This window comes from Malus sylvestris, chromosome 16 (assembly GCF_916048215.2).
Source record: "Malus sylvestris chromosome 16, drMalSylv7.2, whole genome shotgun sequence".
NCBI lineage: Eukaryota > Viridiplantae > Streptophyta > Magnoliopsida > Rosales > Rosaceae > Malus > Malus sylvestris.
Genome location: NC_062275.1, coordinates 4,923,025 through 5,025,083, shown reverse-complemented (window position 1 = coordinate 5,025,083; position 102,059 = coordinate 4,923,025). Strand labels below are relative to the sequence as shown.

Sequence of the window (102,059 nt, the reverse complement as noted above, 5' to 3'; positions counted from 1 at the left end):
AGGCCAAATTGAAGGTAGTGAATAATATCGATGACACTGTCATGTGCCATTTTATCCTCTTTTCACAGCACTTTGCCTCAATGAAAAGCCTTTCCTTTTCAGCTTTTTCAATTCATATATACAAATTGAATTGCTGTCAGAACTCAGAACCTCATATGTGCTAAGACCTGCTTCTGGAATGTATGTTTTTTGCATCCAAGAAAATGATGAAAGGAACAGGCTTGGATATGAAACACAACAAAACGGTTGAGCCTCACTGCACTTTTTTTCTCACCTCCATCTGACTGCAATTCTGACCAGGTTCAATTTTCTATTACTTCATCTCAGGCTTTTTCCTTTTCCCTCTACTGGTGGTCCTACTATCCTGATCTAGACCACCGACTTTATCAATAGACACAAATAACTTTAGTTGATCCTTGTCTATACATAGAGAGTGTACTGGGTTGCTGGCATTCCCTTAATTATGCAGAAAAGGAAATTTAAATCCGTCAGTTGTCTCCTAGGTTCTCCTGACCACTTCATTGGGGACTCTTTTACCCCATTAATGAAGTGGTTCGGGAACTACCCTTGGTTGCCATCTGACTTTGATTTCGAGAAGCTAGATCAGCTGTATTCTGATGTTTAGTTATCATGTTTGGAACTGTCTTTCCATCCAGCTTGGATGGCAATGAACAAGATTTGGCAAACTGATATAAGGCTTTGAACTTGTTTAGGGAAATGGTGCTTTTGATCTTATGCTGTGAGCACAGCCTCATATTATAGCACATCAAGATATAAACCTGATTTAAATCCATACTCTTAAGTTCTAATGAGACTGAATCGTGACTAAACTTAAAGATTGAATGATTATGTTGTTGAAATTTTATAGATCTACGGGCCCGGGAGCCCACTTTAACAACATCGGTACTGTCTCCAACTTTACTACCTGCACAATCCGTCAGGTATGAGATTTTACCACAAAAGTCCTCGATATTAATTAGAGTAGGGTAATTATATTTAAAGCCACCATTGTTGACTTCCCCCATCGATGTGGGATTGCCAACACGCCCCCTCACGTGTAACCCCATTTGGCGGTTCACACGTGGAGATCCACACATCGGCAATTGAAACTCAGAGGTCGATTCTATGTTAAAAGTCCATACTTGTTTTCAATCTTTTTCAGGAAGTGTATCTTAAGAACTCAGAAGCCTGCTCTATATTAAGAGTCCAAGCTTATTTCCAAGCCCACATTTCCTAGTAACAAGTATTTGGCTTGCACAGGTCTGTAACGGTAGACTTTGATACCATGTTGAATTTTTTAGATTGACAGATCCGGGAGGGCCCCACTCTAACGACATCGATATTGTCTTCAACTTTACAACCTGCCCAAACCGTCAGGTGTAGGGTTGTACCACAAAAACTTCGGTATTAATTAGAGTAGGATAATCATATTTTAAGCCACCTTGTTGACTTCCCCCATCGATGTGGGACTGCCAACATGTGTAGCATTTGGGGTTGAAATTTTTTAAAAATTATGAGTTTCGGATGAGAAAACCATGGCTGGTCGCACCCAACGTTCCTCCTTTGTTTCAGTAGGTAACTGCCGGAATGTGGAAGGAAAATGGCCGTACGTATAATGGACTCAATTTTACTCCTCTATTCCGGTTGTGAAGGCCGAAATCTCCTCTTGACGTTCCATAGGAATCGGTTGAACAGATTCCAAAGAAAAGTTTAACCGATGTGAAGACATTATTATTATTATTATTTTTGGAACAAAATGGTATTATCTACACTAAAGAGGTGGGGAAATGGACTAAACTTTACAATGGCTAACAATACTATAGTCCAAATTCGTATTTGGTGATAAACGAACCTAAGATCCTCTCACTTATATGACATCATTTCATCAAATACATATCATAATTAGAATCGTTTATTCTTTTGGTCACTGTTTAAGGGTCATCTAATTTTCATTTGATTTGTGTACAATTTAGTCATCCATATATAAGGATGCTACTATTATCATAACTAGTGATTTGTTTGACACATATACATGACTATATGGTCTCTAAATCGATCAAATTTTGCTTGAAGTGAAATCTGGATATTATTAAAGAGCATGAACGATTTCGATTATGATATTTGTACGGTGAAATGATGTCAAGTTAAAGATGAATGAGGAGGAGCGAGGAAAAATGAGAGTTTACTTTAAATTACTATAATTTAGTGGATGGTGATTGTAATCGGAGGCCCTTTTTTTTTTTAAATTACCGTAGCCAATAATTTTTTACATACAAAGCTATAGTTCTTACAAGGGCCCTCATTTTAAATCCTGCCCAGGATCTTCTAAAACGTTGGACTAGCCCTGGTAGCGAGTGACAGCTGGCTCGATCGATAACTCCCAGCCTTCTATCTAGCGAGAAATTTTTAATTGTGACGGGAACACAAGTGGTACACCATGTATTTTAATAGGAGTGGTGAAAATTTTTATTTTTTAAGCTATTAACATTTTAGCACACATATCCTAATATTTGTATAGTAACATGTGGTGTACCACTCCGTGTACCGGTCACACTGAAAAATTTCTCCTATCTAGCAAGCATCTTGCATTTCCGAGGCGCATCCCACCACTAGACACTTGATTAGTAACCATTGATTTATCTGTGGCTATTGTGGAAAAGAATCTGTCCTAGATATCTGATCATAAACGGAACGGAGTGACATGTTCATGCCCAGGTACATATAGGATAACTTTTGCTCGGGCTCAGTAGCACATGATATGCTCAGATGATGCCAAGAGGGATTTGATATCGCATGGATTTGCCTCGTACGTTCATCAACTTATACTTTTCTTGTAGCATCCACAACACATACGAAAAAATCCATGTAAAATGTTGAAACTAAGAATATCGTAGAATAGTATATATGAACCAATCAGGAGGATCCTATTTTCTTCTGTCTATATATATCAAATAAAACTGAAATTTACAGGCTGGACAGAATAATGTGTGAGAGAGTACAATTTCTACGCAGACTGGTCGGCGGCATGTGGCTATCGAATTCGATTCCTTAGTTCTGAACTTGCCATCTGGGGCCACATTTACGTCTAGGTTCATTGATGATATAGTTGTACTTCAAATGGTTTGGCAGAGGTCTCTATGAACCTTCGATCTTGAATACAAACGAAACGAGGTGCATACTCAGCTGAATTGCAAACGCAGTAATTCTCTATAAATAGTGGAGTTAGGAACCATTAGATACTCATCGAACGACCAAAGATAGCGAGTTAAGAGAAAAAATTAACATCAGATGGCCTCTAGAGTTTCCTCAAACACTTCATTAGAAATTAATGTAGAGTCCTAATTAATTCATTCTCTCTCTCTCTCTCTCTCTCTCTCTCTCTCTCTCTCTCTCTCTCTCTCTCTCTCTCTCTCTCTCTCTCTCTCTCTCTCTCTCTCTACTGAAGTGTTTGGGGGAACCCTTGGAGTCATTTGATCCATATATAAACCAAGGAAGCTAGCTGCTTAATTGAATGGAGTGATGTCTTCATGATGTTAAGCTTCCTCACTTTTATGCTTAATCATGTATTGGTGTTTTTTTCATTTAATTTATTATTGTACATCGTAACTATATAATATACGTACACGCGCAATAACTTCACAGATATATGTTAGTTAATGTTATGCATGCTTGTTAGCTAGTCTTGTATTTTGTTGTGTGGCAACTGATAACTCATCATGCGTTGAAGACTTTTCTTGTGCAGTAGCTCAATTAGCTATTGAAATGGAGCTCTCTTTTCACATACAGCCGGTGAACAATGGCGGGATGCACTTTACAAGTTTCATTTGTTTGCAGTTGGCTGTATTAATTACTCGTGGATGGTGATTATTTGAACAAGATTAGCAAGTCAGATTAGACAGTCTGAGGTTTATCTATGGTTCAGTTTTTATTTTTTATTTATTATTTATTTTTTAATGGGAGTGGAAATTGGGTTCGCTATATATGTGTTCTAATGTCCTAGTAATTGAATGTTGTTCATGTTATCTCTCAATTCAACCTTCAAATTATTATCAAAGTAATATTATGTATTCAGAGTTTGTAAACGTTACATTTTGGTCAATGATAAAGGAACCAAGAAACCAGATTAATTATTAATCAGTAGGCAACAAAGTGGCAAACCGGACAATAGTGACACTCTCTTAGCCACTAGTATGCACTTGTCATGAAATGCATGCGAGAAGGGCATGCAAACCGCTTCTGGCAAAGTTCAAATATTATATATGCACCCAAATTCTCTGTAGCCTCTCTGTGTCCTTTCAAATGCTTCCATACAGAGACAATGCAACTATCAGTTTCACTTACACTAATTCTCCTTCTTTTCTCCTAGCACCCCTCCTCCTTTAGATCATCACTTGCACTAGTTATCCTTCATTTCCTCCTAGTACCCTCCTCCTTCACATCTCTATTTGTCCTATAAAATTTAAAGGGAAAAAAAAATCATAAGTCTATTTAACACATTGACAATTGGTATTCCGTGGCTTTCTTGTAAGTTGTCACAAACGGCACAGTATGCATCATTATTGAAATAAAAATAACCAACCTATGGCTATGAAATCCGCTTTAGAGTATTTCCAATCATGCTTTTTATTTTAAGTTAAAATTTAGATAAAAAGACTAGATTTTAAGAGCTTCCTAAAAAAAATTCTAGTCCAACTATACTTTCTAATTCAGGGAGTCATAATAATTGTGAACCATGCAAGAATAAAGATTTTATTTCAAAAACCATTAAAACAATAATAAATTAATGTTTCTCACCCCTTACATAGTTTAGGAGCTCCTAGAGATATTGTTATCATAGGAGCATAATAGGGAGTGTGACCGGAGATCCATTTAGGGAGCTCAGCTCAATGAAGATAGTCTAGTCCAACTTTCTAGTAGTGCGGTGTTTTTTTTTTTGATCAATTACATGTTTCAGAAAAGTAAAAGCAGAAATAAACCAAGATACATTAACAATTCAACAAGCCTGAAAATAAAATCAACTAAATCATATATATATATATATATATATATATATATTTTTTTTTTTTTTTTAAATTTGATTACAATAATATTCATCCAAGATTTTAGAATGCACCATTTTAAGGGAAGGACCAAATTAAGCAATGATCTTCATCAATCAGCAGGTACTTCATTTGTTTGTTCAGAATTAGTACGCACTTCAAACTTTTTGGTTAGAATCGGTAGGCACTTGAAATCGGCAAACCGGACAATAGTGACTCTTTCTCAGCCACTTCACTATGCACCTGCCATGAAACACATGAAAGCAAGGCATGTACACCACCGTTGATCCTCCCTTAAACTGTTCCATACAAACAGTGCAACTCTCACTTTCCCTAATTTTCCTTCTTTTTCTCTCTCTACCTCCTCCTCCACATCATCATGCGACAACGATTCTTCGTCATCCGCAGACGTACTACCCACTCTGACCCTATTTAGTACCTTATTAATCACTGGATATATAACTCGCTGGCACCATGCCCTTATTACTATTATCATCGTTCGTCAATTGCTCTAACGTTGCTTCCATCATACGAGTACCCCTTTCTAGTGTACAGATCTCACAGCGAACCCTGAGGTACTCACTTTTGACATAAACGTGCAACCCTAGTACCTGACGCCCCTTGTGGAAAACTTCATTGCTAATTTTGAGCCCACCCTTTATGATTAGCTTCACTATCGTTTCTTGTCTTCTTCTGACTCCAATCAACGACAACATGCTAGTAAAGATCCCGAACGAGTATTCGTAATTCATTAACTTGTCAACGTAAAATCTACAGCTTCTTTCTTTTGTTCCATCATAATATTCTCTGACGGTGGTTTCAGTGCGGTCTATGGCAGTATTGGTGAATTTGTAATGGAACATTTGCACAAATTTTACCAGAAATTGAACCGGCTGTTGTATTGAAGTTCGGTTTTGCTCATGATCGCCAGGATTGTCTAGTTGTGCGGTAATGTCTCAGATTTCAAATCGAAGGCGGACTTTCTTGTGGTAGAATCCGAAGTCTTCCATAGAAATTAGTCAGCCGGAATCACAAAACGAGAATGGGTGGTGGGTACAATTTTGAACAGCAAGGTTGTAGAGTACTTTTGAGTGACTAACAAATATGTGTATATATATATATATAGAGAGAGAGAGAGAGAGAGAGAGGGGGAGGGGGCAGGGTGGTGGGTGGAATCCATATTGGTTGCGGAAATAAGGAAGGGAAATTATATTTGAACCCATACAACATCTTTCTACATCCAACTTATTCTTTACACCCATATTATTTTTAATTAAAGAATCAATCTCTCTTTAAACTCAAATTTACTATCTAAACTACCCTCACAAACTCAATTCAATATATAAAAATTTATCTTTACACCCTTAGAAAGCAAAAGCAAGAGGAGGTCATTGATCACTTCGTGAAGCAAGCCTCATCACTCGATGGCTCCGCCCTCGGCCCCCTCGTCGCAGAAGTCACCTCCCACCCTGCCCTTTTTGCCCTTTCGGAAATTATTGATGTCCCTATTGGTGTAGTCTCTGGGCAACCTCATTCTCATGATGTGGAAAAATCAAGTCAATACCGCCGCCATGAATATCAAACTTGAATGTCATATAATGTGCACTCATTGCACTGCATTCAATGTGCCATCTAGGTCTACCAGGTCCCCAAGGGCTTTCCCAACTTGGCTCACCAGGCTTTGCAGACTGCAGATTCCTTTTGAAGTTTCATTAATTTAAAAATACAAACAAAAAACCGCAAAAACGAGGTAAATGGTTGAGGACTTCAGACCTTCCACAATGCAAAGTCTGCTGGATTACGCTTCCTTGAATCAACAGCAACTCGTTCACCAGCCCGATTGTGTTCCAATTTTTGTCCAGATAACTGGCCATAATTTAGAAATTCATCAACAGCAAAGACTACATCCCCGCCAACCAGATATGCATATTCGTTGTTAATAATCCGCATGATATAACAATCATTAGAGAGAAACTGTAGGCCTATAAAAATAAAACAAACAAGAAACCATCACAAAGACATAATATATAAGCATTAGAGCAAGCAGAAAACCTGTGTTATCAAATCCTTGATATGTTCTATGTGCTCAGAAACATATGGTTGATGAGTGGGAAAAAGGCACTGGATTATGCTCAGAAACATATGGTTGATGGGTTTATTGATAAATTTTAGTTTTATTCTTAATTTCATCTTGTACTTGATGGTAATTATGCATTAGGATAAAATAGACAATTCACATTTAGAATTTAAGTTGGGTGTAGAAAGAGGTTAGATGGGTTCAAATAAAATTTCTCAATAAGTAACGAATGACCGACTTCAACTTGAGTTTCTTCGTTGAAAAGTTTTGTCTCATTCTCGTCATGGGAGACCGACTTTAATTTGTTTTGGTTTTAGAATGAGTAATGTCGGAAAGAATAAATTTGTAAACAAAGTTTTGAAAACAAAAGGACATGGAAGTTGATAATTAATTTATTACTTACATGTTGATGAACGTGTTTATTCTTATTGGTGATACATCATTTAATTTGCAAATTTAGTCTTCAAATTTGGTGCATTACCTTTTAGAATTGTAAAGATTACCCAATTTCGAAATAATTACGGAACCATAGTGCAATAAATGTGCTAATATAGGGTTTATTGATAGATGGCTGCGAGTCGCGGGTAGGATCCAATGACACAAAAGATGTGATTCGTTTAGGATTTGCTTATGTAGGGAATGCTTATGTTAAGAAATACACTTTTGTTATGAAGTATTTTCATTAGAAGCAAGTTAAATTTTTTATTACAAATTCAATGCTTCCTGAAAAAACACTTTTGTATAACAACTAACAAGCATCCAAAAAATGCTTCTTCTAAAGCGCTTCTATCACCAAGAGGAACACTTATAATTTTTTTCCCAAAAACATTTTTAATTATTAAAAAATAATTTTAACCGTTTTAAAAGAAATTCTACGCATGCCCTAAAATTAAAACCGATTGAGAATTCCACCACGATGTCACCAACGCATGCAATACTAGAAGGAAATCTAATGAAATACAATAAAATTTAAACCAAATTACCTGTATCAAAAATCCTCTTATTTTTTGGACGAATACCAAAACAATATCCTCAAACTTCTCTTTATTTCTTACTTCCTCTTTGCCGATTTGGTGGCTATGGGAGGCTGTGGAAAAATAAGTTTCTTCAGTTGCTCCGTCAAATCAACCAAGGTTAAGTTAAAACGGCCTGAAAAATACAGCCATAAAGCTACAATCAATAATAGTTTTAGATCTCCAGAAACTTATAGAGAGCCTTGACAAAATAGCCTGGAATTAGTAGAGCCCAGCAGCGGTATAATTCATCATTCTCCAATATGACAAATCAATTTTCTTTGATAAAAAAAATGGTTAATCAGTGAGGGAAGGACGATTAGTTCATCCCAAATTCCAATTAGTTCAACATTTTATACCATAAGGTCCATAATAAAAAAAGCAAGGTTATAATCAAAGTATTTATTTTTCTGCTGTGGATCATGTTGATCACTGTCAAATGGCATACGGAGTTCCCCCAAACACTTCAGATGCATGATTAAAAAGAAGCTATGCAGCCTTAATCTGGTAAGTTAGTTAATTAAGGGCACTGATCATATGAACTACCCCAAATGAAGCGATCATGGGAACTCCAGGGAACAGTTGATAATCTCTTTCTTTCGTTTTTGTGGTTTCTTGGCAAGGCAATTTAGGGAAATTAATTACTATTTATCACAAAGTTTGTAGCTAACTGACCTATAATCTCTTTCTTACTTTGTTGGGGTTTCTGGCATGAAGGAGAGCCATTATATTAGAAACATGATATCCCCAGAAATCTATTGATGATGAACCTGGTCGGAATTGTGGGGAAGATGAGAGGGAGGGAATATTGTTGAGTTGCACTCAATGAGTGGTCATAAGCTCTCCCCATCGCCATCCCTTCCATTCTTGCGCACACATCCTCTTCAGTCACTTTCATCCCATAATATCAATTTAAGGTCATACAAATTCAAAATAAAATCTTCAATATACACTTGCAAAATTGGTGCCCTAGCTCATTAACTAGCTAGTACCTTAAGGACATGTGAGTTAGTTCGATATATAATGATGGAATAGCGGATATATCAAACATCATAGCAATTTTTTCTTGTGCTAAACTATGATCATCTTAAGCTAAGCTATGGATAGATGGCGAAGGAATCGGCGTGTGGGCCACCAGGAGAAACTTTACAGTGCTTATCTAAAAAGTGGTATTCTAGGTTAATCTTAAGAATAAGAAGCCCTTGGTTTATGATCACATGCCCGCAGTATTACAAGATTTTGGTAAAGATACATGTTGGACTATGATTTTTTCAGGGCAGGAATCAAGCAGATCGAAAAATGCCAACTTTAGAAGTCCGATCATGGACTTAACAGCCTCCATTGCGGAGGTGACTAAACGGAGTAGCGATACCACCATCATTCTATTTCAAAATCATTGGGCGAATTCTGTCGACTTTGCTGTGATAGACCATGCTTGTTCCACAAGATTCGGGAACTTAATCCAGCAAGGAATCAACATGTTTCCTATAATCTTGGAGTCCTTATTACAATCAAAGAATTGGTGTACGTCGCAAGTAGTCACACTCCTAAGAGAATGCAATACCTACTTCCTAGATATTCTCTAGGATTCTATTGGTTTAATAAGGATTCTACTATCCTAAAAGTCATCTCCTGGTATAAATACACCCTTATATCTAACGCAATCTCTGCATACTTATTCTCTTGAGTCTTAATATTACTTACTAACTTGACTGTCGAAGAGCCTTTGACCAGCACACCCCTTGTCTTTGGCTTGCGTACAATTGTGTGTTTCTTTTACAAGTTAACGAGTTTGGGCATCTCCACCACTCACGGTGGTGAGCAAATTTGGTTCCAACAATATCTGAAAATGAAAGACTTGGACAAGCAGATGGATGGACATCTAGCAAAAAAGGAAGAACTTTGGCACATGAGATGGCCTCTCAGTCTCATCACAACCTCAAGATTCTTTTCCTAATTACGTGCGTAACTTCAAGTTCAATCTAACCCACACTTATGTCTAGGTTCACTGCTCAGTACTACTACTATTGCCGTCCTCTCCAGTCTCTGCTCAAACATAACAAATGCTGCAGCTTTACCACTATAAATAGCTAGCATGCATGGTTTACATTTCATAAGTACCCAAGCAATCAAAAACAGTACGTAGTAAATAAATACTATTGTGCGTATACATCTGGAATCAGGTGTCCCCTAGAGTTCCCCCGAACACTTCATTAAGATCGATGCATAAGTTCTTTGTATATTAAATGATGATTGCACCATCTCCACTGAAGTGTTTGGGGGAACTCCGGGTGTCATTTGATCATATCTCAACAAAAATGACTGGAGGTGATGGCTTGGAATTGATGACTACAGTAACTAATTAAGTACTACCCAGGTTTTAAGTTATTGTTATTGACTCTCTGCAACAAATATGAATTTCTCCAATAGATTAGCATATGCATGGCAGCATAGGGTTTTGAGTTTATTATTAGCCTTCTTTCTGTATTTTCTCAATTCCCAACTTCTCAAGATAATCAACATGCTTTATTGTTTATCTTATTTGGAAAAAGGTTAGTTTTCTTATTCACAGCAATATCCCTAAAAACTTTTCCATTACTCTTCTGGCTTAGTAGCCCAATGAACCAGATATAAACTTCTGTTAAATTTCTTTTGTTTAGTATGTGTTCAAATACCAAATGAGTCCAAAGAAGGCGCCTGAGATATATATATACGCGTGTCTATCTGCCTCTTTCCATCTCTCATGATAGTTTATGCCCTTTTCGGCATAAACATAACATTTTCGCCATTATCAAGACGTATACATGTACTACATATGCAAATTTCAAATTAAATACAAGACCTGTTGTTCATAGAAGCGTACGAACAGATACCGCCTAATAACAAATGAATTTGGAAATTTTTGTCTGGTTTCCCAATGACTAACACTTCATATATTGTCATTTGCTATACAGATTTCTAACTTTTTCAATAGTACAGGAACCCCGAATGATGTGGAACCACATCCTGCTTAAACAATTAGAAAATGAAAAAAATATGGTGAGCTGAAGTTGGGTTGATTTACTATAATCTTCATCTCGCCTTTTACTAGAACAGTTTAATTTCTGTCTTTTCCCTCCACCTGACCCTGTGAAGTTGCGACCAGACCACCTCTTCCAGCTGTAAAGATTTTAATATTCCAATAAATCCACCAACCAATATCTTTGGAAGTTAAGATCAATATCTCTCATCAATCTAAGCTGTTTGTTAGAGGCATAGATCAACCACCTGGACGTATTGTTTTTTGTATTCAATCCCCCTTTTACACTTGTGACAAGGGACTAGATTTCTTGTAGTAATCACCACAGATATTTCTTCTTGAAACTTCGGACATATATAGTTTGTCCACCTAGCCCACATCACCTGATTAATCATCTCTTACTAGGTTGTATTACTAGTACTACTCATGTTTTTACTACCACTTAATCTAATTATCTCTATAATCTCTCCCTTTCTCTCATCAGCTTCCTCACACATAGTCATAATTACAGTCTTAATTCATATCTTTCGGTTCTGGTTCTTCTAGCGTAATAGTCATCAGCTGGTCTCATGGGAAACTGCTGCTTGAGGAAACACCATGGCGAGACAGACGTCTCATCAGTTGTTCAACCTCATCCCATTGGTTTGCACTCATACTGTTAATTTCTGTGTATTTTTTAATGATCAGAAGTTGAACATTTATAGGCAAAATGTTTCTGAAAGTAAAATTCTTCTTTTCTCTCTATTTGGTAACTAAGGAGACATTCGGCTGCAAATTTCTCTACCCAAGAAAACTAACAAAGCAGTTCGAGAGAAAGCTCCAACTGTTTCCTCAACTTCCTTACAAGGTCAAGGTACATATATGAATATTCCATTTTTTTGGCTGAAAAAAAATATATTTGGGACTTTTGTATAAATTTTTCTTTATTCATTCGGTTAGTTTTATATATTTCTGGGTACAGAAAATATGATCAGTAAACGTGAGAAACGAAGATCACCACTTCAAGAGAGGAATTTCTCGGTCTCAGACATAGGTATGGTTATTGCATGCATGCAATCCAAAAAGCATGTAGCTGGTTACCTTCCCTCTGCTAACCCTAATTAAGAAACTTTGTTCTCCTCTTCTTTTGTTGATGGTGTGTAGGTGCAGAAAAAAAACGTAGCAAAAGTGCAAGGGCCACGACAAACTCCAATACTCCGAGTCCAAAAGATTGGAATTTGGAGAGAGTGAACAAGAAGGACGGAGTGTTGCGAGATTACAGGCTATACTGCTTCTGTTACAGTGCCTTGAAAGCTTCCACACGCAAGTTTAGCAGCAAGAACTTGATCGGGCAAGGCGGATTCGGTGATGTCTACAAAGGGTATGTGAGTTATTGTAATATGAATGCTGCCGCAAAACCAAGTGAGGGATTTCCAATTGCTGTCAAAAGGCTCAGAAAGACAGCGCTACAAGGCGATGAACAATGGGAGGTCAGTTGTTTTCTAATTTATTTTTTAATAATCCTTGCATTCCATCCCTGGAGAATGAGCTTATTCTCTTACTTATGAATAACATATTTTTACTCTAGAAATTTTGTAATCGAAACCGTTCAATTTCTTAGGATTCATTTGAAGGTCATTCTTAAAAAAAAAACTCATATAATATTTGGTACCTAGACCGTTTAATTTATTCAATACATTTGGATAACTAAATGATATCTAATTTAAATGATTTTTTATGGATAGTCTTAAAATGAAGATTAAGAAATTGAACAGTTTCATTATGAAATTTTGTACAATGAAGATACGTTATTTGCAAGTAGGAGAATGAGCTCATTCCCAAGGAAGATGCAAGTTATTATATCTTTTTTTCTTTTTCTTCTTTTTTTTTTTTCCAATGAGAAATACATTTTTCACCCTTTAGGTTTGGAACAGTTTTCAATTTGACCACGATGTTTTAATTTTTTCACATTACACCATGAGTTTCAAATCTTATCAATTTATGCCTTTTGCTATATCATCATTCTTAAATTAATTAAGTGACAAGTGTGGGACCCAACTAGGAGTTGGCGTATACTGTTGTGCCTTGGCCCGTTTATCAGTGCGGAAACGAGATTCAGATTACAACCTCACAAAAAACACACTCAGTTGAACAGAATAAATTACAAGAAATAAAGACACCGAGAAATTTACGAGGTTCGGCAAAAACCTGCCTACGTCCCCGGAGAGATATTGCTCTTCACTATGAGAATAACAGTACAAGTACACATGAGTTAAATCAACATAACCCAATCCCGAATCCCTTGTACACCCACTCATAGAATTTTCCCAAGAACCTCACTCTACCCCAAGAGTTCTTTCACTAGAATACTTTTCACTCTAGCTCTCTTGATTTTCTCTCACCCGTGCCCATGCTTTCCCATGGGAGAGCCGAATGCTCTCCCCCTTGGATGCTCTCTGATGCTTACCCTCTCACTCGGCAAGCCATTGTCATCCTTCGGCAAATCCTTCCACTTATAACAACAAAAGAAAACCACCTTTGAAAAGGCCACAAATCAAGGGCTAGACATGATGATGTCTCCCTTTTTCTTTGTCCCTTTCTTTAGCCAAAAGTAGATGTCTCCCTTTTCCTTTGTCCCTTTCTTTAGCCGAAAGTAGCTAGCACTCCACATGGTTGAGATGAAATTGTTGCCAACTCATAATTATATGAGCCAATCACAACATATACTCCCGCGCATAGAGACCAAAACTAATTAATCATCATGGAGCTTCATCGTCTCCTCAATTGACAAATAATCACACAATTTAGTCTCATTGTTGTAATTGTGGCTTATACTCAGCCTAGAAACATGTTTGACGTTTGTGACATCATCAGTTTACTAAAAGTGTGGAGGGTGCAACGTGTGAAAACTGGAACCCATAACTCTTTTGAAATTCACCGAAGTGTGGAGGGTGTAAATATAATTAGTCATTTTTCACTCTCTCTCTCTGTCTCTCTCTCTCTCTCTCTCTCAATATCTATCTTTCTGCGAGTGTGAGATTTATGTTGGTGGTGCAGAATGAGAGGAAATTTATGAGCAAACTAAGTCATCCAAACATAGTGAAACTAATAGGGTACTGCCGCGAAGGTGAGCACAGAATGTTGGTTTATGAGTACATGAAAGGAGGAAGCTTGGAGGCCCAACTGATGGCGAAAAATGCTACACAGTTACACTGGAGGAGAAGAACCAAATTAGCACTCGGCGTAGCCAAGGCTCTGCATTGTCTTCACACTCGCGGGGCGCCCGTAATTCATCGTGATCTCAAAGCTTCAAATGTTCTGTTGGATGATGTGAGGCTATGTCATCATACTTTTTGACATTAATTGTGCAAAATATACACAAATAGTTACGTACCAATATATAATTTTAATTGAAGCGTAAGAATACTTAGACGTCGATAAAATGGAACACTGAACCATGATTTATATGGTTGGTCAATATAGTGTTCCTCCAGTTCTATTTGTAACCGAAAGTCATAAGGGTCCTATTCATATGTATTTGTCAATAATTAATCTAACCTTAGGATGATAATCGACACTGCAGGACTTCAATGCCAAGCTATCAGACTTTGGCCTGGCAAAATATGGACCCAAAGATGACCAGGACCACATAATGACAAGGGTTCTTGGTACCAAAGGCTACATCGCACCTGAGTACATAGCGACAGGTATTCAACCAGTTACTAAATGTACAACGATTCCTACATACAACCGGTGTAACACAGCGTTCCTCTCATCACCTCACGTAGTTGGTGTCATGTGATCAGCTTTCGCGAGAGGGCATTTTATACACCTAGTACATGCTGCCAGACATTTCATTTCTCCAGAGGGCTAATTTGGTTTTCATTTTTACAGGGCATGTAACACTCAAAACCGACGTATACAGCTTCGGCGTGGTGCTCTTAGAGATCTTTTCAGGCTCCTGCGCCGTGAAGAAATATTCGGATGGGATGACTGGTGATCTTACCAAGTGGGCTGAACCATATCTTCGCAACCGGCTACAACTGCATCGTGTGATTGATCAGAGACTTGGAAACAACTTCCCGGTGGAAGAAGCTCACAAGTTTGCTGAACTCATCCTCCGATGCCTCGATTCAAACCCTAAGAGCAGACCAACGATGACTGAGGTCGTAGCTGATTTGGAGGAGTTGCATGAAAACACAGGCAGCAATCGGATTTCAGGCCATGTTACGAAATGGGTGCCAGGCATATAGATAGCTGTTTTCCTTCGTAGTGCTATCCTAAAATGCGTGAATGTCCACTAAAACTATATGGTGAAAGCAAAGGCAGCACTTGTTCATGAATTAGCAAACTATAATTACAGATAACACAATATTTACTAGCGCGAGACTAGCATGTATTGGCGCCAGGATAATTTGACGCCGGCAGTTGTGACAGGACAAGAACGTCGGTCATCCTGCAGAATTAAACTGATAGCCAACTTTTTACACTATACCATCAAGCAGATTACCAATACAAAATAGCTACATAGCTTCAGATATTACAGGCGGTAGTAACCTCTTCAGAATGACTCAAAACTGAGAAAAATACATGCCCAAACTCGATTCTGTGAACATAATATGGGATCAAGAGACAAGTAATTTACAGACAGACACCATCTCTGTTAACGAACACGTACAGATTGCCTTTGGGATGCCAATGGGGATGCATTTGGTGGCATATTGAGAGGAGAATGGTGTTGTCGCATTGGCGACTTCCGAGGAACAGGAAGTGTGTGCTGTTCTGATTGAGAGTTTCTGGCTGCAGTCTTTGGGGATTCAAGTTGTTCCAGCGTGGCTAATACCACTGACATTGTAGGCCTGAGTTTAGATTCGGTGCATAGGCATTGTGAAGCAAGAGTAGCAGCTGTATAAGCTGCTTTCTGGGGATATTGGCCCTCCAACTTGGTATCCATAATCCGAAATAGTTTTCTTTTATCACCCAAATATGGTTTCGTCCAATCTACCAGATTCTGCTCCACACCAACTTTTGTTTTATCAACAGCTCGCCTTCCAGACAATAGTTCCAGCAGTACAACCCCAAAACTATAGACATCACTTTTAGCAGTCAACCTACCTGTTAAACAGTGAAAATGCGTGTGAGACATCTACAGAAGCATTATAATGTGTTGCGAACATGGTGAATTCAAGCACTTAAGATTCTCTGCATCGTATCTGCTACAACAATAGCTTACATTACATAGCCCAGTTTACCAAAGTTCTGCCTTAAGGAAATCTTAATGACAAATAATTTAGATTAATCAAATTTGTGCCGTTCAACTATCAGATGCAACTCAAAAGCTTTAACTTTTTCTTTCTCAACCTTGTGAATTAATATATGAGCAAAAATTCCCAATGTGAAATCACACTATTTATATATAGGTCCAAAGAATCATTATTCTTTCACCTCAGAGAAAGTATTGAAACAACCTCTTATTAGTCAGTCAAATGGGCACCAAGGTGGATATCCTCTAATCAAAAGGTTAAAGATGACCAATCCCGATTATAGGTAATTTGGTACAACGTCAGAGGTTCACGTACAAAATTCCATAGTTATAGCATACTCAGACACTCGCAATATCAGCTTTCCCAACAAGATATATAGTATGTACTGTGACTCAGGGATGTTTGACAGTGATCACTGGTCATATATAACAAAAGTAAAACCCCAATAATACTGCATATAGTAATTAAACATACCTGTAGCTACATATTCGGGTGCAGCATAGCCTTGAGTACCCATGACTTGAGTAGACACATGAGTCCTGTCACCAGTGGGACCAGCCTTGGCCAAGCCAAAATCAGAAAGCTTCGCGTTGAATTCCTGCACCCACAATGCAACATTTATGTCAATGATTTATCCAATCTAATCATATGATTATTAAACATGATGACTAATGTGATGAGCTAGATTTCCTATTTGTTTAACATACCGAATCTAGTAAAATATTGGAAGCCTTAAAATCACGATATATGACTTGTGATTCCGCCTCGTGAAGAAAACTGAGCCCCCTTGCAGCACCTATGGCTACTTTCATTCTTGTTGCCCATGAAAGTGGTTGCGGCCCTCCTATGAAACATATAGAAAAGTTCAACATTACAAAGTTTTCAAGGCCAAAACAAAGGAGTTTCTTCTTAAAATTGGCAACACAACTGTTGTTTATTTGCAAGAAAATATGCATAAAAGTGGACTCTTCCAGATAACTAAACAATTGTGAGAGGAGGGGCTGGGGAACTATGCTTCCTATTAATGTTAGAACTAGAAGAAATACATCACTTACTTCTAAACAGATGATTCTCTAAGCTTCCTTTCGGCATGAACTCATACACCAAAAGGCGGTTCTCACCCTCCAAGCAGTACCCGATAAGCTTAACCAGATTTGGATGATGGAGTTGACCAAGATAATTTACTTCCGTCTGAAATTCATTAGCTATCAGTACATAAGCCAAGAATGAGAATTGAAACGCAACAGACATACAGAAAATTGTTAAAGAAGAAACCTACCAACCACTCCTTGTGGCCTTGGAAACCCTCAGGTTTGAGCTTCTTGACAGCAACAACCATTCCGGACCCTGGTTTTGCAGCTGTCCACGTGTTCTCATTAATCCATCCTTTGAAAACATAACCAAATCCTCCTTCACCGAGAAGACTGTCAGGGCGGAAGTTTCGGGTGGCATTCTTTAGCTCATTGAATGAGAAGGCTTTCAAATTTGGAGATGACAATATTTCTCCTTCAGTCCTTGGGGTAGGAAGACTTGAACCACTGCTCCTTCCATTATATGACGGGACGGTCAAAGTGGAGGGAGCTGAGGAAGGGCTAGTTTTGTTGGAAACTTTGGAAGCCCCTGATCCTGCCAGGTCAAGTAATCAATAATCAATAATCAGTTTGTGGGGAAAAGGATGTAAACCTACACCAACTTATAGCATTCCTTAAGAAATGTCATATATAGTACAAATCTACTAGAGTATTAAGATACTTAAGCAAATTAATTCAAAATTTTCGAGGAACAAAATGAAACGATTGATTGTAAATTCTTTTAATGTTTCTAAAAGGACCAATGTAAACTTGTCGATCAAGGTACAGGGTTTTGAGTGATCAGGTGGTCTCAAAGAAAGATACCAGCTGGCCTGGCTCACCAAACACCTTAAATTAAGCATCTTGGCTCCATGTTCCAATGATCACTAGTAAACGATGAACGAATCTTGTGAAGCATAAAAACCAATTCTGTTTCGTACAAAGGACCACCAAACTTTTCCCCTCAGGGCCCAATTGTTGCTAAAGTCTTTGATTCTAGAGACCTTAGCGTGCCATTGACGCCTATCCTTTACATGATCATCGTAAAAGAACAAAATGAATGTCTAAATCACTTTCACAGTTTGCCCCCATTTCAGGGCAAATGCAAACCGAGTAAAATTGTAGCAATTATCAGCTAATAAAATTTACTAAAAGCACATTGCGCATCACCAAATAATGACAAAATCATATAAAGCTGTCTTCAACGTGTTCCTATATTCTCCTCAAAAGGGCAAAATATCATATTGATTTACACATTAAAAACAAATTAAAAAACCCTGAAAATTTTCCACCTTTCTAAATGATATTCAAAATTAATAATCCATTGCAAAAACTAACATACAAAACAAAGAATTAATAATTAACAGATAACAAAAGAAGAACAAATTAACCAATCTCCAGAAATACAGAGAGAGAGAGAGAGAGAGAGAGAGAGACTTCTTTCAATACATAGCAGAATTTTACTCCAGAGATGAACTAAGCTACCCAGAACCCAAAAAGAACACCACTTACTAATCCAGTAAAAACCAACTGAACCCACCAAAATTTCACTGCTTTAAACTAATACAAACTCTCAGAAAGTCACTAAAAATACCCATCAAAGTAACATATATACCCATCAAAACATAAGACCAGCTTATGAAAATCAAGGTTTTTTTCATAGCAAAGCATTGAAAACTTACCCCAAGTTCCAAGGGAGCTCTGTGCGGTGTCGACTTTAGCAGAAGAATCTAAACAGTTGCCCATTTGCCACTCCAAAAGCTCAAAGGCGCTCTTCTTTTACTGACTTTTATCAAACACCAGCCGAACAATCAGCAAGTCATTGCAAACAAATTTCAATCCGTATAAGAAACTGCAGCTGACTTCTTCTTCTTCTGGGTTTTCTTCGATCGAGCTGACCTTGTTGGAAAAAATTAAATCAGAAAAATGTGAGGAGAAGAAGAAGGAGAAAGAGCGTGTCAATGCGAGAAATGGCAACTGAGAAGAAATTGGCAGGGGGGGCGGAATGAGTGTCTCTGTTTGCTTCCCCTTGACTAAGAGACGCGACAAACGCGTGGGGGCTGTGACGTGCACGCGACTTTACTTGTGTGTGAATTCTCTTTTGTACCCTTGTGTGGTGTGGACTTGTACCATGTCAAGATTGACATCATTAATCAAAATAACGAAAATACCCTTTGTGTACTTTCATTGAACGTTGTCATGCTTATATCCATGTACCACATCGGTTGACGTGGTCCAACCGTCATGAATACTTCATCTGGTCTGAACATTAGTAACACCCTCCCCCTCCCAAAATGAAAAGTTATGAGATTGATCAATTGAGGACACGTTTGACGGTAACTAGAAAACGTTTTATGTGAAAATATTTTTAAAATCAATTCCTATTAAAAACGTAAGGGAATCTTAAAAAAAAAACATTTTCCCTCCAAGTCGTTTTAAAAGTACTTCAAAACGAACTCTAAAATGACAACCTTTTTTATTAAAATTATTCACAATGTCGATGATAATTGGTTAGTGTTGACTTATTATAATGGAATCGATTAGTAACATGCGTATATAGGCTGCCTGACACTAAAATATTTAAATACCTATTTGTGATTGGCAGACACTTGAAAAATTAAATATTATAGTAATGTATAACTTGTAGGAATGATAATATAATTTTTAACTACAAGTGTTATTCTAGATGGATGTCATGGCATGTTTAGTGGGAAAGTGATTGAGTGCATATGTATGCACATGGCTTGCATTAGTGTGCAACTCTTTAATTAATAGGAAGACTAATGAAAATTGTTTGAAATTTTTGAATTTTAATGATAAGGACAAAATAAATGATAAAGTGAATAGTACCAAGATTGACTTTTTAGTGTAAAAATATTACTTTTCGTTAAAATAAATAATACTGAGAGTTTTTCGTTAAAGTTCTCTTAATTAATTCAACTCTCTTTAGTCAACTTTGTAATAGTCAAAGAAGAAAAGAATAATCCCTTTTACTTTGATAGTGAAGTAAAATATATATTTAATATAAAATAACAACACTCATGAAATTGTTTTTGGTAAAATTGGGGTCAAAAGTTCTAAGAAAAGCAACTAACTCTTTACAAAATGCGTTTGAAGAAACCCAATATCATCCTCAAAGATTAACCTATCCACAAGAGGAGGAGGCTCACCACCATAGACAAAGTGGTTATGGTAGACTTGTAAGAATATTTTAATATTTTAGTGTGGTCCACATAACAAGGTTTATGTGTGATGTATTCGGTTTAATGAATATTGTTTTGAAAGTAAACTTATTGGTCAAATTATGAGAAATGGTTTTCTATTTTATTATCGTTATGGGTAGTAATTAATGATGGGCTACATTAGGAAATGAGTCTTCTCTTTGCTTATAAGAGTGCACATACTCATCTAATGTGTATCCCGGAGAAAAACACATATTAGGGTTTTAACATGCAAGTAAGGTTAGAGAGAGAAAATCTAATTTCCTCCACATTGATGGCTTGTTTACAGACCGCTCAAGATAGATGTTGTAGAAGACATTTCATGACAAATTATCGAGAAATGTAATTTATGTATTCTACATTAATCATTTGTGAAAATCATGGAGTTCAAGATCTTAGCTCATGAATTAGGTAATATTTGTGTGATTGCTCTGACCAAAAATGTATTACCACAAATAAAACGAGATAGAAACATGTAGAATCCAAATATAAGAGATAAAAAATGTTAGTCTTATCAGCTATTTGTATTATCTATCTAACAGAGATAGGATCTACTTGCGTTGACAAACCTTACCTCTATTAAAAAGATGGTATAAGTAAATGATAAGTGTAGCTTCGACAAAAAAAAAAATTGTAAGTGTAGCACTACTCATAAGAGATACTATTTCTCGTCAAAATAATCACGAAAATGACATTTCATCCGACATATCTTCATCCACTTGTGCTTAATTAATAAATAGTGTACATCTAATATGCTTTTACGGAATTGGATCCCATCCGGATCTACTTTGTGAGGATCTTAGGAATCCCCACATCTTAGTTATTTATCGTGTATCGTGAGATTATAAATAATTTGATTTTTTTATATAAAATTAAACACAAACAGTATTTGATAAAAAATAACGACACGATGTACAATGAACGGTTAGGATCCCCACAAAGCTTTTACAACCCCAAATTGCAAGTTCACACTACTAATTCATAAAGTATGTGTGAGATAGAAAAGTGTTAGTTGATTAAAAATGTATCTTGATTTTCATTCTTTATTTAGTCAATGAAAACAGTTAGTGCTCTTATTTTTTTAGGGAATTGTTATTAGTACTCCAAAAATCTCATTTGGCACTCTAAACTTTATATAACTAGAAAGAAAAATACATTTGTGAGGAGTGTAGAATGAGATTTTTGAGGTGCTAATAACAATTCCCTTTTTTATATTTGTTTATTTGGGATTGATACCTTCTCAAATATAATAATTGTGTTAATCATTAGCACGAAAAATGCTAGTCGAACGCTCTCAAGTATGATTCTTTAAGTATTTTTTGCCGTTTTATAAGTTAATGCTAATTTTTTTTATTGATATTATAAAACATTATGTTAAAAATATAAAGTGACAAAAAATTATATAAAGTCATATTTTTAAGAAAGTCTCCCCATTTCTTTAATCGGCACTTAAAAAAATAAAAGAACTATATAACTGGACATAGGATCAATTAACAAATCATTGGGGGTATTTTGGGAATGTAAATAATGGGCCGTGTGAAGGCTGTTGGCCAACGAGAATCAATAGCTAATAATTAGAGAGGAGGCAACATGTGACAAATTGAAATATAAAAAAAGGTACTTGATGGCGTAGAAATTTGATATATGCCTTGACTGCAAATTCTTTGCATGCGCCAACCGTTTTCACACTCGACCTAACTGCCACTACTAATATAGTAGGTAGATGCTTTCCTTCAGATAATTCTGTGTTCTACTTTTTTCTACATCTTAAAACAAGGAGGCAGATTGTCTGCCCTTCCAATACCATACATTTTTCATCCCTTCCTATTTGTACGGTCACGGTTAAATCACGTCAATATTTTATATTTTTATTATTTTTTATCTTATTATTTTTATAAAAAAATCAATATAAAATGTTGACATGATTTAACCGTGACCACACAACACAGGAGGGGATGAGAAGGGTATGGTAAAAGGAGGGCAGACAATCTGCCTCCTTAAAACAATGGGAAAGTAACCACGAGCTGGTGGCTCAATGGTAAAAAAACGGATTTCAAGGCTTTTTTCAAATTAAAAGCTTGAGGTCTCAGGTTTGAAACCTGCTGCTTGAAACCTGCTGCTGATGTGGAAGCTATACTTGTAACCAAAAAAGACTAAAATACCTATATTAATTTTTCTAGCATTCCAAAAAGATAAATAATCGTAACTTATTATCCGTTGTCTTAAAAAGAAAGAATTGGAAAGTGCAATTTAAGAAAGAAAAAAAGAAGAGGAAGAGGGAAATGTTACTTGTCCAGTTGTGCTGATTACTGCAGGAGGCAGAAAGTACCATGGAAAGACGGTGATAGGGGGGACTCAGAGGAGTAGATGAGGAAAGCAGCCCGTAACCACCTCTCCCACCTGCCCAACCAGAACCAGGACATGTGTCATGTTATTGTGTCTATGATTATGACGTCACTATAAAGCCATTTCAATCAGAAATGATTAAACATGGTCCCGTCCAAAATTATAATCTTGTAAAAAAATTAGTTTTAAATTAACCGTGTCAAACCATACTTATATATCATATACAATCGAATAAACTAAACATAACTCCTCAATAACTTATTAGTTTTAAGTTTATTGGTTAATTAAAATATCTTTGCTGTTGTATTTGAATCAATTATTGCACCTGAGGAGTCGAGCCCCGAAAAAGGCTAAGGAGAAGGCTACATTTGGCCAACCTGATGCCCCTTTAGCCAAATAATGGTCTAGTGAGGCTCCACAGACTTATAACCCAGTCATCGGTTGAGATGAGGTTTTTAACAAATCATGTCATTTGTTTAGCTTTGAGACCTTTAGTGCTCTCCATTAGACATGACCTAACATCGAAAATATGACATTCCCCACTAATGATATATGGTTAAATATAAAATAAACTTAAAACAAATAATGTATTGTTAACATAGAACGTCACAACAACAACTATAAAAATAAGTATACGTACATTGATATGTCGTTTGGACAACATTCCATATGATAGTTATGTATTTTAACTCGGGAAGTGATATCCACACACCTTTTTTTACTTCTTACACACTCTTCTAATTTTCAGCCATCGGATCAGATGGATTAAAGAAGATCAAGGGACAAAAATTAACAAAGAGTGTGTAGAAAGTAAAAAGAGATGTGTGGATAGCACATCCTTTTAACTTTCTAGCTTGAATGGCCATATGACAACAGTAAGTGAGTCTCCAAAAGATGGGACACGTAGCCGTGTCGGATACTCCAAGTAGCGGACTCCAATCACATGGCGGTGTTAGTAGCCAAAGAATGTTGACCTGACCTGTCACCTCCGTGGGTCTAGGTCCTCCTCCTCGAAGAAGAAGATGAAGAAGAAGGAACTGCAGCAGGATGGGCGCCTGGGCCCAGAGATGTTTGTGTTTAGGTTCATGAAGCGTTTCGGGCCACATTACTAGGGCTTGGCGTACTCTCCGGCCTGCTGTTCTATTCAGTCTATTCAACCGAGTTACCGGAGAAAGATTTGCATGAAATGACGGTGTCACAAACTTATTATTATCTCGAGCGATTTATGTAAAAAAGTTAAAACGCATGGTGTTTCAATGGTGTATGTAAGTTCTTCTCGAGCTACAAGAGCTATGTATTTAGTATCGACTTGAATACTTGGCATCAACAAATAAATGGGTAGGGAGAAACAATGTGATTTTTCGAAAATTCAAAGAACTTTCGTGAATATACAAACGATAGTAGGGAGGAACAAAATTTTTGTGCAAATTAGTTTCGTCATTCTATCTATTGTCTTTCTGTCAAATTTTTTGCTAGTACGATGATGTGGCGTGCAAATGGATGGCTCCAACTAGATTAATCATAAAAAAACCACTCGCTATATAACATTCAAACATTGTCACTTAAAATTGTTTGCACATATAATTAAATAACGAATTACTCTTTATAATATAAGGACAAAGGAGAAAAAAACAAAGGAAAACTAATGAAAATGACTTAAAAACTTTGAGTTTTAATCAAAATGACAAAAATGTGTTGTAAATGAATAGTATAAGAAGTGACTTTTTAGAGTAAAAATGTTTCTTTCGTTAAAAATGAACAGTACATGAAGTGTTTCGTTAAAACTCAAAAAAACAACGTAATTTATCGGTAATTTGAGAGAGGGACTAGCTTTTGAGGAGGATTTTTTTTTTAACAAACGATAATATCTACATTAAAGAAATGGGAGAGTGGGCTAAGTCTTACAATGAGTTTGCATAATGATGCGGTTTAGCTTCACCTTTGAAGAGAATCGAACCTAAAAATTCTTAGATAAGTAAAAAGAAATACAGTGCTTGAGGGGTTAAATAGTAGAAAGTAGCAATACCGGCCAACTGCCAGGGTCCGCGTTTGCGCAGCCAATGAGAAGCGACGCAGTGTCACCCAACCAATTGAAAGCCTCCACCTAGACAAAGCCACGTAGAGTTGGCGCTCCCGCCTATATCAACGGTCTCTCCGCCTTTCCTGAATTGTGGGAGTTATTTACCCAGAATCATTCTGCTAATATTCTTCTGGCTTCCTCTTAAACCTTCTCATCTGAAACCCTAATTATCTTGCTTCATTTGAAAAAAAAGAGGGGAAGAGAGAGGAGGCCGGATCAGGAGGTATTTCCGGCCACATTTACTTATTGGGGGCTGAAATGGAAACGCACGGATCGGGGCTCCGGCGCGTGTTGGTGTTCGGATTCTGCGTCGTCGGAATTTGGTCTGCTTATATCTACCAAGGCGTGCTTCAGGAAACCCTGTAAGTCTTATTTTTTCTTTCTATCTGCATTTGGGGATTTCCCAGATCACGCACCCTTGTTTTGGAGATTTTCAGCTCCTGAAATTGTTTTCCGAATTGATCGATGAAGTTAATCAAAATTGGTGATGTTGTGATCTTTGTTTTTAGGTCCACGAAGCGATTCGGGCCAGATGGGAATAGGTTCGAACACCTTGCGTTCCTCAACTTAGCCCAAAATGTGGTTTGTCTAATCTGGTCATATATAAGTAAGTTTCAATCTCCCTGAAAAATCTTGAATTTCTTGTATTGTGGATTGATTTGAGCTGAAGAAACGAATTGGGTGATAATATTGTCATGTGGGTTTCTTTGAATAGTGTTAAAGCTTTGGTCTAGCGGTAATGCTGGAGGTGCGCCTATGCGGACGTACTGGAGTGCCGGGATTACTAACACGATTGGACCCGCTATGGGGATCGAAGCGTTGAAGTATATCAGTTACCCGGCTCAGGTTTGCTTTCCAATTTGGATCCAGTTGCCCAAATGGGTAGCATTAGAGAATATATAGTAAATGGTCAACATTAGAGAATATAGTAATGGTTATAGGAAGAATTGATGGTTGTGTGTCCTAGGTCTAGTTTACTTGATTTGAGTTTCTTAGGATCTAATTAGCGAGGAAGCAAATGATTGTCATATATGTTATGGAGCTGTTCATTTCCTCTGGATAAAATCATTGGCAGAAAATGGTTTAGGGCCGACCCTGTTATTTTGGATTAATGACTAGTTGAGTTGAGTTAATCAGGGTGTTGAATTGGTTGTTGAAGGATTGAGGAGAATGGAGTTTTGTGAAAAGTTTCGTTCTTGTGGTTTTTAAGTAACGCCAATTAAAAGGATCTATAGTTTTGGATATTTAAGCTGTTCTGTTTACTTGCAGGTCTTGGCAAAGTCCTCAAAAATGATTCCAGGTCAGATATTTTCAAGTTTATTACTCTTCTATATCTTACTAAAGCAAGCATGTTACTCATTATTAAGTTCAATTAAGATTGTGGAATATCATACTGATTAGATCAACCTTTAAATTTCGTACATAAATAAGTAATAAATGGTTATTATTTGTATGCAGTGATGCTGATGGGTACTCTAGTCTACGGCAAAAGATACAGCTTTCCTGAATATGTTTGTACTCTCCTTGTTGCCGGAGGGGTATCCATATTTGCACTCTTGAAGGTGAGGGATGGTGTGTGTGCTTGTGTGTATTTCTTGAGAATGGAACGAGAATTAAATAATTTTTACGTTTTCTCTTTCAATTTTCCTTCTATAAATTGTCCTCAATGAATTTCATGCAATTTATGCAATTTATGTTGTTGTTATTATGTTTTTCTCATTCGGTCAATTCCAGACTAGCTCAAAGACGATTAGCAAGTTGGCACACCCAAATGCTCCCCTTGGATATGGACTATGTTTCCTCAATCTTGCTTTTGATGGATTCACAAATGCTACCCAGGATTCAATAAAAGCAAGGTATACTTCAGAACAACATCATCTTTCTCCTACCATTTAACTAGTTGTTGCCTTTCTGTTATTCACTGACTGGATTCTTGGCGTTATTTAAACTGTTTATCAACATTTGCAACCCCCTGCTTTCGAGAATGCTTGAGGGAGTTTTTATGCCGATCCTCTATATATTGTTTATAGAAATAGATCTGTGAAATTGTTACGTTGAGCCATCCGTACATGATTGATATGGAGAATTCAGTCTCAAATGTCATAGCTTTGTGTTTGCCCAGGTATCCAAAGACGAGCGCTTGGGAAATAATGCTAGGCATGAATTTATGGGGTACCATATACAACATGATCTACATGTTTGGCTGGCCACATGGCAGCGGATTTGAGTCGGTTCAGTTCTGCAAGCAGCATCCGGAAGCAGCTTGGGACATTTTTCTCTATTGTCTCTGTGGTGCAGTTGGGCAGAACTTCATTTTCCTAACCATAAGTCGTTTCGGTTCCTTAGCTAACACCACCATTACCACAACCCGCAAGTTTGTAAGCATCGTGGTGTCTTCGTTGCTGAGTGGCAATCCCCTGTCAACTAAGCAATGGGGGTCTGTCGTCATGGTGTTTTCTGGGCTGTCGTATCACATCTACCACAAGTGGAGGAAATCGCAGAGAGCGCCGAAGAAGAGAAAGCCAATGTAATAACAATTTTGATCTTACATATTCAAAACCCTTCTTTCCCAAATTTTACATCTCTTGTTCTTTCCCTCCATAACAATGGCAAGTGCCTTCGCCCATGAGCGGTAGGTCTCGGGTTCGAGACTTGGGAGCAGCCTCTCCATAAATGGGGGTAAGGCTAGCCGACATTCACCTCTCCCAGACCCTGCGTAAAGCGGGAGCCTTGTGCACTGGGTACGACCTTTTTTTTTTTGTTCTTTCCCTCCGTAGTCGTCACAAGCTATTTGTAATGTAATTGAACAGACCCTCTATAGCTATAGAGAGAGTATTCTCAACTTTTTGTAATGGAAGTCGCAAGGAAGTAGTAGCCACCCCTTATATTTGTACGGTTTCTCATTAGTAATGTTTTGGTGGCAATCAAAGAGTTGAATTATCGTAATGGGATGGATGTCGAGGACATCTTGAACTACCCTGGAGTAAACACAACTTCAGAGATGTTGACTGACGAACAAACTATTGAGCGTCGTGGGAAGTGATCAAGGTAATGGAGTCGAAGACGATGGTTCTACTATGGAGCCCGTTTCGCAAAAAATAAAAGCTCTCAGAGCGGCGATGACATTGAATAATTCGAGATGAAAAATCCACACCATACCTTCTTATCATGTTAAGAAAAGTTAGAGATGAGATCAAAGGTGACATCAATTTCAAAAATAAACAAACAATGATTGAGTCATATTTTAGGAAGGCCTCGTAGTCGAAACATAAGCACTGTATCAGAAAATTATTAATTTATATATTACAGGAGACCTATATAAATTTTCTATAATGTATTGTCTTATGAATTTAGCGAATTATTAATTTAGCACGTTATTCCCAAATCAGGACTGGCCAAACGGATTATTTAACTAAGGTTATTAATTTTATTACTGGTTTATCCTTGAGATCAAACAATTTTATGTTGGGGTTGAGAGGTCAAAGGTGCCAATTTGTGCTCGTATACCTTCACTCGAGAAAGTTTACAGCAAATGATTACAAGTGCCCTTTATTTTGTAGAGATTTCCCTCCCTCTTTTACCACTTTGCTTTTCCTTTCTTCCTAATCATACTTGTCCACCACCACCACCAAACACAGTTTTTGGTCTCGCTACCCTTCTTCCCCACTTCAACACACTATCAAGACAGAAGAACCGAAGACTGGGAGCTTCCTTCACGCCTGCCATAACCCTCTGGTAAGTAAAACCAATGGCTTCCTTCTTCCTGGCTCAAATTTTGCCTACTTTTACGCCCATTTTCTTTTCGGATTTCTTGTTCCGTTCCTTATTTTGAATGAAACTCATTCATCCTGCATCTGTGTGCGAGTCGGTTTCTTAGTTTTCTGATGCTGAATGTTCTAACATTACTTCACACTTCCTAGATGTGTTCATCTTTGACACAAGCGATAGTTGGGGAGGGGAGATTCAAACTCGGCACCTCAGATGCAAAGGTAAATATCTTGACCAACTGAGCTATGAGCCGCTTGATTAGAGATGTGTTCATCAGTTCATGTCTTAATTCTAGGAAGAAAGAGTAGAACAAAAGAAAGAAGTGCACACCAAAACCAAAACCATTTTCACTCCAATTACATTAAGTTTTGTTACATCAGAAATCATGGGGGGAAATCAAACCAAAGAAGGAAAAAATATCAACCTATTATGTACCCGTTTTCCACGCCGGAAAAACGATAAACAGGAATCCACTTGAACTGGTTAATCCTCTCTCATTTTTTTTCTTGTTTTCTTCTTCTTCTCTTTCTCTCTGTTTTGTTTTGATCATGTACTCTAGCGGAAAATATAGGCAAGCTGCCTATGTATACTTACAGTAGTCTTACACTCTTGAATGACTAGGGACATAGCAGGTTCTGTACAACTGTAAAAATCAAGGCCAAAAAATGGAACACTCGGAAAACATATCGGATGATGAGAGGCAAACTAAAGAATGACACACCAAACACACAAAAAGCGAGTACCGATTAGGAACTCTGAAGGAGGTAACTCTGCATAGGTCAAAATAATGCAGAAAACTATGTTAGATACGTTTGCAAATGCTAAAATGCACCATTGCATTCTAGATCTGGGTTTTGGGAAGCAGATCTTTACCTGCCCATTTGTAAAATTTTAGGCTGGAATGGCTGCAATCCTAAGAAAAGAGGAATCCAAAATGGACACGAACTCAATGGGCCATGTAAAATTTCTATATATGAGGTGGTGGATCAAAAAGGTTGGTTATAGACTTTGGAGGAGGGATCGTTTGCAGGGTGGCGGTTGTGAAGGATTGGTGCTTGGGATGGGGCAGGGGGAGTCCTCTCCAAGCGTTTTGAGCAAGAAATTCCTCTCCTGAAATATTCAACACATAAGTGGTCAGTCTTAATCCATACAATGTCATGCATTTGTACCATAAGAAGTTAAGAACTTGTTCTATGAGGCAAATAAGAAGCCACAGAGACTGAGGTTTCCAAATTTAAGCTTGCGGGTAGAATTTTGGAACAAGGCTGGCTGAGCATGGTGGCCAAACTATTCTAATGTACTTGGATTTCAATAGTTCGTGGTGCATATTGTAAATGAAAGCATAGTTTTGTAGCTCCTATTTTTTTTCTAACTGATGCAAACACGCGTCTGTCTAAGATGCCTAGAATCGAATATTTGTGTTCTGCTATATGTTTTCTTAGCATCACCTGGACATTGGTTAAGCATTGCATTGCTTCACCTAGATTCCAGCGGGGTGACTTGAAACAACGTTAAGCATCATTACTAATACCACTTCTTCTGCAACCATTAAAACTAATAGCTTATTGTTTAATAGAGTTGAACTTCTGAGACAACTTACACTTTCAGAAAATTTTGGGCTAGGAATTCCTGCTGCCAAGGATCTGAACAATGGGACAACTTTAAAAGGAGAAGTGAACTCGGTATTTGACAACGCAGAAACAACTGCGTAGTCTTTTCTTCCTTCATCACATGATGGAAATATCTCTGCGGAAAGAAATATTAAATAGGTTATCAGCAAATCTGATTGAGTAGGAAATGTGATCAGCCAACATATCTTATATGTTAATCCATTACCTTGCTTTTCGGAAACAATCCCTTTCTCACAATCACCAACATCATTTTGCCCTTCAATAGGAATTGAGTGTGACCCTAGTCGAATCTCCTGATTCGGTGAACCTATTTCAACTTCATTTTGTTCCACTTGATAGCATTCTGTTTGGGACAGAAGAGTTGACCCTGTACTGTATTCTGAACTTCCTGGAGAGTCGTCGAATAGATCTGGCTGCCTGAAATATATATGTCACCAATTAGATGGTGTACAGTGGTTTAAACATGCTCATATAAGAATAGTAGTCTAAGTCACATTTCTTACTGCCAAGATGGTCGGCTTCCCTCAGTAGTACTCCTTAAGTCCTCTAACAGATATTTAAGATCTTCGAGTTGAAAATCAAAATCGTCAATTCCATAACTGAGGATGTCACTATCTTTGCTTTGATTCAAGAAATCTTGGAGCACCTGAATATCACATTTGATGTATGTTAGAGGATATGCATACTCAATTTGGCACCAGACTTGAATCTGTTTTACTCTCTGAACTAGATATGGAGGAATCCAGTACTAAAGGCATCTGAATATCACATTCGCAATATATGTGAGTTATATGTATATTTATATGTTCCTACGATTTTTAAAAACCAAGCAATTAAATGTTAATTGCTCAGTCCACAGGACCACAGCAAATGGATAATTATTTCTCACCATCCAAGCATTTTCAAGACTCTGGTCTGTGTTCTCTGAGTTAACTTTTAATGCCAGCGAGCTGAGCAACTCCGCTTGTTGCATCAAAGCAATTATCTTCGGGTCATCCTTCTCGAGAAATGATCCTTGAAACTTGCTATTTTGTTCTGCTGATAAATGAACGTAAGAGTGACCTTAGAGTTTTGTAGTTGAAAACATATAAATCAATGCATAATGAATTTTCAAATGATAAATAGGCCAACTTTCTGCTGACCCAATACAAACAATTTGCTTATGTTCTCACACATTTCCTGCAATGTGCTTTTCAGGCATTGTAAAGAAATCTGATGAGTTGCCGAACAAGTTTCAATTTGAGGTGATTTACCATTCCCGGGGACTTCCTTGGTGCTATGCCCGTTATGCTGGTCTTGCAGATTCTCTACATTGTGAGCATTCTGAATCAACACAGTAAACGGAGGTCTTAGCTGCTGATTTATCTTTCCACACTGATCAAGTAGTCTGTCCCCAGAGGTGCAATTTTTGGAGAGAATAGGGATGTGGCTTCTCCTGCGTTGCACAAAGAATGAGTTCTACTACATTGAGCAGTAACCAAATCAACATTTTTGTACATAGATTAAAGATGTAATTTTACCTCATCTTCTTAGGAGGTGCTGTTGTTTCTGTTGTTCCATCTGTATTGAATCCATTTCGTATTATGACCCTTTTGTCATTTTGATTAATGTACGAATTTGCATTTTCTTTAGCTAAGGCCTCATATTTTGCTCTCTTCTTGCACAAAGTTGAAAACCGGTTTTTCACGGCATTGTCAGTTCTGCATAAGGAGGACAATTTATGATCTTAATTGTGTCGTTAGATCGAGCTAAGGTATTTCAGGAGGAGAAAAAAGAAAGCTAATATACCTTCCTGAAACCACCTTTGCTATTTCTGTCCATCTGTTCCCGAATATCTTCTGAGCCTGCAATCCGATCACCTTGAGCAATTAGGTTTCTACCACATCCAATGATCCAATGATGAGGGTAATAATATTTAATGCTGAATAAACAGTGGTGGTTTTTTCTGTTCAACTTTAGGAAAGACGTGCAGTGCAATCACCAGGCCTGGCCTACTTGGTCACATTACAGAAAATGATTAAATCTTCTCAACAATCAAGTTTTGATGATTTATCTTTCTCCTTAAACCATTTAAGCATGCATAAAGTGGAAGAATTTCATCTTTTTGACGAGACAATATTCTAAATTACTCTAATCTACAGCGCACAACGATATTCTAAGCTACTGTCATCAAGTACCTCGCACAAGAGCATGTCTTCCTCTGGTGACCATCCTCCCTTCTTGAAGTCAGAATTCAAGTATGTGTACCATCTGGAACATTATTTGTCAAATTTCAGACCAAAAATAAAAAATTAGCAGTCAAAACAATTAGACCTCAATAATTGAGTAGGTAATGAAAAAACAGAGGATTTCTCAGCAGAACTCAACTCAAACGTCAACATTGGGTTTGAAATTACCTTCTCCTGCACTGTCTCGTTGTTTTATCCTTGAATTTAGATGCAATGACAGCCCAACTGCACAGAAATTGATCACAAAAACATAGCCTTCAATTAATTTTCTACCAATAAAATGATAATTTAATTGAATAAATGTAAAGAAAAATTGTAAAACCAACCCAGGTGAGAAAAACAAGAAACTTACTTTTCTGTTCCATGGAGGCTTATTTGATTCCTCAGTATGTCATCCTCCTGCAACTCAAAAGAACAACCATAACCCATGTCAGAAATAAACCAAAGAAACATAATTGGGTGTCTTGATCAAAACCCAGAACTCAAAACAATCCAATGTGAGAGAAGAGAGAGAGAGAGAGAGAGAGAGAGAGAGAGAGAGAGATGAAAAGACCACCTCTTGAGACCAAGTAACGATATGGCGCTCCTTCTTCTTTGACTCCTCCTGCGGCATTTGGGTTTTTAATTTCGCCTGTCTCTCTCTCACTCTATCTCACAGTTGCTCTATCTCACAGTTGCTCACTCCTCAGTCTCTCTCTCTCTCTCTTACGCTCCCAGATGACCCCTTTATCCAAACCAAGTTGCATAATACTACTAAAGCCAGAGTCTTTTTCAGCTATATAATAAAATAGCCAAACCCCAATAGAAAGCCACACCTCAAAAGCTATCCAATCTCCTTCCGGGATTGGATTTAGTGGCCTCGGATTCTAACTTTTCAGCCGCACCCCCTTTGGAGTTCGGAGTTTATATCACAAATATATGCTCAAACAGTGCATATACTTGTAAAAACAGATTGGATTGGATCCGGGTATTCGTATTTGTACCGATTTCAAACAATTTACAGAGATTTTGGGATGAAAATACGATCAGGGGTCGTGCGAGTTTTGGGATGAGACTGGACTGGACTGGACATAACGGTGAGAGGGTGGACTGGAGAGAGGAGGAGAGGGCGAGAGCTTTTTTCAAAGTTTCTCTGTATCTTTACAACAACTAATAAACTTTCAAGGACCGTATATTTTAATAAATAAAAACCAATGGATTGTTTGGTTGCTTTAGTTTATAGTGCGCGGGTATGAGCGCAAGTTTGAAAAATAACGCTGAATTCCATGAGATGACATTAGTGCATCAGTGATGCTGGTGTAGACTTAAGCCCACAGGGCCACACACGACCACACTATTATTTTTTTAATTTTTTTATTCATATCATTATGTATTTGTATTTAGGAGTTAAATACAAATTTGGCCCCTATACTTTTGTAAGTGTGTCTAACAGAGGCAAACAATGACTTCGGATATGAATTCTTACTTTCATTTCAATCAAGTCATTGACATCTAAGCTTCTGGTTTACATTAGAGAGGCGAGCTCATTACCTTCACCTTTTACAATTTGACACCATTCAATGTTGTAGACCCAGTGCGAAATATTGAATGTTACACACGCTTCACTCATTTTTTCAAAAATTTCAAAGCATTTTTATTTTATTTTTGAAATAAACGATAACATTAGTAAGTTAAATGTTAGATTAGCCACCGACGGGGTTCGAACCCACGCAGTCATGCAATGACACAACATATTTCCAGCACTGTGGTAAAGGACTATTTGCAAGCGTTTTTATTTGTTTTCAAATTTTTGAATGCATTTTCTTTTATAAAGGGGACGTGACCATCTTCGTGACCTAACCTTCCCATTTAGTCACACACTATTTACTCTCACTCAAAAGGGCAGCCTCAAATTTCTATTTCAATTCAATGCTTCCTCTTTTCGTTTTATTATTTTCATCACATAAATCTTGCTATTTCTTTTCCCACCACCTTCAATTTTACTGTGATTTCAATTGGCCTTTCTTCATTCCCACGCCTTTGTTAGACTCGTGCCACAACCTTCTGTTTCCATTGGTTCCAAACTTCCAACCCCCACATGCGTGTGTACCGATGGGAACGTGTCCCAGCACTCAAACTTCAGTTTTACGTTGGCCTCAAATGATTTTTTAGTGTGTCGAAAACACGATTCGATATATCAAGTGTCAAATACAATTGGTTGAATACTTGAAAAAAATTTAACCACTTATATTATGACACTTGATATAACAAACTATGTTTTCAGCAAGCTAAAAAATTTCTCAATGGCTTGACATGCAGCTTCCTTTGGTTTCTCTTTTACTCCACGTTTAATATTAAAGGCGAATTCGTTTTGAAAATTTGAAAATTAAAATTTGAATTATTTTTTATATCCTCGTAGGAATTGTCTAGAAGTATGCACGCATGCTTCACGAATCATGTTAATTAAAGGTTTTTTTAATCAGATATCAGAGGATTTTGATTGCATCAATAGATTTCCCCTAATTTGTTCTGATCAAAAAGGTTTACTTACATAATTACTCTTGAACCAAGTATTTATAAGTTAAAAAAGATACGGTTTAATGTGATGGAGTATCCTAATAATATTACATAATATATTCATTATGTTGTAAATATACACTGTTGCATTGTGTGTTGCCACAAATACACTTTGTATGACACATGTTGTGCTATACAGAACAAAGTACAATATGCAAGCGCTATTTTAGCCATTAGACGTGACAAACTCACCATTTCTTTCTCCTTAGGCTCCATTTGGTACGCGGGAAGAAATTGATGGGAAATCAATCCCTATGTAATTTTCTAGGGGATGGGAAATCTGAAGATTATTTCTTGTTTGGTAATCATGGGAAAGTAGCTAGGAAGTATAATTTTATTTATTTTTCCATGTTTAATTTAATTGGCACAATAATAATAAAAAATATTTATCTTTCCCAATATACCCCTACTTAACAGTCTCATTATTATTTATTAAAGTGGGCAAATTTGTCATAAGAAGATGTAATTAAACAGAAATTACTGCTTTTCTTGGTCTCCTATGGGAAGGAAAAATGAACCAAGATGAACGGAGGGTTTCGCTTTCCCCCCCCCCCACCCCCCCCTTTTTTTTTCCCATGAGCTTGGAAGCTTTTCTCAAGACCGGACATGCCAAACATGGGAAAATAAATGATTTCTCATTCCCAAGTCCATTTTCCTGCAAACCAAACCCCTCTTTATGATATATATGGGTGATACTAGGTAGATTAAATGTGTACTCTAAATTTACAAATTAAATAACGTGTCGTCAACAAGAATTAAGCACGTTGATCAATATTTAACTAATAATCTAATTATCAACTTCCATATCATTTAGTTAAAAAATTTTAATCTCCCCAACTTACCCTGTATATATTAATATCTATCATTGAATGTGCAAATGATGCAACTCCAACTTAACTCAATAGTGTTGTCAATTATCAATGCAATTAACAAACCGTTAAATTAAATTTAGAGTTCATCATACAGCTAGCCCTAAGGACTAGTTTACACCATAATTTGTATATGCAAATTAATTAGAAATTGGGCACCGTCTCACGCAATATATATATATATATATGTGTGTGTGTGTGTGTACACAAAGTCAAAAAGAAAAACCAGGAACGGGTCATCATCAAAGCCAAAGGGCAGCAGCCACCAAGTTGCTGTTAATTTGGACCCTTTTCTATAAGTACTCCATGAATTAGGACAAACAATTTCAAATTGATGAGAAAAATAGGAGAGAAATCAGAAAAATATAACCACACATTTCTCTCTGCGAAGTGACAGAAACCTAACCATATCCATGCTAAATCTAATTTTAGATTTAAGCTTTGTTATTTTAGACTGAAAATCCATGTGGGCCTCAAATTAAGTAGCCGACTGATTGCAGGTGATCATATTAAATCACACATTAAACTAATAGTTCCACATTTCCATATCACGCTTACATTTTACTTTGATAGCATCTTACTCTAATTAATAGAAAAATGATAAGATCACTGTACTGCTGGCGTATAGGAGTTGCTGAACTTCTAACATAAGTGGTTAAGATATTATTATGAAATTTTGTATTCGACTCGACTGCTCTAACCATAATTTAATCACACTAGTATAAGATTTTGTTGTAAACCAAAAATTGATCAAATAATATTTTGAATGAGAGATACTAAGAAGACTTTCTTAAAAGTGAGACTATTTATGAATTTTCTGTCATCTTATGTTTTTAGCACAATGTATTATAATGCTAACATAAAAATTAATGATAAATTGTGAAATAATAGAAATTCCATAGAAAGTCTCACTTTGAGAGTAAAATTAGCATTTCTCTATTCTGATTTTACGTTGTTTTTGCAAAGTATAAACATCCATCTATTCCTTTGTCTAAGGAAAGGAAAACATTTCTCCATATATTATACAGACTAAACTTTTACTTATTCCTTTAACCCAACTGACCTTTTCTACTTGCTAGCCTTTGCCAGGTGGGCAAGTCCGCGATCCACCACGTGGACCAGTAAAAGATAAATGCCTAATCCTATCGGACTTTTGAAATCTTCAATTAGTGGAGCCCTACAAACGGCAAAAAACCAGAAATGGGCATATTATCAATGGTCTCTTTCTTGACAACGAAGTCTCCCGCCAAAAACATGCTATTGATTCAAGGAAGAATGCCCATGCTACTCATTCTGCATACTGTTTGAGAATAATGGTGCAATCAGAGTCAAAGAAGGGGATGTGAGACATGTATCATATTTATATGCAGAAGCGGATACACGTATATGTTATGAATACATTTAAACGCAAAGAAATGATTTTGTACACCATTTTTCTCACTTTAACAAATAAAAAAGGATCATTTGAAAGAATTAAAAGGGAGTATACGGAAATCACTTAGTTAGACATAAACTTTTTGGAAGCGAAATCTAAAAATGTTCATGTAAAATGGAGATAGTGGGAGAATGTGCTTAGCTGTAGGGATGGCAACAGATCAGTTTGGGAACGGAAATGCTATATCCATTCTCATAACCACAAAAATTAACCATATCCATTTTTTCCTATAACTTCTATTTCACAAAATTTGTTTCGTATTTTTTTAATTCTATTTTTTTCCTATAACTTCCTAAGCCATTATACAACATTAAATTAAATTAAGTAACATAAAACAACATTATTAAACAATATGAAACAATATTAAATAACATTAACCAACATAAAAATTATACAACATAAAAAAAACATTTAACAACATGAAAGTTAAACAACATTTAAGTTGTAGTTTTATAAAAAATAAATTATGTTTGGCCCTATGGCCTTTTAGCCCTCGGTTGGAGACGGTTTTTTGTGACAGGGCTAAAACGAGTCCTCTGGCCCTTTGGCCCTCGGTTGGAGATGGAGGCAAATATGGTTATGTATTGTTAATTAAAATATTAATATCTTGGAGGGCCAAATGGCTAAAACGAGCCATCTAGCCAGCCATCAGTTGGAGATGGCCTAACCATCGAGTATTATCCATAACCATACCCACCGGATAATGGATTTCCCATCGGTTAACGGTTATATCCATCTTCATTAATATAAAATATATATTCGCCCAATTGACGCATGATAATTTAGTAAATATTAATTTCGTCATTAAATATTTGATGTATAAAATGATTTAATTAATGGATCTTGTGAAACATAAAAATTAAAGCTAAACATTGATAATGTTGGTTGATCTTTGATATCTCATATAAATACTATTAAATTCTCATAGATTTTGATTCATATCAAAACTTTTGAACTTTGCCACAAAATAAAACTCACACAATGTAGTTTTCGTATTCCTAAGGTAATGAATTCGGTGAATAATGAAATACATATATATACATATAATTATATTATATATTATTCGGTTCGGATTCGGGTACGGATATGGATTGGGAACCCCTATAACCATATCCAAAACCATAACCGAATAATATTCACGGTTTTTTCCCATACCCAAAATGTACCCGAATTTTCATACTTAAATCTAATCTATTCGGATGGTTATCCATGATTATTGGGCTTAACGGTTAGAATTGTCATCCCTACTTAGCTGGGTAGAGTCCCTAGAGGGTCGGTAATATTTGTCCCACAGCCAGCCATAAAATTGATGGGCAAAGACCCAGAAAAGGAAAAAAAGACCGACCTTTGTGGACCCCTATGTAAAAACATTTGCAATATCGCTACATGAATATATTAGATACCCTTTAAAAGTTTTAAATATTTTAGAACAAATACGTACGTGCATATATGTAACGTACAATCCCAGGACCATGCTTGAATTCAAAAAGAAAAGATCCCCTCCGTCTTCGATCATCTTCCACCATCGTGCCTCCACTTTGTCATTTTTCAGCCTTGATTGAAACTTGAAAGTGAAACAGTTCATTTTTTTCTTGGCCTGTCTGCCTCGACTTATATGTGCGTGGTTCATATATAATCACTTTATTATCTTTTGACGCTTAGCTAGGTTACTGTTATGCTGGTATGATCGTCACCTTTGACAAATTTCACGCGGTTTTATCAGAATTTAGGTCCATTTGGTCCCATCTTCATGGGATGCATGTAAAAAAAAGTTCAGCATGCATGTATGCCTTCTTATGTTTTTGGTCGTCAATTACCTTATTAATATTATACGTTTAATTTCTAAGCTATTGCAAATCTGAAACCAGTAGGGCATGCTTTGGCACATCATATATATATACTAGATTTGAAGATGGTATGTGTTTGTGTATGAATGGTTACGATTTCAACGTTGCACATGACAATAGGTGGTCTCGTCCCTCTCAATTCAATGCCCTGCGGGTAACCTAGAAAACTTTGGATGAAAAAACTGAATTTGACAAAGTCTATGCATTTGCCTTTCCCCACATTCATAATCTAACAAATAAAATAGTTTATTGATAGATATGAATTTTGAGGATCAAAAGTCATAATTGCAATAACATTCTTTCAAAAAAAAAAAAACATATCTCTCCTTTGTTATTTAAGTTTAAATTAAACACTTCTACCTTATTCATCATTAACCAATGCACTCATTTGTATAATAAAAAATGCTCATATTATATTCTTCATTTCTTTTATGAGTAAGGTTAAAATGCTATATATTGTAAGAAGTTATAAGCACAACCATGTGTAGAGTTACAGTTACAGTTAGAGAGTACATGCTTCGTGACTAAAGTCGAAGACTTACCTGAGGAAGAAACAGCCGTGGCAGCTAGAGTTTCGAGTATAGTCTTCTATGCTCAAACTGCCGAGAGCCCTAGCTAACAAGTGGGTTTGTAGCAAGGACCTCCTATTATAGTGATTAAGATCCCCATATATAATCTGACCTATTACTGATTATTAGGGATTGCTAAATTACAGGATAATATTATAGTCCTATATGGTATTGAATTCTTGTGTAACCAAAACGTCTCTTGATTTCCTCAACACCACAATTCCTTGACCGAGCTACTTGGGCGTCAAGAAATCATAAAACCACATCCTTTGACACTCACAAACTTACATATACATTGTCTAAATGAAATCTATAGTTTTGTTTAAAAAAACAAAAACAAACATGTATTTATGCTACCAAACTATACAAAACAAATAGCCAAATAAAACATATCAAATCGAAGGAAAGACTTTCCTTTCGTTTCATAAACCCTAATTATACTCATTCCACTAGGGCACTTAAACCTTAACATAAACCAAAACCAAAATCTTGCAAGGTATAATGTTGTCTGCAGTGGAGCTTAATTTGGTAGGGAAGAGAGGCCCAAGTTCCCAAAGAGATAGATATTTGATTAGATGGGGTGTGGGCACTAGGGCTTCCCCCTTACCCCTTCATTATATTTTGCATATTATTTTCATAAAACTCTCATCATATATGGGTCGTTACTCGTTAGTCATCACCGTCATCCCAACTGAGCGGCCACCCAATCAATTACTACGCGCCAAGTGTCCCCCCGCTCTCCCTGCCCTGCTTTAAGTCTTTTTCCCCTTCAAAGCAAAAAAAATAGAAAATGAAAATCATGGGCCAATTTTCAGGCTCCCATTCTCAACAAAAGGGCATTTGGTGAATCATTAGCTACTAAAGATTCAATGAGCTTATCATAACTTACTTTTGCTTTGGCCTTATCTTACAGTGCCGTGTCAAGAGGGAGAGCTATTCTAGCTTTTAAATTGTTATGCTTTTCATCATTTCATTTTATTTTCGCTAAGAATGATGATTTTAATTTTATTAAAATGGGCAAATTGTATACAGACACACACACGTATACGTATTTACATTATTAAATATTCTTAAAAAATTAATTTTTCACACCTCTTTTCTCTTCTTAAAAATACTAATTACTTCTGACATTTAAATTAAAATCCATTAATCAACTAAATAGGTTGTCCAGATGAAAAAAAAAATATGCATGTGGATCAGTTCGCTTCATTTTATGTTATTAGCTATCTCGTCCTCCTCTTCTTTTGACGTACATATAAACGAGTTTGTATATAATTTGAGTTTTCACATAACCGTGTATAAAAAAACGAAACTATATATTCCTTACTTTTGTGTAGTAGCGATTGAGAGTTTAAATCTCACATCGAGAATAAAAGGAATATTGCATGTACTTAACTTCCATACATGCTCCATGTATTGCATGTACTTAACTTCTACACATGTTCCATGTCACTCAATTCGTGAGGATGTGAAAGTTAAAAAGTCACATTGGTGAAAGAAGAAACTTTAAAAGACTTATAAGAAAAGTTGGGGTTTCACCATAAAACCAATTGGCAATATGAGAAATAGTTAAATTACTTATAAGCACATGCAAGATCCCTTTTTCCTTCGATATGGGATTCATACTCTCAACCACCGGGCCGTTACGTGTGACGAATTTTCAAGCTTAGCACATGGACAATACATATCAGGTGACAGAAAGCATGTATGGCTGTTGAGCTTTACACAAGGGACAACTTGCTTTGATACCATGAAGAAAGTTGAGTTCCACCATAAAAAACTAACTGGCAATTTGGGGAGTAGCCCAACTTTCTTATAAGCCATTAATTACAAAATTTCTCCTTTTATCAATATGAGACTCTTTAATTTTCACATCCTCACACTAGCATATATACGAACTTTCCAACACCAAAAGAGGGGCAAAACATTTACTAACTTTGCTTTATGGGTTTGTTGAGCTCGTTTGCTCCTGATTAAAACTACATCTCTGATTTCTTCTTCTACCCTTTGCCGGGTTAAAAGTTCGATTTTGATTAAACAATTTCTACATACCTCCCACGAAAAGGGTCCATAATCAATCCTTTTGATCACAATTTTCAAAGAATATAAAAGAAAAGGCAAGGAAAAGAAAAGGAAAGAGAAAATAAATTTAAAAAGTTTTAAAACACTTTTCTCCAAAAAAAAAAAAAAGTTTTAAAACACTAAAAAAGAAAGAAGTTCGTCTAAAACACTTTATTAATATTTAACAATTTGTAATAATATATAATACAAACACTAGTTAAGTTGGATATATAGATAATGTACATATATAAGAAGGTTAATTATAATTAAACATGTTTAGGCCCCTCGGCATGAGTAAAGACGTGTGCACTTGAAACATTATGTATCCCTTTGTCACTTGGTCTAAATATTTTTCGGAAAGTAATTAGTCAAACAACTTGACTTGCCAAACTGCTTGCCCTTTTCAATAAAACGCACCGTGCTTAATTCTTTGGTAATTAAGTACATGTTAATTCGTCTTGTTGTTTGTGTTAGAGGGCCCGATTTGGGATTGGCTTAGCGCTCCCTTAATGTATTTTCTTAACTAAATCAAGCTAGACTTATCGAAAAGATGACATGAAGGTTGAAAAAGGCTGAAAAAGAGAGAGTGATTTACCCTACAAACAAAGTTTGATGTTGAATAGTTAATCAACAAAAGCACCAAGAAAGAGTACAAAATAACTTTTTACAATTTGTCCTTTATAATTTCATTCTTTACTTCTTAGCAAAATTCCCTGGTCTTAAATTTGCAGTAGTGTCGTGTTGCTTTCTCCAGTTTGTAATGAGTAGGAGCCGCGCATTCAATATAGAACTTTGAATGCAGATATCAAGAGAGCTCTTGAATCCTATGTTGCCAATTTTACAAACAAGTTCCCGATAAATTAAAAACATACACGCATATATATATAAATATATATATAAGAGCACTCAAGTGTTAATCAGTTAGTAAATTAATATGATTTGGGGAACTTTGACTCTTAAAATACAGTAAACATTAAGGTCTAGCATGCATATCTACCACCTTCTAGGGTTTGTTTTTGAAATAACAACTAAAGGATGATACTATTTCATGGGTGGCAAAATAGTCCTTGACTGCCGATCCCATGTAAAATGAAAAGGAAAAAACACGGGCAAAGGCCCCATGTGCGGAAGAAAAAGTTTGGAGCATATGGAAAAATTTTATCTATTTTTAGCTTTATGTGAACGTTGCGGTTCTTATTGCTTGGGATTCCTACATGCTTGTGTGCTGTGGGAACCCATTTTGGATATTAGAGCCACCTTTTCAAGAGAGCCTCTGGATTTTATCTTCCCTCACTTTCTCTCCGTATCTTTAACATAAACTATGCTTTCTTGTGAAGAGAAAGGGTTTCAGGAATCCTATGCCCTTCCTTAATTATATTCCCATAGTTTGGTTCTTATTGCTATGTCCCTTTTAAGGGAATGAGATCCACTCCGGATCTATATGTCCGGAGCCTGTGGACCAACTTATTAAGAGATTTGGTCCATTCAAGAGAGCAGAAAGAGATCCGGACTGTTCAAGTTTTTGAATTTTTATGAAGTGAGTCAGTGAGATGGATTAATAGGAGCCGCATGATTGAAATTGAGTGATATGGATCCCTTGGTCCGTGAACTCCTAACACAGAGATCCAAAGTTGATCCTTTTTAAGATTACAAGATTCCCATCCCATGCCTATGTTATACTCATTCTATAAAATTCTACATATTGGTATAGCTAGGGTTTCTTTGAATACTTACTATTTTCCCTAATTAAACTTATTAGAGGTTAATGAATTTATAGTTCAAACTTAATGTTTTGACCATTTCATGATAATCGTAAATGATCGATGCAGTCCAACACCAGATATAGATTAAACAAGTTTCACTGCTTAATGCACTAAATTGAAGTGTTACCTTTATTTTAATTAATGAAATGAAGCTATGAGCTTTTCTTTAGTCTTAATTTATTTAACACCCATTGTTTGATTCATGATGGAGAATTAGAGATGCTTGATGACCTACCTAGCTATATATATGATCGACCTCAGAGTCTAATTATTTAAGATATTTAGGAAATTAGGTGCTAAACAAAGACTAAGACCAGTTTGATTTGAATTGCAGCCCCCCCCTGTGATTTGGATGATATTGTAATCTAAGGTAGAAATTCATATTAATCAAAAAAGGATTTGGTTGCTCTAGTCAAGCCCACAGCTCCACTACTTGAATTTCCCGCCACAATGTTGGAGTGTGTTTAAGTGGAGAAATTTTTAGTTGTGACGGGAATACGAATGGTACATCACGTGTTTTTATGCAAGTGGTGAAAATTTTAAATTTTAAGTTATTAACCTTTTAACACACATAACACACAATTTATATAGAAACACGTGGTGCACCACCTCGTGTAACAGTCACACTGAAAAATCTCTCGTCTAAGTGACCTGGAACTTGTGGAAATACTAGATTGACAAACTAATGAGTATTTCGATTAGAATAATACTCCTTGTGTTTGTGCGTGCGCTTTCTCCATTGATGTGGAGAGATTTTTCAGTGTGACTGGAATATGAAGTGATACATCACGTGTCACTATATCAATGGTGGAATATGTGTGTTAAAAAGTTAATAACTTAAAAAATACAATTTCCCACCATTTATATAAAAACACGTGATGTATCACCTATGTTCCCGTCACAATGAAAAATTTCTCATTAACGTGGCAATGTGGCATTAACTTTCAAATCCTTTTTGTTTTTATATAAACAACTTTTGTTTATGAAATTTTCTCATCTAACAAAGTAAAGATAGATGCCACTAAACTAAATGATAAGTTCATTTTTTTATATATATGCTAAGCATTTTTTTGGTGGGATTCTTTATGTGTAGAACAGATGACTAAGTCCAACTCGCAGCTTCGTCGTGATATATGGACAATGCATTTGAGGCCACAACTTTAATTTATTAGGTCAAAACTGAAAGGTTTCAAGTTATGTTAGTGTTTTAGGTAGCTAAATAAACATCTTTAACTTTGCTATTACGATTGTCATTTAATGTTAAACTTTGAGGTTTCTCTCATATTTTTCACAGTGGACACCTCATTTCTATGTTTTAAGATTATTTTTTAAATTTCCATTGTTTACTACGTTGCATAAATAAGGCTTATTTATTCGGAAGAACTTATCCATGTTTTGTTGCTAACAAAAATGAATTTAGGAAGTTGGTTCCTGATCATCAAAAAATGTGAAGCTACTGTTAGATTCAGAAACAAGTGTGGCCAATATATATAAATAAAACCTGCAAAGGGCTAAAGGGGGCCTGAGGGTTAAGCACACTCTGTCATATATAATTAGGAATGGGGGTCTCTCTCTCTCTTTAGCTTCTTTCAATAAAGATGGTGTTTTTTCAGAGAGGAGCTTTGCTCACCTAACTGGGAGGTCCTCCTTCTGCCTCGCGACTTGACACCACCTTCCACAACTCTTTCATTCTTTCGGATCCTTACCCCCCAAACCCACACTCATACATGTGTTTGCTTTTTCTGAGGAAACCAAATCAAGAGAAATGGCAGAAAAAGAAGAAGAGAGAACTGCAATCTATATGGTCAAAAGTTTTCCAATGGAGCAGTATAACCCTAGCTTGATGATCAGTTCCTTTTGTGACCCGCCCGAGCATGTAGGGATATGACAAAGCTATGGGAGAAATTTTTGTTTATAATGTACCATTTCACATATTATATATAATATGGATGAGTGATATTGTTAATATTTTTTACTTTTAGAATATATTAATAAAAATAAATATACATGTTATAATTTAAGTAAAATAATAACACCATGTAGAAGAATTCCAAGTATACTGAAAAGTCTCAATAATATATAGAAACTAAATAAATCGAACTGGCAAAATGTGTCAGCTGTCCTACAAAAAAACCCTACTAGGAGTACGGATTATTTTTCTTGAAAGATTAGATTGGGAGTGTCGATTATTATTACTAGGGACCATAATGTATTGCTTTCATTTGGTAGCCATGGATTAGGACCTTAATTGGTAGACCAATGGCATTGAGTGAAGAGTGATGCACACTTCCACTGTCACAATATTTCAAATTGAAATTCCATGCATTGTCATGTTCTCAAATATAGAAATATTTTTTAAAGCTACCTTAACAACCTTTTTTCAAAAGAACTGGTTTACTTCATAACAAAAATGCTTACATATATATTGCTTGCCATATATAATATATATTTCGCATATTTCTGGCTTAGTCGATCGGCATGCCATATATGTATGTACATATGTGCGTGGTGCACCTTGGTTACGTATGTGTCCTACGATACATGCATGGTTGATGGATGCTAGTCGAAATGCTGGCATGCATGGGTGAAGACGTCATGAAAAAACCAAGGATTAATTAGGGCTAGCTAATGAAGTTTTACTAATTAATTAAGATCTTAATTCTTGATCATATTTGAGAAACTTCAGAAAAGGTCTCCAAAGATCGTACATCCTCAACCCCACTCGATTCGTGTCACTCATTATTCCTGGTGGATGAGGGAATATTAAAAGCTGAGGTAAAGATCGATGCTGGTGGTGACTGGTGACAGACAAGCTCAAACAAAGAAGGGGATTGTAGGACTAAACTCTAAGTACTGCTGCAGGAGCCTGGGGATATGAACACTGTTGGTTGTGTTGGATGATTGCTCACTTTTTTGCCGTGTTCAACTTTTTATGAGTTTTTGTCAGAGCCTGTGAAATTTCATAGCTCCTCCCACATACATTCATGTATGTGATTGAGTATCCCAGTTGGTTTATTTGATTGAGGGTTTTAAAAGTTTATTTATAACTGAAGTTCACGTCTGTGAAAATCAATGATTCCCTCGCAAAGTCCCCATTGGGTCCCCAAGGAGCACTATAACTGAGTCACAAATCAAGTTGCAAGATCATGTTTGATGTCTCTTTTCTTCACCCAATTACTACATGGAATTTTAATTCTCATTGGCCTTGTAAAATAAAACATCGATCGAGCCAGCAAGACACGGTCGCGTGATGATACTAAGAAAAAAGAAAGAAGAAAACAAGTAAGAAAAAAGAAACCGTATACAGCAGAAAATATGGGGCTAACAAAAACAGACGTTCCCCCACAGCCGAAGGCTATAAAATGCATGTGGGCTTACGGGATATTGACGTGCAGACCCTGTTTATGAACAAAATATTCGGTCTCCACTTACCAGCCATGCGTAGGCCATGCATGTCAGCAACCAGCCTACTCAAAACCAACTTTGAACATGCATGTTTACGATAAGTGAAAATCACAAGTTAATCATGCTGTAATCACATGTGATTAATTAATTGCTATGATTTAACTCATCTCCAAGACTCCAATTCCCAAACTCTGAGCAGCACGTCTACCAATTGGTCTTGTGATAAAGGAAGACGACTTCCATAGAACCCGACGCTACGGTGACGAAACGTTAAACCCGTTTCATAAAAGTCATTTTCATAATTGAGATTGTAAACATTATAGTTAGTCTACAACTACAAAAATTTGGTAGCTGGTGTGGTAAAGACATAGATGGACACTAATAAGGCAAATTAAAAATGAAATAATATATTTGAGATTTGAGAGTGACAGAATTAAAGAAGCTTTATTTTTACATATAAAAGAAGTTAAAACGAGAAAAAACAAATATTGAAGTGATAGGACGTGAAACCTAATGAGTATATAAATATATATATGGTGACCCATCAACAGTTTAAAATTAGCCAAGGATAAGATTTTGGGGCTATTTTTCTGCTTTTGCGTTTTCATTTGCAGACAATTAATGGCCAATGGCTCATCAGCAGCACCTCCACCCCACGCTTGTATTTGGGTGGGCCAAGATAAAAGTTAAAGTCTGACAAAGCGGGCCTTGCCACGGTTCAAAGGCCCATAACTGGCCTGGATACTCCAAGCTAACTAACAATTTTGTTTTTTGTTTTGATATGATTAAGGCATACTACCGTATTGAGTGGGACTTTCTGGAAGTTGTCATGGTTCGGATGGGGTTCAATCGGTGGTGGATTGATATGGTGATGGGGTGCATTTCTACGGTCGATTTCTCGGTCCTCATAAATGGTCAACCTGGGAAACGTTTCAGGCCATCTTAGGGTCTAAGACAGGGAACTCATTTGTCTTCGTACATGTTCCTTATTGTCACGGATGTGCTCTCGAGATTAATCCATGGGGCAGTAGAGGAGGGATTTATCGAAGGAATTAGAATCAGCCTGAACAGACCACTCATATCCCACTTATTGTTTGCCGACGACACTCTCATCTTCCTCCGAGTCTCTCTGGTTAACTGTCAGAACATGGTGCAGCTTCTAAACGACTATTGACTAGCATCAGATCATGAAGTAAGTATGCATAAATCCTCTATTTTCTTTGGGGCTAACAACCCAATTGGGCTCCGTGACGAAGTGTGCAATATTATGGGTATGCCGCAGGTGGATGACCTTGGGAATTATCTGGGCATTCCAACTATTTGGGGAAAATCGAAAATGGAGGCCCTGGCATTCGTAAAGGATCGGGTGATGGCAAAGATCCAAGGGTGGAAACATGGTTTCATCTCTCAAGTCGGTAAGGAAATGTTAATCAAAGTTGTTACCTAAGCAATCCATGCTTATCCCATGAATATTTTCTATTTCCCCGACAATATATGCAACGATATTGATGCCGCGATCGCTAATTTCTGGTGGGGACAAAAATGGGGTAAGCGGAAAATCCATTGGGAGAGTCAGCATGCTTTGGGTTTGCTAAAATAGGAGAGGGTATGTGGTTTCGGAACCTGAAGGATTTTAACCTTTTTTTATTAGCGAAACAATGTTGGCGTCTACTACATGAGCTCGAGTCATTGTGAGCCTATATTTCCCCAATTATCTTTCCTCAATGCTCACAAGGGGGAAGGGCCTTTTGGGCGTATACTAGCCTTCTTGCAGGTAGAGAAATTATTGCAAAGGGCTCGCACTGGCAGATTATCGGTGATGATCATGTTAAAGTTTGGATGGATCGTTGGGTTTTGGCATTGGGGACAGGACACCCAGGTCTCGTCCCAGGAGTTATGATGGACCCCAAAATGCAAGTATCATCTTTAATTGACACTCATTCTCGGACTTAGTAGTTGGAGGCAGTTAAATGTCAGGTGGCTTAGGTTGATAGACAATCGATTCTGGATACTCCGATTGGTGCCCTCGAGCAAATGGGTTAGTTGGACCCACAAGATTAACCATCAGATGCAAGCTCTTCGCCTTTCTTCGTCTGCGGTTGTTGACTTAGGTGTTTAGAAAAGACTCTGGTCCATGTCTAGCCCTCCAAAAAATTAAACATTTTTTGTGAAGAGCAATGCGGGGGGCTATCGCTACAATAATCTTTTCTGGCACAAGTGTGCTCATTCCCTAATTTACCCCATTTGATCAGAACAAGAGGAGTCCATTAAGTAAGCATTTGGTTTGGGAGCGATTTGGGTTTGAGAATTGAAAAGACCTAGGTTTCTACTATTTCTACTAGCTCGAAAGATTATGGATCAACCATCCGGGGCAGAAGGAGGATAGGAGGAAAACATTGGCCTATATTGCGTTTAGTTGCTGGTCCATCTGGAAGGCACATTGTGAGGCGATCTTCAATTCCCGACAACTATCCCCGACGAAAATCATCTTTGCTATTTCCATGGTGGCCTCATCCTTCTTGGAGGCAAGCTCGGGACAAGGTAGTGCGCGAATAATGGTGACAAATGGGCTCGATGCTTCTCTAAGATGGTTTCCGCCGACGCACGATGTGGTTAAAGTAAACGTGGATGCTAGTTGGAAAGGATTAAAGGGGACTGCCATATCGGCGTCCTAATTCGTGACTCTGCCTATCGTTGCTTGGTTGTGAGAAGAAGATAAATGAGGGCCCCAATGTGTTGGCGGCAGAGGCGATGGGGATTTTGGAGGGTTGTGTGACAACTAAATAGAGGGGCTTCGAGAATATTATGGTGGAGTCGGATTTGAATGAGCTCATTTCTTGGTTGAACGAAGGTATTGATCAAGGAAACTGGGAGGTCTTCCTGACCCTATGTGAGATTTGCAGAGAATGTGCAAATTTTAGGTCGTGTGACTGGTCTTGGGTACTGAGAACAACTAATTGAGCAGCGGATTTTGTGGTGTCATATGTGGGAGCGGAGATGTACGACTTAGTCTTGGTTTAACAACCCTCATCTTCGTTTGTTCAAATTCTAAACAAGGATGGCATACCTTGCCCTCCAACTTATGTAACACCCTGAAAATTTAAATATATGAATTAGATATTCATAATTATAAATATGTCGAGAAAATCGAAAATGAATCGATTTATGGATATAATAGAGAAATTTTAAAATTTTATTACTGAAATTTATTATAGTTTAAGTCGAAAAGTTTATTGATAGGTGGAAAGACTAAAATGCTTCTTGTTGGTTCAACGTAAATATATGAGGACGCATTATATCCTCATATGTTTTATCGTATATCTTGACACATTTGGATGGAAGATGATCTCATGAGCATGTAGACGAAAATCGTTCGTCAAACGAAATTATAATGAATGAAATAGAAGTGAGCGAAGATAGGGGCAAAAGGGTCTCTTTCCTTTGAATCTGGAAGATTCCGGATTTGTGGAACCTTGCTTTGATGAAAAGAAACCACAGGATTGAGGAAAAAAAAAAAGAAAAGAAGAAAATGAGAGGACCAGTAAGGGGAGTAGAGAGGAAGACGGGGCCAATCGAGAAAGGGGAAGGAGAGAAAGGTGAGAAAGGGAGAAGGGGGAGAGAGAAACTTACGGGCCGGGTCACAGTTGGACCGCGAACCCGATGGCAAGGGGACGAAAATTGTGATCCCCGACGCAAAATTCAGAGTTTTCCGGTAAAATAAATACCCCTAAACACTACCACAATACTCCATGACCTTCCTTCTTCTTATTACACCCCAAAAATCAAGAGATTTGCCTTTGAACTTTGGAAAAACCGCACCGGTGGGTGCGGCGGGTTTTGCTCGAGATCCATCAATTTTGAAAGGATTTCATCAAATTAATACCACCATTAAACTCCCCTTGAGACCTGGAGCAAATCCCAAACAACTATAGGGGCGGTGGAGCACCATAGGTGACAGATTAAGACTACCCAAATTCTAGGGTTCAGGTTGTTTGTGGCCAAATTCAGGCGTTTCCCGGCCAAATTAGACTTTGGCCCAGGTATAAAAGTTGTTCTCCATGGTTTGCTTTACATTTATGTAAAATTTAAGAATTTTTAGAAATAGTGATATTTTCCGACGAGTCGAGGTAGCCAACCACCACTAGTGATGGTGCATGAGCCGACGCTTGCGGCGGCCCTAGCCAGGGAGCCGACATTGTGTTTTAATGCGAGTTTCGTTATTCTAATTAGGCTTGTGAGACCTAACTGTTGTGGTTTGGATATTAATACGATTATGGTATATGTTGGATTAAATGAATATATTCGGATTTGGTTTAAATTTTGGAAATGTGAACTACGAATGGCTTGATCCCTGTTTAGGGTACGTAGGCAGTCTAACAAGACGTTAGATGCAGCCATACAATAAGTGAGATTAAATCATCGAGAATTAATATTTAGATGGAATTTTGATCTAAGAGAAGGAAATGGTTCTAAATTTGAAGTGGAATTGTGTGTTTTGGTAAATGATAAATGGTTATGGATTACGTGGAATGAAGGAAATTATTTGGAGAATGATGACTAATGATAGTGAATTCAAATGTTAATTTAAAGATATGTTTTGACATTTAAGAAAATATGGATAGATTGTAAGAATTCTAATTATTGACTTAGAGGAATGTGATTAATGAAATAAATTAACTATGATTGTAAGTTGGGCCTACTATAATTAACTGCCGAAAACATATATTTCGGGGGCAGGACGTGATAACTTAGCTTTTGTTTTGACGTGATTAAGGTGACATGGGGAAGCCTCTGTGTCGTAGCTTCTACCTTATTCTCGTTTATGTTTGATGTTGTTGGCCGATGGTGGCCTTCTGTATTCCTATTGGCTTCAGCCCTGGTTAATGATATATTCCAGTTTTTTCAAAAAAAAAAAAAAAACAATTTGGATTTTTTTTATCTTCAAATTTTCTTGATTTTTCTATTTACAGGTCTCAGTAACAGGTGTTGAATCACTGGTCCCATCAATCGTAAATCCAACATTTGTTAAGTGCAAGTCATCGTCTAAGTTGAATTTTTTTTCAAATTTTATGTATGTATGATTGAACAAGCGTTTCTCTGAATTTTCTGTATGTCTACAAAAAATTACCTCAACTATTAGGTCATTAACAGTTTCATACCTTGTCTTTAAAAAGTTTCAATGTCATACATTATCTTCGAATTTGTTGCAATGTCATACCTTCCATCAGTTGACTGTCCGTTCCTCAGTTAAATGCTGATGTGTCATAAAGCGGGGCCCACTTTTATTAAAAAATTAATAAATATTATTAAAAACTTAAAAAAATCATTTAATATTTTTAAAATATTAAAATAATAATTATTTAAAAAAAAAAACAAACAAACAAACCATCAGTTTCGTCTACTCATCCCCATATTCTTATTCTCTTCTCCCCCATTTTCATCTTCTTCCCCCGACCCCTACATGCAATCCAGTTTGTCTTCCCCCTGCACCAGCACCCACCCTTGCACCCGCACCCACCATCTTCCCTCCTCTACACACCCCACTCCTTAAATCCACACCCATTCCTCCCATTTTCTCCATGCCCAGGTTCTTCATCTGCGGAATTGGCTTGGCGAAAGGGGTTTCCTGATTCAACCTCACGAACCCGGCGATGGTGTTAGACTGGATCTAGGTTTTTTTTTCTCTAGGTTGTAGGTTGAGGGTCGGGGGAAGAAGATGAAGATGGGGGAGAAGAGAGGAGGAGGAGAAGGGAAGATGAACTGATGGTTTTTTTTTTCTTTCTAGGTTGCAGGTGGGGGAGTCGGGGGAAGAAGATGAAGATGGGGGAGAAGAGAAGAAGAGGGAGGGGGTAGATGACGGATGGTTTGTTTTTTTTTAAAATTAATTATTATTTTAATATTTAAAAAATATTAAATGATTTTTGTTAAGTTTTTAATAATATTTATTAATTTTTTAATAAAAAGTGGGCCTCGACTCATGCCATGTCAGCATTTAATTGAGGAACTGACAGTTAACTAACGGAAGGTATGACATTGCAACAAATTCGAAGATAAGGTATGACATTGAAACTTTTTAAAGACGATGTATGAAACTATTAATGACCTAATAGTTGAGGTAGTTTTTTGTAATTTACCCAAAAACAAATTATGGGCATCCTAGATTATATTGTGATGGAAATGATTTTTACCCACTGTTTTACTCATTAAATGCAAAGATCATGCGATTGTGATTTATTAAATACATATATTCTCATAAATTATATATGCTCATCAAATGTTAATTATATTAAATGTAAATGACAAAAATAAATAGAACCTACGAAAAAGTGAGTGAACGTCATATAGGGTGGTAGATCTGCGTCGTGCCCAATTTCAGTCCATTCTCGAAGGACCAGGATCCTCTCTTGAGCAGTTCCCTAGGGATCCCGCAATCTTGTCCGTTCATTTTATATCGTGCGGTCAGTTTTCGTTAGGTACTATTTATATTTGAATTTTAAATTTTAAAATTCAAATAATTTCTAACAGCACGATATACGATGAACGGACATGATTGCGGGATCCTTAGGATCCCTAGGGAACTGCTCAGGAGAGGATCCTGTTCCATTCCCGAATATGGTGATTCTAGGAGCAACCCAAAATTTTATCTTGACACCTTATGATTGCCTATCGACCACATACAAGGTTAAGTACACACGTGTACAGGTTGACGTGGCTCAAGCCATATTAGCTAGAACAGATATGCTCATAACTCGAATTCAAATTTACTTCACTGATCGTAATTTAGACTAGTTAAATATCACTGGTATGAAAAAACAAAGCACTACACTGAACTTAGGCCCAAAAGATTCCTAAACAACCAAAATACATTTCCATTCAATTTCATAGTCATCGGTTCAAGTATTTGCACCTTTAAAAATTCGAAATCAGATAATTTAGATCCTTATATGTATGGTACTCTCAATCTTCAAAGTGTAAGAGAAATTGATTTAGCATACCTTTGAAAATTCTTAAACAAGAAAAAGAAACGACATCAATATTTTTGCATGAAATTAAACCTTGTAATAATTAAATTAAATTAAATTAAAAGCCTTTGGCTCCCGTTTCCTTCAATACGGCGGGCTTTTCAGCCAAAGAGAGGCAATTCTTGGCGATCTCTCTGAACTTGGGCACACTCCTCAGGTCAACCTTGGTGCCGTCTCTGAGGGTGATGATAATATCACCCCACTCGCCGATGAAACGTGGCACCACCTGGACATCCTTGATCACCTTGTACGAGAAATCGCTCCTATCCTGACCCGTCAGTCCCGAGATTACCGTTACCCGCAGGTTGGTAAACCTGTACCTAAAAAACAATGCCCTGAAGACGGCAGCTAAAGTCAAGGGCAGCCAGAGAAGAGTGAAACCCAGGATAAGGTTGGCGAGGAGGTCACCGTAGTGGGCTCCGCCATCGAAGTAGATGGTTTCCGTCGTGGGTTTGTCGGTTGGGGTGGACACGTTGAGTCTGGTGACTGGTCTGTTTGAACTGAGAGTGTTGGTTTTGGTGAGGGAGTTAGGGAAGGGTAATTTAGAGGAGAGTTGTAGAGAGTGGTGGTGGTGGGGGAGAGAATGGGGGTGGAGGCCATTGGGCTTATCAGCTAGTGGTTAGAAGTTTGAGAAAGAGAAGATAGAGAAAAGGGAAGGAGGCAAATATGGATTGGGTTGGTTGGTCGTAGATGGAAAATTGTGTGTTTCAGATTTTTTGGGTGCTCTAAATTTTACTTCAATGGTTTAAACTTTATATATTTTAGTACATTATTTATAAATTATTTTTCTAATAATATCATTTGTTATTGTACTTATTTTACCGTTAAATTGAGATCGAACAATATGTTACTCCAAATTTTTTTTTTCTGACCATTGGATTTAGGAGGACAAGACTTATCAACCATTTTAATGACGCAAAATGAATAAATCCAAACAAAATCCTCACTTAAGTGGTCCTTTACTACAATGGTGAGAATGTGTTAAACCGTTGCATGACGGTGTGGGTACAAACTTTGTCAGTGACTAATCTAACAAAATCCATCGTTTAACAAAAAAATTAAATTAAATTAAATTAAATTAAATACCCTTCGCTTTTGTAGCCTTATTTGGGCCCACCATAAAATTAAATGCAGTTGGACCAAACTTGCATACAAATTCGAAGACAAACGGGCAAAAGCCCAAAGTTGTATAACATCAGAGTAATAGGCTTAGGCCCAAACTTAATTTTCTTGCCTCTTTAACACCCAAATTTTCTATTAATTAACCTAATTATTTTAAAGAACTATTATTAGCATTCCGAAAATCTCATTTTGCATTCTCACAAGTTTTTTTTTTTAATATATAAATTTTGAAGTGCAAAACAAGAATTTTGGAGTGTCAATAACAATACCCTTATTTTATTAAATTTATACTTCAATTTTGTCTCTCTTTAATTTTATTTTATTTTATATTTTTCAAATGGTTAGGACCAACTTCCAACTAAGATAAAAATGATTGTTCCATGTGGAATGGTAATACATAGTCCTCCCAGAAATCTAAAATATTTAAGTCGTCTTCTAAAAAGGTCACTGCAAAAATATTATGTTACCCGTTGACAGAGCTTCAAATCCAATCCATGGTAAATCTCAACATAAATAAATACCCAAGGCACTTCCAAACATATTTTAAAACTCAATAATGCATACTTATTTTTTAATTGCACATGTTTTGGTCTCAAAAATGGCAAACATGCTTTTGGGGTTCTCTTATTCTGATGATATCCTAAGTCCAATATTATTAGTTTTCTGATAACAAATGTTGTGCTTAACTCATGGAGAAAATTTGAGTATTAGTCCCTGAATTTTATTCAACTTGTCACAAAAGTTCCATCCTTTATTTGCTTTTTTAAAACCTTTTATTTTGGACGAGAAAAACGATCATTGCTCTACAAAATAACAAGTTTAATATATACTACTCACATATTTTTAATTAACTCTAAAGATCTAATTAAACTAAATTCAAGGATCAATTTTCTAATTTTCTCCAACAAATAAATGTCAATTTATTTGGTTGAGTATATTTATTTAGTTGAGGTTATGAATGTGAGGCCACAGGGGACATGGTCACTTAACGAGTTTTTGTTAACAGGGAATTGTTAATTTCGCCACCACACAATATTTGTGTGTAATGTAAGTTGGCATCTCAAATTGTCAGCAAAATGCCGAAGGTTCCAGCCATGGCGGCCAAACATATTATTTATGGCTTCATCACATGATCCCATGAATTAAAAAGTTAAAAAAATATATCCAACAACATGCATAACAGCGCAGTAATATAATTTTCGTCAACTTAATTAATTTGATATACAGATATGGAGACGGTTATGCAGATTCTGTCACATGTTAATTCGTTGGTTTGTTCTTATGATTACTGGCTAGTTTTAATGATCTGGGTTACTATTATTGGCTATTAGATCCCGTTAATTCTGTTATGACAGTTGCTAGCCACAACTGTAAAATCTATAACATAAGAGATGCTCGTTTGAAAATGACTTTAAAATGAATAAAAAAGTTTTTAGTGAAAATGTTTTTAAAACAAATATTTAGTAAAAATATAATGAATCCTGAAGAAAAAAAAACTTGAAGTGCTTCCTACAAGAAGCATATAACTGTTGCTTATTGCATGAAGCATTTCCAGTACTTTTGGGATCAAATAATATTTTCTCTAAAATCGTTTTTATTCATTTTTTAAACCAATTCCAAACATGTGATAGATTAGGAATTTTGATGACAATTTTGATGTGTTTGATCAGAATAACTAGTTAAACATGTGTTCTTGAGCTTTGAAGTACATTTTCTTTACGCATGTATGCAACGTTGGGCTTAACGGCAGGGTTGTCCGACCTAAATATCGACATGCATGCAAGGTTAGGGTAATACTAATGCACTAGCTAGTAATCTTTGCCAGTCTGGTCAGTACCCACGCTAAGCTGGTTTAGAAGGATTCTCCGACGCCTTGTTTTTTTCTTTTTGACAGAAGCCACAAAGTGTTTCGTTACCAAGAACAATCAAGTACAAAATATATTCTTCAATCTCTTGATCGAGGAGGTCAATCTTACCGTTAAAATTAATTTTAGGCATCAAGACTGTATATACGTCAAGGATTTAGCTTTTGAGCTCAAAATATCTTGGAAAACAGACAGATTTGAGGATGAGGATAAGTGAAATTGTTCCTTGTCAGTTGAAAGTAACAGTTCGAAAATGGACATGTTGGAACTTGGAACTTGGAACGTAAAGCATTACATCTTGGAAAAGAAAAAGGAGATGGAAAGTGCGGGAAGGGAGGTGTATTTTCTAAAAGCAAGTTGTAAAGGGATCCAGGCATTCCTGTGGGAGGTTAGAGTGGGCGACAGTGAGTTCACATGACACTCTTGAATCTTTTCTCTCTCTTTTCCCTGTATAAAAACTAAGGTGACAATTTGGGTCGATAGATCCACATCTTCCTTTGTTTAGATTTTGTGTAATGATGACCTTTCATGTCCCCCACTAATTATATATGGTAGTGGGAAGAGGGACGCTTTAGAATTAGGTGTGGCGTCTTGGTCTCCTGTAACCTCCTTGCACTACCCTTTTCTAGTATTTGTGGTTGGTTGTTTGCCTCTGTGTAGGCATTCATGTATAACTTTGGCATCTTTGCTCGGATAATGCTATATCCTTATTTTTTTTTAAAGGTGATAATTAAAAAAAAATAATGACAAAAAATTAATAAATGTGAATAGAAAGTAAAAATAAGTATGTGAGTGACACTTTCTTATATCTGTATCATAATTATGTTAGCTCACAAATTCAAGAATATGAAAATAATAATACTTTAACTTATATTATTCATCTAAAAATTGATAAAAATGTAATTTTACTAGTACAATGTTAAAAATTCGAACTCACGCCGTGATGCAATGTTAAGGATTCAAACTCATATTGTGATGCGATGTCAGCACTTCTCTCTGTCATTATGGTAGACGACCACTTACGTACAATGTTAGTCGAATAATACTAATTTGTTTAGCCGATTCTATACTTACACAGAATTCAAGTCGTGTAACATGTTGTATTTAAGATTTCTGTCTTTGCAACTAGAGATAGAGAGGCAAGTGGAGAGAGAGATGGAGGTGGTGGTGGTGGTGGAGACAGAGCATAGTTGGGTTTTTGTCCATTACCTGCGATTGTCAGTACATGAAACTTGCCAACGTCCCCTTCACGAGTATGACCTTTTTCCAACTCTGTTTTCTTCCACTCACTTCCATGATTCCATCTCCTTGTCTTCATTTCCCTCTTGGAATGTGTGCTCGATACTTTCCCTCTCTCAGTACTCTCTCTCTCTTTTATATATATATATATATATATATTGAAGTGTTATGAACATTTCAAAAATTTCATTCTATACTTATAATAAATGTATTTTTCTTTCTTAATATAAAAAGTTTGAAATGTAGAATAAGATTTTTGAAATACTAATAACAATGCCCTATATATAAACATATTCTTTTAATTCAGCTTCAAGTAGATTTTTTTTTTTTTCGCAAAAACTTCAAGTAGTAGATTTTGTTCTCCACTTTGTATTGGATTTGATGATATCAGCAAACAAATCATTGCAAAAGGACTTTTTTTCACGGCACTTGTGAGCAAATTTTCATTGACAGTACAGTGGCATGATTCGAAAGTAAGAAGATTCTCTGGGACTTTTGTAACTTTGTTTGGTTAATTTTCTCTCTAAACTTTGTCCAATTTTCCGCCATCAAAATGTTTTCTAACTTTTCGGTAAATTTGGTAAATTGAACATTAAGAAAATAAAAAGGAATTTTTGACAGAAAATTAGGGAGAAAAATCGACTATATACTAAAAAAAAATACACAACTAAAGGAGGAGAGAAATCCCTTTTTTATTTCATGTCCCATGCTAGCTAGGAGCTGCTGCAACACTCAGTCAGTCACCAGCTACTAAAATGCAATTCAAATTCACCTGGATTTTTTTTTCATCCCATAAAACTTTAATCTAATCGCCAAGAACACGGAATATTTTAATTAAAAACTGATAGAAATTAACATGGTAATTTGGTTTGTTGCCTCTTTGATTATTTCATTGCTTAATTAAACTGATGTTGTTCCAACCAAGGCCAAAACCCAGCAGCAGACTGATCGTCGATGCCACAGAACATGTTGGTCAAGCTTTCTTCTTTGACCATCTGATCGATCTTCTGGCATTGCATTGCTTCAGTCCTTGATGTGTTTTGGAAGAGCTGGGCTGGCCTTATTATTGAAGACGAAAAAAGGGTTGGATTTTGATGATGGTGAGACGAGGGAGGGCTGTCGATTGCCGGTGTTCTCGAAATGTCCAGTTTTATGTCGGAGTTGTTTTCGCTTCTGTTGCTGCAAGATCCCTCTGTGTCTTTGTTGAGGTTGATGGATTCCGCTGGTTCTCTGTTTTTTAATGCCATTATCTGCACCCAATAAATTTATCAGCAAAAAAAAAGAACGTCTATTTCATAGTCGGACTAATTCAAAGGTGTAATTAAAAAAAAAAAACAAAAGATCTGTACTGTTAGAGTGATGATTGAATACCCTTTTAGCCCGCGAATCATGATCAATTAATCAGTGCATCAAAAAGTTGAATCTACCTTGGAAAAAGCAACTTTATGTAATCAAAGATTATTGGTTCAGGGGATGTAAAGGTTTTCAATAATTATGATACAACAATTTGATAGTCAAAAAAGCAAAAAATCTTTTAGATGAAAGGCAGATGATTAATTTCCAAAACATAATCTACAGATCCAGAGCACAATCATATCCAAAACCTGATTAGAGCGACAAGTCTAACTTAAACTACGAAAATAGAGATTCAGAACTATTATAGCTAACTTGACTAAGCCGGTCTGTTGAGACATAATTTGGTTTTCATCATTTCATGGGTACTTTTAAAAGATCATTTATTTGAATTGAACCAACCTCAGCTTGAAGTTTTTGGTTCTGAGATTGGAGAGCATCATTGTCAGCTTTGATGGCATCAAACTGTCTCTTGAGGAGATCATAATCTTTCTCCAATTGCTTTGTCTTCCACCTGGCCCTCCTGTTCTGAAACCATATAGCAATCTGTCTTGGCTGCAAACCAAGAGCCCTGGCCAGCTGCATTTTCCTCTCAGGCTCAAGCTTGTTCCCCAACTCAAAGTTCTTCTCAAGAGTCTTCACTTGCTCCATGTTCAACCTCCTCTTCTTCTCCCCTGCCTGTGACCCATCATCTGACAAGTCATCCTCCCCATGAGCTTCTTCTCCCAACTCAATCCCTGAAAATGACACCGATCGCTTTCCTAGAAACGATGCCACGCCTGCATAAACACAACAAATATTAATGTCAAGATTCCATATAGACGGATCGGCGAGAAGGACCAGCGTCCCACTACTACTAATGAACTTAATTAATCAAACAAAACGAATTAATATCAAAATTTCGGAAAGAAGTACCGTGGAAATCTTGAGGTGTGCAGGAAGGCAGCATTGGACTGAGAGAAGTGGGAGGTTGGTGGTCATCACGGTCATGGGGGGTTTGAAGCATGAAATTTGTAGAGAAGAAGGCCATCCCATTGGCAGTCATGGCTTGATGATTAATCAAGCTCTTGCCACCAATCTTAATGATCTAGCAGCTGCCATGTTCAGAGTGGCACAGAATCTAACTGTTGGTGAAGGAAAAGAAAGGTTTGTAGATTTATCACAGAAGGAAATGATAAATTTTTGCTGAAATATTCAAAAGGGAATGAAATTTCTTCAAATGGAAGGGGATGCACAAATTGTTGCAGTGGATGGCTTATATACCTTATCAGTAGCTTCTAGGAATTTATGTATTTTTCTATATATAAATATATACACACACACACATTTGATGGCTAGCTGTGGGAGGGGAGAGAGTGCAGGATTGTTTTATACTTCTCTTTGTTTATAGGATGTGATTTCTCTTTTTTCTTTTTTTTTTCAATTACAAGCAATATATAGACTTTTTACATGCAATATAAAGACTTTTTGGTCCTTCTTAGGTCATGTCACACTTTCACAAGAGAGTTAGAGAGGGTAGAGTTTTTAAGTCACTATGAATATGTATGGAAAATTGTAAAATGAGGGGATTGACAGAAGGTAGCGATATTTCTTGAGAATAGAGTTTGTGCTACAGATATTAGTTAGCTCAGTTGATTTAGGTAATATATCCACCCTTTTTCACCTAATCAGTGTTTAAAATATTCACGAAATTGTTGATATTTTCGTCGAAATATCCGACAAATCAAGGATTGATATGGAAATGGGAAGGGGGTGAAATAGAAACTTCACCGTATATCGCCAAGATTTAGGGACATCAATGAATATTGATGATATTTACCGATTCACTATAGAAAATTTGTCCGAACCCATTGCAGATTTCGAACTTTTGAATTTTTTTAAGAACTTTTCTCTAATTTCGACTAAATATGAATGAGTTGATATACCCAAACCATTGCAATTTTCATAATTTCCATCAAAGGCAACTAATCAATATTTTCATAAATTTGCATATCGATATTTCCACCTATATCGATATTTTAAATACTACACCTAACTGAACTCGATAAAAGAAACTAGTGTAGAATACCGCTCGTTCAAAATAAGAAGGAAGACAATTTTCTTTAAGGTTAATTTTAGAAGTGGAAATGGGAGCTTTTCACTAGTTTGATTTCACAATGATTTCATTGTGAATTAAAGGAAAAACACAGGTGGTCTATGCTTTTACAATGTGAAGTGGGTGACTTTGGAGAGAGAAAAAAAAAGAAATGTCCCTCTTTTGGACTCCAAAGAGACGCACCTTGTGAAATCGTTGTAGAATTATATAAGCTAGAGAGATCATTGTTGGGATGGAACTTGGGTGTCCCATAAAATGTGAAAGGACTTTGGGTTTCATTAGAAAAAGAGTACAGTAATATTATTGATGATTTTAGTTATGTAAAGTAAAAGAAACCAATTACTTAAGGAAAAGAAATGAAAAAATGAGTTGGCCAGTGACTCTGAGAGAGAGAGAGAGAGAGAGAGAGAGAGAGAGAGAGAGAGAGAGGAGGAGGAGGCAGGAATGAAGGGAATGGGGTCCAAAGAGGGGAGGGGGGCAGGGTTTGCTACCTAACCCACCAACAGGTATCGTGGATTAGGATGAAGCTCTTTCACATCATCTATCCATTTTATCTTTTCTTTTGCGAGTAATGTTAGGAAGACCGAATTTTTTAAACCAAATTTGTAAAATAAATGATATGATTGTAGATGATTGGATTATTAATTAAGTGTCAATTAGCATATTTGTTTTTTTATTGATGACACATAATTTAATTTAAAATTTTAATTTCCCTAGTATTATCATTCTTTTGCATATTCTCTCTCACTGCTACCACTGCTCACTCCTCACCCCAATCCCCCCCCCCTCTCTCTCTCTCTCTCTCTCTCTCTCTCTCTCTCTCTCCTGCATGCAGCTGTGAATTCGAGTGGAGAAATAGTACGTAGTGATAGTGAAAACGAATGGGTTGGAAATGCCCAAGCAAAGGTTGTTGTCATAAACCCTACTACTAAGGCTAAGAGCTGGTCTTTTTTTGTCTCTGTGTACCCATCATAATCTAGGATATTTTACCCATATATGCATGCATACACACACACACACACACACACACATATATATATATATATATATATATATATATCTCACCGCTTGCTCCACTCTCTTTGATCTGTTCTGCCACACCACCACCTCAATTACCAAATGGCATGTTATCATCCCTCCACAGTCCACGCCTTCAATTCCAAAACCTTGATCAACATCATCACTATATTTTTAGTTTCTAATTACGCAGTAACAGTAGTAATTTATGCGATAACAGTAGTATTTTTAGTTACCAAATGGCATGGTAGGAAAACTTTACAACTTTTTACCCTTGATCATTTTTCACCTCAACATGTACAAGTTAACTCGTACCGATCATTGAAAACTTTACCTAGATGCTAAATAGTGTGTGTGGGACTCAGTGGCAGCTAGCACGCAGCTGCATGCATGAACATTTTTGGTGGGACTAGATTCCTTACATAACTTTGTCAAACTTCAAGTGTACGTAAAGGGGTGAAAGGACTTGTACAAAGTTAACATTAGAAAATGCAGCTGCATTGCTCTTTCTGTGCATTAAAAAGAAACGGCAAAGAGCGTTTTCAGCTGGAAAGGATAAAAAGAGAAAGGGCATTGAAAGCACAGTAGAAATCGAGATTCTCTCCAGATTTTGAAGTTTAGAGCCAGCGGACACAAAGATTCGGGCCATTTAAGGAAGAGAGAGATTTGGACCTTTAGTTTGTGTGAGGTAGCTAGTGGGATGGGCTAATAGAGGACGTATGATTTAAAATAAGTGGTTCGGATATCTGGGTCCATCGACTCTAGACACAAAGATTCAGAGAGGGTCTCAATTCTCATAGTAGGGGTATTTGGAAAATTATCTTTCATTGACTTGTAATAAGATTACAAATTTGGTATTTATACGTAACTCAACGCACAACTTTGTTAACAGCTCACTACAACAAATCCTAACTGTCCAAATAACAAACTATAACAGAACATCAAGGTATTTACAAAATTGACCCTGCCAAGTTTTATCTTTTACACTATTGTCCTTAATATGCCCCCCTTAAACTAAGCTGAGGTAATCGAAGAGAGAGTTTGGTTTTGAGAAGTAGAAATCTAGGCTTAGACAAGGACTTTGTACATATATCTGCTATTTCATATCATGGTACACCACAATAGCGGCGTAGTCAAAATTTCAAATAGGACATCAGAATGGGTCAAGAATTGTACCATCTCCGATTTTGACCAAAAAAAAAAACTACTCAATATAAATGATACTTTATTACATTGTTCAACGTACTTGTGCCATGTAAAGGTTAGCTTAGCTTGTTACCTACTTCAGTTCAACTTTTTTTTTTTTTTTTTTCATTTGACCATAAAATTCTATAGGATGGGAATCTAAGCTTGCTTAGCATAAAAATGTAATGTAAAGAATATGGACAACACAATAATGCATGGAGATGTCAAGAAAGAGAAGCAAGAGGGGACCCATGAAATGACTAAAGTATCCATCCATGCATGGTTGTCGTATTAATCCAAAACTAGTTAAGTTGGCCATGGTGACATGTACACGGGCACAAATTGGTATACGATTTGATCCAATTGACATTTGTCTGATCGGACGTCATTCGATTTGATTAAATATCGCTTCTTGGTTTCTTGTTAGCAACTTAACATGCATGATATGATACATTGACACAATCACATATAACCCAACTTTTAGCTATGTGAATCGCTAGAAACATGTAAGCATATGGCTAATCTAATAACGAAAGTTTCGTGAGGGAACCGGAGTAGGTTATCATGAGACAAAAGATTTTCTTTCTAAAGAGATTCTAGTCGGGAATGTGATAGCTACCTTGTCACAAGGCTAGAGCATACTACAAACTTCTTTGAGGACTTAATGAGGGTGTCTAAGTCCCTTTTTTTTTTTTACAGACCGTCTACCAAGAAGGATAGCTTGTGTTAAGACTCAAACCTAGAAATTGATACAGCGAAGAGAAAAATGCTTACCAGCTCAACAAAAAAGTTGAGTTATATTAAACTGATAAAGTTGGTTATATGTTGTTAGCAGTTTAATATAACCCAACATTTCATTCATTGGTCAGTTAAGAAGAAAAAAAATGTACTTCTCAATTCTTTAATTAATTCTAGTAATTAATAAAGGGAAGTATTATCGACACTCCAAAAATCTCATTTTACACTCCTCAAAAGCAGGATTCAGCGAGCGATCAGATAAGAGAGGCGGTGGACAGATCTCAGTTCCATCAATCACGCCAAGAAGCTTGTATCACCGGAAAATGGGAGCAAACAACGCTCGCCAGGGAAGATAGTTGGAGCTTTTCAGTTTAATCGGCACCATACTTCCACTTCCAATGTTATGAATCGTAAGAGAAGTATACGAATTCAGAGAAGGAGGATTAGAAGAGAAATTAGGGTTTTGACTCGGAGAAGACGATCCAATTGGGGACGATTCAGATGGAGAAGCCATGATCCTAAACAAGAAGCAATCAACGAACAGAAGAAAGATCAGAGAAGAAAAAATGAAGAGTCAGAGTTGAAGCAACAAGAAACAATCAAGAGAAGATCGATCGATGCAGAAGGTGGAAACGATGCTGTGAAGCGAAATGGCGATATACCATAAAGAAAAGCAAAGCTTCTTCTACAAGATTGTATTTCATTTATTTAATAAACAATTACATGGATGTGTATATATATATAGCCTTGGGCTCTTTACATTTATACCCTTAACTTCCTTAACTAAACTTTTATCATTCTAACTAACCACAACTAATAACAAAACTAACCACATTTAGTTTTTTCCAACTATTTTTCATTAACAGAAATGGATGACGTATCATCTTTCCTAATACTAATAACAATTCCCTTAATAAAACACTAGAGATTAATACATACACGGAGATGGGGCAGATTGTGAATTAGACTTATTTATTTATTTCAAGTGGAATGGAGCTTTAGTAACGGAGGGGATTGAATCTTGTTTGGGTTATGATAACTTAGGCTCAGTCGTCTTGTAAGTCGTTGATGCATAACGAATTCACATATAACGACAGCTCATTGTCATAGATGACTAAGCCTAGCACTCCTCCTATGTATTGAAATATAGGATTGCTGCACAAGAAAACTCTGTTACATGAGCGTAAATACAAAAAATCTTATCCTTTTATGATATAGGTCAGACCATCCAAGTATCAGTCTGTCTGATCGAAGATTTAAAAGAGCATAATATAATATAGAATATTGGTGATGATGGGACATGTGAAGGTGCCACTAGTAAACATAAACAGTGGGTTTAATATTTGAATAGGATCATCTAGAGCTCAGGATGGGGATCTTCCTGAACAGTCCATGCGAGCAGTTAAAATTTAATTCAACGGTTCCAAACAAAGGGCTCCCTCTAAAAGTTATAATAATTACAACCGTTTGATCAAGTTTGAACAGCCTAAATGGACTGCTTATGAGGATCCGTATCCTGAGCCCAGAAGAGGATCCAGTTCCTTAATATTTGGCAAAGACAGGAGAGCGTAGGCAGCTAAATCACATGCCTCTATTGGAATTGAGTTGGGAAATTGCAGCGGTGGTGTGCTGTGTGCCGCCAAATCCAATGGAATAGGGTGGATATCATATCCATGCATGTTCCCAAACCCCTTAATTAATTTAGAACCTTAATACTACCTATATCTATCTGTTTTTCTTTTCTTTGTTTTATTAAATTCCATAAAGAATTAAAATAAAAAAGAAAATAAAAAAGAGATAACAAGATCTGGGTAGCGAGATTTTTCAATGTGACGGACATGTGGCATAATACATCAAATAACAATATAATCAATTAAAAACTTTGAAAAGTAAAATTTTAAAAAATTATACTATGATATTTAGTATACTAAACCGTGTTTCTGATAACATTGAAAAATTTCTCATCTACATGAGTATGTTTGGGAATAAAGAAATGAGCTGAAATAGCTGAATCTTCTCCACTCCACATGCGCTCATGGCTTCAGCTGTCTTCATGTGCCCTTCTCTTCCATTGCGTACGTCACTCCACTCTCTCTCTCCCTCCATGCATATATATCTTTCTTTAGAAATTAGAAGATTTTTTCTCTTTCTTTTATTTGTTGAATTTAATTGTTAATTTTTTTTGGGATTTGCTTTTTGGGCAGAGGAGATATGCATTGATAGTGATTCCTCAACCAGTAACCACTCATGCTTCGGTTGTGCTCTTATACAATATGTGTAATGTCACGTCAATCAATTTTTTAGACTAAATTTGTAAATAGTATGATGTATGATTAAAGAAAATAAGTATGTAATCAACACTTAAGTAATATCCAATAATTAATAATCACGTTATATGATTTAAAATTTGGTCTAAACAGTTGGTCTTTCTAGCATTATCCATATAATATATGTGTTTATTTATTTGTTATTAGACTAATTATATTTTACATCCTTTGGATTTGAGATGATTTTCAACAAAATAAGCTCTGAGATTTCTAACTTTTTCACAGTACAACATCATGAAGTGTAAAATTGTATCAATTTGTACATTATGTATGTTTAAACATCTAATATTTCATAGTTTGGACTAAATTGGGTGATTGGTTGTCGTTTTGGGACACAAATTATCGATTCGGGAGAAGCAAATTGCAAAAGCTCCAAAATGAATATTTTGTATTTTATTAGCTTAACCGAAACCGTTCAAATAAGAGAAAAAGGAAGGGAAGGAAAAAACAGATAAGAGAATCCTACTCCTTTCGCTGGACCCATGATCTTGAATTTGGAAAACTGAGACTGGTAATCTGATGCTGATGTCAGAATTTAATTGGAGTGGGAAAAAGAAGCAAATTTATCCACCGATTATAATTTCTATTTTTTTGTATTTTTAGAATAGACCGGCCGCCAACCGATTTTGAGATGTTTCCAGGCAGAATATGGAGAGATTTTTCATTATACCAAGAACCGACCCGGTACACTAAGGGTAAATTGGTTAGAAATTCGAAAATAAAAAATTTCAAATGTTTCGAGCATACTGAAAAATTTCTTTAGAATATGGACATGGCCCACATGTAATTAATCGTAATTAATACAACCAATCAACTCTTTATTAGGGGAAACATTTGGATGAACCGGTTTGAAACACAAGTAAATAAAGCAGACATTGACAAATTAAGATACAGAAAACCTTTTTTTTCAATTAACTTTTTATGAGTAAAATGCAAGGTTTAAGCAGTACAATCTAGTGAATCTCTAGCATAGTAGCATGAGACTTGAAAAGGACATAAAGAATGATTAGACTAATACAAACCGACCACTTAACCTCCATCAACATCATATAAACTCATTTATTTCCTTCTCTTGATTGTATATTATCATCTACATTAATCCGACTTAACGTTTACTTCCATCAAATTTGGGTACCGGCAACGGGAAAGTAGTGGCAGCCACCGGCCATATTAAGATCAGGCTAGCCGGAACCCGGCCACAACATAAAAGTCTTATGAAATTATATACACAATTGTAAAATGTTAACCGGATGGGGAAGAAATGAACAATTTTCTTAGAGCGGCATTAGCATTATATGCATGTATGTATATCCTTTTCATGTAACTGACAATATACACTCTACATACGATGTGAGGCAAAAAAAAAGAATGAATTTATGGAATGGGTGTTGGTAAGTGTGATACGTACGCGTATTCTAGAGCCAGAGCCAGAGCAATCCCTTGGAGAGCAAATGCTCCTGTATGGTTGAATCGAATACGGGGTGGGCATCATCCGATGAGTTGCTTCGGTCATTAGCCGACCAGGTGAACTGCTTTTGTAATTACCCAAAATGAAAACCGGTTGACTTGAGGGAACTCGAAAGATTTGGTAGTCTGCGAGCCGCGATAATGCCACCAGCAAGGGCAGCGAAGGAGGCCAAAACAAAGGCAGGTATATTTCCTCCCCCAAATAAAGCATCCCATGGCCCCGCACCAAGAGACACAATCATCTGCGCAATTTAACAAGAAGCATGAAATCAGCACAACCAAACTGGAAGAGAAAAATAAGTTATGAACTGTCTGTGTCCATAAATCTGGAGGACCGGAATAAGAAACAGGTTTATCCAAATGCAGATATCATGACCCAGGTTATAATGAATAAAGGTATTTTGAGAAACACAGAGAACCAAGTTACACGGCCACACTATTAGACCTGATCATAGGCTTGACCTTGGTCCAACTTCTAGTTCACTTTTTGTCGGGTTCAGGCTGGGATCGTTTAGAATTTGGCACTCTCCAAGCCCGAACATGACCAATGATCAGGTCAAAATTTTGCATGCGAAATAACAAACTTTGATATGAGATTTTACCGGTGAGAAAGTAAAAGGGGGTTGGAGAGAAGGAGAACGTATATATGCATGTATACCAAGCAAAGTAACAGCAAAGCGTATACCAAAACAAGAAAAAAGATCCAACAGACAACAACTTGCAGCGTATGATTGAGCTAAACAAGTGATAAAACAGGACTACATCCTAACTACCTGTGGAATAACAATTGCAAGATTCAAAACTCCAATAGCCAGTCCTGCACAATAGTAAAAACACGTTAAATCACCAAGTTCAGCAATGACACAGAGAAAGAAGTTGCTAGATTCAAAGAAAAAAACACACAAACCTTGGCCACCACCTGCGTCGGCAGTCAACTCTGCTGTAACGGAAAAGGGAACGCTGTAGGTAATCTGCAACACACAACATACTCAGTTCTTTGCATACCTTGGGGCAGCTATTGTAGTAAATAGACATTTAATACAGGCACACTAATACTCACAGCAAGTGGGAAGCCAAGAAGAGCAAAAACAATCAGGGAAGCAATCCTGATATTTTCATTCCCCCCAATTACATGTTCAATCCCTTTAGAATACTCTGTAACAGATATTAAACTTATGATAGCGGTGCCTGCCATGCAGGCAAACACAATAAAATTGCTCATTGCCCACACTAGTCTTGCACCCATCCGCTGGCACATTGGCTCAATTAGGAAAGAACTGATGCCAAGAACAACCTACGCCCCAGAAAAAGAGAAGCTTAAATTAAAGGTTCCTCAATAACATTTAAATTACGTATGACAACTTTTGGAAGTCAAGTACTGGTTCTCAATTTTGAGTTCTTACTGAATTCAATAATAAACCGAATGCACCTTCTCTGACACCCTGATCATAAGCTTGTACTTTGGCCGAGTTCCCTTTCGGATCCCCATGATATACTTCCCTACCCATCCAATCCGTATCAAAAAGAAAGAATGGAAACCAGGATAACTGCATGTAAGAATTGAAACAAAGATGAGTTCAAAACAGAACCTCGTAATGGCAACAAACACTCAAGAAATTTTAATGATACCAAATATGAACAAACAGAAATCAGCAAAAATGCTATTAATAAGGGCGAAATGGAAAAGTTCATCCAAAATAACAGTGTCACGTACCCATGTAAGAGCCATAACAATTAGCACTGAATGCATTGCTGGTGGTAAATGCCTTAAACTGGTCAACAGATTGACTAACACTGCTCCAGGTCCGTCATTAAAACCACCATTCTTATCTTCCTCAACTTTTGAGATGGCCTCCTTCAGATTTATATCCCTTTCATAGTCAGTTCTGCTTCCATTTGCATTATCAATAACTTGCTTATCACGCTTCAACTTAGAAAGCTCAAGACCATGTTGTTGGGGATCATCCAATAAAGGAGCAGAATCTGATAAAGGGTTCGGCTGATACGCAGTGAGCGGAACCTCCTCAGCAAAATACATTGTTACCAGTGTACACAAAGTGAGAAAGATCTGCACAAATAACATGCTTATTATCTAGAGTTGCACAGAGTGCAATACACCAAACATACCCTCAGCACCAATTGCAACATTGAAGTTCTTATTTGAAAGTGAAATGAACTAATGAACAACTCTATGCCTTCAAAAACATGCTTAATGAAAATTTTAGAAACTTTATGAATTGATGTATATGGTTTCTTTAACCAACTATATACTGATATAAGCATATCATATCTACCTCAGTTACTAAACTCAATATACACATATTAACAAGACCAGCCAAAGTTTTTATTACTTGTCCCAGACATTAAAAGATATCGTAATCTGGGACCATCTTATAAGAAATACACCATCTACTGAAAGAAATATTAATGACTGTGCAAATTAGCTCAGCACAACACAGGAAACTGCAAGAACCCAGTAGTTAATAGTGAATCTTCCATTCATTCTTAAGCTATTAAAAAAAGATAGAACAAATCAGGAAAGAAGTCACAAGAGTAGATATTACAATTCATGGTTTTCAAGCTGCATTATGGAGAAAGCATATTTCCTGTTAGAATTGTCAATCACTGACCACCCAAAAGAAATTAGTATAATTCGAACAGTAGAAGATGATTTTACAAATACATGCACTTCTGTGCACGCTGATAACTCACCACCGCAATAAGAAATGCTGCTTTAAGATTTCCACAGGCTTCACAGCAAGCTCTACTCAAAAGGAAAGGAAACCATCTGCCCAGAAACAAAATTGTCAGACAAACAAACCACGCAAAGAAGTTGATTCGCAAACTGTAGGTCTATATTATGTAGTAAAAGAAGCAGGATTCAGTTAGTGCAAACTAAGTTTGATTAGGTTCAGATGGCAAAATGTTATAAAAACGGTTTAGTGCAAGGGTCATGTGTGTGCAATGCACAAAAATATTCCATTACTAAAGAAATAAGAGAAACATATCTGAGAAGTTTCACCTGTGCCAATTTCCACTTGCACCAGCAGAAAATCCTAGGATGTTACCAACGGCCATCCATGAGCAAAACACAGCATTTGCAGTATTACGTTGCTCGGGGCCTAAAATATAGTTGCGACCAGCATATGATGTTCAGAGAAAGTATTACATACTTTAAATTCCTATAAATAAAATAAAACAGAACATAAACATAAATGTGACTAGTTCCACAACAGCTTGGGGAGAAAGTCACCTGCTAGATCAGCCAGAAGAGCACGAGCTGGTCCCTACAAAAATTACAAGTTATACTTTATGCTGAGACATAAAACCCATTCTACTAATAGTGTGATTTTTATTTTTCAATGGGAAACTACAGTGTAATCCGTTATACATTGTGATCGAATCACACATTGATAGTATTAGAAGCCTTACCTGCACTGTATTGTTGGCAAGATCCAGCAACCAAAATCCAATAATAAAGACAAAGGCTGCCCTTGTCCGGGTACCTTTGAATGTGCTGCATTTCCTCAAATGAATTAACTAACAGTTAATGGGTTTTTGTAATATCAAAAACAAAGAATCACCAAAAGGCAACAAAAACCTGCAATGCTCCTTTGTATCTCCTAATAAGTATCCAACGTCTGCAGAAAACCCGATTAACACCACCTAAATTACAAGACTTAGTTTAGCAAATAATAAAAAAGGCATACCCAAATTACATTAAGATATAATGGTAAAGTACGAAAATTCCCCGCACTTACGGAAACAGAAATCATGAGAGATCCTGCAAGAATGAAGGGGCGTCTTCTTCCCAATTTTAAAGAGCATTTGTCACTCCAAATACCAACACAAGGTTGAACCTGAAGAAAATAAAAGTATATATAACTGAAGGAAAGAAAATGTTTAAACAATATCCAGATAGCTTCAACCCTAACCCTCACAAAATATTCCAATAGCTAAAATAATCATTAAGGCGCATGCACCGATAGTAAGCAAGATTAAAATCGCCCCATTAGGAGATATGTTTGCGCCCCTTCAAATAGACCACGATTATAAAGGTTACGACATATATGTTACAGTCAGAATTGTTGAAAACTAGCTGCCAATCACTTACCACAAGGCCTGTAATAGGGCCACAAAGCCAAATAAATGAAGAAAAGGCATGCCCTATTCCGAGAGTCTGCAACAAAACGTCAATCAGTGGCTAGTTAGCCAAATATGCTTTAAATAAACAAAAATTAGCACAAACATTTGCACTAGCGATACGAGAGAACAAGAAACAATATGCATTGAGAAGATAAATAAAGATACATTCTGTTTGCACACTAACACTAAAGATACATTCATATTCCGCGTACACTACATTATGTCAACACTCTTCACACTAACAGTAACCATGCGTTTTTATTAGGCATACACTACATCATTCTCTTCATTTTCTACATTGAGCCGTCCCAAAGTTCATTAGCGAAATCCGAAGGATGAGGGCGGGAAAGCTCAAAATGTGAAGATGTGGAGTTACAAAGTGAGTTTAGTTGAACATTTTCTGCCACTACAGAATGCACCAATCAAGATTATGAACAATTCATGTTCATGTATCACAGGGCTTACAGATTATCTATTTAATTATCAAAATATACTTGAAATTAAAAAAGCATAACATTACTTGTAATTTTTCTCAAGAATTCAAAACTATATAGTAAATTAGGACAACAATGCAGAAAATTTGATTCTTAACATGCATCTGGTCCAAAATCTAACCTGTATATAAGGAGTTAAAAGCGAAAGCTGCAACGCCCAACCGAACTGCACACCGGCGGCGACCGTGCAGCTGAGAATGAGCGTCAAAAGAGTATGGTGTTTGTGTCCGGGCTGTCCCGGCGGCGAGAGGCCGCCGCCGCTCCCATTTGGAACCCTAGGGGAGGAAGACGTAGGCGAATTGAGGTCGATACGATGATGAGGCTCGTCCGTCACCATCATTTCCACTTCCGCATCCCTCCTCAGGTTCCTGTACGGCACCCGGATGGACTCCGAGTCCGTCCTCCCCGCCATGGCGACTCGGTTTCACTGACTCAGTAATGGCCGCGACTCAGAAGCTCAATCTCCCGCGCATTAACCGGCAAAAACGGTGCGGATCTAGGTTTTTGCATGTAGATCGGATTTCGGCGTCAGAACTGCGAAGGATTCATTAGCGCGTGAGCAGAGTTTTGCAGGTGGATCAAATTTTGGGCGGGTGTGCGTGCGTGCGAAGAGTCTGATCGCATTTCGGTTGCCGATTTAGCGTATACCGCAGCACCATGAGGACTCCTACTTCGGCTCCCGCTTTCGGTTTATCAGTTTTATGGGCCCGCGCCAATTTAATAAAGCCCAGTTAATCTGACGTTGTGAGCTTATCGCGTGATTTGAACTTGAAAATACGTAATTATGTATTTTTTTAGGAAATTATTATTGACATTTTAAAAATCTTATTTTACACTTCAACTTTCTATATTTGAAAAGAAAAATACACTTGTTAGGAGTTTAGAATGAGATTTTTGGAGTGTTAATAACACTTCCCTAATGTAATGCCCATACGTAACATCATCGAAAAGGTTACTTGGAATCTGAACCGTTGGATTCGCTTTGATCAGAAGTTGAGTCGAATTTACATGATAGCCCACACTTTTTTGTACTTTCCCATTTTGAAGTTTCTACTTTGCGGAAATTCAAAGTGAGACCTAGATTTTTTTATTCTTTTATATGTGACCTAGAAATTTCAATTCATAAACAATGCTATAGTCTCATGCCTATGGTATGTTGCCAAATAAATGTTATTTACGTAAGGATATTGTGAACTCAAGTTGGAAATCGGTATACCTAGTGGTTCGGGGCAAATTTCAGGCCCGTACTCCATACAGCACGTCCTGAGTTTGATTTTTAGCACTCGTGAATTACATGATAGTAACCAGAATGCCTCTGTGAGTCTTTCTGGTCCCTGAAATGGTGAACTACCATGGCGAAGCCATCAGCTGGTCCCCTTAATAAAAAATTGGAAATTGGTAATATCAATAACGTGTTTTCGTGTTATATCAAAAGAATATGAATAAGTAAAGAAGCTCATAAGACAAAGTCCAGTAGATGGAGGATTTGATTCATCCTATTGCAGTTTTAGAAGAGCATTCCGCACAAAGTTCCAATCATATCTTGAGCTTGGGTTTCAAGATCATACCAAATCGATGATCATACCTTCTTTCTACAAAAGCTCCCTCTTCTTCTTGTTCTGATTCTGTTAATGCTCGTAATCATGCTCCTAATCGTGCTCCAACTTATCGATCTGCTTCTTCTCCTTATCGGCCTAATTGAGCAGCCTCCAGACGAAAGGTATTTTCTTCTCTTTCTGCTTCTTCTCCCTTCTCCTTCTCGTCCACTTAATCGAACAATCTTCAAACCAAAAGCCTTCTCTGCTACCAAACGCCCTCTCCCAACTTCTCTTGCTCCATCTTCTTCCGAGTCTGCTAATAACCTCGATGGAAGACTGCAATGCAAGAAGAGCGTAATGCCGCTCAACAAACAGGCACTTTGAATTAAAAGAAACCCTGATGGTTCTGTAGATGGATACAAGGCCATACTGGTTGCAAAGGGTCGTCACCATCGGATTTCATCTCACTTCAGCTGTTCAATACAACCGGTTTGTAAACCAATTGGATGTTAATAATGTTTTCTTTCATGGTTTTGTAAATAATTTTCTTTTCATTTCTCCTCTTTGTAATGTTCTTCTGGGTTATCATTATGTATAGCAAGAATTTATACTAACGTACCGAAAATACGAAATGGCTACAATATTCTGTTCTATATACAAACACAACAGGAGTATATCATTTTATCAAATACCTCACTGCCTAACATTCTGACTTCCCAAATCAGCAGCAGCTTTAGCTGCTCGGTTTAGAGCATCCGACACCCAAAGAGCTCCCTTGGAAAAGTAGCTACTGTTCACCACAGCGTTTGCAGCTTCTGCGGCTTTTCTTCCCGTCTCTGATATGGCTGATTTGGTGATCTCTGACACATGATACCTCTCATCCACTGACTTCACTGCTCCAACCCCTGCGTAAATCTTATTGGTTAGGCCAATTCTCTGGCTCAGTTCAGTCACCCTAGCCGCTGCACTTGCCGAAACTTGATGAGACTCGTCCAATGATTTCGCCTTGGCTAATGCATCTTTTCCGAGCACAAATCCCTTGGCCAACATGGTCAAGACTGCTTCCTGGGCCACACTCACCACTTGTCCAGCACTAGGAACATTCTGGCTTCCATGTGGAGGCTGCCAAGACATACTTATGGATTACTCTTGCAAACCCTTTTCAGTACAATAGTTTGGTTTGTGTGCGAAAACGTGCAAACGAGAAACCAAATTATTTGCGCTTTAGAAAGAAACAAAATATACATACAGTCGAATCAGTTTCCTCTTCATGCCGAGGCCTGTTCCAAAAATCAAATTCATCTTGATAGTGCCCCCAGCGTGTTATGCACACAGCTTGATCAATAATTGTGGCACCCTGAGACAATAAGATTTTAAGGGGAAAACATGAATTAACACTCACAAATCATCGCCGAGAAAGATACTAAGAAACCGAAGAACAGTTACCACCTAGGCATCAGAAGGCAACTACATATGAGCACAGACCATATAATGGGAATGTGCTATAACCAAGTTCCAGCTAGAGGCTACTATGATAACTCGGAAGCCCTTTCATCAAAGCAACAACTTATTTAGTTAAGGTCACTAGTTGAGCCCTGTATCTCGAAATCTTAGGCTAAATTTGGATAGCGTCAAAGTTCCATCACTGAATTCTTTAGTATAATTATCTTTCTTTTGTCAAAGTATCTTTCTCTTGCTATGTAAACAAGCACAAATTTATTGCCGAAAGCAATTTGGCAAGTTTTACACAAATTTTAACAGGACAACTGGCAGAAATGAGCTATGAGCACCACTATAATCATCGCTCAAGATCAACACAAAACAACTAAGACTGCATTTAACTGCATAGTGCATTAATCCAAATTTGATCATGAAACATAGGCAGCAAGCACATAAATGATCAGTTGCAACGAGTAAGAAGAAATACTCACACTGAGCAAGCAAGCAGTCTCCTGAGAATACGAATCTTTGAACGTGACATAGGCAGTGCATGCACATTCACCCGATCTGAATTTTCCCCAAAATAACAAGAACAAATTTATATCCCAAAATGTAAGACAGAAATTATGAGCATCATATAAAATACTGAAAACACTAGAGATTGAGCAGTGAGAAATGTCACGAAACCTGACGATTTCGACATGGTCGATGGAACCAGAGAAGGCGAAGAAATCGTAGACATCTTTCTCTGTTGCTTTCGGAGACAGACCCGTAACTTCAACGGCGTATCCACCAGAATTCATCTTCTCCAAAAATCTTACAAATTTCATGAAATTAAACACTTTTTAGTCCAATTAATCCATATTCCAACCAAAATCTTAGAACTTAACCTTCCGAACTTCCAATTTACAATTCCATCGTCGAAATTTTCACAAATGCAAAATTTTCACAAAATTAAAATACTAAACGGAAAAAAAAAATTGGAAAAAATTAGAAATTTAAAGCGTGAAGAATTGATTGACGCACCTGAGCTCAGTAGATGTTTCGGGATCGAGTGTATCAGAGGAGGAGGGGGAAGTTGTAGTGTTCGTAGAGACAAAGCCACGACTCTGTGAGAGCGCGGTGTTGCGTGTCGTTGCTGGGCAGCAAGTCAGCAACGTTGCTCGCTTTTTGAACAAGTAACCAAACATGTGCCAGAGACCTGAGGGACCTTTATAATTGGGCCTAACTGCCATGACTAGGCCCAATAGAGAGTACGTTGACCAGAAAAAAAGCCCAACCCAGGAAACGGCCAAGGCTCAAGGCCTCTATATAGTTGGGAACACTTAATTTGGACTGGACCAAAGTGCGTAAAACGTATTTCTCGGCTCAAGGCCCAATCTCCATCTGGCGTGCCTGTCCGGGGGGGGGGGCGTACGCCCTGGTTCTGTAGAAGGGGTAGTGCTATTCACACATTACTCTTATTAATTTTTGTCTATTGATTTTCTTCAATACATCGGCTCAACGGCAGAAAATTGAGAGAGGTGTGAGAGAGGTAAATGAGTGTGTGAATAAAACCACCATTCTAGAAACTAAGTATGCGAGACTGTACTTTGACCCGTACATCTCAACACAAAGTTAGAATCCTAACAAAGTAGCCTAAGTGCTTCGAAGATCTTGGGCCTCTTCATCCACTGCCAATTATTTTAGGTCGGATGCTCGAATTCTAGCAAAAATGGGTGACCAATTGATGAAAAAAAACGACATTGTGAGTTCAAATTTGATGTGGATGCATTTGTAGTTAGTTGAATTAATGAATTCGATATTTCCTAATTGAGTACGGTAAGTGGATCAACAGAATTTTGTTTTTTTTTTTCCAAAATCTATACCAAGATCAGTTATCTTGCAAGAAATATGTTTGTCACGTTGAGAGACATGCGATGTCTTATCCAATTTTTTTTTTACCATATTTGCGGGAGTAGCGGGGAGTTTGCAAATTAAAGTTGTTATCTTTCTTCTTCTAGAGTTTGAATTTTGGTACTTTATAAACGATTAGACTTTGATTTCAATATAATAAAAGCTATTTATCTTTTGGGAAAGAAAAAAAAAGATTAGACGATCTAATCTAAACAAATCTTCTTTTTTTTTTTTTTTTGGTCAAAGGGTAAACTTTATTAGATTCTAATTGAAACATTTACATCTTATCAATAACATTTTCGCAAATCTTCTTTGTAATTGAAACGTTTACATCTTCTAAACAAATCTTCTTTGTAATTCGCTATTTAATTAAGCTGTTCCTTCCATGTGATACAAGGCACTACATTTTCGACTAATTTCCAAACAGTCACTTATGTCAGCTATAATTTCTGTTCAAAGTTCAAACTACGTAGTACGTACACAATCAAATAGTAAATTTCTGCTTTGCGTGAGCATCAAGCTATCAGGCTATCAGCTGGTATATTGATAGGATTTTTACTGCTTATGTGAATGCGATAAAAACATTCTATTTTACTTGCAAGAATCACAAGGTTATTGTAGTATAAACGGATCCCGCAAGGTCATTCTCCACAGGGATTATTAAATAATTCGAAACAAATCAGATTCCAATTAATGATTGTAAAGTAGAAATTTAGATGATTGATTTTATAATCTAGTTAAATTAAAAACGAATTTAACTATTAATGATAAGACAATCTGCAATATTAAAACTAGAGAGAAGAAAACAGTTATGAAAAAAAATCAAATTGAGAAGGCACTAGGATTCCACCATCACCTAGTAATCCTATGAATTCTTACCTATTACTTATGATCTACACATACCACTTTGAAGGTTAGATTTTCCTAATTCATATTCTACTTGGAACCTCCAACGTAGAACGTATATCTAACATGCAACCCGTCCGGACGTTCGGATCAAATATGAACATGAAAGACTCATTATGCTTTATGAAAATCCTTTGAAAAACCATGCAATCCTTAAGACGTGATATTCATCCTAAGAGAAATTACAATTATTAATCACAAGAAGCCAGCGTCAATTTCAGGGAACCTTCCGACCAAAATTGCATCAAATTACTTTTCTAAAGATCCTAAGGGTGATCAGGCATTACGACAATTAGATAGTTTTTATCCCGGTGATTAACAATTCAAAGTACGCATGCAATCGATCATAAGCAATTAAATAAAAATCACATATTCATGCTAAGGCTCAAGGCTTCGCCCTAGCAACAGAAATTAGTTCCGCATATTCATAAGTGAAATCATAGAAAATCTTATTAAGAAAAGGATTGAAAACACCTTCAAGTAGAAAATCTTCAAAACCCTAGCACTTCTCTCTGTCTCCAATATTGCATACAATAAAGCGTACCCTAAAACTGTAGACGGCCAAGCAATATATCTGCTAAGCCCCCACCAAAAACCCTAGAAAACATAACCCTAAATTAAATGATAAAAATTCGTCTAAAATCTGAACAGCCACGTTTTGGCCCATAAGCTGCTCCAAAACTGGCCCAATATAGCTGGATTTAATGTTTGGACTATTCTGAACACTTTTCCAGAAGGCCACGAACCCATCCGAGGTCATCTTGGGCTCCAAAAACGCAATTTAAGCCCAAAAACGTCACTTTCCAGCACTGCGCACTGCTTCTTTATTTCATCGTCAGAAAATCACCGCTTGGTGGAAAAATCCCAAATTTTGATACGATCAAGCTAAGTGACTCACGAACGTCCTCCAACTGGAATTACTCCAAAATTCGTCCATTTGATCCTGTTTTGCTCCAGAGGAAGCCGAAAGTCCTATATTGAAAATACAATTCAAAGTATCAAAATTCTTCCAAAATATTAACCAAAATATACTAAGATTAGGGTAAAATATATAATATAAAATCTACTCATCATATACCATCGACCTTACAGTAATATTGAGTGTTAGACCGTCAAGTGATCCTAATTACGTTACTAATCCACGTATAATATTAAAAGTGGACAACATAAGTGATGAGTCAAACGATAATGTCATGCGCTAGTGTGGAACAATCACATGGAACAATCAGACTTGTTTGTTTAATTAGTATTTTACTTATTTTCTGTAATTAACTAACCCTTCCACATTTACAAAATTTTGGTTTAGCTAAGCTGATTAGAACAGTATTCCTCCATTTTTGTTATTATTTCGATCTCTCTCTTCCCGTAATATAGATTAATTAGATACTATCGCTTGTAAAACCATTCCACATTCCTTTCATTTCCACCACCATTGGTGGAGGGATAATCACATATAGAAGTAATTATTAGGTAACTCTTTCGTGCCTAACTCTTCCAATTAACCTCATAATTAAAAACGAGCATGAGAATTCTTTAGGACCGACTTGTCGTATAATGACCACTTTAAATAGTTGATAATGTGAACGCACCAGAGATTGTCTGCATCATGTTCATTTGCCATGGCATAATTGTCCTACTAATGCATGCTAATTAATTAATTAGGCAACAAATTTACGGGAATTATTTTGCTACAACCTCGTTACCAAATTGGTATATATTTTATATTTGGGGTAAAGTCACATGTTCGATCGACAGTGTATCTGCCCCAATATATCTTGCCTCTACAAGTCCACATCTAACATTTTAATATAAAAATTTGATAAGTAAGATGACTAACTATTTTGATAATTAACTAATCACGTGCATTGCTGATATATATTTAATGTTATCTAGACACATAAAATTATTATATTTGTCGAAATATTCTCTTATACAGGTATGTTCTGCATATAACAAAAGGGTTCATCCTTATTAAAAAAACGTATCATAAAAATATTGGCAATTTTGTATATACAAATAGTATTATCGATTGCATATATATAGTTAAATATTCATGATAAGTGTCACAATCAAATATAACAGATAATATTAAGACATTTCAGTTTTCTCTAGATGGATATAGATTGTGAGATTTGAATTATATATGATCCGACACAAAAAGAACTAGAAGTTTGCCATGAAAAAAGGAACCAGAAGTCTAAAAGTGCTTTTTTTATTATAAAAATTAATTACCTACTACAAGTCGTCGAAAGTAATAGCGTAGACTTGGACTGGAGAGTACTCCATGTTACATAAATAATTAAACTTTTTTACTATTATTTGGAAGACGGAATGTTCAAAACTACTACAATAATTAAAAAGAGGAGAAAATTTCAAACTTGAAACGCATAAGTAAAAATACAATATTCTATCCACTAGGATATTGGACTGCTGCACGTAATTAATTAAACTACTCTTTTTTCTTAATCAAAAAAGAAAAAAACTCTTTCTTCTGGCCTAATGAGCAAACCCTAGCTAGCTAACTAGCCAGATTTATATATCAAAGGCTCACGACAAAAAGAGATTAACAATACTAATACCGAATGCGGATCATCATTAACTAGGAAGCTCCATATATATATACACACAGACACCATCACATAAGTAAACTCCTAATAATGGCTGCTTGGTCGTTATCCATGTCCGTCGTGGCCAAAAGCTCTGATAAGCGCTCACTTAGGTCATCCACCTCTCTGTGTAAGTTTCTAATATAATTGCAAGTCTCTTGCAAAACCTTCGACGCCGACGCCTGCCAAAATATTAATCCAAACACGTTAACTAACAAATTAATACAACTAATTAGTTAAGTATATAATTAATTATCTACCTCAATTTAGACAGAAACATATGTATAAATGAGAGGGTCTGGTGAGGATGGCATGGGGGAACAATGGGAGTCCCACACCTCAAGTTGTGGCTACAGAATAAATGAGACGAGTGTGACTTATCAACCTCTACATTACATATTATCTAACCAAATGGAGGCCACATAAAAGAATAATTGTATTCATTTTTGTAACAGTATATTACAAACATGAAAGACTACAAGAGAGCTAGGAAGAACAAAACTTAATTTTAAAAAGACAAAATATTATATATATACATATATATATGTGTGTGTGTGTGTACCTTGTTGGAACGCCTAGGGCGAATCTCAGGAAGAAGCTGCTGTAACTTGGATACGAGATCAGTGATCTGGTCATCACTGATACTGTTGTTGTTCCTACTCGACGACTGCCTCGACCGAGAGGATCTTCTGCTCGACATTGTCAAATATTTGGAGAGTTTGAAGTTCTGACAGAAAACTCAGAAGAAATAATAATATTAGAGTTTGAAGTTCTGACAGAAAACTCAGAAGAAATAATAATATTAGAGTTTGAAGTTCTTCTAGAGAAAAAACTATGAGAGACAAATGAGCGGGAGAAGTATGAGCTGAGAGAGAATGAGAGAATGAGATAATGAGGTGCTACTTAAATAGGATTCTAGAGAGAGAAAGAGAGGAGAGAGAGGAGAGAAGGAATGCCGAATGCTTGAGGAGGAGGGAGACAAGTGCATGGGAGTAAGCAGTGGGCCAAAGGGTTGATATTAATAGGGTTTGAGAAATGAGAGTGATGGAAAGAAATAAAATCGAATTAAAAAAAAAATCGAGTTCGGTTACAAAACTCATAACGGAGAACAACTTATTTGATATGATACGCCGTTATTATGACATTATATATTAATCATACAATGTTGTATAGAGAAAAATTTAAACACGTTGTACGATTAATGTAGTACGTCACAATAGTAATGTATCCATACCATAAAAAATTTCTTTTGGCAAGTTGAGGAAGGGGATGGAGAAATGGAGATACCCGACCCAACTCCGTTTTCTCTGGTGTGCAAACTCTGTTGGAGTTCAAGTGGATACAAGGAATGTGCTTGTTAGCGCCCTACTCCGCGGGCCTCTCTGTGTCAGTCCCAGCTCGCAACCCATGTTATGTTATTACTTGTTTGTCATTTTAATTAGTTATTTAATTACTTTCTGTAGCTTCTAGCCTTCTACAACATTTTTTATTTTTTATTTATAATATTTTACTACTTGAGAGGGTGAAGGAGGGTCCTCTCCTCCATTTTTTCTTGTTTAAAAGCTCCAAGGTAGGTACTATTACTAACGGCTATATCTATGTGTGGAGAAACTCTTTAGTGTGCGAGGAATCCACTACACTAATTGTTATAATAAAATTCGTTGAATTTTTTTTAAAGTTTTTAATTTATTATATTATTATATCAGGTGTAACGGGTTGTATTATCGGGAAGAAATCCCCTCCGGATCTCTCCCACGAAATACTAGAGATCCGAGATCCGAACTCTTGAAATTTGATTCAACAGTTACGATTATTATAACTTTTAAAAGGACCTCTTGTTTGTAATTGTTAAATCAAATTTCAAAAAATCGAATCTCTGGATTCCTAAGATTTGGTGAGAAAAATCCGGAAGGGATCTCTTCTCTATATTCTCGACCCACTAAAATATCTTTCTTCCGTGGAATGCAAGTGTATGGGTATGACATTGTTGAATGTTGACCAGACTGATTTCCAATTAAGCACTTAGGGTTGCATGTGTGGTCTCGTCTGTGTCAAAATCTGAACCGGATTCCTAGGCAACAAATTTGGCTAATTTTACTTTACTACTCATTGTAATTCTTTCATTATAGGAGTTAAGCATGCTTATTATCAATTTAAACCCTAATTAAAAAAAGAAGATAAAGTATAGATTAAGCATGCTTCTAGCAGTTTACCCTTCAAGTTCAAGCAAACTTTTTTAGGGCCATGGATGGAGTCTTCACATAGTTAATTAAATTAAAAATTACAAACTAGGCACTCCCCAATGAAACTTGTACTTTGTCTTATATGACATCTTGCCTTTAATTCTTCCCACTTTACTATCAAAATTTTATAATCATTTGTAGTATCATCGTAATGTCGTATATTTGAATATCATCTAATCCGATGTAGTACAACCATTAGTTGACGAGTCTTACACATCATGAGAGCAGTCTTATTAATTGGTTGGTCTAACTGGTCTACTAAATTAGTTTTTCTCCTCTTTTTAAAATATAGAGAACTTTAATGAAAAGCTATCGGTACTGTTCACTTAACAAAAAATCATATTTTTAAACTAAAAAGTCAATCTTAGTACTATTCATTTTACCCTTTATTTTGTCCTTATCGTTAAAACTCAAAGTTTTCAAGCTATTTTCATTAGTTTTTCTTAAAATATAATGAAGTAGGATGCAAAACGTCTTCTCTTAAATTCGAAGGTGAGTAGTCCTACAAGCTCGGAAGCCGCCGCCCTTATTCTTATTAAAATAAATAAAAAAATTACATTCAACTAGGTTATAGATATGCGCTTAGTGCTCATCTCTACTAATTAATAAAACACTCATTGTCAACCAAAATCTTATGAAATTACCAGATTAACCTTCTAATTAAAACAAAACATGAATAAGAAATATGGGGCAGAAATGTAATTTCACACAATCAAATTTTACTGTTTTTTGTTTTCAAAACCTCACCTACATGTAATCCTAACATATCTTTAATTAATTTTAAAAAAATAAAAAATAAAAACTTCCGACTCCCACATGCTCTATCACTCTTTTCCTTTCTCCTTCTATTTCAAAAACAAAAATAAATTTTTTTTCTCACACACTTTATGTCTGCCCATATGCTAGTAATAATATATAGTAAACTTAATGCAACTAATTAAGAGAAATATTCATGTCTAAATATGCCAAACAACAATTAAACAAAACATGATCAAAATATATATTAGGGATCACAAACTGCACTTAATCAGGAATTTTCTACTTTTTCAAGACCAAAAAAGTATAATGGGTTCTACTATAAAATCAATTGATAATATTGAGAGTAGTCTAATTCTTTATGAACACATGCAAAGTTCATCCTTCCTCCGATGTCGGATTTACTCTAAACACAACCTCTTATGTGTGTAACAAATTTTCAAGTCTAACATAAACAATACAAATTTGGTGACGTGAAATATGTGTGACCTTTGAACTTCATTCGTTGCATAACATGTTTTGATATCATAAAAAAAGTTAGAATTATATCATCAAATTAATTGACAATATGAGAAACACATGTAAGATCCCTCATTCCCCGACGTGAGAATTTACTGTCAACATTTGGTTACCTTTTCTATGGCGTGCTTCCTGGTAATTAAGTTGGTCTGTCGACGTTAGTCATTTTCTGGGGCTTGGGATCATCACTGTAAAAACCTGATTGCGGTTTTTACTGCATCTGTTTGTAGTAGTTATTATTTTTTTATTCTTTAACTTGCACGGGAAGAGAAGGTAATAATCAATCAAAGGATTACATCCGGAGAAAACCAAGGCATGCGCATGCACGTGGACAAGTTGGGAGAGGCCAAATTTAATTGACCACATACCTTTTATTAAAAGAGTTTGGGTTAAGTTAACAAAAAAACTATGCAATAATTTTATTTAATGAAAAAATTAAATATTAATGAAACATCCCTAAATTTTACTAAAAATAACAAAAGAATTTAAATTTGAATGAAAATGATAAAATTTTAATATAATTAAAAAAAAAAAAAGACCTGGACTCTGCACGTCTATCACAGACACTATTTATGAAATTGAACACTATTTATGAAAACGGTAGTACACTATTTATTGGTCCAGTTTAATAAATAGTGTATAGTTCTTAGTCTACTTTTATAAATAGTGCCTAGTTCTTGATCATATTTTATAAATAGTGCCTAGTTATTGAGTCCAGTTTCATAATAGTGTATATTAATGGTACTGTTTCATAAATAGTGTTTATTTCTTGGTCTAGTTTCATAAATAATGTATAGTAATGGTACCATTTCATAAATAGTGTTTCTTTCTTGGTCCAGTTTCATAAATAGGGTATAGTAATGGTACCATTTCATAAATAGTGCTTCTTTCTTGGTCCATTTTCATAAATAGTGTTTAGTTATTGGTCCACTTTCATAAATAGTGCCTAGTTCTTGGTCATGTTTCATAAATAATGTCTAGTTCTTGGTCCATTTTCATAAATAGTGTATAGTCTAGTTTCATAAATAGTTTCCACCTATTTGTTTAGTTTTAAAAATAAAACCTAATTATTGGTTTCGTTTCACAAATAGTGTCTACTTATTGGTCTTGTTTCATAAATATTATCTACTTCTTGATCCAGTTTCATAAGGTTTGAAACTTAGACCATGTTTGGTCCTATAAAAGCACTCATTGCGTCGAAAATGATAAACCTATAAGTGATCATTCAAATCAAAACCTTGAGAAAATTATGTTCTTAGTAATTATATCTAAAAATCTGTTTTCAATTACCAAATTAAAATATTGGATATTATATAAGTGGTAGGAAATTTTTCCTTATGCCTGTAACACAAGTAGTACACCACGTGTTATTATGTAAGTGGTGGGAAATTTTATTTTTTATGTTATTAATTTTTTAACACAAGAATCTCACAACTTGTATAAAAGACGTGGTGTACCACCTCGTGTCCCCGACACGTTGAAAATTCTATTGTCATCTTCACTATTATTGGGAAACAACACTATAAAAATAAAACTGGGAAATGTATTTTAATTTGAAGTAAAAAAAAAATCTCTTAATGATAGCTAACAACGGGATAAAAAGAGGAGTGTGGAACGGGGGTGGGTGTACGCGCGCCCATGATGCAAATCAAAATCATAGGTATAAAGATATTGACTTGATAAATAAAGTTGCACAACGTACTCTTCAGTGTTTCATTATGTCCAAAATATATAATACATAATAGGGTATGTATGTATACATATATGTGTGTGTGTGTGTGTGTGGAGAGAGAGAGAGAGAGAGAGAGAGAGAGAGAGAGAGAGAGAGAGAGTAAATATACAGAAGCAACATACAATTGATAATGATGAACAAAGCAGCAACAAGGGCGCATGTGACAATTTTTTTTTCTTTCTCTGTCCTTATCATTAAATAAATTTATTAGATGGTTTTTTGTTAAAAATTAAAGTTTTAAAGTCTTTTTTATTAGTTTTCTTTTATTATTATATATGAATTCAATATTCAAGGAGAAAATGAAAATTGTTCGAAACTCAAAAAATTACAAGAGAAAATACATGGTATGCACTTGAAAAATTACACTATGTTTAGATGAAGAAATTTAAGATTACTAAGGAATTTTAAAATAACGGAAATTGAAATGATAGGATTTTATTTTATAGAATTTGTGAATTTTTTTGTTTGGTTAACCAAAAAAAACAATGGCATTGAATACGAAATTTGTTATTTTTAAGCTCACAATCATAGAAATTGAGAAATGACACCTATTTACATGTAATTTAAACTTGAGAATTGGAGGTCCCAAATTCCAAGTTTTTTTTTCACGAGGAAATTCTAAATTTCTATGTTTATGAATCCAAACAAAGGAATTGGTGCATGTCAATTTATAAATTCTGAGTTTTACGCAAATTCTAAGTTTATTTCCCTCGACCAAACATAGTGTTAAGGAAAAACTTCAGAAACACCGGAATTCTCCTCTCTTTTTTTCTTTTTTTTTTTTTGTTAATTTGATCTGGTTGTTACAACGTAGTAACTTTTTTTTTGGTGGCCCTACAGACCTCACGTGACGCTTCTTTTGAAGGTTCACTGTTGCTTTATACTACAGGTTTTTTTTTTTTAACCAAAAAAAAAAACACAAGAACAAAAGTATTTTCTACATAAAAACATTCCCAAACAAATACAAAAAACCGCGAAATGCCGGCATTTGCATTCGTGATTTCAGCAGTTGGCAAACTCATAAAAGCCCATACCAAACTTAGGTTTTAAACGGTCTCAGAAACGTGATAACTCATTATCCAATCCGGACGGGCTTGTCATAACGCATTATCCACATGATACCTAAATACGACTATGGCATTGCTAATGTAACAGCCGACTAATTTCTGTGTCGACGGCCTTCGAGTTGGTTGTGATCGAACCTGCATTAGTGTGCGTAAGTATAATTGTGTTCTGTCACTGTAATATTTATGGCTCATGGAAAATTTTGAAAGTTGTGAATAGCATCCTATTGTCTCTTAAAACATTAGGACAATTTTGTTTGTGAACGACAACGGAAAAAAACTTCGTTATACCGGTTTCATATCTTTGAATCTCATCGGCCCATTTTGTCGACATTGATGGTAACTCTTTTCTCTCGTTGAGCCAACACTACTCTGATACCAATCGATACGGGCTCACAGGTACAACCGGATCATAGAAAATCGGCTTGTAAAGAAACTACCCCGACATAGGCTGCTGTTCCGACGTGGGATTTTGGGTCCAAACTGTTTGTGACTTTAGTCGTTTTACTGTTGTGTCTCCAATCAACTGTAGGTGGCATTGTGAGAGGAGCTTGGGACCAAACAAAATTCGAAAAAAAAAGGTTTATTCTTCCACGTGATAGGTCGAGGGAATTAGCAACCAAAAAAAGCAAAGGGGGGCAAGAAACACAAAATTAATTACGTATGGGGTTGAAGAAGATTGAGGCCGTGTAATTCACATAGACGACTTTGGTGTGTGTTGTCGTTTTAAAGCCATGTGGGCATGTTTGTCTTCCATCACTTGAAGACATTCAAGCGATCTGAAACATCGTAAGACTTTCCATCTCCCCAAAAGTCAAGCCTACTTGAGTCGATTCATTGGGACACAACTCCTGGATATGGACTGGAATGCAGCTCTCCTACCTAATTGCCATGTGCTCCTTTCTTTTTCTTAGGCTGGACGACATTCTAAATTAGTCTAATTAATGAAAACGGTTCGGACTTAGATGTAATGACGGAGACATACTATTGTAGCCAACTTGCCTGAGCTAGTCTAATTAATTCATTTGATTCATTTGCTCCTCAAAGAGGTTGAGGGGGTTATTCGTCACCACGGGTTTAGCTTCCTCTTCGTCTTGGATTGCGTCAACCTCTCAAGTGAAGCCAAAAGAGGATTTCCTAAAGGTAGTGAAAATCCGTTGAGAGAAAGAAGGAATTTGGAGACCTTAAGAATTCAAACGATGCTCGTACCAATATTCTCAAAAACACATGAAACTCAAGAGTCAAAATGATTCCAATTCCTATTACTGGTAAGTAAACACGCTCTTAATCCTTTATTAATTAGACGGTAAATGGATTAAGTCCGATTCGGGCTTCATCAGTAGCAGGCAGCACATGTTATGTTTCCATGAGTCCGAAAGTTTGGAACACATGGGGGAGGCTGGGAAGGTTACCAACTTACCATCTTCCTCCTCACTGCACAGTTTGCTTACTCTTACCGGATTCAGACATGTGACTCTCACTCACTGTGATTCCCATGTTGGTGTAGGCCATCTCATCTCTAACCTTCCTGGTCGATTAGGTTGCTCGATAAATTTCACCATGCAACACATGACTCCTTGTCTGTAAGGCCAGTTACATGTTTTGGATTGAACCAAATCGACTGTCAACTGAATGTAACCGTGTCGCTTTCGTCTTTACGGTGAATGTTGTGGGAAGATTCACTGAATCTACCACCATACATTTTACGGCCTAAAGGCGATAGGGTACTTCCGGTCGGTTAGGAATTCTACATGTTTTCGATTGTTAAGCGAAGCTGCGTATAAGCGTATATTCTTGTTAGTTCGGTGGTAAAAACCCAAGTAACAAGTAACAAGAGTTCAATTCTCGTCCTCCACGTAAGAAAGCCTTACCGTGATGTATAGCATGATTAACTTGGGAAACCGTCACAGACCCACAGTTAAATTCTCGTTGAACAGAAGTGTTATCCATACAAGCAACAATGAAGAATAATATTACCGACGGTAAATCAAACCCCGAATTTCAGACTTTGGATTTGGTTTATAACTAAGCCACTATAAATCCATTATTTGCTTCCCCTTGCACAAGCAACGGTTTCAGCAGTTTCACAGCAAACATCAGGAATCAAATGTGTGGCCTCAACATACATGTCAGCCATTATCAACATCCAGTATAACTTCAGGTTTCAACGTTCATTTACAGACAATTTTAGCGTCAGAGGTATTCACAGAGGCGGATACTCGATTGACCCCGTAAGTATTGTCTCCCGTCTGCTTGAATGGATCTTTGAACTTTTCTCACCCTTTGTAAACTGTTTTCTGACAAAATACAGCAGATATCTGGAAGATTGACAGCAAACAGCATTTCTTCATTCGGATATTTGCTTGCTATGTCATGGGAAACATTTCATTCTCTACAAAAATGACACACGATAAGTCCATGTTTGCATTGTAATGTTTGAAAAAATCATGTTTGTTGTAACTCTTAGTTACCTGTCTTTCGATTTCAATGGCAGCTGCAGCAAGCCTCCGCTTCATAATGGACCTCGTGTCTTCGCAATTCTCCATCTCGGTGTCTAAAAGCAACACAATCAAGCCATAAACACAATGTAAATTCATCCAATTTAAATGTGACGATTAAAATCTTGAATGCAACGGACACTGGACCCGTCTTCATTTGGCAGACACGTATCAACAAGGAAAAAAGTAATGAAACAGAGAACTTCAGCAATGTGCATGGTTCAGCATTCGGTCTCAAACTTCTCAAAAAACCTACTGCTGCTCCTTAATCCAGTCACTGAAGCTAGTGTCAATACGTATAGCCAGGTTACACTATATCTGGAAATAAACAATTGTGTAACCGTACAGCTCCCACCCCTTCATTTTTCTCTCTTCTAAAAACATCATTAATTTTCTCAAGCACGGTACTAGTGAAAGCAATTTACAAAATAGTTACCTTGCACTGCAAGATTATGTAGCTTAAACTTACCTATAGATATCATTTAATGAATCACCAGATTCCATTAAAAATTCAAGTCATATGAAACTAGTACAAGTAACGAACAAATCAAAGGGTGCTTAATTCTCACCGTAGTAATATGTTGACAGAATTGTAATGCGCTCGGTGGGCTGGAGGAAAGAAACGGAAAATAAATTAAAGAGACAATAATGGCTGCTTTATATGATAAACGCGTAACTGAAGCATAAAAATACTACTAAGCTGTATTAAGAAGCGTGACTGCTTTACCGCATACGATTAATGCAAACAGTTCAAGCATGGAGATAAAACATTTATACACTAGAGAGTGAGAATCAAATGACTCCACATAGCAAGACTTTTAGTTTAATTATTATACAGCAACTCATCCAAATATACGTCAAGCTTCCTGGCAGAGTGAAAAATGTTTAGTTTCCACTCCCATCTCTAATACATTTACACATCAGATATAATGGCAATATCTACAGATATCTTAGAAGGGTGAAAAGAAGCTATACTATTGTACCCAACATAACACATAAAAACTATAATTCTAAGTTCACAGAAATTGACCAATCGATTCTTACCGAAACATAGAAACAAGCAAAAGCATAGGAATAAGCATACCATCACGAAAATCCCTTCGCGACGAGTAGGGAGTTCCTCGAGTGCTTTCAAGGTCTCATCACCTTTAGTAACTTTCCCAAATATTGCATACTGAAAAAGGATTTCTTACTTCAACACATTACCGGTGTCATGCCCGATTCAAAGAAGTTATCAAAGTGTAGTCAGCTTACCTTCCCATCAAGATGAGGGGAATCTCCAAGCAGCATTGAGAAGGATGATCCGGCGCTGTTCGGATCTTCGTGCCTACACAAAATATTAACAAAAAACAACAATTACCCAGATAATAATTCATAATTAAAGACCCGAAGAGGCAAAAACTTCAAATTTCTAATCAAGTAAATCAGAAAGACTCAGACTTTACTGTACCTTCCCATAGAGAGGATGCCCCTGACATGCTTGACGTCACTGAACTCGCCGACCACCGTCTTCTCCGCCTCCCTCCGCTGATCCTCGTTCATCGAAGCCGACCTTCCGCTGGCCACGTCGGCCACTTGGGCGACGAACCCTTTCTCAACCCTAAAGATGTGGTTGGTGTTGTAGCCGCCGAGGCGGACGAGCTTGAAAATGTGCTCCACCGTCTTCGGCGCGACGGTCGGGTAGAACCCAAATTCAATGTCGCCATAGTTGGTCTGCAAGATCACGCAAATCAAAATTCAAATTCTTCCCCAAAAATTCACATTAATTTCTACTTCGTTTTCAAATCATTTTTTTACCTGAAAAACGACGCGGGCGGATCCGAGCAGCGGGTCCGGAGAAGAAGCGGCGACGAAATTAGTAAGAAACGCGGAGTGAAAGCAAAAGCAACTGATCAGCCCGATCAGTGCTGAATCGCGGTTCAACATTTTCCCACCAAATCTGCCGTCCTTCATCGCATTTCACGTCAACAACCAAAAACCACACCTTTTTTTATTTTTTATTTATATTTTGGTGGTATAGGGCTTTGATTATTTCCCCAGGCCCAAATTTTGTATGTCCAACTCTTCACCCAAAAATCCTACTGGAGGCCCAATGAATTTTGTAAGCAATGCAAAAGTGGTTTATGGGTGGATTTTATAACGGAGTTGTTATTAGTATTCTAAAAATGATTCTACAATTTTCTTCTGTTTTTTTTTTTTACTAAGGAAGTGTACATGGTAACCTCTTTGCGGAGCTACTTACAAAAAATTGAGTTTAATTTTATATCTGAATCAAGTTGAGATAACGTTGATGTATGATATGTCATCTTTTTGAGCTAAAACGATATGTTTTAATGCTTTCATATGAAGAAGAACCTTGATAACATACTTTTTAAGAAACTTAGATAGGATTGTCTGACTATATGTCTGGTTAGACAATTCTTGCAAAAGCATTAAACTTTTGTTTTGAGTTTCAACCGAGCTCATGTTAGTCCCACTCGGTATGAGAAATGCTATGCAGATGTATCAAGTTTCTTTCTTAATTAAACTTTTATTTATCGCGTTCTGTCTCGGGTTGATGGAAGAGTGTGTAGAGTTTTGGCTCAGGTGTTCGCACCACCACCTTTGTTGGTCCTTTTCGGTATTCACCGTTGTCGACAATGCTACTCTGAGTTCTTTCTTCCTGCATGCTTCCTTGATTATGTGGCGACGGTCCTTAGAGGATTATGCCGACCCTTTTTTTAACAAATTTTAGGGTTCTTGTTGGCGTGATCCATGTGCTTGTGGTGGTAGATGAATTGTTGTGTGGTTTTCTGGCGATAACATGCAGCTTCATGAAGCCTAACTTTTTAGGTTTTTTCTAAGTTGTTTGTTTGTATGTGTTGGGCTCCAAGGCTGGCCTTAGGGCTTCGTCTTCTGTGTGTTTAAGGCCCATTTTGTTGCGCTTAACTTGTTTTTTGGGCCTTTGTTGTACTTATTATCATTGGTATTGAATTTTACCCTTGTCAAAAAAACAAAAAAAAAATTGAGAATGCAACCATGACCCGCATCTTGGTTGAACAAGGCACCATACTTTTTTGGGAACTTTAATGAAAAGCTCATGGACTGTTCACTTTAACGAAAAACCACATTTTTACGCTAAAAAGTCAATCATGGTACTATTCATTTTATTCTTTATTTTATCCTTATCGTTAAAACTCAAAGTTTTCAATCGATTTTTATTAGTTTTCCTTACTTTTTTTTTTTGTGGGTAAGAAATGGGCCCAACAAGGCCTATGATGTCGAGCCTTTTTTTTCTATGGTCAAAACCCAAAAGTTTCCATATATGTCAAATTTGATGAAAGCACGTGGGATTGAAACGTTGTCGTAGCACGCAATCATGTTCACCAAACACCCTAGCGGACTACCAAATAGTTCTCCTTTCGACACTAGGTAACGGTGAGTAGCCATCTACGAATTTTACAACGTCAAAGTGACTGAGCAATGTCTTTGATTTGAAAAGGTTTCGAGTAAAATTGTCTTAAGAGATATTTCAATGATCACCTAATTTTACCTAATGCGAGTGAATTGTCGTATATGACAGTCTCACTCAAAACTCTGTTATTCAAATTAGAGTATCTGTCAGATTAGACGTGAGAGTCGTAATAGCACCCCTTTTTTCAATCGCTCATATCAATTTGGTATTTGCTTCCTAAGCATATTCCCATGTATGCCAAAAAAAAAAAAAAAAAAAAAAGCAGTTTTTCGTAAGCAATGACATTGATCATCATTGATGCTTCTAGCTAGATATTAGTAACTTGATTCCTCTCTTCTAATCAACAAGAAATGCATCATTTGTTTGTCAATCAAATCAAGGAGTTCCCTCACAGAATTTGATTCCACATTTACTTCCAATGGTGGCATTTTTTTTCTTCCCTCTTCCAAGTTTCCAACTCAATAAGATTCACTCACTAAGATCATATCATATATCAATGTTGGGATCCAATTGGGCCTGACAAGTGTCCCCCTTTAGTTTAACCCAGCCCACTTTTGATTCTACATTGTTCAATTTAAGCGTTATCCATGTATTTATTTTTATTTCTCACACATCCTCTTAATTTTCAGTTGTCGGATTGAATAAATTAAAAAATATCAATGACAAAAAATTAACAAAGGTGTGTGAAAGGTAAAAATTAAATTTTAATTTATATGATGGTGTTATTTACACCTTGTGGTCCGGGGCGAATCCATTAAGGAACAAGGAGGGTCACCGAACCCCTTGAAATATGGTAAATCTCCATGATGACTTGGTGCTGCCCTCTTGAAAGTTAAAGTTGCCTTTCATACATGCACTCCAACTGCTTGATAAAATGTCTCGAAGAGGATTTGGCTTTATTGAGAGCAATGCTTTTTCCATTAATAATGAAACCTATAATGCATCATTTTCAAAATATAAAAACGTGTCGTAGACAGTTATATTATTATTTGTTTTATAAATTGTGAATGATGGAACTATGGTTTAATTTTTAAGGTTTACATATCTAAGAAATGTTTGTGAACTATCACATGTAACCCTTCGAATGATTTTTCATGAATCTACCATTGCATGTGCTTCCTTTTAAAAAAAAAACTTATGATTTTATCGCTTTTTATATGGGATTTTATAACATGCATTGATATATTCAATACATCGAAACACAGTAGAATTGTCTATTTTATATTTAGTGAATAATCTTCTTCTTCTGCTTCGTAATCGTAATCATAATTTCGGGTCCAAGACACCTTGCTAACAGCCTGTTTTTCTGTTGAAAATGATCAAATCAGTTTCTCGCATCAATCTGGTTAAGGTTTTCAGATTGCGCCAACCATTTGCATGTTCTGGAAGCATAAAAATTTTGAAAAGCATTCGCACATCCGAGGGAAATAAAAGAAATCTCGAAGACTAAATTATTCAACTCTCTCCATACACACAATCTGCCGCAAAGAAGAGGTCAAACAAAATCAGAGTTGTCTGCTCAACTTTCTAATACTAGTTACACAACAAACCTTTCAAAACCACGATGATGCATGCATGTTGAACGCATAGACTTGAAAATAGCCAACTAACAATCTATCATGAGTTGCACTAATTAATGCGTTGATTGCTATCTTATCCGAAAACTCTACTGTATATGTTTAGTTTGTAGACTTGACAAATAGATTGTGTTTATCGTGTTCATGTCGTTTTTCGTGTCATATCCGTTATCTTAATGGGTCGTGTTGTGCCGTATCAAATATGTTATCTTAACAGGTTTTTAACATATAACCTGATAATGACCTAATTCGTTAAGGATTTGTTTCGTGTCAGGTTAATGGGTCATGCAAGAAATTGACATATCTAATGTCTATATTTGAGAAACGATATCTTAGTGAGTTCTTAACGGGTGACCCGCTACGACCTGACTTGATAACGGGTCACTTGATAACAACTCAACTGATTAACCTGTTGATTCGAAACCTGTTATTTTTGTGTCGTTCCATGTCAAGTTAATGAGTCGTATAATAGATTGACAAGTTTTATGTCAATACCTCTTTTCACGTACCGAGAAAAATAAGGCAGATACAACTGTGCATGCAATCAAAACTATTGGTTTTTTCTCCTCATATATAGATATAGTGTAAACTTACATTAATCAACGAAAATCAAATTTAAATCACAATGTTTACCAACAAATTTAACCCAAATAATTTTTAGGGCATCCAAACTCATACCTCATCAACTAAAACGCTAACCAGTTGACGGTCATCAGGATTCAGGACCATGTGATGACAATAAACTGCTGAAGGTGCCCCACTTCTGCACAACGAGGTAGACACTTAATAATATGGATGCCAATGCCATCTCACGTAAAAGTTTGACAACTTACAACACCATTTAATCAGCCTACAAAAATAGAAGGAAACAAAGCCAACAAAATAATAACAAACAAACGAAGAAAGAAAAGACAACGTGGCTCAATCTTTGATCTTGATAATGTAACCAAGTCCTCCTGATCAACTAATTCGGACTCTTGAAATTTGATTTAACGGCTACAAACAAGGGTCCACTTTAAAAATTATAATAACTTTAGTCATTGGATCAAATTTCAATGGCCTATATTGTTTGATGGAGAGGACTTGGTGGAAGGGATCTAATGTATTCCATAATTTCATATAGCGTGCGTATATAATAAAAAATGTGCAATCTTCCGTTTTTTCAACTTCGGTTTACAGAAATGTGCAATCTTCCGTTTTTTCAACTTCGGTTTACAGAAATGTGCAATCTTCCGTTTTTTCAACTTCGGTTTATGTGACCTTGTTGTTATATTGTCAAGACTTTCAACCTGATCGGAAAAAAAACAAAAAAAAAAAGAAAAAAAAAGTGAGAAGCACTAACTCTTTAGCTTTAAACGTGCATCGAGTTTGAGTGTGAATATACTAAGCTTAATTTAATTAATTATATTTGGACATCATTTTAATCATCATCATAAAACATTTCCCACTAGCTTTCATTGACATGGAATCATGTACGTGTTGATAAAATGCTAAAAAGAAGGTTTATCTCTCAACCCCACTTGATCATCTATCTTCTTGTATTAAATATCATTTTATGCAAAATAATGCTCCGGGGACATTACAGATCATTTTTATAAACTTAATTAGAAGACACTTACATATGATGATACCAATTACCAACCAACTAATCTTCCATCTCCACCTTATTAAATTTCTTAGTTTTCATTGACAATTGCTCTTAACAACATGCAACATTCGCAACTTATTTAAAAAGGCCAAAGAATAAGGGAATTTCGTGTTAGGTAATTTTTAAAAAAGAAATGTTAAGAAAATTCTCTTATAGTGCGACTTTTCACGAATTCTTTATCACCTTATAGTATAACATTAATTTATGTGCCGACATTATAAAACATTGCGTAAAAAATATAGTAACAGAGAATCGATGAAGAGTTTCACTTCTGAGTCTCTTTTCTCATTCTAAAAACTCAAGTTTCTTAGTTTCTTTTTCGTTGTTAATGGACCCTACGTCACTGTCATGAAGGTAGTCATTACATGCGTATTTAGCTAGGGTTTCAGAGTATTTGTTTTTCTAATCAAGTCGGTTTGCTTTGGTTTGGCGTAATTCACGGTTTCTTGTTCCCCTCTCTTTACTATTTGTGAATACGACATAAAGCTCTCTCATATGCTGCATCTACAAGTGTCGTATATATCATGTGTTATTTCCATCAGAAAATAAAGATTGAGAGAGAGAGAAAATAAAAAGATGGGTTTTGAAGCTGACGTCTGCCTAACAAAAATGAAAATGTATTTTCTCTTTTTCTTTAAAAAATAAATCATTTGGAAATTAATGGGAGGGAGACAATGAGGAATACGTCTTTTGTTCAAGAGGCTTTCTACCACAGTGATAAAGATGAATGTTGTCCTTATATCACGATATGGGTTTGAACTCCATCAGCTCTTTAATCTAACAAATTTATCGTTTGACAAAAAAAAAAAAGGAATATGTCTCTTATAGTGACATTTTCTATTTTTTTTAATGCTTATTGCTGACTTATTTGCTCTAATTACAGAGAATATGGAGAGAGCCTGATCAGACTTGTAAGGCCATCTTCAACCGAAGGATCCAGAGGGCTAGATGGTCGAAAATAGCCTGAAAATCATCTCCATCCGAGGGCCAGTGTAACGCCCCGCCATGAAATATTGATTTTGAAAAATAATTGCGGTGATAAGCCAAATTAAACTCTTGTTTATTTAACAACCATTGATCGCGATTCTTTAATTAAATTTCCTTAATCCCACACATGATCTATAACCATAATTCTTTTATCCACACATATGAATATATTTTCAAACTATCACAATTTTATTCTCTTAGATCAAATTATCCAACTAAAGAATTAATTCTCAATTATTAAGGCTGCATCTAATCCTGTTAGACTGCCCACGTAACCTTGAGAGGGATCAAACCTTTCTTAGTTCACATCTCAATTTCAAACCAAATTCCGAAAATATTCAATTAATCGAAAAATTCAACATTCGTGTTAATAATCACTACACATCAAATAGATACTAAAACATAATTGGAATAACAAAATTCGCATAAAAACGAAATGTCAGCTCACTGGCCATGCACCGTCGCAGATGGTGGTCGGCCACCCTAACTCACCTGAAAATTCAACTATAACAAAAAATTTCCAAAATTTTCAGGAATGTACAACTCAATGAGAGGAACACTTTTCATACCCGGGCCGAGGTCCAATTCAGCCGGGAAAAGCCCTTATTTTACTCAAATCCGCCGAAAACCCTTGAATTGGGTGTTCTTGATTCGACTCAAAAACAGTTCCAACGCCCCAACCAGTGCTTGGAATTTGTTCTTGGGGTTGGGGGAGTCCATTGATGGTGGTAGTGGTGAAAGTTTTATTCAGGTTTCGTGGATCGCCACCCCGGCGCCACAATGCGGGTTCTTCACGAAACTATGACCAAAAACCCATTAATCATGGGTGGAAATTGAAGAGGGAAAGCCAGTGTAAAATTTCCAGGTGGTGAATCGGTGAAAATCACCGGAAAAAAGACGGAAAACCGCCAGCTATAGCTTCGAGTCAAAACTGGGTCGCACAGGTTCACTGGTACTCAGTTATCCCCCTTTCCTTTTTCTCTCATTTCCCTCATTTCCCTCCTTTCCCCCTCATGATTAGGCCGCTTTCCACCCCTTTCTCTCCTTTCTCTTATCTCCTTTTCATCTCAGCCATTCATTTCCCTCATTTTTCTTCCTTTCCCTTCATCCCAGCCACACACGTGGCACAACCTATTGCTCAAGATTTTCTGGAGCCTTTTAGAGTGAAGATTAAATTTACAAAAATATCTCTAACTTCAAATGTTAATAACTCTTTCGTTATAATTCTGTTTCACGAACAGTTTGCGTCTACACGCTCGTGAGATCGATCTCTATCCGAATATATCAAGAAATACAATAAAATATATGAGGATAAAATACATCATCGTATAATTAAGTTAAGCCAACTAGGGCATTTTTGTCTTTTTTACTTATCGATAACCGTAATTATGAATACGACTACAAAATACTTATTTTAATATTCAAATCCAGGAACGGATTTTCACATTTTTCCCACTGAACCTTCCTTAACCATTTATTGATTTATTTTCCTATTTCCTTCACATATTCATAAACATAAATAATTAATTTATATATTTAAAAATTTCAAGGTATTACAACCAGACCAAAGGGCTCGTGGCCCCATTGAACAAAAAATGGCCAAAGGACCAACCAGCCAGCCCCAGGTGGGGCCACATGCTGACGTCATTTTTTTTTTGGGCCAAAATTTCTAAAAAATATTTAATTATGGGTTTAGATTTTTTGGGCGGAGAAAGGTGATTTGGTCAAAGTTGGGGTGTTCATTTTATAAGTATGTTTCCTTGTTCATTCATCTCCCACGGCCGATGTGAGACAATTATAATGGGTGTAGTTGTAGTTCCTTTCACAATTTATTTTAAATATTTAATTATATTACATTTAATTTGCTAGTTGTAGTTTTTAAATTTAAGTTGTTGTAGTTTTTAAATTTAAATAATGAATTATGTTTGGCTTTATGGTCCCTTGGCCCTCGGTTGAAGACCGTTTTTTGTGACAGGGCTAAAACGTGCCTTATGTTCCTTTGACCCTCGGTTAGATATGGTAAGAAATATGACCATGCACTGTTCATTAAAATATTAGTTTCTTGGAGGGCCAAAGGGCTAAAACGAACCCTCTGACCAGCCTTCGGTTGGAGATGGCCTAAATCTCTAATAATTTAAATAGCATCTCCATTTTATATACACCACCATTATATTATATATGGACTACTTTGTGACACCATTTTTTTTTTACATAATTTTTTATTTAAGTTTTTGTGTGACTCAACCGTAATGTATTTCAACAATCCGAGCCATCTATATTTTAAAACATCATTTATAGATCATTCTTGCAAAAAATCAGACAAATCCAATAACATTAAGACATTTATTTGTAGTGAAAAAGTGAACGGATACGTTATATGGAGGAAACCTAAACCCTTAATCCAATAGTCAAATGGTTTTAGATTTTATAAATTTTTGGTGAACATATCTTTGAGAGAATACCCAAAAAATAGACGGTTCAGATCATTAAAATACATTACAAAGTGGACTTCACAAAAACTTGTGTAAAAAAATGTTGTCACAAATCTGCTCCCTATATATATATGCACATATGACTTTGTACACGCATATATATATGAGTTTATGTGATGTACTATTATGAGTATCTCTTTGTATACAAAGCGTGTTTATACGCAGCTACATGTATATAATTTTCATTTTTGCTTGCAGTAGAGTGTTTAATTGTTCGAGATTGTTAAACAAAACTAAACATGTCTTAATGTTGATCATTTGAAAGGCTTATAAAAGCGTTTAACTCGTAAGAAATGAATGTCATGTCAAAAAAAAAAAAAAACTAACAAGTAGTTGATATATTATGCAATGTTTGCGATAAATTTGGTAAAATAAATACATCAAATCATTACCACTCCCAACAAACAAATGTATTATGTGTGAAGATTTTAAACACAAACTTTCCACTTCTTTTAATAGCGACATATAAAACCCAAACTAACATGCATGCAAAGGTATATTGTCTTGCAATCAACCATACATGTCACATGGGTTAGACTCCTCCCTCCACAATTTCACTTCTCTTTCACTCCAACACATCACCACCACAAAGTAGTCTCATCTAAATTGGTTCAACACATGTGCATTGAAAATTTTAAAAAATTCAAATCAATGAGCTACGCGAGACTTGATCATCATCGTCGTAATTGTTAATCTAAATTATTGTATAATTAAGTTACGTAAATGCTAAGGAGATTCTCTCGAAATGCGATTCTTTATGGTTTTATTGTCGTCTCATAGTCTAACGTCAATTTACATACCAACATTATAAAATATTATACCAAAAATATGAAATGACATAAAATATACAAAAAAATCCTACTTTTTAAAGAATTCCGGTATCATTTCTCATTAAGTTAAGTTGGGTGCAGACCGCAGAGCATTTGGAAGTTTGGAATGTGGGAGAGTTGCGATTAGTGAGTGAGTGTGATTAAACGCCTTTCTCATCGTCCAATAATGCTCCACATGACCATACGTCTTTACAGAAATGACCGACACGTGGTCGGGCCGCATTGGAGAAAAGAATGCCTCGGTTCATGAAAGAGGATTATTACTAAGTTATTATTATAAAATTTGCGGGTGCACGCCAGAATCTTTTTGTGGGTTGGAGCCTTGGAGGAGAGAGATAGAATTGATAGTGGCAGGACCGTTTTGAGATTTTCGAGATTTTGTGCGAAATTTATAAAATGGTCCCTCTCTAAAATAGTTTTAGAAAAGTAGGATAATGAATTGATGACAAAAAAAATCATTTAAATCAAAAACAAATTTTAACTCACTTATTGCAAGTTTACAAATGTCATTAATTATAGAGAGTTTTAACGAAAAGCTCACGGTACTGTTCACTTTAACGAAA

General features: G+C 36.4%; 10 protein-coding genes, 1 long non-coding RNA gene and 1 pseudogene across 15 annotated transcripts; 3 read left to right on the top strand and 9 right to left on the bottom strand.

Moving 5' to 3' along the window:
• Positions 1–6,238: 6,238 nt before the first annotated feature.
• Positions 6,239–7,336, bottom strand: LOC126608670 (cysteine--tRNA ligase 2, cytoplasmic-like). Its single transcript, XM_050276640.1, has 2 exons — positions 6,813–7,336; positions 6,239–6,727 (listed from the first exon to the last, which is right to left on the bottom strand). Exons 1-2 carry the CDS (start codon positions 6,987–6,989, stop codon positions 6,545–6,547), a joined length of 360 nt encoding a protein of 119 aa, XP_050132597.1. The 5' UTR covers positions 6,990–7,336; the 3' UTR covers positions 6,239–6,544.
• A 1,892-nt stretch (positions 7,337–9,228) lies between these two features.
• LOC126607813 (probable serine/threonine-protein kinase PBL11) lies at positions 9,229–15,499 on the top strand. The gene is made up of 8 exons (XM_050275530.1): positions 9,229–9,298; positions 9,405–9,478; positions 11,836–11,896; positions 12,110–12,181; positions 12,292–12,617; positions 14,185–14,457; positions 14,711–14,834; positions 15,022–15,499. The coding sequence occupies exons 1-8, from the start codon at positions 9,229–9,231 to the stop codon at positions 15,378–15,380; spliced, it is 1,359 nt and encodes a 452-aa protein (XP_050131487.1). The 3' UTR covers positions 15,381–15,499.
• A 56-nt stretch (positions 15,500–15,555) lies between these two features.
• On the bottom strand, positions 15,556–19,484 carry LOC126608666 (probable serine/threonine-protein kinase PBL3). The gene is made up of 6 exons (XM_050276636.1): positions 19,144–19,484; positions 17,671–18,017; positions 17,447–17,582; positions 17,099–17,235; positions 16,866–16,989; positions 15,556–16,242 (listed from the first exon to the last, which is right to left on the bottom strand). Exons 1-6 carry the CDS (start codon positions 19,205–19,207, stop codon positions 15,791–15,793), a joined length of 1,260 nt encoding a protein of 419 aa, XP_050132593.1. The 5' UTR covers positions 19,208–19,484; the 3' UTR covers positions 15,556–15,790.
• A 5,705-nt stretch (positions 19,485–25,189) lies between these two features.
• On the top strand, positions 25,190–27,986 carry LOC126608667 (UDP-galactose/UDP-glucose transporter 3-like). Its single transcript, XM_050276637.1, has 7 exons — positions 25,190–25,470; positions 25,618–25,715; positions 25,824–25,954; positions 26,378–26,408; positions 26,567–26,670; positions 26,843–26,964; positions 27,231–27,986. Exons 1-7 carry the CDS (start codon positions 25,367–25,369, stop codon positions 27,637–27,639), a joined length of 999 nt encoding a protein of 332 aa, XP_050132594.1. The 5' UTR covers positions 25,190–25,366; the 3' UTR covers positions 27,640–27,986.
• Positions 27,987–28,592: 606 nt separating this feature from the next.
• LOC126608671 (uncharacterized) lies at positions 28,593–31,849 on the top strand. The gene is made up of 3 exons (XR_007617941.1): positions 28,593–28,843; positions 29,029–29,097; positions 31,705–31,849. It is a non-coding gene; the product is annotated as an uncharacterized LOC126608671 (long non-coding RNA).
• Positions 29,200–33,956, bottom strand: LOC126608664 (transcription factor MYB88-like). Of its 4 annotated transcripts, XR_007617940.1 has the most exons (13): positions 33,292–33,947; positions 33,088–33,134; positions 32,904–32,960; positions 32,685–32,757; positions 32,296–32,351; positions 32,028–32,207; positions 31,761–31,942; positions 31,397–31,545; positions 31,011–31,153; positions 30,713–30,924; positions 30,477–30,622; positions 29,750–29,986; positions 29,200–29,646 (listed from the first exon to the last, which is right to left on the bottom strand). XR_007617940.1 is itself a non-coding variant. In XM_050276634.1 (12 exons), the coding sequence occupies exons 1-12, from the start codon at positions 33,346–33,348 to the stop codon at positions 29,876–29,878; spliced, it is 1,410 nt and encodes a 469-aa protein (XP_050132591.1). In that variant the 5' UTR covers positions 33,349–33,948; the 3' UTR covers positions 29,200–29,875. The 4 variants fall into 4 exon arrangements, 3 of the variants coding, with proteins under 3 accessions (XP_050132591.1, XP_050132590.1, XP_050132592.1); XM_050276634.1 differs by having other exon boundaries at positions 29,200–29,986; positions 31,397–31,542; positions 33,292–33,948; XM_050276633.1 differs by having other exon boundaries at positions 29,200–29,986.
• Positions 33,957–54,085: 20,129 nt separating this feature from the next.
• Positions 54,086–54,993, bottom strand: LOC126608055 (uncharacterized; annotated as a pseudogene).
• A 4,168-nt stretch (positions 54,994–59,161) lies between these two features.
• LOC126608054 (homeobox-leucine zipper protein ATHB-13-like) lies at positions 59,162–61,239 on the bottom strand. Its single transcript, XM_050275816.1, has 3 exons — positions 60,757–61,239; positions 60,244–60,620; positions 59,162–59,738 (listed from the first exon to the last, which is right to left on the bottom strand). The coding sequence occupies exons 1-3, from the start codon at positions 60,884–60,886 to the stop codon at positions 59,385–59,387; spliced, it is 861 nt and encodes a 286-aa protein (XP_050131773.1). The 5' UTR covers positions 60,887–61,239; the 3' UTR covers positions 59,162–59,384.
• Positions 61,240–68,407: 7,168 nt separating this feature from the next.
• LOC126607730 (sucrose transport protein SUC3-like) lies at positions 68,408–73,996 on the bottom strand. 2 transcript variants are annotated; one of them, XM_050275455.1, is made up of 14 exons: positions 73,432–73,996; positions 72,785–72,850; positions 72,432–72,530; positions 72,272–72,336; positions 72,103–72,187; positions 71,924–71,957; positions 71,693–71,792; positions 71,383–71,458; positions 70,385–70,738; positions 70,074–70,217; positions 69,731–69,964; positions 69,578–69,641; positions 69,444–69,487; positions 68,408–68,912 (listed from the first exon to the last, which is right to left on the bottom strand). In XM_050275455.1, the coding sequence occupies exons 1-14, from the start codon at positions 73,720–73,722 to the stop codon at positions 68,745–68,747; spliced, it is 1,824 nt and encodes a 607-aa protein (XP_050131412.1). In that variant the 5' UTR covers positions 73,723–73,996; the 3' UTR covers positions 68,408–68,744. The 2 variants fall into 2 exon arrangements, with proteins under 2 accessions (XP_050131412.1, XP_050131413.1); XM_050275456.1 differs by lacking the exons at positions 72,785–72,850; positions 73,432–73,996 and having other exon boundaries at positions 72,272–72,311; positions 72,432–72,498.
• A 1,383-nt stretch (positions 73,997–75,379) lies between these two features.
• On the bottom strand, positions 75,380–77,478 carry LOC126607731 (binding partner of ACD11 1-like). Its single transcript, XM_050275457.1, has 5 exons — positions 77,315–77,478; positions 76,976–77,104; positions 76,780–76,855; positions 76,098–76,205; positions 75,380–75,970 (listed from the first exon to the last, which is right to left on the bottom strand). The coding sequence occupies exons 1-5, from the start codon at positions 77,476–77,478 to the stop codon at positions 75,542–75,544; spliced, it is 906 nt and encodes a 301-aa protein (XP_050131414.1). The 3' UTR covers positions 75,380–75,541.
• Positions 77,479–81,286: 3,808 nt separating this feature from the next.
• Positions 81,287–82,682, bottom strand: LOC126606737 (transcription factor PRE6-like). Its single transcript, XM_050274124.1, has 2 exons — positions 82,259–82,682; positions 81,287–81,878 (listed from the first exon to the last, which is right to left on the bottom strand). Exons 1-2 carry the CDS (start codon positions 82,394–82,396, stop codon positions 81,726–81,728), a joined length of 291 nt encoding a protein of 96 aa, XP_050130081.1. The 5' UTR covers positions 82,397–82,682; the 3' UTR covers positions 81,287–81,725.
• Positions 82,683–90,009: 7,327 nt separating this feature from the next.
• LOC126608719 (peptidyl-prolyl cis-trans isomerase CYP23-like) lies at positions 90,010–92,494 on the bottom strand. The gene is made up of 7 exons (XM_050276712.1): positions 92,306–92,494; positions 91,959–92,221; positions 91,763–91,835; positions 91,593–91,682; positions 91,078–91,117; positions 90,482–90,564; positions 90,010–90,402 (listed from the first exon to the last, which is right to left on the bottom strand). Exons 1-7 carry the CDS (start codon positions 92,459–92,461, stop codon positions 90,382–90,384), a joined length of 726 nt encoding a protein of 241 aa, XP_050132669.1. The 5' UTR covers positions 92,462–92,494; the 3' UTR covers positions 90,010–90,381.
• Between the last annotated feature and the right edge of the window lie 9,565 nt (positions 92,495–102,059).

Excerpts from the sequence above, each read along its gene's own strand:
- LOC126608670 (XM_050276640.1), bottom strand. The coding sequence starts at position 6,989 with ATGCGGATTATTAACAACGAATATGCATATCTGGTTGGCGGGGATGTA. Across the intron at positions 6,728-6,812 it reads CAGACTTTGCATTGTGGAAG|TCTGCAAAGCCTGGTGAGCC; the intron begins GTCTGAAGTCCT and ends AGGAATCTGCAG.
- LOC126607813 (XM_050275530.1), top strand. The coding sequence starts at position 9,229 with ATGGATAGATGGCGAAGGAATCGGCGTGTGGGCCACCAGGAGAAACTT. Across the intron at positions 9,299-9,404 it reads CAGTGCTTATCTAAAAAGTG|GGCAGGAATCAAGCAGATCG; the intron begins GTATTCTAGGTT and ends TGATTTTTTCAG. Across the intron at positions 11,897-12,109 it reads TCTTCTTTTCTCTCTATTTG|AAAATATGATCAGTAAACGT; the intron begins GTAACTAAGGAG and ends TTCTGGGTACAG.
- LOC126608666 (XM_050276636.1), bottom strand. The coding sequence starts at position 19,207 with ATGGGCAACTGTTTAGATTCTTCTGCTAAAGTCGACACCGCACAGAGC. Across the intron at positions 17,583-17,670 it reads AAGGCCACAAGGAGTGGTTG|ACGGAAGTAAATTATCTTGG; the intron begins GTAGGTTTCTTC and ends AATGAATTTCAG. Across the intron at positions 16,243-16,865 it reads ACCCGAATATGTAGCTACAG|GTAGGTTGACTGCTAAAAGT; the intron begins GTATGTTTAATT and ends ACTGTTTAACAG.
- LOC126608667 (XM_050276637.1), top strand. The coding sequence starts at position 25,367 with ATGGAAACGCACGGATCGGGGCTCCGGCGCGTGTTGGTGTTCGGATTC. Across the intron at positions 26,671-26,842 it reads CCATATTTGCACTCTTGAAG|ACTAGCTCAAAGACGATTAG; the intron begins GTGAGGGATGGT and ends GGTCAATTCCAG. Across the intron at positions 26,965-27,230 it reads CAGGATTCAATAAAAGCAAG|GTATCCAAAGACGAGCGCTT; the intron begins GTATACTTCAGA and ends GTGTTTGCCCAG.
- LOC126608664 (XM_050276633.1), bottom strand. The coding sequence starts at position 33,348 with ATGCCGCAGGAGGAGTCAAAGAAGAAGGAGCGCCATATCGTTACTTGG. Across the intron at positions 31,154-31,396 it reads GTCTTGAAAATGCTTGGATG|GTGCTCCAAGATTTCTTGAA; the intron begins GTGAGAAATAAT and ends TGTGATATTCAG. Across the intron at positions 29,987-30,476 it reads GCCCAAAATTTTCTGAAAGT|GAGAGGAATTTCTTGCTCAA; the intron begins GTAAGTTGTCTC and ends TGAATATTTCAG.
- LOC126608054 (XM_050275816.1), bottom strand. The coding sequence starts at position 60,886 with ATGACTGCCAATGGGATGGCCTTCTTCTCTACAAATTTCATGCTTCAA. Across the intron at positions 60,621-60,756 it reads CACACCTCAAGATTTCCACG|GCGTGGCATCGTTTCTAGGA; the intron begins GTACTTCTTTCC and ends GTGTTTATGCAG. Across the intron at positions 59,739-60,243 it reads ACCAAAAACTTCAAGCTGAG|ATAATGGCATTAAAAAACAG; the intron begins GTTGGTTCAATT and ends TATTGGGTGCAG.
- LOC126607730 (XM_050275455.1), bottom strand. The coding sequence starts at position 73,722 with ATGGCGGGGAGGACGGACTCGGAGTCCATCCGGGTGCCGTACAGGAAC. Across the intron at positions 72,188-72,271 it reads GATACAAAGGAGCATTGCAG|CACATTCAAAGGTACCCGGA; the intron begins GTTTTTGTTGCC and ends GAGGAAATGCAG. Across the intron at positions 69,488-69,577 it reads CGACGCAGGTGGTGGCCAAG|GACTGGCTATTGGAGTTTTG; the intron begins GTTTGTGTGTTT and ends ACTATTGTGCAG.
- LOC126607731 (XM_050275457.1), bottom strand. The coding sequence starts at position 77,478 with ATGTTTGGTTACTTGTTCAAAAAGCGAGCAACGTTGCTGACTTGCTGC. Across the intron at positions 77,105-77,314 it reads GAAACATCTACTGAGCTCAG|ATTTTTGGAGAAGATGAATT; the intron begins GTGCGTCAATCA and ends GAAATTTGTAAG. Across the intron at positions 76,206-76,779 it reads AGACTGCTTGCTTGCTCAGT|GGTGCCACAATTATTGATCA; the intron begins GTGAGTATTTCT and ends TTATTGTCTCAG.
- LOC126606737 (XM_050274124.1), bottom strand. The coding sequence starts at position 82,396 with ATGTCGAGCAGAAGATCCTCTCGGTCGAGGCAGTCGTCGAGTAGGAAC. Across the intron at positions 81,879-82,258 it reads GCCCTAGGCGTTCCAACAAG|GCGTCGGCGTCGAAGGTTTT; the intron begins GTACACACACAC and ends ATATTTTGGCAG.
- LOC126608719 (XM_050276712.1), bottom strand. The coding sequence starts at position 92,461 with ATGAAGGACGGCAGATTTGGTGGGAAAATGTTGAACCGCGATTCAGCA. Across the intron at positions 92,222-92,305 it reads CCGCCCGCGTCGTTTTTCAG|ACCAACTATGGCGACATTGA; the intron begins GTAAAAAAATGA and ends GTGATCTTGCAG. Across the intron at positions 91,683-91,762 it reads CCCCTCATCTTGATGGGAAG|TATGCAATATTTGGGAAAGT; the intron begins GTAAGCTGACTA and ends ATCCTTTTTCAG.